The sequence below is a fragment of the Macaca fascicularis genome, chromosome X, assembly GCF_037993035.2.
Source record: "Macaca fascicularis isolate 582-1 chromosome X, T2T-MFA8v1.1".
NCBI lineage: Eukaryota > Metazoa > Chordata > Mammalia > Primates > Cercopithecidae > Macaca > Macaca fascicularis.
This window is the reverse complement of record NC_088395.1, coordinates 132,568,166-132,712,344: the sequence shown is the minus strand read 5'-3', so window position 1 is coordinate 132,712,344 and position 144,179 is coordinate 132,568,166.

Sequence of the window (144,179 nt, the reverse complement as noted above, 5' to 3'; positions counted from 1 at the left end):
TTAGTCTGTACTGGTTTTTTTATGTGTCTTTGTCTGGTTTTGAACTCAGTGTTGTTAATATTGTTCTTGTTGATTTGTTTGGAAGTATTCCCTCCTACATTTTTCAGAATAGTTTGGGTAGGATTGCTACTGTTTCTTCTTAAAATGTTTGGTAAAATCCAGCAGTGAAACAATTAGGTTATGGGCTTTTCTTTGCTGGGAATCAGTTTATAATGGCTTTGATGTCATTGCTTGTTATTGGTCTGTTCAGATGTTGGATTTCTTCCTGATACAAGCTTGGTGGGTTGCATGTGTCTAAGAATTTGTCCATTTTATTTATGTTTTCAAATTTATTGCCATGTAGTTGCTCATAGTAGCCTTTAAATCATCTTTTAATTCCTGTGGTATCACTTGTAATGTATCCTGTTTCATCTCTGATTTTATTTATTTGAGTCTTGTCTTTTTTGTTGTTGTTAGTCTGACTAAAGTTTCTGAATTGTGTTTATCTTTGCAAAAAAACAGATTTTCATTTCATTGTTTGTATTATTTTCTTTATTTCAATAAATTTGATTCTGCTCTAATCTTTATTATTTCTTTCCTGCTAATTTTTGTTTGGTTTATTCTTGCTTTTGTAGTTTTTAAAATGCATCATTAAGTTGTTTATTTGAAGGTTTTCTCTTTACTTTTTTTATATAGGTGATTGTAGCTATAAATTTCCCTCTTAGTACTGCTTTTGCTGTATCCCATACCTTTTTGTATGTTGTTTTTCCATCATCATTTGTTTCACAAATTTTAAAAACTTTCTTCTTAATTTCTTAATTGATGCATTTGACATTTGGGAACATACTCTTTAAATTCCATGTGTTTCTAGTTTTCAAAATTCTTCTCTTTATTGATTTATATTTTTATTCTATTGAGTTGAGAGAAAAGACTTAATATTATTTTAATGTTTTCATTTTTTTAAAGTCTTGTTTTGTATCCTAAAATATAGTCTACTCTTGACAATTATCCATGTACTGAGGAGAAGAATGTGTATTTTGCAGCCATCAGATTAAATGTAACATAAATATTTATTAGGTTCATTTGGTTTATCTTGCAGATTAAGTCAATTGTCTTTTTGTTGATTTTCTGTCTGGGTTATCTGTCCATTGCTGAAACTGAAGTGTTGAAGTCTTCAGCTATATTATCTGGGGGTCTATCTCTCTCTTTAGCTCCAATAATATTTGCTTTATATGTCTATGTGCTCCAGTGCTGGATGCATTTATATTTAAAATTGCTATATCCTCTTGATAAAATTATGACCCCTTTACCATCATACAGTGATGTTATTTGTCTTTTTACAGTTTTTGTCTTGAAATCTATTTTGTCTAAGTATTGCTACTTTTGCTCTTTTCTGGTTTCCATTTGTATGGAATTTTTTTATGCCTTTCTTTTCATTCTGTTTGTGTCTTTTTTGAAGAGGTGTGTTTCCTGAAGGCGGGTCATTGGATCTTGTTTTCTTAAACCATTCTGCTACTCTATGTCTTTTGCTTAGAGAGTTTAGCGCACTTGTATTCAATGTTATTGTTGATAAGTACAAAATTGCTCTTGCAATTTTATTTGTTTTCTGACTATTTTGTGGTCTCCTCTTCCTACTGTCCTTCCTTCCTGTCTTCTTTTGAGTGAAGGTAACTTTCTATGGTCATATGATTTTCTTTCCTTTTATTTTTTGTGTGACCCTTGTATTTTGTTTGACTTAAGGTTAACAAGAGGTTTGCAAACAATGACCTTTAACTAATTATTTTAAACTGCTGACAAGGTAACATTATTTTCATAAACAAACTAACCAACTGGAAACAAGAAAATAAATAAAATTTGCATTTTAACATTATCCCCCATTTTTAACATTTTGTTTTTTCTATTTATATCTTTTTGTACTGTCTGTTCCTTGCATAGTTGTTGTGGTTTTTATTTTTGTTCAGTTTATCTTTTAGTATTTCTATTCAAGATATGAGTAATTTAAAAACTCCAATTACAGTGTTATATATATATATATTTAACTATATATAAAAAACTATATGTTTGTGTGTGTGTGTGTGTGTAGTTTTTCTGAGTCCTTGCTAGTTCCAGTGAGTTTTATACCTGCAGATAATTTCTTATTGCTCATTAACATGATTTTTTCTTTCACACTGAAGAACTTCTGTTAACATTTCTTGTAGTACTGGTCTTGTGTTGATAAAATTCCTCAGTCTCTAATTGTCTGCAATAATCTTGCTTTATCCTTCATGTTTGAAGGATAATTTCATGGGATATACTATTCTAGAGTTAAAATTTTATCCTTTCAGCAGTTTAAATATGTCATTCCACTCTGTCTTGCCCTGTAAGGTTTCCACTGAAAAGTCTGCTGCCAGATATAGTTGAGCTCCATTGTGTATTATTTGTTCCTTTTCTCATGTTATTTTAAAGAAATTCTTCTTTATCCTTGACTTTTAGGAGTTTAATTTTTAAATGTCACATGGTACTCTTTCTTGAATTTAATGTTTGGTGTTCTATAACCTTGTTGTACTTGAATATTGATATATTTCCCTAAGATTGGAAATTTCTCTGCTATTATCCATTTGAATAAACTTTCTAACTGCATCTCTCCCTCTCTCTTCTCTTAAAGGCCAATAACTCTTAGATTTTTCTCTATTGAGGCTATTTTCTAGATTCTGTAGGTATGCTTTGTTGTTTTTTATTCTTTTTTCTTTTGTCTACTCTTACTATGGATTTTCAAATAGACTGTTGATATGGTTTGACTCTGTGTCCCCACCCAAATCTCATGGCGAATTATAATTCCTCATGTTTGGGAAGATACCCAGTCGGAGGTGATTGGATGATAGGGACAGATTTTCCCCTTGCTGTTTTCATGATAGTGAGTGACTTCTGATAAGATCTTATGGTTTAGAAGTTTGTGGCACTTTCCCCTTCACCTTCTCTTTCTCCAGCTGCCATATGAAGATGTACTTACTTCTCCTTTACCCTTCTGCTGTGATTGTAAGTTTCCTGAGGCCTCTTCAGCCATGCCTACTGTACAACCTGTGGAACTGTGAGTCAATTAAACCTCTTTTATTTATAAATTACCCAGTCTCAGATATGTTTTTATCAGCAGCATGAAAACCGACTAATACAGTAAATTGGTACCAGTAGAGTGGGATGCAGCTGTAGAGATACCTGAAAATTTGGAAGCGACTTTGGAACTAGGTAACAGGCACAGGTTAGAACAGTTTGCAGAGCTCAGAAGAATACAGAAATATGAGGGAAATTTTGGAACCTCCTAAAGACTTGTTAAATGGTTGTGATGAAAGTGCTGGTAGTGATATCAACAGTGAAGTCCAGTTCGAGGTGGTCTCAGATGGAGATGAGGAACTTATTTGGACCTGGAGTAAAGGTCACTCTTGCTATGCTTTAGAAAAGAGACTGGTGTCATTGTGCCCCTGCTCCAGGGATCTGTGGAACTTTGAACTTGAGAGAGATGATTTAGGGTATCTGGGGGAAGAAACTTCTCAGCAGCAAAGCATTCAAGAGGTTGCCTGGCTGCTTCTAAAAACCTACACTCATTTGTATAAAAAAGAAATATCCTGAAATTATAACTTATATTTAAAAGGGAAGCAGGATGTAAAAGTTTAGAACATTTTCAGTCTGACCATGCAGTAGAAAAGGACACCCCATTTTCTAGGGAGAAATTCAAGGCTGCAGAAATTTGCATAAGTAATGAAGAGCTGAATGCCAGTAGCCAAGATAATGGGGATAGTGCCACCAAGCCATTTCAGAGACATTTTTGGCAGCCCCTCCCATAACAGGTCTGGAGTCCCAGGAGGGAAAAATGGTTTTGTGAGCCAGGCCCAGGGTCCTCCTTCTCTTTGCAGCCTTGGGACTTAGTGCCCTCTGTCCCATTTACTCCAGCTCCAGTCTTGGCTAAAGGGACCAACGTACAGCTCAGGCCATTGCTTCAGAGAATGCAATCCCCAAACCTTGGTGGTTTCCATGGGGTGTTGTGACTGTGGGTGTGCAGAAGGCAACAGTTGAGGTTTGGGAGACTCTGCCTAGATTTTAGGGGATGTATAGAAATGCCTGGTTGTCCAGGCAGAAGTCTGCTGCAGGGGCAGAGCCCTCATGGAGAATCTCTACTAGGGAAGTGCAAAGGGAAGATGTGGGGTTGGAGCCCCCACAAGGGCACTGCCTAGTGGAGCTGTGAGAAGGGGGCCACTGTCATCCAGACCCCAGAATGATAGATCCACCAAGAGTTTGCACTGTGTGTCTGGAAAAGATGCAGGCACACAACAGCAGCCTGTGAAAGTAGCTGATGGGGCTATATCCTGCAAAGCTATAGGGGAAGAACTGCCTAAGGCCTTAGGATCCCACTCCTTGCATCAGTATGCCCTGGAGATGAGACACAGAGTAAAAGTAAATTACTTTGCAGCTTTAAGATTTAATGGCTGCCTTGCTGGGTTTTGGACTTGCATGGTGTCTGTAGCTCTTGTGTTTTGTACAATTTCTCCCATCTGGAATGGGGTTATTTACCCAATGCCTGTACTCCCTTTGTATATTGGAAATAACTAAATTGTTTTTGATTCTACAAGCTCATAGACAGAAGAGACTTGCCTTGGCTTAGGTGAAATTTTAAAATTGGCCTTTTGAGTTAATGCTGGAATAAGTAAAGACTTTGGGTGTCTGTTGGGAAGGCATGATTGTGTTTTGAAATTCGAGAAGTACATGAGATTTGGGAGAGACCATGGGTGGAAGATGTGTATGAGTCCATTTCTTTCTTTTTTTCTTTTTTTTTTTTTTTTTTTTTTTTTTGAGATGGAATCTCACTCTGTCACCCAGGCGGGAGTGCAGTGGTGCGATCTCGGCTCACTGCAACCTCTGCCTCCCAGGTTCAAGCGATTCTCCTGTCTCAGCCTCCCAAGTAGCTGGGACCACAGGCACCCACCACCACGCCCAGCTAATTTTTGTATTTTTAGTAGAGACGGGGTTTCACCATCTTGGTCTGTCTGGTCTCAAACTCCTGACCTCATGATCCTCCTGCCTCAGCCTCCCAAAACGCTAGAATTACAGGCGTGAGCCATCGCACCTGGCCAATGCTTAGTCCATTTTCATACTGTTATAAAAAGCTTCCTGAAACTGGATGATTTATAAAGGAAAGAGGTTTAATTGACTCACAGTTCAGCATGGCTGAGCCGGCCTCAGGAAACTTACAATCATGGCAGAAGGGGAAGGGCAAGCAAGGCATCTTCTTCATAAAGTGGAAGAAGTGCCAAGCAAAGGGAGGCGAACCCCTTATGAAACCATCAGATTTCGTGAGAACTCATTCACTATTATGAGAACATCATGGGGGAAACCACTCCCATGATTCAACTAACTCCACCTGGTCTCTCCCTTGACACGTGGGGTTTATGGGGATTAAAATTCACAATGAAATTTTGGGTGGGGAAACACCAAACTTTATCAATGTGGTTTGGCTCTGTGTCCCCACTCATTACATATGTTGAATTGTAATTCCCAGTGTTGGGGGAGTGACCTGTTGGGAGGTGATTGAATAATGGAGGCAGGTTTCCCCCTTGCATTTCTGGTGATGGCAAGTGAGATCTCATACCATCTGATGATATGATGGTTTAGAAGTGTGTGGCACTTCCCCCTTCACTCTCTCTCTCTCTCCTGCCACATGTGAAGATGTTCTTGCTTCCCCTCACCCTTATTCCATGATTGTAAGTTTCCTGAGGCCTCCCCAGCCATGCCTCCTGTACAGCCCTTTGGACTGTGAGTGAATTAAACCTCTTTTCTTTATAAATTACCCAGTCTCAGGTAGTTTTCTAATAGTGATGTAAGAATGGATCAATATGACTGTCTTTAAGCTCTCTAATTCTTTTTACTGCTTGATCATTCCTGCTATTTAAAAACTATGATGCATTATTCTATAGTTCATTTGCATATTTCAGCTCCAGAATTTCTGCTTTATTCTTTTTAATTATTTCAATTTCTGTGTTAAATGTATCTGATAGGATGTTGAATTCCTTCTATGTTATTTTGAATTTCTTTGAGATTCCTCAAAACTTATTTTGAATTCTGTTTCAGAAAGATCACATATCTGTTTAACCAGTATTAGTCCTTGATGCCTTCCTTAGTTCGTTTAGTGAGGACCTGTTTTCCTGGTTGATCATGATGTTTTTCAATGTCTGTCAGTGTATGGAAATTTAGGTATTTATTGTAGTCTACACAGACTGGACTTCTTTGTACCCATCTCTCTTGGGAAGGGTTTCCAGGTATTCAAAGGGACTTGGGTATTGTTATCTAAGTTTTTGTTCAGTCCAGGTGCAGTGGTACTCACACCTGTAATCTCAGCAATTTGGAGCCTGGGGTAAATGAATTGTTTAAGGACAAGAATTTGAGACCAGCCTGGGCAACATAGTGAGACCTCATCTCTACATTTTTTTTTTAAAAATATCCCAGCATGGTGACATCATTCTATAGTCCTGTCTTCTTTTGAGTGAAGGTAATTTCCAGCTACTCAGGAAGCTGAGGCAGGAGTATCGCTTGAGCCTGAGGGGTTGAGGCTGCAGTGAGCTGTGATTGCACCACTGTACTCCAGCCTGGGCAACAGATCAAGACCTTGTCTCAAGGAAAAAAAAAAAACAAGTTTTGTTCACTATGGCCTTGTCTGCATTAGGTAGCACCCAAAGCTCAGTAACACTATGGCTCTTGCAGACACATACAGGTCCTGGCTTGGTGGTCCTGGGTTAGACCTGGAAGAATCATCTGGATTATGAGGCAGAGATTCTTGTTCTCTTCCCTTACTTTTTCCTAACAAACAAAGGCGCTCTCTCTCTCTGCTGAGCTTCCTGGAGCTGGGGCAGGGGTGACACAAGCACCCCTGTCGCCACCACAACTGGATCTGAGTCAGACTTGAAGCTGGCATGGCACTGGGACTCGTCAAAAGCCTCGTATAACCACTTCTTGGCTACCACCTATGTTCACTGAAGGCACTAGGTCTATACAATCAGTAGATGGTGAAGTCAGTCAGGCTTGTGTCATTCCTTTCAGGGCCACGAGTTCCCCTACCCCTGAACACTCCTGAGATGCTGCCTGGAAGCCAAGGCCTTGAGTTGGATACCTCAGGAATCTACCTGGTGTTCTTTTCTGCTGTGGGTGAGTTAGCCACATTCCCTCCCCACTCTTATGGCCACCACCACAGGTCCAAAGGACTAGTGCCAGGTTATCCCTGATGTTTACTCAAGGCCCAAGGGCTTTTCAGTGAGCTTGTAGTGAATGCTGCCAGGCCTGGGACTCACCCTTCAGGGCAGTGGTCTTCCCTGTGGCCCACGGCAGGTGCGGAAATATTGTTTGAGAGTCAATACCTCGAATTGGGGAACCCAAGCACCTTCTTGGGACTCTACCCCACTGTAATTGAGCTACTGTTGGTACTTAAGCTGCAAGACAACGTTCCCTTTCCTCTTCCCTCTGATTTTCTCAAACAGAAGTTGTCTCTCCCTATAGCCACCAGAGGTGGGAATATGCTGAGTTACACCTGAAGCCAGCACATCTCTGAGTCTCACCCAAGGCCCATGGTGTATACTACCAGACTACTGTTGCTGATTATTCAGAGCCCAAAAACTCTTTAGGCAGCAGATTATGAACCCTGCCAGGACTGGGTCCTTCCTTTCAAGGAAGTGGGTTCACTTCTGGTCCAGGAATATCTAGAAATGTCATCCAGGGCTAGGGCCTGGAACGGGGTCCTCAGGACTTGGCCCAATGCTCTGTCCTACTGTGAACGAGCTGGTGCCCAAGATGCAAGACAAAGTCCTCTTTACTCTTCCCTTTCTTCCCCTCAAGTGGAAGGAAGGAGTCTCTTTCACAGCTGTGAGCTGTGCTGCCTGGGTTTGGGGGAGGGGTAATGCAAGCACTTTCTTGGCAGATCCAGCTGGTGTGTCCCACTAGTTTGTGTGCCCCCCAGTCCACTGGCTCAGACTCTACAAAGCACTGGAAATTGCCATCTTTGTGGCCTAGACTGCCTTTCAATTTTGTTTAGGACCTCAGATCACTTTAGCCCATGGTGGTGAGGTTTACTAGAACTCAGGCTCTGGCCCGTGGGATGGAAGATTACCCTCTGGCTAGGGCTGGTCTAAATGTTCCTTCTGTGGGTGCCAGCTGAGTTCTGCCTGGTGTTGCTTTCCACAGTAAACAGGGCAGCACTGATTTCCAATGTAAAGACCCACAATCACTATGCTCTCCCTCCTCCAAGTACACAAATTCTCCATGCCATGGCTGATGCTGCAGGATGGCAGGGGGTGGCATCGGCAATTAAAGGCTGCCTTTCCTACCCTCTTCAGTGCCTTTTTCAGTTATACGAAATTAAATCCAGTTATTGTGATCACTCACTTGAGTTTTGTTTCTTATGAAGGGGCTTATTTGTGTAGATACTTTGTAAATTTGGTGTTCCTGCAGATACAGCAATAGGTAGAGGTCTCTATTTAGCCATCTTAATCTGCCTCAGAAGTTGTTGGGTTTTTTGGGTTTTTTTTAAGTTTGTTATAAGATCACTTCCATTCATCCATACCCTTATCATTTTTAGTTTTGTTATCAGGCTTAGGAAGGCTTTCTTCATTCAAATATTGTAAAATATTCAATTTTAATCTTCTGGTCTTTCTGTGGTTAGAATCACCAGGAATTTATTTTTGTATGAGGCAAATCTATGTTTAATTTTGTCCAAATCATTAGGTAGCTGCAACAGCATTAATAATTTTTCTTTCCTAACTGATTTTAAGTGCCAACTGAAACTAAATAATTATATATACTGGAGTTTGTCTCAAGGTTTTTTATTCCATTCTATGAATATATATGTTCTGGCAACAGTACCATACTGCTGTCATTACACTAGTTTTGTAAAAATAAAGACAATGTTTCTCGCATTACTTTTTTGGGGGCAGATTTTTTTTTTTTTTAACTGGAAGAACCTCATACATTTTTTGTTATGGATGAACTCTGAAATGGCACTTCCGTATTCCAAGCTTCCCCATTTTTGCTTATTTATCTTTTCCTTAAAAAAGTATCCACATTTTCAGTTTAATTAGCATAATTGTATTCTTAATTTACATTTCCTCTGTGTATGTGATTATACAGTAATCTATTACTTTTCGTTTGCAGGATAATGAACATTTATCTTATAATATAAACAATGACCTGGGTATGATGAGTGCAGGGGATAGATTTTTAATGTTGGCACTTTCATTTATATAATATTTTAGCTATCATTCCTTTCTCCTCTCCTTTCTTCCCTCCCATTCCCACTCATTTTATGTGTTGTATTGGGGCCATATTTTCACATCTGATGATAGATTCTACCTGATCTGTATTCCAGGTATAGAATCTGTCTCTGCTTTATCTTTTCTCCCACTTTTGATCTTGTGAGTTGGAGGAGTGTCTTCTTGTCTCCTGATGTGTCTCATTGTGAAGGATGCCCTCTGAGTAACAAGATTGCATCCTCAGTTGGTGATGACTTGAAAATGTTGGTAAAATTGAACAAACATAAAACAAACTAAAACACAACTCTCAGTCTTTTTCATTGGTGATGAAATTGCCCATCTTTATCCTTCAACACCACCATTTTTTCATCTGAGTGGTAATTTTGGTCAGTTCCTGGGAGGTGGGTGGAAGCAAGCTTTTACAACTTCATATTTCCCAGAAGTCTCATTTATGTTTGAAAACTTTCAAATTGACACAATGATATTTACCAATGTTTTCTACTGCTCCCAGTTGTATTTGATATTCATTTCTGGTGTCATTTCCTACCTGTATTAACATTTTGATCTGAGTTTGGACTGCTTTATCTTTATTTCCCCTGCTTTCTTTGCCTACACAAATCCCATATATCATTTAAGACCCAGCTCAGACATCACCTATGCTATTTTCCCATAGTCAATTGATTCATTAATATTATAATAAATTCAGATTTCAATGGGAGCATAGCAATGTTTAAAAAATGTGTGCAGGCCAAGCATGGTGGCTCACACCTGTAAACCGAGTGCTTTGGGAGGCCGAGGTAGGTGGATCACTTGAGGTCAGGAGTTCAAGACCATCCTGGACAACAAGGTGAAACCCTGTCTCTACTAAAAATACAAAAATTAGCTGGTGTGGTGGTGTGGCTTGTAGTCCAAACTACTTGGTAGGCTGAGGCAGAAGGATCATTTGAGCTCGGGAGGCAGAGGTTGTGGTGAACTGAGAGTGTGCCACTGCACGCCAGCCTCAGTATGGGAGTGAAACCCTCTCTGGGGAAAAAAAAAAAAAAAAAAGTGTGCAAAAATAACAGTGAGGTAGGAAACTATACCAGAACTTAACATGATATACAAATAGAGCAGTAGAAAATATTAGGGAATGAAATGATATAAATTTAAAAATTTTCAAACTTGAGTGAGACTTCTGGAAAAGATGAAGTTCTAAGAGTTGACTTCCTTCTACCTCCCAGGGTCTGACCAAAATGACCACTTAGATGAAAAAATGGTGGTGATGCTGGAAGGAGGGGATGAACAATTTCATAAAAATGTCATCAACTATGAACAATCAAAATAAATTATTTCTGTCTTTGACACTGTAACTAATACATTGAATCCTATGTGTTTTAACATCTATACTCTTCAGAAAAGTGAAGCTGATCAGAAATAGTTATATCTTTTTTATAATCCTACTTGTGTTTCAGCCAGCATTTACCTTCCTCAAATTTACACTAGTTATGCAACTGGAAGAGCATCCAGGCCTCCCTTCCTCCATATTTGTCTAAAAAATGGAGCCACAAATAACAGAATGAAAAATACAGGGCATTAAAAAATAAGAGGCAGCAAATTATCATAATCTCCATATCCTAAAACATCAGCTGTTAGGTTTTTGTGTTCTATCCATACATATATTCATGTCATTATAAAAGTAACATCTTATTAAACATTTATTATATTTTCAACATGTTAATTGTTATCATAAACATTTTTATTATTACATAATCATAATATTCAAGTAAATATACTATAATTTACTAAACTTTCTCCTTAATGTTGCACCATTCTAAAGCTAATTTCACATATTCACTATTATAAAAATGCAATAGTGACCATCTTTGTGGATCTATTTCTATCTTTTGAAATATTTCCTTAACTTAAATTCTATTATTTTACTTCAGAATAACAGAGGTGTGTTTAATATTGATTAAATAAGTATAAAATAGTATTTTGGGGAAAATATTTTTATAATTTATCTCTACTAGTACCACTGAATTATTGTCTCACATCATTTAATATACTTCATGGTGAAAATAGGTTTCTAACATCCCTTCTAGCTTTACATTTCTATGAGTCTACTGAGTTTTATTGGATGTCAGGCAAAACCATTTCTAGACTGAAATTGTAAATTAGTTCAATAGGAGACCTTTTAATATTATAAGTTACAACAGTGAATAAAATGAAATTCACCTTACAAAAATTCACTACCCATGCTAGAATAGTCTTTAAAATATAATGTCGCAGTATTAGTAGACAACTTGTGGCAACATGCCTAAATAATTTCTATTTGAAGAAATAATTATAGTGTTTCTCACAGAAAACCAGAGAAGAAAACAAAATTTTAAAATACACTTGTTTTTCAGAGTAGGATTAGTTGCGATAGCTAAACACGAAGGATGGGACAAATAGTTAATATATCTGCAATGTTTCATATTATATCATTGTACCTGCTGTTTATAACTTAATTTTAGTGGATTTTAAACAGAAATTGTAAATATTTTAAACTATATTAGAACTATGTATGGTATTGTAATCTGTAGTATGCATCTAGACTAACATATCTACCTACTTTTCTGCAAATAGATGCAAATATGTTCACATCAGGCAAGATAACTTAATGATGAATTTTAAAAACTGAAGCATTAATTGTACTTGAAAATTTCATCATTTTATATATCACTGTTTATAGAATAAGAAGCTATTTTTAAACTAACCAATGTTTGATAGAAGCAAGATTGACTAAGTGGTTCTTTCTGTTAAAAAATACAATGTGAATTTCTATTTAGCATTCTACAATGTGACTTTTTTTTTTTTTAATTTATTTATTATTATTATACTTTAAGTTGTAGGGTACATGTGCATAACGTGCAGGTTTGTTACATATGTATACTTGTGCCATGTTGCTGTGCTGCACCCATCAACTCGTCATTTACATCAGGTATAACTCCCAATGCAATCCCTCCCCCCTCCCCCCTCCCCATGATAGGCCCCGGTGTGTGATGTTCCCCTTCCTGAGTCCGAGTGATCTCATTGTTCAGTTCCCACCTATGAATGAGAACATGCGGTGTTTGGTTTTCTGTTCTTGTGATAGTTTGCTAAGAATGATGGATTCCAGCTGCATCCAAGTCCCTACAAAGGACTCAAACTCATCCTTTTTTATGGCTGCATAGTATTCCATGGTGTATATGTGCCACATTTTCTTAATCCAATCTGTCACTGATGGACATTTGGGTTGATTCCAAGTCTTTGCTATTGTGAATAGTGCTGCAATAAACATACGTGTGCATGTGTCTTTATAGCAGCATAATTTATAATCCTTTGGGTATATACCCAGTAATGGGATGGCTGGGTCATACGGTACATCTAGTTCTAGATCCTTGAGTAATCGCCATACTGTTTTCCATAATGGTTGAACTAGTTTACAATCCCACCAACAGTGTAAAAGTGTTCCTGTTTCTCCACATCCTCTCCAGCACCTGTTGTTTCCTGACTTTTTAATGATTGCCATTCTAACTGGTGTGAGATGGTATCTCATTGTGGTTTTGATTTGCATTTCTCTGATGGCCAGTGATGATGAGCATTTTTTCATGTGTCTGTTGGCTGTATGAATGTCTTCTTTTGAGAAATGTCTGTTCATGTCCTTTGCCCACTTTTTGATGGGGTTGTTTGTTTTTTTCTTGTAAATTTGTTTGAGTTCTTTGTAGGTTCTGGATATTAGCCCTTTGTCAGATGAGTAGATTGCAAAAATTTTCTCCCATTCTCTAGGTTGCCTGTTCACTCTGATGGTAGTGTCTTTTGCTGTGCAGAAGCTCTTTAGTTTAATGAGATCCCATTTGTCAATTTTGGCTTTTGCTGCCGTTGCTTTTGGTGTTTTAGACATGAAATCTTTGCCCATGCCTATGTCCTGAATGGTACTACCTAGGTTTTCCTCTAGGATTTTTATGGTACTAGGTCTAACATTTAAGTCTCTAATCCATCTTGAATTAATTTTCGTATAAGGAGTAAGGAAAGGATCCAGTTTCAGCTTTCTACTTATGGCTAGCCAATTTTCCCAGCACCATTTATTAAATAGGGAATCCTTTCCCCATTTCTTGTTTCTCTCAGGTTTGTCAAAGATCAAATGGCTGTAGATGTGTGGTATTATTTCTGAGGACTCTGTTCTGTTCCATTGGTCTATATCTCTGTTTTGGTACCAGTACCATGCTGTTTTGGTTACTGTAGCCTTGTAGTATAGTTTGAAGTCAGGTAGCGTGATGCCTCCAGTTTTGTTCTTTTGACTTAGGATTGTCTTGGAGATGCGGGCTCTTTTTTGGTTCCATATGAACTTTAAAGCAGTTTTTTCCAATTCTGTGAAGAAACTCATTGGTAGCTTGATGGGGATGGCATTGAATCTATAAATTACCTTGGGCAGTATGGCCATTTTCACGATATTGATTCTTCCTATCCATGAGCATGGTATGTTCTTCCATTTGTTTGTGTCCTCTTTGATTTCACTGAGCAGTGGTTTGTAGTTCTCCTTGAAGAGGTCCTTTACATCCCTTGTAAGTTGGATTCCTAGGTATTTTATTCTCTTTGAAGCAATTGTGAATGGAAGTTCATTCCTGATTTGGCTCTCTGTTTGTCTGTTACTGGTGTATAAGAATGCTTGTGATTTTTGCACATTAATTTTGTATCCTGAGACTTTGCTGAAGTTGCTTATCAGCTTAAGGAGATTTTGGGCTGAGACAATGGGGTTTTCGAAATATACAATCATGTCATCTGCAAACAGGGACAATTTGACTTCTTCTTTTCCTAACTGAATACCCTTGATTTCTTTCTCTTGCCTGATTGCCCTAGCCAGAACTTCCAACACTATGTTGAATAGGAGTGGTGAGAGAGGGCATCCCTGTCTTGTGCCAGTTTTCAAAGGGAATTTTTCCAGTTTTTGCCCATTCAGTATGATATTGGCTGTGGGTTTGTCATAAAGAGCTCTTATTATTTTGAGGTACGTTCCATCAATACCGAATTTATTGAGCGTTTTTAGCATGAAGGGCTGTTGAATTTTGTCAAAAGCCTTTTCTGCATCAATTGAGATAATCATGTGGTTCTTGTCTTTGGTTCTGTTTATATGCTGGATTATGTTTATTGATTTGCGAATGTTGAACCAGCCTTGCATCCCAGGGATGAAGCCCACTTGATCATGGTGGATAAGCTTTTTGATGTGTTGCTGAATCCGGTTTGCCAGTATTTTATTGAGGATTTTTGCATCGATGTTCATCAGGGATATTGGTCTAAAATTCTCTTTTTTTGTTGTGTCTCTGCCAGGCTTTGGTATCAGGATGATGTTGGCCTCATAAAATGAGTTAGGGAGGATTCCCTCTTTTTCTATTGATTGGAATAGTTTCAGAAGGAATGGTACCAACTCCTCTTTGTACCTCTGGTAGAATTCAGCTGTGAATCCATCTGGTCCTGGACTTTTTTTGGTTGGTAGGCTATTAATTGTTGCCTCAATTTCAGAGCCTGCTATTGGTCTATTCAGGGATTCAACTTCTTCCTGGTTTAGTCTTGGAAGAGTGTAAGTGTCCAGGAAATTATCCATTTCTTCTAGATTTACAATGTGACTTATGCTTGATTAAACGGCACATACTAGGTTCAGTTGCAGACAATGTTTTTTTAAGTTTATTGATAAGTGCTCCCAAAGTATTATATAAGATTAGCTTTCTTAAAATCCAAATTTAAGATGTTATACTATGAATTATGTAATTATGTGTTTAATGAATTTTTTTTTTTTTTTTTTTTTTTTTTTGAGACGGAGTCTCACTCTGTCGCCCAGGCTGGAGTGCAGTGGCTGGATCTCGGCTCACTGCAAGCTCCGCCTCCCGGGTTCACGCCATTCTCCTACCTCAGCCTCCCGAGTAGCTGGGACTACAGGCGCCCGCCACCTCTCTGGGCTAGTTTTTTGTATTTTTTAGTACAGACTGGGTTTCACCGTGTTAGCCAGGATGGTCTCGATTTCCTGACCTCGTGATCCCCCTGCCTCGGCCTCCCAAAGTGCTGGGATTACAGGCTTGAGCCACCGCACCCTGCCATGAAATTTTTTAAAGGGATTGGGCATGGATGATGGTCATATATATATTTGATGGCAGAGAGAGTCAGAGAAAGATAAAGATTCTGGGTATACTTTTGTTAAAAAGTGAAAAATTGACCCTGTTTACATAGATATTAAAATCTACTTGAATGAAATACAGTACACAAATAATAAAAATGAAATAAATCTGTTGGTACTAAGTGCTACAAGAAAGATAAAACAGGGTGATATGATGGTGGTTATGGTGGGAGGGGTGAGGCCAGTAAGGCAGATAGTCTGTTCAGGAATGGCCTGAGGTCTTGGAATTTTAGGTGAGACCTGAGTGAAGAGAAAAATTTAGCCATGAGGATCTCTGGGGAGAAAATGTACCATAGGTAATATCAAGTGAAAAAATCCGGGGCTGGAAAACAACATAGAGGGTGCGAATAATAGAAATAAACCTAGTATTACTAGAGCATAAAGAAGGTGAGGGAGAATGGTAAAAGTAGATTAGAGTATGCTGGTCTCCATATGCTATAATAGGCATTTTGATTGACATTTCAAGTATATCAAGTTGATTATGTAATATATTTTCAGAACAAGAATTGTGACTTGCAAATACAGACATATATATGCATGTGTATGTATGTATATATACATATATGCATGCATGCATATAGGCATACACACATATACACACATATGTACATATACACATGCACACATATGTGTATATATACATATGTGCATGCATACACATACACATGTATATATACATATATGTGCATACAGATGTATATATTTCAACATATACATATATTTAAGTATATATATTTATAATATATGTATATATACATATACATGTGTGTATATACACATATATAGTACTACAACGTTGTAGTGAAAGTTATATTATGCTAACATACTTTTATTATTACACTAACACACTAACACGGTTACTGAACTGAAATTGTACCTTTAAGATTATTTTCATTTTTTGAAGTCTTTATGATGTGCCAGTTAGAAGACTAAACATTATGTATTATATTTTATTAAATCCTCACAATAACCTTCTATTAGTTTGTTCTCACATTGCTATAAAGAATTACCTGAGACTGGGTAATTTATGAAGAAAAGAGGTTAAATTGACTCATGGATCTGTGGATTCTACAGGGTTCTGTTTCTGGGGAGGCGTTAGGAGTGTGCAAATGTAGTGACTTGCTCATGGTCATACTAATAAAAAGTGAAGGCTGTATTTTAACATAGTTCTGTCTTACTTCATGTATCTCAAACAATCTGTAAGAGATTTTTGTCTCCTGAAAGTGTTAAGGTCTAGGTAGGTTCTATGGTTGGAATATGCCCCTCCAAAAGTCAAGTGTTGAAATTTAATGACCAATGTCATACTACTACGAAATGAAACCTTTAAGAAGTGATTAGGTCATAAAAGCTCTTTCTTTTATGAAACGAATTCAAGCCCTTGTAAAAGAGGTTTTACCCACCATTTGGCTCTCTTGCTCTTCTGTCTTCCACCATGTAGGGACACAGTACAGTGTTACATTCATACAGAGGATACAGCATCAAGGCACCATCTCGGAAGTAGACAGCAGTCCTCACCAGAGAACTGAATCTGCTAGTGCCTTGATGAACTTCCCAGGCTCTGAAACTATGAAAAATAAACTTCTCTTGTTTATAAATTACCCAGTCTCAGGTATTTTTATTGTAGTGGCACAAATAGATTAAGACAATATGTTTTAAGAAAGAAAATATAGCCAATATATTGAAAATGATAATTTAGTGAACAAGCCCTGTTCTAAGTGCTTGATGCATTAACTCGTTGATTCCTTGTAATTATTTTATGAGGCAGGTGTTATATTGATAGTTTTATTTTGTAGATAAGGATACTGAGGCAAAGAGGTTAAGCAAATGATCTTAGGTCACAAAACTAGCAAAGTGGCAATGTCAGAATTTGAAGCCAGAAGTCTGACTCCAGAGCTTGGGTACTAAACAACTATTCTCCAAATGCATCTCAATTGTAAATATTAAGAATGGTAAAATTCAATATAGCAAATGAAGACAATAGATCAAGTATTAGTTTGCTCTGTTCTGTCAAAGTTTTCAAACTAAAGTAAGCAGTACCCAGGAAGCCACTAACAGAAAAAGACCTTTCTGAGGGTCATTGTTCTCAAAGAACCGGAAGTAATCAAAGATGCCTTCACTCTTTTTAAAGGCACATAATTGGCATTTTAGTAGGGTCATTTCTTTATTTTTATTTCCTTCCTTCCTTCCTTCCTTCCTTCCTTCCTTCCTTCCTTCCTTCCTTCCTTCCTCCCTCCCTTCCTCCCTTCCTTCCTTCCTTCTTCAGCTCCTTCTGGTATATTATAATGGGCTTAGGATACTCAGACTCTGGGTACTCAATGAAAATAGCACTGTCAACCCCCCAGTCATCATGACAACTAAAATGACCCCTACCAAATTCTAGAAGGAATACCTGTGTCAACCCAAGGGCTCTTGCATGTCTATATCTGAGGGGAGGATACTTTTGTGACTAGGGAAGAAGGACAAGTAACAAACCTTGAATATTATCTATGTATATAGAGACATAGATTGTTTTAGACTGTTTATATATACATGTGTGTACACATTTTTAAAATTATTGCATTAATTTTACAACCTTGTAAGGTAGGGTTATTATCTCTGATTTGCGTATAAGAAATGTGAAGGTCAGAAAAATAATTTACCTGGTGTCTCACAGTGGCAGGAGTGGGAAATTTAATACAGGTGTAAATAACAAAAGTACTACTTCACAATGCCTGAAGACTTGGGATGGTCATCACCCAATTCAGCTGTCTTCATCACATGAAGAACGAGACCTTCTGATATTAACTTTTGGCATGTTATTTTTCTTCCAAAAGAGCTCCAAAAATGGAGAATACGCTATTTATCTCCTTAACACCTAATTAAGGTTACCGCTCAGAGACAAGTCTTGAGAAGGTTCTAACTCGTCTGGGATAATCTTTTCATCTTTAGAAGGTGACTAATTCTTAGAGCTCCCATCTCTTTCAGAGCAAGAACTCAACATGGAGCCTTGGGCTCTGAGGAGTTAGTTTCAGAAAGAAAACATTTATCTCCAGAAATTTTTTAAAATAGGGTTGTTTGTTATTTCTATAGATGGAGTTACAGTTTAAAGCAAGTCCCAGAATTAGATTGACTGAGAAACCTATTTGAATATATGTATTTTTTACCATGTGGTTAGCTAAAATAGAAGAGAGAAATTGAATTTTCTATGTGTTGATAAAATGTCACTTTTTTATATTATGCACTTTCCCCATTTTCCCAATCAACAACTTGTTTGTTAATTTATTTGTCAATTGAACATATTTTCAGCCTTTCTAATTAGGAGCTAGAAATAGACTGTGCTACAAAATGAAATTTGTCTACTTTCAAGAGTAGGAGTAGTGACTATTAAAGAAAAATTATTCATGACACTCGTTAAAGATTTTAAGGCAGGCCGGGCGCCGTGGCTCACGCCTGTAATCCCAGCACTTTGGGAGGCTGAGTCGGGCGGATCATGATGTCAGGAGTTCAAGGCCAGCCTGGCCAACATGGTGAAACCTCGTCTCTACTAAAAATACAAAAAAAAAAAAAAAAGAAAAAGAAAAGAGAAAAGAAAAAAACCTGGTGTGGTGGTGGGTGCCTGTAATCCCAGCTACTGGGGAGGCTAAGGCAGGAGAAATGCTTGAACCTGGAAAGCAGAGGTTGCAGTGATCTGAGATTGTGCCACTGCACTCCAGCCTGGGCGACAGAGTGAGACTCTGTCTCAAAAAATAAAGTAAAATAAAGTAAAGATTGTAAGGCAGACTTTATGCAAGGGAATTTCTACACTACCTTTTTTTTGTTGTTGTTTGTTTGTTTTTGTTGCTTTTTGTTTTTTCCAAAGGGGTATTATGGTCTGAATGAGTTCGTCACCAAAAATTTATATGTTGAAACTTAATCCGCAGCGTAATGGTTTTAGGAGTTGGAGCATTTGGGAGGTGATTAGTGCCTCGTAACAGGGCCCTAAAGGAGCTATTTTGTCACTTCTATCATGGGAGCACACAGCTAAAAGGTGCCATTTATGAATGAGAGAGAGGGAACCCTCACCAGACACCAAATTTTCTGGCACTTTGATCTTGGATTTTCTAACCTCCAGAAATGTGAGAAACAAATTTCTGTTTTCTTATAAGCTACCCAATTTGTGGTATTGTGTTACAACAGCCTGAAAATACTAAAACAATGAAAGAAAAATTGGATTCAATTCCAAATACACCAAGGACAAGTGGAGATTTACAGCCAAGGAACAGGGTGGGGGTGGGGGATGGAAAATTAATAAGAGGAAAAATCAGAAGTAAAGGAGACTGTGGCTCTACTGACTTGAGAGAATTTTTACTTAAGGTAGGCCAGGATGATGATAAATCAAGGGGGAGGGCAATAGAGAATTTGAGCAGATGTCAAGGATGGAAGATTTACTAAATTGATCCAGAAGAGTTCTTGTTAAAACTGGACTAAACAGGCGAAAGGCAGAGCCCAAGATCAGACCTAGTTAAAAAGGGAGGTCAGCAAAGTTTGACTCAAGTTTGATTAAGAAAGAGAATCTTTGTCATAACTAATAGAGTCTGGGGATTATCGTAGGAATAAAAGAATTTTTTGAGAAGTTCTAAAAATGGAAAATAAGCTAGCTTTTCAAAAATACTAAATTACAGAAAAATCTAATTTTATTTGGAATGTTTTTCCATATTGACATTAAATTCTTATGTGCAAATGAGAAACTTTTTTACGTCAAAATTGTTTTCATGATTGTTAAGAACAAGTGATTAGTTATTTCTCTATATTTTTAGATGGGTACTAATTTTTGATATATATTTCTCATTGGTAAGTTTGTTTAATGTTCTGCCAAGAAGCTCAACTTTGTTTGAGCAGCAACATTAATGATGTCAGAACAATTATGATAATGCTGTAGATTATTTAACTTATGTTGCAGAACCCTTTCATAATGTTTATAAATACTTCCAGATTGCTTTCCAGAGTAGTATCAATTTATCCTCCATTTCCTTCACTCTTGCTAACATTCTATATTGCATATTTTAAAAAAATTTACAAATGCAATAGAAAATCATATTTTATGTGTATATTTGCATTTTCAATTCATTGTAATTCTTCTAAAATGAATTTTTAAATATGTTGAATAGTCACTTCAGGAATTGCATTTTTATGACTCTTGCCCATTTTCGTCCAATTGGAGAGTATTTTTTTCTTGTTCAGTGTAATTGTCTGTTTTTTGCATTGCTATAAAGGAATATCTGAGACTGAGTAATTTATAAAGAAAAGAGGTTTATTTGTCTTGAAGTCCTACAGGCTGTACAAAAGCATGGGACTGGAAATAGCTTCTGGTGAGGGCCTCAGGGAGCTTCCAATCATGGCAGAAGGCAAAAGGGGTGTAGGTATGTCACATGGCAAAAGAGGGAGCAAGGTGGGAGGATGCCATGCTCTTTCAACAACAAGCTTTCTTGTGAACTAATAGATGGAGAGAACTCACTCATTACTATAGGGATGACATCAAGCCGTTTGTGAGGCATCTGCCCCCATGACCCAAACACCTCCCGCTAGGCCCCACCTTCAACATTTGGGATCACATTGATCACATTTAAACAGGAAATTTGGAAGAAACAAATATCTAAACCATATCATACAGTATAAAAATTTAAGCAATATTAACTTCTTGTTGATCATAAAGAATGCAAATTATTTTCCTATTTAGTACTTAACACTTTATTTTTGTTAATGGTGGGTATTGTGTCACAATGCAGAATGTTATAATTTTCATGTTGTCAAATATATCAATCTTTCGTGCATTGATATCCTTTAATTTTAACACTATTTCATTGTAATTATTATATCTGAATTTTATTAACTAATGGCAAAAGTCTAATCATAACTTTACCTTTTTCACTAAACATTATTTTGCTTTTTTGCTTATTGATTCCTTTAGGTAAATGATGGCATTACTTTACTGTTTTTTTAAGAGGGAAAGAAGAAAGGATAGGATTTTGAGTAGGCTTTTATTAAATGTAGAATTTTGAGGAGAATTTGTGTTTCTACAACATTCACTTACTACTTTTTTCTCAATTTATGTACATGATTTTTTTCTCTATTCTATAGTAAAACTATTTGTAAAATTCTACAAATATAGATACATTCAGTTAAAATTGTTCCTAGATATTTTATATTTATATTATTGTTGCTATTATCAATAGAATATGTGTTTTCTTTAACTTTTCAATTTGTATATCTTGTTAAAATTTTAGTATTACACATCAACATCCATAGCATTTTACTGAGAAAAGGTGGTGACGGCTGCCATCCACATCTTGCTCTTAATTTTATAGGAAGTGTTTCTAACATTTCACAGTTATGTACTATATAATGTTTGTCATAGAGTTTTAAGTTATTATTTCAGAAACAATTGAAATCATATTCAATTATTTTAATTGTACAATTCAATGCTATTTAATAAATATGTAGAGTTGTGCAACTGTCACCACAATCCAATTTTAAAATGTTTCGATCACCCCCAAAAGACCCCTAATGTTTATTTCAGTCACTCACCATTCCTATCCCATCCCCATATTTCAATTATTAATTTACTTTTATTGTCATATAGAACAATAGTATTCCATCTTAGAGATATTGTACATTTTGGTTTTGGTAGATAATTATCAATTTAACCTACTTCTTTTCTACTGCAAGTTTGATTGTAATTTTTCTTTTAGTGAATGGATATTATTAGCATTGTAAATTTTTGACAAGAAATTGCACATTTTTCTTTGTGTCAGAAACATTTACTTTTTTAAATGTTATTATTTTTAATTTTTTGTGAGTGCATAGCAGGTGTACATGTTTATGGGGTACCTGAGATGTTTTGAAACAAGGCATGCAATGTGAAATAAGCATATAATGGAGAATGGGGTATCCATCCCCTTAAGCATTTATCTTTTGTGTTACAAGACATCCAATTACACTTTTTTAGTTATTTTAAAATGTAGAGTTAAGTTATTATTGACTATAGTTACCCTGTTATGCTATCAAATAGTAGGTTCTTATTCCTTCTGTTTTTTTGTACCCAGTAACGATCCTCCGCCCAACCCCCACTATACTTCCCAACCACTGGTAATCATCTTTCTATTCTCTATCCACATGAGTTCAACTGTTTTGATTTTTAGGCCCCAGAAATGAGTAAGAACATTCAATGTTTGTCTTTCTGTGCCTGGCTTACTTCACTTGCATAATGATCTCCAGTCCTATGTTGTTGCAAATGACAGGATCTCTCTCTCTTTTTTTTAATTTTTTTTGGCTGAGTAGTACTCCATATGGTGTATATGCACCATATTTTCTTTATCCATTCATCTGTTGATGAACACTTAGGTTGCTTTTAAATCTTAGCGATTGTAAACAATGCTGCAACAAACATTGGAGTGCCGAGTGCAGATATGACTTTTATATACTTATTTCCTTTCTGTTGGGTATATATTCAGCAGTGGGATTGACGTATCATACAGTAGCTCTATTTTTAGTTTTTTGAGGAATTGCCAAACTGTTCTCTGTTAGTGGTTTTACTAATTTACATTCCCACAAACAATATAAAAGGGTTCTCTTTTCTCCACATCTTTGCTAGCATTTGTTATTATCTGTCATTTGGATGTAAGCCATTTTAACTGGGATGTGGTAATATTTTATTATTGTGTTGATTAGCATTTCTCTGGTAATTATGTTAAGCTCCTTTTCATATATCTGTGCCATTTGTATGTTTTCTTTTTAGTAATGGCAATTCAAATATTTTGCCCATCTTTTGATTGGATCAGAATTTTTCCTATAGGGTTGTTTGAGCTCCTTATATATTCTGGTTATTAATCTGGGGTTACATGTGTATTTTGCAGTTATTTTCTCCCATTCTGTGGAATGTTGCTTCTCTTTTTTGATTCTTTCCTTTGCTGTGCATAAGGTTTTTAACTTTGTGTGATCCCATTTGTCCATTTTGCTTTTGCTTGCCTGTGTTTGTGATCCTTTGAATTTCTGCAGTCTCAGTTGTAATGTCTTCTTTTCCATCTCTGATTTTTTTTATTTGCATCTTCTCTATTTTGTTTTTAGTCTGGCCAAAGTTTTGTTAATTTTGTTTGCCTTTTCAAAAAACTAACTTTTTAATTTCATTTATCTTTTGTATTGTTTTTTTTTTTAATTTCAATTTCATTTATTTCTCCGTTGATCTTTATTATTTATTTTCTTCTAATAATTTTGAATTTGGTATGCTCTTACTTTTATCATTTTTTTAAGGTGCATCATTAGGTTGTTTATTTGAATTTTTTTCTCTTTTTTGATGTAGGCACTTAGAGCTATAAATTTTCCTCTTAATACTGCTTTTGCTGTATCCCATAGGTTTTGGTATGTTGTGTTTGCATTATTATTTGTCTCCATAAAATTTTAAATTTCATTCTGAACTTCTTCATTGACCTGATGGTCATTAAGAAACATATGCTTTAACTTTCATGTATTGGTATAACTTTCAAAATTCCTCGTTATTGATTTTTAGTTTTATTCCATTGTGTTCAGAGAAGATGCTTGATATTATTTCAACTTTCTGAACATTTTAAGACCTAACATATGGTTTTGTGACCTAACATATGGTCTTTGATCTAACATATGGTCTCTCCTTGAGAATAATCCATGTGCCAAGGAAACGAATGTGTATTCTGCATCCATTGGGTGAAATATTCTGTAAAAATCTATTAGATGCATTTGGCCTGTAGTGCAGATTAAGTCCAATAACTTTTTTGATTTTCTGTCCGTACGATCAATCCACTTCTTAAAGTGGGGGTATTGAAGTCACCCACTGTTATTGTATTGTGGCCTCTCTCTTTACCTCCAATAATATTAGCTGTATATATTTGAGTGTTCCAGTATTGGGTGTGTATATATTTATAATTGTTATATCTTCTTGCTGAATTGTCCCATTTGTCATTATAGAGTGACATTGTTTGTCTCTTACAATTTCTGTCTTGAAATCTATTTTAGCTGATATAAGTGTAGCTACTCCTGCTGTTTTATGGTTTTCATTGGCAAGGAATATATTTTTTCTATCCTTTTAGTTTTAGTCTATGTGTGTCTTTATACATGAAGTGTGTTTCTTTTTGGCAACATGTCAATGGATCTTGTTTTTTCATTCATTCAGCCACTCTGTCTTTTGATTGGAGAGTTTAGGTCATTTACATTCAATGTAATTATTCATAGGTCAGGACTTACACCTGCCATTACGTTGTTTTCTAGTCTTCTTTCTTTCCTATCTGTCTTCCTTCAGTGAAGGTGTTTTTTTTTTTTTTTTTTTTTGTTCTTGTGATATTATTTAATTTCTTGCTTTCTATTTTTTGCACATGCATTGTATGTTTATTGGTTTCAGGCTACCATGAGGTTTGCAAATGCCTTGACTTCGTCCCCCTGCTTTTTATGTTTCTGTTGTTTCTATTTATATCTTATTGTATTGCCTATATCTTGAAATCTTGTTTTAGTTATTATTTTTGATTGGTTCATCATTTAGTTATTCTACTTAGGATAAGAGTAGTTACCACACCACAACAATGATACTGTTATAATATTCTGTGTACTTACTATAATCAGTGAGTTTTATATCTTTAGATAATTACTTACTACTCATTAACACGCATTTTTTTCTGATTGAAAGAAAATCCCTTTAGCATTTCTTGTAGGACAGGTCTGGTGCTGATGAAATCCCTCATGTTTTCTTTGTTTGTGAAAGTGTTTATTTCTTCTTCATGATTGAATAATATTTTCACTGGTTATACTATTCTAAGGTAGACATATTTTTTCCTTCAGCACTTTAAATATGTCATGCCACTCTCTCCTGGCCTGTAAGGTTTCCACTAAAAAGTCAGCTGCCAGTCATATTATAAGTGTTTTGTTTTGTTTTGTTTTTTGTTTTTGATGGAGTCTTGCTGTCTCACCCAGGCTGGAGTGCAGTGCTGCGATCTTGGCTCACTGCAACCTCCGTCTCCCGGGTTCAAGCGATTCTCCTGCCTCAGCCTCCTGAGGAACTGGGACTACAGGTGCAGGCCACCACACCCAGCTAATTTTTGTATTTTTTAGTAGAGACGGGATTTCACCATGTTGGCCAGGATGGTCTTGATCTCTTGACCTCGTGATCCACCTGCCTCAGCCTCCCAAAGAGCTGGGATTACAGGTGTGAGCCACTGCGCCCAGCCTAGAGTTCTATTGTATGTTATTTGGTACTTTTGCTTGATGCTTTTAGCATCTTTTTTTTTCCTTGGTTTTTGCGAGTTTGATTATTAAATGCCTTGAGGTAGTCTTTGAGTTAAATCTACTTGGTGTTCTATATACTTCTTAAACTTGATTATTTATATCTTCCTCTAGGTTTGGGAACTTCCCTGTTATTATCCTTTTGAATAATCTTTCTATCCTTCTCTCTCTCTACCTCCTCTATACAGGCACTAATGCTTTGTTTGCACTTTGAGGCTATTTTCTAGAACCTATAGGTGCGCTTAATTGTTTATTTCTTCTTTTTTGTTTTGTTGCTTCTGATTGTATATTTTCAAATAGTCTTGTTTTCAACCTGACTAATTCTTTCACCTTCTTGATCAATTCTTCTGTTTAAAGGCCTCTGATTTGTTCTTCAGTATGCCAGTTGCATTTCTTACTCTGGAATTTCTGGTTGACTATTGTTAATTATTTCAATTTCTTTGTTAAACTTATCTGAAAGAACTCTGAATACCTTCTCTGTGCTAACATGAATTTCTTTGGGTTTACTCAAAACAACTACGTTGAATTCTATCTCTGAAAAGTCACATGTCTCTTTTTCTCCAGGATTAGTCCCTGGTGCCTTATTTGGTTCATTTACTGAGGACATGTTTTCCTGGATGGTGTTGATGCTAGTATATGTTCTTCAGTGTCTCAGCATGGAAGAGTTAGCTATTTATTGTAGTCTTCACTATCTGAGCCTGTTTATGCCCATCCCACTTTGGAAGGCTTTCCAGCTATTTCAACGGACTTGGGTTTTTTAATCTAAGTTGTATCTCCTTTAGTGGGCACTGCAAGCCCAATAACACTGTGGTTCTTGCAAACTCATACAGGCACCACCTTGATATTCTTGGACAAGATCTGCGAGAATTATCTGGATTACCAGGCAGGGACTCCTTCCCCTTTCTCTTACTTTCTCCCAAAGAAGTGAAGTGTCTCTCTCAGTTCTGAGTCACCTAAAACTGGGGGGTGGAGTGACGGAAGTATCCATGTGACCAGCACCACTATGATTGTGCCCAGTTAGACCTGAGGCCAGCATAGCACTGAGTCTCACCCAAGGTCTGCTGTAACTACTACCTGGCTACTGCCTACATTGGTTCAAGGTCCTGGGTCTCCAAACTCAGCAGCTGGCAAAGCCAGCCTGGCCTATGTTTTTCCCTTTCAGATGGCAAATGTCCCCAGGTCCCAGGTGGCTCCAGAAGTACCTTCTAGGAGTCAGGGAATAGAATGAAAACCCTTGGAAGTCTACCTGGTGTTCTATCATACTGCATCTGAGCTGACACTCAAACCACAAGACAGAGTCCTTCCCACTCTTCCCTCCTCTTTCCCAATGCAGAGTACGTTCACCTCATAGCTAGTCACTATCACCAGAGGCTATGAGAGTACTGCTAGACTACCATAGATTTTCATTCAAGGCTCAAGGCTCTTATGTCAGCTTGTGGTAAATGCTGCCTGGCTTGGAACTCACCCTTCAGGTTAGTAGGTTGTCTTCTGGCCCAGAGCAAGTCCAGAAATGGCATCCAAGAGTCAAGTCCTAGAATTAGGGACCCCAAGAGCCTACATGATGCTCGACCCACATGTGGCTGTGCTGTGATGTAAGGTGCAAGACAAAGTCCCATTTACTGTTCCTTCTGCTTTTCTGAAGCAGAAAGATTTTTGCCTTGTACTCACCATAGCTGGTAGTGTACTGTATCTCACCTGAAGCTGGCAAGTCTCAGAGGCTGAACCAAGTTCTTTGGTTCTTTGACATAGTACCTGATATCGCTGCTGATTTTCCAGGGTCCAAGGGCACTTCAGTTTACAGACGATGACTGCGGTCAGGACTGGGTCCTTCGTTCAAGGCAGTAGGTTCCTCTCTGGCCCAGGGTTTGTCTAGAAATGTCCTCTGGGAGATAGGACCTGGAACGGGGGCCTCATGAGTCTTACGCATGTTCTATCTTGCTGTGGCTGAGTAGGTATCCAAGATGCAAGACTCTTTCCTCTCCTCTCTTCAAGCAGAAGGAAAATGTCTTTTTTGGAGCTATGACCTATACAGCTTGGGGTTAAGGGAGGTGTGATGCTCATGCCCCTTAGCCAACCCATTTGATGTTTCAGTAGGTTATATGCCCCACCCCCAACTCTGAATCCACTGTCTCTGGGCCCAGTCCAGCACTAGGATTCATCTAAGAGTTGCAATCCTTATGGCCTAGACTGCCTTTCAAGTTTTCCGAGAGACCCAGAGCAGTTTAGCCCTCAGCAGCCAGGTTTTCAGGCACTCAAGTTCTGAGTGTGAGGATCAGTGATTTATATCCCTCTGGCTAGGTTTGTTTTAAATGCTCCCTCCATGGGTGGGCATCAACTGTGTTTAGTCTTGTTTTCCTTTCTGTTATAGCAGGACAGCACTGTGCTCAGTGCCTCACAATTGATGTTCTCTCCTTCCCCTAGCAAACAGAGATGGTCTCAGCACCATGCAGCCACTGCTGGGTCAGGAGAGGGCTGGCTTCAGAGATACAGGAATGTCTTCAGTGCCTCTTTCAGGGATACAAAAATAAAACCAGGTATTGTGAGTGATCACCTGAGTTTTGGTTCTTATGAAAGTGTTTTCATTTTAATGTAGATAGTTGTTAAATTGATATCTTTGTTGGGGGAGACGATATGTGGAGCCTTCTATTCTGCTGTCTTAATTCATCTCTCCTCAATATTTGAATAACTGTGAGTTTATCTGTTCTTTGAAGATATTTAGATCACAAAATTGTTGGACTCAGCTCTTTTATTAGAGGTTTACATCTTTTTATAATTATTGACTTAGCCTGGTTACTGATCTAATATACATGAATTTTTCAAAGGAAATTACTCATTTTATGTAGAATTTTGCCATAGGGTTGTACTAGTAATATTATTGTCATAATGATTGAAATCCTCCTGTAAGTATTTAAATGTTTATTATACAGCAAATACCAAATTATAGAAAGAGAATAACAATCATCTTATCCTTCAACACTCAGATATAATAAACATTAAACATGCTTATTAATATCTAGCTATAATGGTGCATAAACTCCTAAAGTTCATCACACACACACACACACACACACACACACACACACGTATCAAATGAATGGGTTTGTAAACATGTTGTTTTTTTTTCTAATCTATTTTTAACATGTAACAATATGACCTTAATATTTTTGTAAGTCCATACATATCTTCAGTATGTTTTCTTTAACATTTTTGAGGGAGTCTATGATTTGCATGATATATGCATGTAACATAGTTTTCTTTACCAACAGCCCTCATACAGATATTTAAAAAAATTCTATAGCCTTATGTATGTATATTTCCTTACCCTTAAATGGCTAAAATTTAATAATATGAACGTTTCACATTTTGATATATGATTGCCATACTCCCTTCTAGATTTATTTTAACAATTTACATTCCTGTTGGCAGTATAACAATCAGTTCATTTTTCACTATTGATATCACTGTGTCTTTTCAATATTTCTTATTTTAAGTGCTATTTTAGGGAAATTATATTTAATTGTCTGTACTATTATTTATTTTATTATTAATGAGGCCATATTTTTAATACTACTAGTTTATGTTCCTTTTTGTGTATTTTAAATTTATATCTCTTGTTTAACCTTATTGGAGTGCTTTTTATTAATTTTTTTGTTATTTATTATGAATATTGTTCTCAGGGTCTCATTTATTCCTCAAAAATTGTATGGTGTTGAACAGACAGATTATTTTTTACATTGTCAAATGTATCAGTCTTTTTTATCTCTAATATTTATGTTCTGCTTAAAAGCTTTCTACAATCCAAGATTATAAATATATGAACATATCCAGCCATATTTCCATATATTTTTATCATCTATATTTAAATATTTTAACACTTGTGAAAAATTTTGGTTTAAGTGTGAGATGATGCTTTAAGCAAATAGTTAATGCCTGCACAGTTCTCTCTGTTCTTTTCATCTATTTCTGTGCCAGACCACAATATTTTGATACCACTTATTTTACTGTTTTATTTACTACATTAATATTTGTTATTGCTAATTTGATATGTCAACCAGGTAATTATTAATGCCCAGTTATTTAGTCAAACACCAGTTTAGATTTTATTATAGAAGGATTTTTTTAGAAGAGATTACATTTAAATCAGCATGCTCCATAAACTCAGCCTCAAGATTCCAACATAGTAACCCAGCTTGAGTTTCAAGGCTGATGGCCTGCCCTGTGGATTTTGGACTCAGTACTGCAACATGAACTCTTCGCTAAATGTTCAACCTGCCAGATGCCTGTACAGATTTGACTTGCCAGCCCTCTCAATTGTGGGCCAATTCTTAAAAATTTCTCTCTGTGTGTGTACATAATATACATAAATATACATTATAAACACACACACACACGATATATACCTAGGTGATGTCTCAGTGGAGACTCTGTATGGGGGCTTTGACCCCACATTTCCCTTCTACACTGTACTAGCAGAGGTTCTCCATGAGGGTCCTGCCCCTGAAGCACACTTCTGCTTCAACATCCAAGCATTTCCATATATCCTCTGAAATCTTGGCAGAGTTTGCCAAACCTCAATTCTTGACTTCTGTGCACTCGCAAGCTCAACACCACCTGGAAGCCGCCAAGGCTTGAGGCTTAATCCTGTGAAGCAAAGGTCCCAGCTCTACATTGGTCCCTTTCAGCCATGGCTGGAGCAGCTGGGACACATGCACAAAGTCTCTAGGCTGCACACAGCATGGGCACCCTGGGCCCAGCCCATGAAACTATTTTTCTCCCACTAGGCCTCCAGGCCTGTGACGGGAGGGGCTGCTGTGAAGACCTCTGACATGCCCTGGAGACATTTTCGCCTTTGTCTTGGGGATTAACATTCTGCTCCTTATTACTTATGCAAATTTCTGCAGCTGGCTTGAACTTATCCTAAGAAAATGGGATTTTCTTTTTTATCATATTGTCAGGCTGCAAATTTTCTGTTCTTTTATGCTTTGCTTCCCTTATATAACTAAATGCTTTTAACAGCACCCAAGTCACATCTTGAATGCTTTGCTGCTTAGAAATTTCTTCTGTCAGACACCCTAAATCATCTCTCTCAAATTTAGAGTTTCACAAATCTCTAGGGCAGGGGCAAAATGCTACGAGTCTCTTTGCTAAAACACAACAAGAGTCACCTTTGCTCCAGTTCCCAACAAGTTCCTTATTTCTATCTGAGACTACCTGAGCCTGGACTTTATTGTCCATATCACTATTTGTATTTTGGGCAAATCCATTCAACATGTCTCTAGGAAGTTTCAAACTTTTCCACATTTTCCTGTCTTCTTCTGAGTCCTTCACACTGTTCCAACCTCTGCCTGCTACCCAGTTTCAAAGTCACTTCCACATTTTCAGGTATCTTTTCAGCACCGTCCCAATCTGCTGGTACCAATTTACTGTATTAGTCCATTTTCATGCTGCTGATAAAGACATACCTGAGACTGGGCAATTTACAAAAGAAAGAGTTTGTTGGACTTTCAATTCCACATGGCTGGGGAGGCCTCACAATCATGGAGAAAGGCCAGGAGGAGCAAGTCACATCTTATGTGGATGGTAGTAGGCAAAGAGATACTTGTGCAGGGAAACTTCCATTTTAAAACCATCATATCTTGTGAGACCCATTTGCTATCACAAGAACAGCACAGGAAAGACCCGCCCCATAAATCAATCACCTCCCACTGAGTTTCTCCTATGACACATGGGAATTGTGGGAGTTACAATTCAAGGTGAGATTTGAGTGGGGACACAGCCAAATCATATCAACAAGATCTACTGTCAGTGTACTAGGTCCATTTGTTCACATAAAAAAGGAGCATTTGCTAAACCTGATTTGGTCCCTGAGCCAACACACTGAATTCCTAACTTACTCCAGATGCCTAAGAAATGCTTTACTGTATTGCAATATCTTTGATAGACATGTTTTTTATAAAATGAAGTTTGATTGATTCTATTCAACTTTTTGACAATAGGTTTTAATAAAAATTGCATATAAAATGTTTCATTAACTTTTCTAAATCTTCCAAGAATTCCACTGTTTAGACTTTATATTCTCTGCCATCAAATGAATGTTTTTATGTTTTCAGTAACTTTCTCTGCCATTAAAGGTGACCAGAAAAGTTCAATAAAATTACTGCTATATTCAGTAATACATGTACCTTGTTTCTGTTTGCATTTTACCTGATATTCTTATAGCACTTTGAAGTGTACAAGGCATTTTGGCATTGAATTAAATTTTGAGAATATCATGCTATGTGGTCAGGGCAGGTATTAGTGATTTAAGGTAAAGAGCCTTAAATTGAACTTCTAAGAATATTACCACATAAAATAGTAAACACGTGGATAATGAAGGCCTCAATTTGCCTTTACTATCTCTAAGATTTTCTACTGGATTTCTCCTGCCCTTACATGCTCTTTGTAATCTATATGGAAAAGTATTTTTGTTGAAGTTACTGCTGTAAATGTCTCCTTTGCTCCATTAGTACAGATGGGGCAAAGGAGTGCAATTTGTTTCATGTATAAACTACTGGAAAACAGCTCTACCTTCTTTTTTTTTTCCCAATAAATAATTATATTAAATGCAAGTAGATTAAACTCCCAATCAAAAGGTATGTTTAGGAAATTTTTGGTTAACACTTTGCAATCAAACGCTTATAACAAAGTTTGGTTTATCCCGACACTTGTTTTTTTTTTTGGTTTTTTTTTTTTTTTTTTTTTTATTTCAATGCCATATTTAAATGTTACAGTATTTTCTGAATTTTTTTTTATTATTATTATACTTTAAGTTCTAGGGTACATGTGCATAATGTGCAGGTTTGTTACATATGTACAAATCAGGTTTAGCAAACTCAAATTTTGTCTGTGTCCAGTTTTTAAGGACAAGAGTACAAAGGAGTACAAACATGTTTTCTCAAACAGTGTGCCAATGGCAGGCCATCTGTACTCTTCTAAACCACTCTCAATCTTGCCCTTAATCTGTAAATCTCACAAATCCTCTTATAAATCCCTTTTTTTGGATATATGAAACACATATTGATACACATCAAGAATATATTTATTGATAAGCCCAGAGACTTACTATAGAAGTCACCATAAGTGTTTCTTTAATCTCTTATAGATTATTAATCAAATAAATCTAATCAAAACAAACAAACAAAAAAAGGAGCATTGATACATGGCAAATAGCCAAGGTTTTGGTTTACAGAAATAGTATTATTTAATTCACTTTCCTTGGCACTCATATAGCTGTGCAAGGGTTGCAAACATACATACATAATAACACTGAAATTAATATTTTTATATCCTTATTTATCCAGATATTAAATCCAACTTTGTTAAACAGTGATAGGAATCTAAATATTTGTAAATAAGTTGTTAAATAAATGCAATATAGTATACGGAACACTAAAAATCTAAAAGAATAATGCAACTACACACTTAAGAATAATGCAAATATACACTGATATAAAAACATGTTCACAATGAACTAAATATATTTTATAAGAATATATATACATATATTCATATATTTATGGAAGAATTTATAAGAAGCTGCTGAAAGTAGTCATCTTGACATTTTAGAACTTCCAAATTTGCTTAGTAGATTCTGCATAAGTGCCTTCATAACATATACAAATTAATTACTCAGAAAACAAGTAAATATATAAAATAAAATGAGTAAATTGAAAAATAGCTATTGTAATATATTTTCACCTGCATAAACTGCATACATATATATTTATACACGAATAAAATACTAGAAAAATACACACTTAAGTTTTTAAAATGATTTTTTAGAGAGGGTGGGGTTATGGTTGCAATTTCACATTATGCTGTCTGATATATTGATTTAGTCAATTTTACTGTATATTTGAATTCTCTAGGCATTAGAAACTCTCTCCCTATTTCATTGTATGCTGTTTTGTGGAATAAGATGATCTAATATTCTAAAGACTTGGATAACCTTCTAAAATGATAAAATTACTTAATTGAATGAACATTTCTGAAGTAATGGTAAAAGTTTCAAATTTGCTTTAGAGCATATAATTTGTCTTTTAATATTTAATAAAGTCAAATTTTAAAAATTATTTTGTTCATGAAAGTAATTCAAAGGGAGTGATTAAAATAATATGCTTCAATTAATAATTAAGAAGACTTTGTATAATATATTTTAATCGCAGTCTTTTCCAGTAGCTAAAGCATTGATTCTTACATTTAAAATATACTAAGTAAAACAGTACCTTAAGAATTTTTGTTATCTAAATTCTATTTACTTTTTTATGAATCCTTAAATTTAAATAGTTTGACTTAAAATGGAGAATTTTTGAAGGAATGATCAAAAAAGTAAAATAATAAATATTTTACTTTAACCAATTTTTTGAAACAACTATGCCATATTAATCTTGTATATACAGGTGAAATAAAACAAGTGCACCTCTCTTAAAGGCAAGTAAAAATAATCAAATAATTTTCTTTTTAATTCTGGTGTTTTTATGTACGTTTCTGATAATACTGAAGAATATGTGGCCCACTAAAACTACCTAGGACTATCTCTCCTTGGAAAAATTATGACAATGGAAAAATACAATATAATGTAAACAGAAAGAATTAAAGGATTTTTTATTTACAAAAATAAAAATGCATTCACTATCTTTCCTTAAACGGTCCCACACATATACTCATATCACTGCAGTAATAAGTAATCAAACCAGGTTAAAGTTTAGATGATTAACTGAATAAAAAATATATATCACATTATTCCTAGTTGTGTAATTAAATGGGCATATTTATATAAATAACATGAAAAGTGCTCTTTAAGTAAAGTTTATCTGAAAGACATTGCAATTACTCTCATTAGACTTTTTATGTTTAAAGGAAATCAGATGACTACATCATGTAACAGGCTCAAACTATCAGAAAGTGTTTTAAAAATCATATCTCAGGAATAATCATTTAAATCTAAGCATACTTGGCATATATAGATTATGCTATTTGTGATAAATGGGTATTTGGGGTTTTTCATGTGTTTCTCTGTATTTTGTAAAGCATGTATAGGAAAATAATTTTAGTTTGCAGTCTTTGATGACAAACATAATAGTTTAACAAAACTATTGTTTTTCATAGAAACTCACATGATCGAAGTACCAATATCTTATTTTCATTAATTAACTCATCTAAATTATAAGACAGACACATCATTTTAATAGACCAAATCAAGTAACTTTCATAATAAGTAGACATTTACTATTATCCTTATTTTATAAGTTGATTGTTATTTTGCTAGATATTAGGTTCACATCTTCCATTGATTTTTCTCAGCACTATATTCATTATGTGTTAACATTGTCTATAAAACCAAGACTTGATACATTGTTTATAAAAGTTTTCTTCTCAAGCACAGGTAACATCAGAGAAGTAGGTTCACATCCCTTAGTTGTCTGTCTGGAGAAGCCTAGTCAAAATAGTTTGCTACAATGTAATTGTTTTTTGAATCTTTGGTGTCCTTTTAAAAATGCACATAGGGAGCTAAGAAAGTTGAGAAAGATGGTAAAATAAAACTCTGTAGGGGTTGTCCTCTCCCTGATAGAAACATCAATTTGTACAACTATGAACATTTAAAAATACCTTCAAAAGAGCTAAGAAAACCAGGTGACAGATTACAGTACCTGGTTATAAGGTAATAATAAGTAAAGATGCATTAAAGAGCTTACAATGTACAGTTTTCTATTACCTGCATCAAACCTTCCCCAATCCCAGGCAGCATGACATGAAGAGACATCATCTTCTTAGGGAAAAAAGAGGGAAGTAAGCACAGGACTTATCCTTGGTCCCTAACACTAGGCTCATGACAGTTAAACCAGTTAAACTCAGTGCCAGGCAGACACTTGTGGTCCATCTCTCCTGGCCAGCATCCAAGGGTTGAGCCTCCTGACCTGCCGCAATACCAGGCAGAAACCCGCAGTCTCTGAGAAATAGATTTAATATATGGTCAGTATCACTGCCAGCCAACTGCAGTGGCCTAGTGTTCTGGATGGGCAAGCTTCAGCAGCTGTTGGTGTCAATCAGGTCCCATTGTTATGCTATCGTCAGTGGCTCTGAGGTTTAGATATGCCTGAGAGCTTTGCCAGCATGGGCAGCCAAATAATTTCAACTTAGCAATTAGCTGTCCATGGCAGTCTTGGGCTTAGAGCATCCTCTAGCACTGCAGCAGCTGCAGTAGTCATGGGATTAGAAACCATGCAAGATGACTTGCCCAGAATCTCTAGACAGGCTAACAGTTTAAAGGTATTCCAAGATGAAGCCAGACTATGAAGACTGAAATAATCACTTACTTTTTTACTGAGTAGAAACTGATACAAAACCATAATGATCAAAAACAATCAGCGAAAGATGGCATCATACAACGGACAAAATAAAAATAAATAAATAAATAAAGTGCCGATGACCAACCCAAATATATGGAGATGCATAGACTGCCAGGCAATGAATTCAAAATAACAGTTTTTAGGAAGCTCAGAAAACTTCTAATAACTACAAAGAGACAATTTAACAAAATGAGGATAACAATAAGTTAAGAGGATGGGAAACTTAACATAAGGATTAAAATTACTTAAAAAATCAAACAGAAGCCTACAGCTAGAAAATAGAATGAACAAAATAAAAAATGCAATAGAGAAGATCAACAACAGAATTGATCATGTGAAAGAATCTGTGAGCTCCAAGACAGATTATTTGAAAATATACAGTCAAAGGAGAAAAAATAATGAAAAGGAATAAAGAAAGCCTATGGAATTTATACATTCGCATCAAAAGAAGAAATGTTCAAGTTATTGGAGTTCAAGAAGGAATAGAGAAAAACAAAGGGGTAGAAAGTTTATTTTAAAAATATGAGCAGAAAATTATCCAAACCTGGAGAAAGACATAAATATCCAGAAACAGCAAGGTCAGAGGTCAATGATCAGACTCAGTCCAAATAAGGCGACTCTAATAAGTATTACAAACTCTCAAAGATCCAAGACAAAGAGGAGATCCTGAACATGTCAAGGGAAAATAAGCAAATAACATAAGGGAGTTTGAATATGCTCAGCTTCAGACTCCTCAACAGAAACGTTACAGGCCAGGAAGAAGTGAGGTGATATATTTAGAATGCTAAAGGAAGAAATTAAAAAAACTACTAACTAAAAATGCCATAGATAGCAAAAACATCATTCCTCTATTTTGGAGGGGAGATAAAGAATTTTTCTTTACACATATGTTCATTGCACCACTATTCACATTAGCAGAGACATGGACTCACCCAAAATGCCCACAAATGGTAAACTGGATAAAGAAAATATAGTACATATACACCATGAAATACTATATAAAAGAATGAGTCATATAAAAGAATAAGATCATGCCTTTGCAAGAACATGGATGAAGTTGGAAGCCATTATCCTTAGCAAACTAACACAGAAACAGAAAACCAAATACTGCATGTTCTTATTTATAAGTGGGAGCTAAATGATGGGAACAAAGGGACACAAAAAGGGGAACAATAGACACTGGGGTCTACCTGGGGGTTGAGGATGGGAGGCAAAGGAGGATCAGAAAAAGTAACTATTAGATACTAGGCTTAGTACCTGGATGATGAAATAATCTGTGCAACAAACCCTTGTAACACAAGTTTACTTATATAACAAACCTGCATATTTTTGTATATGGTGTAAGGAAGGGGTCCAGATTCAATTTCCTGCATATGGCTAGCCAGTTATCCCTGCATGATTTATTAAATACAAATTCTTTTCCCCATAGCTTGTTTATGTCAGTTTTGTCAAAGATCGGATGGTTGTAGATATATAGCCTTATTTCTGGGCTCTGTATTATGTTTCATTGATCTATGTGACTTCTTTTGTACAAGTATCATGCTGTTTTGGTTACTGTATTCCTGTAGTATAGTTTGAAGTCGGGTAGCATGATTCTTCCAGCTTTGTCCTTTCTGCTTAGGATTGCCTTGGCTATTCAGGCTCTTTTTTGGTTTCATAAGAATTTTAAGATCATTTATTCTAGTTCTGTGGGGAATGTAACTGGTAGTTTGATAGGAATAGCATTTAATCTGTAAAGTGCTTTGGGCAGTACAGCCATGTTAATGATATTGATTCTTACTATTCATGAGCATGGGAGGTTTTTTTTTTTTTTTTTTTCATATGTTTGTGTCTTCCCTGATTTCTTTGAGGAGTGTTTAGTAATTCTCATTTTAGAGACCTTTTACCTCCCTGGTTATCTTTATTCTTAGGTATTTTATTGTATTGTATTGTATTTTGTTTTATTTCATTTCTTGTTTGGCAATTGTGAATCAGATTGCCTTTCTGGTTTGGCTTTCTGTTTTGCTGTTGGTGTATAAGTATGCTAGTGATTTTTTACATTGATTTTGTATCCTGCAAATTTGCTGACATTGTTTATCAGCTGGAGGGAGCTTTGGGACTGAGATTCTGGAGTTTTCTAGATATAAAATCATGTTTTCAGAAAACAGAGATGGTTTGAATTTCTCTCTTCCTATTTGGATATCCTTTATTTCTTTCTCTTTCTTGATTGCTCTTGCTAGGACTTCCAATATTATATAGAATAGAAGTGGTGAGAGAGAGCATCCTTGCAACACCATAATAAATAATCAACTCAAGGTGAATTAAAGACTTAATTGTAAAACCAAAAAAATAAAAACCCTAAAAGACAACACAGGGAATACCATCTTGGAGATAAGAAAGAGCAAACATTTCGTGAAAAAGACATCAAAAGGAATTGCAACAAAAGCAAAAATCGACAAGTGGGGTTTAATTAAAGTTAACAGCTTCTGCACAGCAAAAGAAACTATCAACAGGGTAAAAGACAACCTACGAAATAGGGAAAAAAATTTGCAAACTACCTACCTAACAAAGGTCTAATATTCAGCATCTATAAAGAACTTAAACAAATTTACAAGAGAAAAACGAACAACCCCATTAAAAAGTGGGCAAAGGACATGGACAGACACTTCTCAAAAGAAGACGTGCATGTGACCAACAAGCATATGAAAAAAACCCAATATCACTGATGATTAGAGAAATGCAAATTAAAACCCAATAAGATACCATCTTACACAAGTCAGGATGGCTATTATTAAAATGTCAAAAAATAACAGATGCTGGCAAAGTTGTGGAGGAAAGGAAATACCTATACATTGTTGGTGGATGTGTAAATCCATTCAATCATTGTGGAAAACAGTGTGGTGATTTCTTGAAGACCTAAAGATAGAAAAATCCATTCAACCTAGCAATCCCATTGCCTGGTGTATACCCAGACGAGTAAAAATCATTCTACCATAAAGACTCATGCATGCAAATGTTCATTGCAGCACTGTTCACAATAGCAAAGACATGGAATCAACCCAAATGCCCATCAGTAACAGACTGGATAAAGGAAATGAGATACATAGTATTCTCGGTGCACCGTGGAATACTATGCAGACATAGAAAAGAATTGGATCATGTCCTTTGCAGGAACATAGATGGTGCTGGATGTCACTATCCTTAGCACACTAATACAGGAGTTGAAAACCACATACCACATGTTCTCACTTATAATGGGGAGCTAAATGATAAGAACTTACTCTCACAAAGGAGGAGACAACAGACACTAGAGTCTACTTGAGAGAGGAGGTTAGGAGGAGGGAGGGGAACAGAAAAGATAACTATTGAGTACTGGGCTTAATACCTGGGTAATGAAATATGTACAACGAACTCCCATGAAACATGTTTACCTATGTAACAAACCTTCGCATGTACCCCCAAACATGGAATAAAAGTTAAAAGTACATAAATAAATAAAATTATCCAGACATACCAAAACTGAGGAAGTCATCACTAGAACTGTTGTACAAGAAATCTAAAGGGAGTTCTTCTAGATGAATGAAAATTATGTTAATGAGTAACATGAAAACACCTGAATGCATGAAAGTCACTGGTAATAGTAAGCACTTTGTCACATTTAGAATACTTTAAAACTGTAACGGTGATGTGTAAATCGCTTGTATCTTTGGTGTGAAGGTCAAAAGATTAAAGTTTTAAAAATAATAACTTCAAAAATGTGTTAAGGGCTATGCAACATAAGAAGATATAACTGATGGCATCAAAAATTTTAAATGTGGAGGAGAAAGTGAAGTAATCTGTACAGCTTTATTTTTATGTAGGTGACCAGTTAAGTTTTTATCAGCTTAAAATAACCTTTTATAACTATACAGTATTTTTTAAACCTCATTGTAACCGCAAGGAGACATCTATAATACAAAAATATTAAAAGCAAGGAATCAAAGCATGCTACTACAGAAAAACCAATTAACCACAAAAGAAGATAATAAGAGAGTAATAGTAGAATTATAAAGCAACTAAAAAGAACAAAATGGCAGTAGCAAATCTTTACACATTCATAATTACCTTGAATGTAAATTGAGCAAATGCTTTAATCAAAAGTTATAGAGTGACCGAATGGCTGAAATTATAAGATACAGTTATATGATGCCTTCAAGAAACTCCTTTCCCCTGTAAGGACACACATAGACTAAAAATGAAGAGATTGAGTAAGATATTTTATATAATAATACATTTACATAACATGTGAGCACATAAATATATAAAGCAAATATTGACAGTTGAAAAGGGAGATATAAACTTCAACACAATAATAGTATTGAAATTCAGCACTCTACTTCCAGCAATGGATATATCATCCAGACAGAAAATCAAGAAGGAAATATCATAATTAATCTGCACTCTAGACCAAGTGGATCTATAGACATACACAGAATGTTCCATCTGACAATATCAGAATGTACATTCTTCTCAACTACACATGGAACATTCTCCAAGCTCAAACATATGCTAGGCTACAAAACAGATCTTAGCAAATTTAAGAAGATTGAAAACATATCAAGTATTTACTTTAACCACAATGGTAAAAACAAAGCAAAACAAAACTCAGTAACAGGAGGAACTTTGGAAAGTTCATACATATGTGAAAACTAAAAAATATACTTCTGGACAACCAATAGGTCAATGAAGAAATTAAAATGGAAATGTAAAAATTTTCTTAAGACGAATAAAAATGGAAACATCGTATACCAAAAATTATGTTATACAGCAACAGAAGTTCTAAGAGGGAATTTCATAGCAATAAATGCCTACATCCAAAAAAAGAAAAGATGAAAGAGTTCAAATAAAAAATCTAATCTTGCACCTCAAGAAACTACAAAAAAAAAAAAAAAAACTATGCTCAAAATTATTAGAAAAAAATGATAAAGGGCAGAGCAGAAATAAATTTAAAAAAGACTAAATAATAGAAAATGTGAAAGAAATTATGTGTTTTTCTGGAAAAGATTAATAAAATCAACAAATTTTTAGCTAGACTAAGAAAAAAGAGGAAAGGCTGAAATAAATAAAATAACAATTAAAAAGACATCGCAACTGATATAACAGAAATAAAAAAAGATCATTAAAGAAAATTGTGGAAAGTTATACCACAACAAATTGGATAACCTAGAAGAAACACACAAATTCCTGGACACATAAATCCTACCAAGACTGAATTATGAAAAACAGAAATCCGAACAGACCAATAATGTATAAGGAGATACAATTTGTAATAAAAACTTTCGCTTCAAAGAAAAGCACAGGACCTGATGGCTTCACTGCTGAATTCTACTAAACATAAAATAAAAAAAAAGATAAAAATAAAAATCGCTCTTTCTCAAACTCTTAAAAAGGTAAAGAGGAAATAATGTTTCCAAACTCAATTTATAAGGCCAGAATTACCCAGATACCAATCCCAGACATAAACACAACAGCAATAAAAAGGAAAACTCCATGCCAACATTCCTGATAAACGCATATGTAAAATTTCTCAACAAGATATTAGCAAAGAGAATTCAATAGCACACTAAAAAAAAAAAAACAAAAAAAAAACAATTTGCTCAAATGGTATTCATCGCAAGGATGCAAGAACAGATTAACATAAACAAATCAATAAAAGTGACACATTGCATGAATAGAGTGAAAGATGAAGTTTATATAATTCTTTTAATAGATGAAGGAAAAGCATCTGACAAAATTCAACATTCCTTCATAATGAAAACTCCCAACAAATTAGGAATGCAAGGGATGAACCTCAATACCATAAAGACCATATATAACAAGTTCCAGCTAGTATCACACTGAATGGGAAAGTGGTGAAAGCATTTCCTCTAAGATCTGCAACAAGATAAGAATGCCTACTCTTGCTAGTTCAACATAATACTGGCAGTCCTAACCAGACTAATTAGGCAAGAGAAATAAATAAAAAACATCCAAATTAGAAAGAAAGAAGTTAAGTTGTCCCTTTTCAAAGGTGACATGATCTTAAATATAGAAAAACCCAAGACTCCAACAAAAACCTGTTAGATCTAATAAACAAATTCATTAAAATGGCACAATATACAATAATCATACAAAAATTAGTAGTGTTTCTATACACTAACAGTGAACTATCCGAAAAGGAAATCAAGAAAACAATTCTATTTACAAAAGCCATGACAAATAAAATAGTCAAATAAATTTAACCAATGAGGTGAAATATTTCTACAATGGAAACCATAAGATATTGATGAAATACTTTAAAGAAGACACAAATAAATGGAAAGATATGCAGTGTTCATGGATCGGAATAATTATTACTGTTCAAAATATCTATACCACTTAAAATAATCTATATATTCAATCGAATTGCTATCAAAATACCAATGACATTTTCCAGAGAAAGAAAAAATATAATAGTAAAATTCATATGGAGCTACAAAAGACCCTAAATAGCCAAATCAATCCTGAGTAAAAAGAAGAAAACTGGAGACATTACACAATCTGAAATCAAAATATACTACAAACCTATATAGCAAGCAAAACAGTATGATACTGGCATAAAAACAGGCAACTAGACTAATGGAACAGAATAGAGATCCCAGAAATAACTGTGGCATTTACAGCAAACTGATTTTTTATAAAGGTTCCAAGAACATACATTGTGGAAAGGACAGTTGCTTCAGTAGATGGTGGGAATACTGAATATACATATGCAGAAGAATAACAAAATTAGACTCTTATCTCTAATGATATTCAAAAATTTTCAGAAAATGGATTAAATCTTTAAATGTAAGGTCTGAAACACTGAAACTACTGGAAGTAAATATAGGACAAAAGCTCTATAAAACTTGTCTGGAGAATTATTTTCTGGATATATCCTCAAGAGCACACGCAAGAAAAGGAAAAATAGACAAATGAGAATTCGTTAAACTGAAAAGCTTCTGCACAACAAAGGAAACAATCAACAAAATGAAGAAACAGCCTACCATCTGAGAGAAAATATTAGAAACCATACATCTGACAAGGGTTTAATATATAAAATATATTTAAAAACCTCAACTTAATAGCAAGAAGACAAACAACCCAATTGCTAAATGGCATAAATACCTGAATAGATGTTTCTAAAAAGAAGACATACAAATTGTCAACGGGTGTATGAAAAAATACTCAGCATTACAAATTGTCAAGGCAATACAAATCAAAACCACAATATGACCTCACTTCTGTTAGAATGGCTATTCTAAAAAAGACAAGCTGATTGTTAGCAAGGATGTGGAGAAAAATGAACCCTTGCACATTGTTGGTGAGAAGTTAATTGGTACAGCCATTATGAAAAACAGTATGGAAGCTCCTCAAAAAAGCTAAAAATAGAACTACCATGTAATGCACCAATCTGACTACAGGGTATATGTCCACAGAAATTAAAATCAGTATATCAAAAGGATATCTTCACTGCCATGAGTATTGAAGCACTATTCACAATAGCCAAGATATAGAATAAAAGAATAAATCTGTGTCCATTGTGTGTGTGTGTGTGTGTGTGTGTGTGTGTGTGTGTGTGTGAAAGAGAGAGATAATATTACCTGGATGCACTTTTACTTTTGAGGTGAATTGAATGCATGCATGGCCAAGCCTAAAATATGTAAAATATCTTCTATGGTGATGATGTGAGGCATCCAATGTCAAAATAAACACTATTACATTGTTTAAAATAAACAAAAATAATCTATCTAGGGATATATATTTGTAGCTAATTCATCTCGATGGACTTAATCAAACATTTTTTAGGAACTGTAAAAATGCTCTGTCATTAAAAAAACTGGTACCTGGCATTCTCTTCCCTTATACATTTCCTAGTCAAAGTTAGCTGTTTTTGAATAATTTATATAGCGCATGTAAAACAATCATAAGAAATATCCCAAAACAACAGTAGCAATAACAACAAATAAAAATACCATATATTTAGTAATTAATATCTGTCAGATACTCTGCTAGCAACATTATATAAATTATCTTATTTAATCATCACAATAACTTCATTGCTATTTGTCTCCCCATGAAACACATGAGAAATTGAAATGCAGAGATTAAAAAACTTACCTAAAGTGACATAGCAACATTTGAATTTTCTATTATGTTCCAGTAATAGTTATTGAGAATTCATGTTGGATCATATTTAGTTCAACAAGTATGGAATTGTAAAGTTAGGCTGTGTCATAATTACCCAAATATATTGAGGAAAGCCTTACTTACTTGTTTGGTTGGTGGTTGTTTAGCTTTGTTCTGCTTTCCTTATATATCAGGGTAATTATTTCAAGGCTCTACTTCACTAAAATATTAGAAGTCCATGATCTTACTCACGTGATCCTTTTTTTTTTTTTTTTTTTTTTTTTTTTTTTTGAGACAGAGACTTGCTCTGTTACTCAGGCTGGAGTGCAGTGGTGCGATCTTGGCTCACTGCAGTGTCTGCCTCTGGGGTCCAAGTGATTCTCCTGTCTCAGCCTCCCGAGTAGCTGGGACTACAGGCCTGTGCCACAATGCCCATCTAATTTTGTATTTTTATACAAAAATTCTTCCTCCTCTTCCTTCTTCTTTTCTCTTTTCTTGTCTTTCTTTCTTCTTTCTTTCTTCCTTCCTTTTTTTTTTGTTTCTGTCTTTCTCCCTCTCTTTCTTTTCTTTTCTTTTTTCTTTTCTTTCTTTCTTTCTTTTTCTTTCTTTCTTTCTTTCTTTCTTTCTTTCTTTCTTTCTTTCTTTCTCTTTCTTTCTCCTTTTTTCTTCTTTAAATATGATGAATGCCAGATTTTGTCAAATTACTTTATCTCTTGAAATTATTATATGCTTTTTGTTCTTTTGTAAATATGGTATATTAGAGTATTTGATTTTTGCATGTTGTCTGAGTCCACTTGGTCTGCTATAAACAAAGTACCATGAACTGAGTGGCTTAATAAATGACAAATTTATTTCTCACTGTTCTAGAGGCTAGAAAGTGAAAGATTAAGACACCAACAGATTCAGTGTTTGGTGAGGCCCCATTTTCTGGTTCATAGATGACACCTTCTTACTGGGTTCACACATGGTGAAAGGAGCAAGGATATCTCTTGGGCCAGTTTTATAAAGACACAAATCTCATTCATGAAGGTTTTGCCTTTATGACTTAATCATCTCTCAAAGATTCCACCATCTATACAGTCACCTTGGGGGTTGGCATTCAAACATATGATTTTGGAGGCATCCAAGCATATGTGAAACCAACTTTGCTTTCCTAGAATTATCCCACTCAGTCATTACAAAAATTTTTATATGCCACTGGATTTAAGTTTGTAATATTTTGCTAAGAATTTCTTTTTCTATAATCATAAAAGGTATTGAACTTCACTTTTATTTTCTTGTGATATCTTTTCCTGGCTCTGGTTAAAGAGTAATATTTGCCTTATAGAATAAGTTAGGCCATGTTATCTCCTCAATTTTCTGAAAGTGTTTCACAAAAATTAAAATTATTTATTATTTAAATGTTCGGTTGAATTTATTTGTTAAGGTATATGGGCCTAATATTTGATTTGTAGGAAGTTTTAAAATAACTAATTGAATCCCTTTACTTGTCATCAATCTTGTAAATTTTCTATCTCGAGTTAATTCTGGTAACTTGTATTTTCTTGGAAAATTGTCCATTTCATGTAAATTATCTGGTTTATTGGCACACAGTTGTTCATGGTGTTCTCATACATTTTTTTCTGTAAGGTCAATAATAATCATTCCTCCTTCATTCTGAATTTTAGTAATTTTAATAATATTTTTAAACTGTTGATCCGTCTAGCTAAAGATTTGTCAGTATTATTGATACTTTAAATGAACTCATTTTTTATTTTTTTTTATTTTATTATTTATTTATTTATTTTTGAGACGGAATCTCGCTCTGTCACCCAGGCTGGAGTGCAGTGGCGCAATCTTGGCTTACTGCAAGCTCTGACTCTGGGGTTCACACCATTCTCCTGCCTCAGCCTCCTGAGCAGCTGGGACTACAGGCGCCTGCCACCGTGCCCGGCTAATTTTTTTTTTTTTTTTTTTTTTTTTTTTTTTTTTTTTGTATTTTTAGTAGAGACAGGGTTTCACTGTGTTAGCCAGGATGGTCTCGATCTCCTGACCTCATGATCCGCCTGCCTCGGCCTCCCAAAGTGCTGGGATTACAGGCCTGAGACACCACGCCCAGCCTAAATGAACTAATTTTTAATTTCACCAATTTTTGTATCAATTTTCCATTTTCTATTTCATTTATTCAGAATTGATCTTTATTGCTCCTTCCATTCCGCTTTTTGGGGTATGTATTTTGTTTTTATTTTAATTGCTTATGGTAAACCCTTAGATTATTTGAGAGCATGCTTCTATGTTAAAATTGATGTTTAAAACTATAAATTTCTGTTAAGCACTACTTTAGTGTATCTCATTAATTTTGATATGATGTGGTTTAATTTTCATTCAGTTCAAAATAATTTCTAATGTTTCCCATGATTTGTTCATTGGCCCACTGGTTGTTTACAAGTACTTAATTCCCAATTATTTGTGAATGTCTCCAATTTGTTTCTGTTATTGAGTTCTAATATAGTTTAACTTATTTGGTCAAAAAGTGTGCTTTATGTGACTTCAATTCTTTTGAATTTGTGGAGACTTTTCTTTATAAGTTAGCATATAAGTTTTCCGGAACATTGTTCAATGTGTTATTGTGAATAATGTATAGTCTGCTGTTCTTGGTTTTAATGTTAGGTCAAGTTATTTCACATTGTTGTTTAAGTCTCCTATAACCTTACTGAAGCTCTGTCTAGTTGTTCTATCCCTTAATGAGAGTGAACCATTGAGGTTTCCAAGTATTGTTGAATTTTTTATTTCTCTCTTGGTTTCTTTCACTTCCTGCTGTTTATGATTTGGGGCTGTTCTTTCAGTATGGACATAGGCTTTTAAATTATATTTTATGCAACAATCATTTCCATGGTGCTAATTATCTCCAAAAAATTCAGCAAAAACATTATAAAAATCATTTTTTTCCAAACTTTGGAAATTAACCAAAATATTTGGATGATCTGATAATTTATTTTTTAAAAGGCTGAATTTCAGTAACAACAATGAGCATTTTTGCATTTTAACTTGCCCTATTTCTATACCCCTCTCTCTAGCTGTGTGATATACTCTTGAAAAGCGACACTATTAGAATGAGTGTAGCTTTGGAAACTAAGAGATTAGCACATAATGAATGTAGGGACCGTAAAGATTAGACATGTCCCCAAATCCCATCCACAAGGAACTGTTGCTATTCAACCTCTTTGGCAGCTTCCTAAGAAGCTCCATTCTCAGTGCTTGCTTTTATTTCACCTGGCTCAGAGCTCACTCTGCATAAACCCTATCCATAGAATGTTGAAAACAACCAGAAACAACAGTGTAGCATACCAGTTGTGGCTAACTAGAGGCTAACCAAAAACCTTTTAAAAAACTTAAATATTATATTATAAATTAGTATTATATTATAAATTAGTTATAAATATGTTCAAAAACTAAAGATAACTGCATAGATAAATAAAAGACATTATGAGAAAAATGTATTTCTTAGTCCATTTATGCTGCTATAACAGAATACCTGAGACTGGGTAATTTATAGTTAACAAAAAAAATATTTTTTAACGTTTCTGGAGCCTGGGAAGTCCAAAACTGAGAGGTCAGCATCTTGCAAGCATCTTCTTGCTACATCATCCCGTGGCAGAAGGCAAAAGGGCAAAATAAGGACAAGACAAAAAGAAAGAAAAGAAAGGCAGAAGGGGTTCAAACAGCAAGAGACAAGCAACACATCTTGTAAAAGAAATTTTCAATAGCATTAACAGCAGGCTTCTCGTCAGAAATCATGGAGACCAGAAGGAAGTGAGATGACATAATGAAAATGCTGAAAGAAATACAATCACTCATGGATTCTATATCCAGAAAATTAGCCATCAAAAATAAAAAGAAATATTAATAAATTCCCCAACAAACCCAAACTGAAGAAATCTGTTGCCCACAAACCTGCCCTACCAGAAATGCTAAAGGGAACCTTTTAGGGTGTAATGAAAGACTATAGATAGGAAAGTTCTCAAACTCACACAATGAAATAACAGCAATAAAGGTAACTACAATATTACTTCAGGAGACATATAAAATATATTATAAATTTAGTTTTCTTTTTAACTTTTCTAAAATATGCTGTAAAAGCCAAATGCAAAAAATTTGTGAATCCATGCTGATGGATTTAAAATGTATAATGATATAATTCGAATGCCAATAATACCAAAAAGAAGGGATGAAATAGAGCAATAGAGCTATATATTATGAAAGGTTTTTATAATATTTAAATTAAATTGCTATTAATTCAAACTAGATTTGTTTAATTTAAGATGATAGTTGTAATCCCAGGGTAAGCAGGAAGAAAGAAATTCCACAAAATATGTCAAAATAAAGATTACGAGAGTTGAAATAGTATGCTATATCATATATATTTAACAAAAAGAAGTCAGTAATAGAGAGAGACAAGAGCAAAAACGTAAGATATACTAAGAGACAAATAGTTTGAAAGTAAAAGACTATAAAAAGAAAATAATTACCACACAAACACTAATCCATAAAAACTGGCATGGATCTACTAATAAAAGGCAAAATAGACAACAAGATTAGAGTTATCACTAGACACTAAGTAAATTTTATGATGATAAAAGGGTAAATCCATCAAGAATATATAATATCTATAAGCTTATATTCACTTAAAAAATCTTCAAAATATGTGAAACAAATCTGACAGTATTAAATAGAGAAATACACCATGTAACTATAATAGCTGGAAAATTTAGTACTCCATTTTCAATAACAAATAAAACAACTAGGCAGAATAACAACAAGGGAAACAGAAGACTTGAACAATATTACAAACCAACTAAACCTAACAAACATCTATAGGATATGCCACTCAACAAAAGAAGAACACTTCCTTCTTAAGTGCACATGGTACATTTTCCTGGATTAATCATATTTCAGGTTATAAAATAAGCCTTGATAAATTTTAAAGGATAAGAACATAATAGCTATATTCTCTGTGCAATGAACTGAAGACCTATTTCTCTCAAAGTTCATATGTTGAAGTTTAGTCTCTAAGGTGATGTTATTAGGAGGTGGGACCTTTGGGAGGTGATTAAATTATGAGAGAAAAGCCCACATGATTGGGACTAGCACCCTTATAAAAGAGACTTCAGAGAGCTAGCTATTGCTTTCTACCATATGTGGAAATAGCAAGAAGGCTGAATATGAGAAAGAAGGCCTTCATCAGACATCAAATCTGCTGGTGTTCTGACCATGAATTTCTCAAACTCCAAAACTGAAAAATAAATTTCTGTTGTTTATAAGCTACTCATCTATAATATTTTATTATAGCAGCCCAAAGAGTTTAAGACACTCTGATTACATGGAATGAAATTAGAAATCAATAACAGAAGGAATTCTGATAATACACAGTATGTGAAAATTAAACAAATAATACATCCTTGACATCACAAGTTAAATGGAAAATTCTTTGGGAAGACTTGGCTTTTGGATAGCAATTCTGGACCTGCCCCGGGCCAGAGGAGAGCCCATTGCCCTGACATGTGGTCTCAGGTCAGCCAGCATGTACCACAAGCTAACCATAAGGGAACATTAGAAGTAGTCTGGCAGTACTTAACAGTGGCCTATGGTGGCAGTGGCCATGGGTTGAGGCTTCTCTGCCTTAGCAAAGAAGAGTGAGAAAGACTATTCTTGTGGTTTGAACACTAGCTCAGCTGAAGTACAATGGAACACCATGCAGACTTCCATGGTTTATTACTCTAGTCCACAGTTTTCAGATGGCATGGACTAGAGTAAAAATCCTTAGAAGTCTACTTGGTGGACTGGATGAACTTGCAGACTTGACTGGCATTGCAAAAAGCTGTTTGCAGAGCCCCAAGGCATTGAAAAACATAAGAGGGAACTAGCAAATGGTTACAGCAGGCCTTGGGTGAGACCAAATGCTATGCTGGCTTCAGAATTGCCTTATCAATCCTGAAGTAATGGTGTCACTACACCCCCAGCTTCAGTTGACTGAGGACAGAGCAAGACAGACCCTGTTTGACAGAAATTAAGGGAAGATAACAAAAGTCTCTGCCTGGTAATCCATAGAATTTGCATGGTTATTGTCCGAGACCATTAAGGCAGTACTCTAAGAGTCTGTAAGAACAACAATGTTACTGGGCTTGGAGTGACCCTAAAGCAAATACAGCTTAGATTACAACACCCAAGTCTTTTCAAATTTCTGGAAAGCCTATCCAAGAAGGAGGGGTACAAAGAAGCCCAAGACTGTGCAGACAAATTAAGTACCTAAATCTTCAATGGCCAGACAATAAAGAACATTTGCAAGTATCAAGATGATCCGGGAAAACATTACCTCATGAAATAAACTAAATAAGGCATAAGAAACTTATCCTGTAGAAACAGAGACAGGTAAACTTTCAGAAAGATAATTAAAAATAGCTGAGTTGAGGAAACTCAAAGAAATTCAAAAGAACCCAGAAAAAATTTGGAATTCTATCAGAGAAATGCATGAAAGACATTTATATAGTTTTAAAGAATCAAGTAGAAATTCTGGAGTTGAAAAATGCAATTGACTTACTGAAGAATGCACCAATCTTTTAATAGCAGAATTGATCAAGCAGAAGAAAGAATTAGTGCACTTGAATAGAAGCTATTTGAAAATGCACAGTCAGAGGAGACAAAAGAAAAAATAACATGAAACAATAAAACACACCTAAGGGATCTGGAAAATAGCCTCAAAAGGGTAAATGTTAGAATTATTGGCTGTAAAGAGGAGGCAGAGAAAGAGGCAAGTGTAGAAAGTTTATTCAAAGAGAAAATAACAGAATTTTCAAATCCTAGAGAAAGGCAGCAATATCCTTATATAAGAAGGTTATGCAGTACCAAGGCAATTTAACACAAATACAAGTACCTCAAGGTATTTAATAGTTAAACTCTCAAAAGACGTAGACCTAAAGAAAGGATCTTGAAAGCAGCAAAAAAGAAAGAAGTAACACACAATGGAGCTCTAATATGTCTGACAGCAGACATTTCAGTGAAAACCTTGCAGGCAAGGAGAGAGTGGCATGACCTATTTAAAGTGCTGAAAGAAAAAAAACCTTTTACCCTAGAATAGACAACCAGTGAAAATATCCTTCAAACATAAAGGATAAATAAAAAATTTCCCAAACAAAAGCTGAAGGATTTTGTCAGCATCAGAATTATCCTGAAAGAAACGCTAAAGGGAGTATTTCAATCAGAAAGAAAAGGTCATTAGAGAGCAGTAAGTAATCACCTGAAGGTACAAAACTCACTGGTAATAGTAAGTACACAGGAAAACACAAAATATTATAACACTGTCACTGTTGTGTGTAAACTACTCTTATCCTAAATACAAAGTTAAAGTGATGAATGAATCAAAAATAATAATTAAAACAACTTTTTAGTACAGAGACATTACAATAAGATATAAAAAGAAACAGCAAAATTTTAAAAGCAGGGAGTTAAAGTTAAGGTATAGAGTTTTTATTAGTTTCCTTTTTGCTTATTTGTTTGTTTCTTTGTTGCGATACTCATGGTAACCTCAAACCAAAAGACATAAAACAAATACACAAAAAATAAAAAGCAAGAAGCTGTATCATGTCACCAAATACAATCACCTTCATCAAAAGGAAGATAAGAAGGAAGGAAAGAAGGATGGGTAGACCACAACACAATAAGAAACAAATAACAAAATGGCAAGAGTAACTCCTTATTTATCAATAATAGCATTGATTGTAAATGGTCTAAACTCTCCAATCAAAAACATCGAGTGCCTGAATGGATAAAACCCAAGACCTACTGATCTGTTGCCTACAAGTAACACACATATAGAGACACACATAGACTGAAAAAAAAAAAAAAAAAAAAAGAGGATGGAAAAAGATATTCCATGCCTATGGAAACCAAAAAACACAAGAGTACTTACAAAATAGATTTGAAGACAAAAAATATGAGAAGTGACATAGTAGCTCACTGTATAATGATAAATGCATTATTCCAGCAAGTGGATATAACAATTTTAAATATATATGCACCCAACACTGAAGCACCAAGATATATAAAAGAAATATTATTACAGCTAAAGAGAGAGATAGACCCCAACACAATAAGAGCTGGTGACTTCAGCACCCCACTTTCAGCATTGGACAGATCTTCCATACAGAAAAGCAACAGAGAAACATTGGACTTAATCTGTACTGTAAAACAAATGGATCTGATAGGTATTTACAGAACATTTCACCCAACAGCTGCAGAATACATATTCTTTTCCTTATTGCAGGGATCATTTTCAATAATAGACCATATGTTAGGTCACAAAACAAATCACAAAACATGCAAAAATTTGAAAGAATATAAATCATCTTTTCTGACTACAATGAAATAGAACTAGAAATTAATAAAAAGAGAAATTTTGAAAAAGTACAAATTCATGGAAATTAAGCAATATTCTTCTGAATGACAAGTGGGTCAATGGACAAATTACAAAAAGAGGAAAAATTCTTGAAACAAATGATAATTGGAACAAAACACACCAAATCTATAGGATACAGCAAAAGTAGCATTAATAGGAATGTTTAGAGCTAAAAGTTTCTACATAACAAAGAAGGAAAAACTTCAAATAAGCAACCTAACTATGCATCCTAAAGAAACAGAAAAGCATGAGTATACCAAAGCCAAAATTAGTAACAGAAAAGAAATAATAGGAAAGAAATGCAATTGAAATTTTAAAAAATACAAAAGATCAATGAAACAAAAAGTTGCTTTTCCAAAAAGTTAAATCATATTGACAAATCTTTAACCAGATTCACTAAGAAAAATCAAGATAAGATATAAATAAATAAAATCAGATATGAAAAAGGAAATATTACAACTGACACTGCAGAAAGTTTAAGAATCATCAGTGGCTACTATGAGCAACTATCTACCAATAAATTGAAAAATCTAGAAGAAATGGAAAAACTACTAGACACCTACCACTGCCACCTACCTAGATTGAATCAGGAATATATTCAAAACCTGAAGATAATAATACCAAGTAACATGATTGAAGCAAAAAAAAAAAAAAAAAAAAAAAAAAATCACCCAGTAAAGAAAATCTCAGGACCTGATGGCTTCACTGCTGAATTCGACCAAAAATTTGAAGAAGGAATAATACCAGTTCTACTCAAAATATTCTGAAAAATAGAGAAAGAGGGAACACATCCAAACTCATTCCAAAAGGCCAGTGTTAATTTAATACCAAAACCAGACAAAGACACATCAAAAAACAGAACAAAACTACAGGCCAGTATCTCTGATGAATATTGATGTAAAAATCATCAACAAAATACTAGTAGATCAAATTCAACAGTATATTAAAAGGATCTTTCCTCATTACCAAGTGGGATTTATCCATAGGATGCAAGGATGGTTCAGCATATGCAAATCAATCAATATGATATATCATACTGATGCAGGATTTTTTTTCTCATTAGCTCAGCTAAGTCCGGGTTTGTTTCTTACTACCAGGAAAAATTAGGCACATGGACACTCAAAGAAAGAGTGCTGTAGAATTTATTAAGCAAAAGGAAAGCTCTCGGGAAAGAGAGGGGTCCTGAAAGCAGGTTCCTAGTTGCCCCCTTCACAGGGGGCTTTTACATACAAGGGCTTTTACATACAAGCTGATGGGGCTGGGTTCCCTATTTGTATAAGGTACACATTCCTGGTGACTCCACCCCATTTCTGAGTGCACGTGTCAGCCTTTAGTCCACTGTGGGCATGTTTTGGCAAGTTTCCTGTGCAAGGACCCCTATTTACACAAAACACAAGCTGGAAGTTCTCTGGGGTCGTTTCCCTTGCTGTCTGCCTAAAGCAAGCTGGCTAACTCCTTTCAATATCCACAGAATAAAGGACAGAAGCCATATGATCAATACAACTGATGATGAAAAACTACTTGATGGACTTTAGGATCCTTTTATGATTAAAACCCTCAAAATCTGAAGATAGAAGGAATATACCTCAATATAATAAAAGCTATATACCACAGACCCAGAGTTAGTATCAGATTGAATGGGGAAAAGCTGAAAGTATTTCCTTTAAGACCTGGAACATGACCCAGATGCTCATTTTCACCACTATTATTTAGCACAGTACTGGAAGGCCCAGGTAGAGTAATCACGCAATAGAAAGAAATAAAGAGTATCCAAATTGGAAAGGAAAATGTCAAATTATCCTTGTTTGCAGATGATATGATCTCTTATTTGAAAGATACCTAAATACTTCACCAAAATGCTATTAGAACTGATGAACAAATTCAATAATGTTGCAAGATACAAAATCAACATACAAATACCAGTAGCATTTGTCTATGCCAACAGTGAGCCATCAGAAATGCAAATTTAAAAAAAATAATCTGGTCGAGTGCAGTGGCTCATGCCCATCATCCCAGCACTTTGGGAGGTTGAGGCGGGAGGATTACCTGAGGTCAGGAGTTCGAGACTAGCCTCGCCAACATGGCAAAACCCTGTCTCTACCAAAAAATACAAAAATTAGCTGGGTGTGGTGGTACACATCTGTAATTCCAGCTACTTGGGAGGCTGCAGCATGAGAATCACTTGAACCTGGGAAGCAGAGGTTGTGGTGAGCTGAGATCGTGCCACTGCACTCCTGCCTGGGCAACAGAGTGAGACTCCATCTCAAAATAATAATAATAATCATCATCATCATCATGATCATCATCTTATTCACAATAGCCACAAATAAAATTAAATGCCTAGGAATTAACCTAAGAAATAAAAAATTTCTATAATGTAAACTATAAAACATCGATACATGAAATTAAAGTGGACACCCAAAAGTGGAATGATTCCAGTGTCGTGGATTAGAAGAACGAATATTGTTAAAATGTCCATGCTATCCAAAACCATCTACAGATTCAATGCAATTCCTATCAAAATGCCAATGACATTCTTAACAGAAATACAAAAAACAATCTTAAAATTTGTATGCAACTAAAAAAGACCCAGAATAGTCATAGCTATCCTGAGGAAGAAGTTACCAAACTGGAGGAACCAAATTATCTGGCTTCCAATTATACTACAGAGCTATAGTAACCAAAACAGCACAGTATTCTCATGAAAATAGACATATAAAACAATAAAGAAGAATAAAGAATGCAGAAAGAAATCCACATACCTACAGTGAACTCATTTTTGACAAAGGTGCCAAGGCGTAAAGACAGTCACTTCAATAAATGGTGCTTGGGAAACTGAACATTCATATGCAGAATGAAACTAGACTCTGCTCTCTCATTACATTAAAAAAAAAAATCAAACAAAATGAATTAAAGACTTAAACCTAAGACCTTAAACCATGAAACTACCACAAGAAAACATTAGGGAAAATTTCCAGGACATTGATTTGGGCAAAAATTGTTTGAGTAATACCCAAGAAATAGAGGCCACCAAAGCAAAAATGAACAAATGGGATCACTTCAAGTTGAACAGCCTCTGTACCATAAGAGAAACAACCAACAAAGTAACGAGAGAGAATAGGAGAAAATATTTACAAAGTACCCATCTGACAAGGAACTATTTACCATAACATATAAAGAGCTCTAACTAATCTGTGGGAAAAAATCTGATAATCTGACTTTGAAAATGGACACAAGAGTTGAATAGACATTTCTCGAATGAAGATATATGAATGGCAAACAGGCATATGAAAAGCTGCTCAACATTATTTGTCATCAGAGCAATGAAAATCAAAACCACAATGAGCTATAATCTCATCCCAGGTTAAATGGCTTATATCCAAAAGACAGTCAATAGCAAATGCTGGCAAGGATTTGGAGAAAAGGATGCCCTTGCACACTGTTGGTGGTAATGTAAATTAGTACAATTACTACAGATTTGAGACTCCTCAAATTACAGATTTGAGGTTCCTCAAAAAATTAAAATAGGGCTATCATATGATTTAGGAATCCTCCTGATGGGTGCACACCCAAAAGAAAGGAAATCAGTATATCAAAGAAATGTCTACACTCCTATATTTGTTGTTGCACTATTCACAACAGCCAAAATTTAAAAACAATCTAAGTGTTTATCAACAGATAAATGGATCAAGAAAATGTGGGACATACACACAGTGGACCACTATTCAGCCATAAAAAATAAATGAGATCCTGTTATTTGCAATAAATAAATAAATAAATAAAAATAAATGGAACTGTAGATCATTATGTTATTTGAAATAAGTCAGGCATATAAAGACTAATATCGCATGTTCTCACTTATTTGTGGCATGTAAGAATAAAAACAGTTGAATTCATGGAGACAGAGAGTAGAAGGACGGTTACCAGTGGCTGGGAAAGGTAGTAGGCTGTGAGGGGGAGTTGTGGGTGGTTAACAAGTGCAAAAAGTAGTTCGAAAAAATGAATATGATCTACTATTTGGCAGCACAACTGGGTGACTATAGTCATTAATAATTTAAATGTATATTTTAAAATAACTAAATGAGTATAATTGGATTGTTTATTAACACAAAAGATAAATGCTTCAGGAGATTGATAGTCCATTCTTCATGATGTGGTTATGATACATGCCTATATAAAAACATCTAATGTTCTCCATAAATACATACATCTACTATATACCCACAGAAATGAAAAATGAAAAAAATAATAAAATGATATCTGAAATTCATAAAATAGAAAGCAGATAAATAATAGAAACCAATAAAAACAAAAGTTAGTTCTTTGAATAGAACAACAAATTTAATGATCCTTTAACTACAATGACTGCAAAAGTAGGAAAGTAGTTTCAGATTACTTCAATCAAGCATCGGAAATAAACACCACTACACACCTTACAGAAATAAAAAAAAATCATTTTACATGAATATTGTGAACAATTGAATGTCAAATTATTAGAAAACCCAGATGCAATGAACATCTTCCTCGAATGGCATAAACTACTGAGACTGACTCAAGAAGAAATAGAAAATCAGAATAGGCTTACAAGTAAGGGGATATAATTAGTAACTGAAAAACAAACAAAACAAAGTAAAATTTTAGCAATTGCCCTGAGCCTATTCCTGGACTAAATGGGTTTACAGGCAAATTCTGGAACGCAGTTGAAGAAGTAATACCAATTTTCACAAGATCTTCTACAAAAAGGAGAATAAGAAGTCATACTTCCCATTTCATACTATGAATTCAGTATTAAAGTGATACCAACACCAGACAGTCATAACATGAAAACTACATATTATTATCCCTTAGTAATATAGTTGTAAAAATTCTCAACAAACTGTTAGTAAACTAATTCCAGCAACATATAAATAGGATTTTACACGATGACCAGTAAGTATTTATCATAGGAGAATGTAGATTTGACTCACCATAAAAATCTATCAATACAAATATCACATTAACAGAATAAGGGAAAAATGCTTCATGAAATCTCTATGGATGCAGAAAGATCCATTGATGTGACCCAGCATACTTTCATAATAATAATACTCAGTGAGCCAGGAATAGAAGGAAATTCCTCAACTGTTAAAGTCCAACTAAGAAAAATGATTTAATTGTAAATGGTTGAATGTTTTCATCACTGAATCATTTAATCCTTCAATCAATGATGGAATGTTTCTATAATCAGGAGCAAAACAAGGTGTCCACTGTCACTTTATTTGTTATATTGTGTTTGGGACTCCAATCAGAGATATAAGCAAGGAAATTTATAAAAGAGGTCATTGGGTAAAACGAGATTCGTATAGGTAAGTCAGAGTCAGACCATATTGGATCTTGAAATTATATAAAAATCATTTGGGTTTATCTAAGAACAGGATAAGTACAAAAGAAAATAGTGACATAGAGATGGATAAGGCATTTCATACTATTAAAATTTATTAATTCCTTTTAATTATAGTTAAGCCCATATTTAAATTTTAAAGTTCTAATATTTCAATTTAAAAATGATATTTCTAATTACGTGTCTATCATAATATAGATTTAAAATCTGTTTCAAATCAGAGACTTTTTATATGTATTTCTCGTTTTGTCACTCCTGGAAACATTTGCATGAAATAAACGTCCCTGGGAAATTCTCACTTCCCCATTTAAATTTATATTAAAAACGCAATGCATAGTCAGGGAATATATACTGTGCTTAGAATTCTCCATTGCATCCTGTGCTGTGTGAGTTAATTCCAGCAGATTTAGTATTGACCTGGGCTGTCTTGCCTAAATAAAAAATGTACCTGTCTCATACTGATCCCTGATGAAAGCATGTATTTCTTTGCCATGGTAGGGAAAAGGAGGTTTAGGAAGTTTTGTATCTGCTTTTCAGCATTGTTTTTTATTAACAGTGAAATTGATGACTTGCACATGGTCTCTTTGAGGTCCCTGGGGTCTCTGCCATTGTAGCTGTTTACATTGCAAGAATGGACCTTATATTTGAGCACAAATGAAACTTGTGTCTAGCTTTCCTGGATCCAATGCTGTGAGACAGTCTTTGACAGTGATTCATTTATTAATTTTAACATGGTCACTATATTATTCTGTATCTCTTCAATAAACCATACATTTGCAAGCATTGCCATTTTGGGTATTGTTAGTATACTTTAGCAATGAAACCCTAGCAAACTTCCACTTCCAGATACTTATGTCCTACAGTGCAGATTTCAAACTCCTCAGTGCAATCAGCAAGGACTTTCTCAATGAAGCCCAATTTATCCCTCCAAAACTATGTGTTATACCTGCTAGCCTCTCACCCAATATAATTTTATTTTCTCCTCTATATTTTCATAGAAAGTGGGTCATTGCACCACTGTAAAATTATTATATTGGCTCACACCTATTTGTCAATATTTTTTATCCACTTATGCTTAATACACTGCCTGACACACAGTAAGTGCTCAATAAATGTTCGATGGATAGATGCATGCATGAAAGGTTGTCCTTTGTTTTGACCTTACTACTATTGAAATAATACTTCTCTAACAACAGATAACACAATGTGATACATAAAAATAATGTTTGTGGAAATACATTAGAACATGGACATGAATCATAATTTTTTGCTATCTACCTTCCCTTTCTAATGTTCATAACTACTTCTACTATCAGTTAATTATATCCCACTGTTCATTTATTATCACAATTTAACTTGGTTATCACATACAGCAGAAGGCTTCATTGAACTACAGTGAAAGTCTGGCTCTAAATGTGCCAGGGATAGTTAAATGAATTATAATTTAACGTTGGCTCAGGGACTCAGGCTAAAAATTACTGAATGGACAGTTAGTGATCTGAAAGGAGAGTAGAATAGAAATTTTAAACAATTCACTGATAATCACCCAGGAGGGATTTGGAAAGTATGCTTTTATAGATAACATTCACAAAAAAATATTTAATATTAATGCCTGAAAACCTTCAGCCAAATTTGTTTTAATCCCTATAATATGCAGAGTATTACAGTTTTCTTTTTTAAGAGTTAGACTTTGCATTAGGCTTTCATGTTCATGTAAAGTATTGAAATGGAATGGAAATTAATACAGTCACTTTTGTAGGAATAATTCCAAGACATTAACCTGGCCAAAAATGAATACATTCAACCAATGAATACACTCTTGACATTATGATGGGTACAACCATTCTCCAAGCAGTCATGCTCCATTAAAAAATATATTTTCTTATTATCCCCACCGCAATTGGACTTTAAAACTAATGGATATATTAACAGTAAAAATTTTAACACTCTGATTAAAAAAAAATCAAAAACAACGAAAACTTTTGTATACAAACCACTATGTTGGGTTATTAGTATTATAATAGAAGAGGTTTAAATTAAAAGTGCTGTTGCAGAAAGCCTAATCCACAACTGTGCTGATAAAATGTAACAAGTTGTGTCCATAAATCAAGGATTTGCTAAAATGTTACTTTTTATTCTTAACTTAGATGTGTTTATTCTATTAACCTTATATTTTGAAAATGACTGTTCAGTTTTACTAATTACAGTTCTCGTCGTTTTCATCATATATCCCACAGAAATATGCACATGCTTCTTCCTTTGGATCCCTGGAATGCAGAAATTTAGTCTCATTTCTATCTTCAGTAATTTAATGATGTTATTACTCAATACATAGAAGAATAATGTTTCGTTTATTCACTTTTCATGTGTTTTGGTTCCCTTTCTTTCAAGTAATGAATGATATGTTAAACCATTGAATATTCTTTTCTCTAAACATAGGTATTATATATCTACTATCTAATTTTTGAATACCAATATAGCTATACATAGTTATTTTACATCAGTTATGTAAACAGACAACCTAAAGATCTAACTGCTATTTTATTTATTATTATTATACTTTAAGTTCTGGGATACATGTGCACAACGTGCAGATTTGTTACTTAGGTATACATGTGCCATGGTGGTTTGCTGAACCCGTCAGCCCATCATCTACATTAGGTATTTCTCCTAATGGTATCCCTCCCCTTGCCCCCCACCCCCCTACAGGTGTGATGTTCCCTTCCCTGTTTTTATTGCTCAACTCCCACTTATGAGTGAGAACGTGCAGTGTTTGGTTTCTCGTTCCTGTGTTAGTTTGCTGAGAATGATGGTTTTCAGCTACATCCACGTCCCTGCAGAGGACATGAACCCATTCTTTTTTATGGCTGCATAGTATTCCATAGTGTATATATGCCATATTTTCTTTATCCAGTCTATTATTGATGGGCATTTGGGTTGGTTCCAAGTCTTTGCTATTGTGAATAGTGCTGCAATAAACATATGTGTGCATGTGTCTTTATAGTAGAATGATTTATAATCCTTTGGGTATGTACCTAGTAATGGGATTGCTGGGTCAAATGGTATTTCTAGTTCTAGATCCTTGAGGAATTGCCACACTGTCTTCCACAATGGTTGAACTAATTTACACTCCCACAAACACTGTAAAAGCTTTCCTATTTCACCACATCCTCTCCTGCATCTGTTGTTTCCTGACTTTTTAATGATCACCATTCTAACTGGCATGAGATGGTGTCTCATTGTTTTAATTTGCATTTCTCTAATGACCAGTGATGACGAGGTTTTTTCACATGTATGTTGGCATGGGCAAAGATTTCATGACTAAAACACCAAAAGGAATTGCAACAAAAGCCAAAATTGACAAGTGAGATCTAATTAAACTAAAGAGCTTCTGCACAGCAAAATAAATTATCATCAGAGTGAACAGGCAACCTACAGAATGGGAGAAAATTTTGCAATCTATCCATCTGACAAAGGGCTAATATCCAGAATCTACAAGGAACTTAAACAAACTTACAAGAAAAAGACAACCCCACCAAACAGTGCGCAAAGGATATGAGCACACTTTTCAAAAGAAGACATCTGACTGCTATTTACAACAGACTTTACTTCATCTCTGCCATTTTAAAATTTCCTAATACAAAAGCTGGATTAGTCTCATTTGTTGCTAGTGCTATTAGTGCACATATCTATCAGTATTAATAATACTTTGAATACAAATGGTCTGTTTATTTGTCTGTCTTCCATACTGGGGAAATTTTCACAGGGAAAAGATTTTGCTATATTTGTTGTGTTGTTAAATTCTCAGCATCCAAACAAAAAATGTCTGAGAAATGACAGCTACTCTCTCAGTGTTTGAATGAAATTGCTTGGGTCATGGAGTGCTCAGGTTAAACATTTTTTTCTGAATGTGTCTGTGTGTTTCCAGGTGACATTAACATTTACTTCGGTGAACTCAATAAGGTAGATTTCCCTCCTCAATCTTGTTGGGCATCATCAAATCCAATAACAACCTGAGTAGAACAAAAGGTAGAAGAATGAGGAATTTGCTCGTTTATTTATGCCTTACTACTTGAGTTGGAACGTCTCATCTCATTTTCTCCTGCCCTCTGATTAGGATTTACATAATCAAGTTCATTGGCTCTCAGTCCTTCCGACTCAGACTAAATTATGTCACTAACAAATTATTGGACTTCTCAACCTCCATAATGATGTGATCCAATTTCTCATAATAAATCTATCGGTCTATCTATCATCTGTCTATATCTATCATCTTTTATTGGTTTTGTTTCTGGAGAACCATGACTAACACATACATTAATTATTTTTTGCAAAGCCTTATACATTTATTCTAAGTTAATCTTAAATACATTGGTAAGATTTATGCCTATAATAACATTTAACTTGTAGAATTGGGTAGAAAATAAACTATAAAAGAGATAAAATAATCTGTGTGTTGTATCTATAAATTAAAAGAATTTTAGTCTATAGTGTAAGGGAATTGATTGCTTTTACTTCAATTACACTGGACCTGTATACTCAATTAATAGTATATTATAGGCATTCTTTATTATATCATAATATTTTGAGAGGAGCTATAAATATAAATTTAGAAAAATGAATTCTCTCAATATGTCATAGCTCTTGTTATTTATATATTCACTATATGGGTGTTCTAAAGTGAAGAGTCAACACCTTTTATCATTGTCTTAAATAGCTAAGGTGTATGTTTACTTCTTTGCAATGACCAATAAATTTTATTTTTAAGTCCTGACTAGATGTGCATAACATTCTGAATTGGTTGTTACAATATACATGTAAGAGAACTGGAAAAGTTAGTTTTATGGTGTTGTAGGCAGAATAATGCTTTCTTCCCAAAATATGTCTTTGTATTCACGCTCTGATCTGTGAATATGTTACGTTACATGGCAAGTGGAGCTATGAAGATGGAATTTATGTTAAGGACAGAGCGATTATCCTGGATAATACATGTGGGCCCAATATATTCATATGGGCCCTAAAAAATGAAAGAAAGAGGAAAGCAAGTCAATTAGAGACATGTGGGGGAAGGATGGCCAGAAAGATTTAAAGTACGGGAAGACCTTAGCCCACTACTGCTTACCTTGAAGAAGGAGAAAGGTAGTCATGAGCCAAGGAATAACAGTGACCTCTGGAAACACAGGATGACCCTCGGTTGACAGCCAGCAAAGTAAAAGGATCCTCACCAACAACCACCAGGAATTAAACTTTGCTAATAACCCAAATAAGATGGGGAATAGATTCTCTCCTATAACCTGCAGAAAAAATACAGCCTCACCAACACCTTGATTTTAGCCCAGTGAGATTCATGTCAGACTTCTAATCTATAAAACAAACGGAAAACAAACATAAAACATATTTGTGGAGTGTTGCTCTGCTAAATTTGTAGTAATTTGTAATGGGAACAAAAGAAAATTAACACAAATGGCCCATGCAAAGGAAAACATAATAATAGCTATTACTCATTAAGTACTTATGATGAGTCAGGAACATTCCATATATGATCTCATTTAATAGTAATAATAGTATCTTTGTTTGTATAGATGAGGTAATTGAAGCAAATAAAGACTAAATAACTGTTCAAACTTAGCCAGCTTTGTGGTTATACCTGGATTGTTCAAACAAGCTACCTCTGAGTCACTTTTTAACCGCTATTCTACACTGTTTCTGAATAGAACTAGAGGGTTATATGATGAAGGAATATTGAGTTAATACTAAAATTACACAAGTAGTCATTTATGTAAGATCATTATCTGTTATTTATGTACATAAGCTCAAAGGATCTACTGTGCAGATTCTTTACTGAAGTTTATTTTATGGAAATAAGCTCAGAAATATTACACATTCAAGGATTTACTTTTCATTGTATGAAATCTATCATAAAAATTAATATTACAACACAGTCTAGTTAACTATAGGTACAATGTTCTATAGCAGATCTCTAGAATTTCATCTTGCATAACTGTAACTATACCTATTGAATTGTAACTCCCCATTTTCCCCTTACCTAAGCCCTAGGCAACTACTATTCTACCTCTCCATATTCTATGACTTTTGCTATACTTTATTGATACATAATAGTTGTACAAATTTGGAGTATATGTGATATATTGATATATTCATACAATGTATAATGATCAAATTGGGATACTTGAGGCATCCATCACCTCAAACATTTATCTTTTCTTTATGCTGCGAATATTCTAATTCTTCTCTTCTAGCTATTTTGAAATACACAATAAATTATTGTTAACTACAGTTACCCTATCATACTATTGAACACTAGAACATTTCCTTTCTACATAACTGTATTTTTATACCTGTTAACCAAACTTTCTTTATCTTTCTCTCTCCCTTCATCTTTCTTAGCCCCTGATAACCAACAATCAACTCTCTACCTCCAAGAGATCCACTTTTTTAGGGCCTACAAAGAGTGAGTACATGTGATATTTGTCTTTTCATGCTCCTCTAATTTTGCTTAACACAGTGACCTCCAGTTCCATCCACATTACTGCAAATGACAGAATTTCATTCATTTTATGGCTGAATAATATTTCTTTGTGCATATGTACCACATTTTCTTTATCCATTTCTCTGTTAATGGACACTTTGATTCCATATTGGCTATTGTGAAGAGTACTGAAATAGACATGATTTCTTTCTTTTGAATATATACCCAGTAATAGAATTGCTGGATCATATGGTAATTCTATTTTCAGTTGTTTTGTTTGTTTGTTTGTTTGTTTTTGTTATTTTTTTTACGAACCTCCATACTTTTTTACATAGCAGCTGTACCAACTTACATTCCCACCAACAGTGGGAGTGTTTGTTTTTCTGCATATCCTCTCCAACATCCCTTATTTTTAATAAAAAACATTTTAAGTGAGATGAGATGATATCTCGTTGTGGTTTTGATTTGCATCTCTCTGATAAGTAATGATATTGAGCATTTTTTCATATATCTGTTGGCCATTTGTATGTCTTCTGGGAAATGTCTATTCAGATCTTTTAGACATGTTTAATTGGATTATTTTTATTTGATTGTCTCTTGGCTGGTTTGAGTTTCTTATATACTCTGGTTATTAATTCTTTGTTGGATAGATACTTTGCAAATATTTTCTTTCATTATGTTGGTTGGCTTTTCACTTTTCTGATTATTTCCTTTGCGGTGCAGCCACTTTTTAACTTGATGTAATCTTATTTGTCTATTTTTGCTTTCTTTGCCTGTGACTTTGAGGTCTCACATAAAAATTTATTTGCCCAGACCAATGTCCTGAAGTACATCCACAATGATTTTTTAGTAGATTCACGGTATTTGTTTTTACATTTAAGTATTTAATTCATTTTTTTTTATTTTTGCATACAGTAGAGATAGTGGTCTAGCTTCATTTTTCTACACATGACTATCCAGTTTTTCCAAAAAACATGTATTAGACTGTCCTTTCTTCAATGTATATTTTTGTGACCTTTCACAAAAATGAGTTAGCTGTAAATTCATGGATTGAGTTTTGGCTTCTCTACTCTGTTCCGTTGGTCTATGTGTTTGTTTTTCTGTCAGTACTATACTGCTTTGGTAAATAAATTTGTAGTATACTTTGAAGATAGGTAGTGTGATGCCTCTAGTTTTGTTCTTTTTGCTCAAGACTGATTTGACTATTCAGAGTCTTTTGTGATTCTATACAAATTTTAGAATTATTTTTATTTCTGCAAATAATATCATTGGCATTTTTATATAGATTGTATTGAATCTGTAGATTGCTTGGATTAGTCTAGCCCTTTTAAGTGTATTAGTTCATTCAATCCACGAGCATGGAATACTGTCTTAATTTTTATGTCTTTTTCAATTCATTTCATCAATGTTTTATAGTATCCCTTGTACAGATCTTTCATTTTTTTGGTTAAATTTATTCCTATGCATTTTATACTTTTATAGCTATTGTAAATGATATTGCTTTTTTGATTTATTTTTTTCAGATTAGTCACTGTTGAAGTAATTAAATGCTACAGATTTTTATGTTTATGTTTTACTCTGAAATTTTACTGAATTTATCAGTTCTCACACTTTTTTGGTGGGGTCTTTAGTTTTTTCTAAATATAATATGATGTTGCCTGTGAACAAGGGTAATTTGACCTCTTTTTTTTCCAATTTGGATTCCTTTTATTTCTTTCTCTTGCCAAATTTCTCTGACTAGGGGTTTTCGTACTATATTGAATATAAGTGGTGACAGTGAGCATCCTTGTCTTGTTCCAGATCTTACAAGGGAAGCTTTCAGTTTTTCTGCATTAAATATGGTGTTCGCTATGGGTTTTTCATATATGGTGTTTATTGCTTTGAGATATGCTCCCTCTTGACCCAGTTTTGGAGCGTTTTTTGTTGCAAATGGACGTTTAGTTTCGTTTAATGCTTTTCCAGCATCTATGGAAGTTACCATATGGTTTCTGTCTTTGATTCTGCTGGCGTGATGTGTCACTTTTATTTATTTCCATTTATTGATCCATCCTTACTTCCCTTGGATGAATACAACTTGATTAGGGAAGTGATTTTTTTAAAGTGTTGTTGAATTCAGTTTGCTGGTATTTTGTTGTGCACTTTTGCATCTATGTTCATCAGAAATGATGCCCTGTAGTTTTGTTGTTGTTGTTGTTGTTGTTGTTGTTGTTGTGTTCTTGTCTGGTTTTGGTATCAAGGTGATACTGGACTTGTAGAGAATGAGTCTAAAAGTATTCCTTCTTCCTCAACTTTTTGGACTATTTTGATGAGGACTGGTGCTGGTTCTCTTTTCAATATTCTGTAGAACTCAGCAGTGAAGTCATCAGGGTCTCGGACTCTTTTGTTGAGGGAGTTTGATTACAAATTCAATTCTGTTACCCATTATTGGTCTGTTAAGATTTTTTATTTCTTCATAATTCAATCTTGATAGGTACATGTCAGGACTTTTTTCATTCTTTCAAGGTTTCCCAATTTGTTTCAGATTTTACTTATTTGGTACTTCTCTCTTTTTTTGGTTAGTGTAGCTAAAGTTTTGATAATTTTGTTTATATTTTCAAAAAAAGCCAACGTTTTGCTTCATTGATTTTTTGTCTTGATTTATATTTATTTCTGTTTGATCTGTATTATTTCTTTTCTTCTACCAATTTTGGGTTTGATTTGTTCTTGCTTTTCTAGTTCTTGGAGGAGCATAGTTTATTTGAAATATTTTTACATTTTCGATGTAGGTATTTATTACTATAAACTTACCTTTTAACAATGCTTTTGCTATATTCAATAGACTTTGGTATGTTGTGTTTCTGTTTTCATTTCTTTCAAAAATGTTTAAATTTTCTTCTTAATTTCTTCCTTGACCCATTGATCCTTTGAGAGCATATGTTTAATTTTCATATATTTCTATATTTTCCAAAATTCTTCTTGTTATTCCATTGTGGTAGGAAAGGAAAGTTAATATGATTTGAATATTTTGTATTTGTGGAAACTTCGCTATGCCATAGTATATGGTCTACTCTGGAGAAAATTCCATGTGTTAATGAGGATAATGTGTATTTTGCAACAGTTGGATGAAGTGTTTTAGAAATGTCAATTACATTCATTTGTTCTAGAGTGTAGTTTAAGTCCAATGTTTCTTTGTCACTTCCCTGTCTGGATGATATGTCCATTACTGAGAGTGGGATGAATCTGTCTTCTGCTATTATTAAATTTGAGTCTATCTCTTCTTCAATGTATATTAATATTTGCTTTATATATATGAGTGCCTATGTGTTAGGTGTGTATGTGTGTGTGTGTATATATATATATATATGTGTGTGTGTGTGTATTTATTTTTCTGCTTAATTGAACCCTTCATCATTATATACTGACTTTCTTTATCTCTTTTACTGTCTTTGACTTGAAGTCTGTTTCATCTAAATAATATAAGTATAGCTTCTCTTGTTCTTTTTTGTTTTCCGTTTGCATAGGATTATCTTCCATGCCTTAACTTTCAGTTTATGTGTCTATAGATGAAGTGAGTTTCTCGTAGAGAGCAAAAATTTTAGATCTTGTAATTTTATTCATTGAGCCACTCTATGTCTGTTAATTGGAGAATTTAGTCCATTTACATTTAATGTTATTATTTACAGGAAAAGACTTACTACTGCCATTTTGTTTCTTGTTTTCTAGTGATTCTGTATCTTATCTTTCTTTCTTAATGTTTTCTTATGTGGTTTAGTAATATTCTCTGGCAGTATGTTTTGATTTGCTGCTTTTCAATTTTAATTTACTACTACAGGTATTTGCTGTGTGGTTACCATGATGTTTATAAAAATATCTTATTGATATAGCAAGTTATTTTAAATAAATGAATACTTAACTTTGATTACAAAGGCAAAAACATGAAAAAAAAGTCTATACTTTAACTCCATCTGTGATTTTGACGTTTTTTAAATGTTTAATTTTTGTGTGTTTATTGTCCCAGTTTACAACTTTGAATATTGCCTAGGTCTTAACATGTTGTTGTTATTATTAATTTTTATAGATTTGTCTTTTAGTCTTCCTACTAAAGATATGAGTGGATTACACACCACAATTACAGTATTGGAGTCAGGGAAAGCAACTTTATTATTCACAAACAGGAAGCAAAAATCAACAGAAATCTAATTTTCGTGGCAAGCTAGTACTCCAAGGCTCAGAAAAAGTGCTCAGGGCAGTGGCCACACATGGTGGTTCATGCCTGTAATCCCAGTATTTTGGGAGGCCAAGGTGGGTGGATTGCTTGAGTCTAGGAGTTCAAGACCAGCCTGGGCAACATGATGAAACCCAGTCTCTACAAAAAATATAAAAATTAGCCAGGCGTAGTGGTGCTTGTCTGTAGTCCCAGCTACTTGGGAGGCTGAGGCAGGAGGATCTCTTGATCCCAGGAGGCAGAGGTTGAAGTCAGCCAAGATGGAGCCATTGCACTGTAACCTGGGTTAGCAAATGAGACCCTGTCTCAAAAAAGAAAAAAATAATGCTTAGGGCAGAGATAATCTTGTCTGCCTGTTTCCCACTTTGCACCACAACTGCAGAAACCCAAAAGCACTCTAATCTGGCTTTTTACCTCTAACACCACTGAGCATGTGGAATACAAGTGTTGTTTTAGTAGTGACCAGTTGAGAGCAACGGGTGTTCTGTCAATTTATTCTTTTTTTTTTTTTTTTTGAGACGGAGTCTCGCTCTGTCGCCCAGGCTGGAGTGCAGTGGCTGGATCTCAGCTCACTGCAAGCTCCACCTCCTGGGTTTATGCCATTCTCCTGCCTCAGCCTCCCGAGTAGCTGGGACTACAGGCGCCCGCCACCTCGCCCAGCTAGTTTTTTGTATTTTTTAGTAGAGACAGGGTTTCACCGTGTTAGCCAGGATGGTCTCGATCTCCTGACCTCGTGATCCGCCTGCCTCGGCCTCCCAAAGTGCTGGGATTACAGGCTTGAGCCACCGTGCCCGGCCTGTCAATTTATTCTTATCTATGGCCACTGCATTCTAGCACTTCCTACAGTTATCCTCAGTGCTACAAGAAGGATGGGGAAGAGCTGGATTAGCCAAGTCAGGGTCATCTGGGGACCTCTTCTCCAACACTTCTATTTTAATCGATGTGTTGGTATATAATTGTTCATAATAGTCTCCTGTAATCCTTTTTATTTTTGTGAAACCAATTGTAATTTATCCTCTTTTATTTCTGATTTAATTTATTTGTGTCTCCTCCCTTTCTTTTTCTAAGGTAATCTAGCCATGATTTATCAATGTTGTTTAGATTTTTCTAAACCAGTTCTTAGTACTGTCGATTTTTTCTATTCTTTATTCTTTTTAATTTATTTTATTTGAGATGGAGTCTTGCTCTGTCGCCAGGCTGGAGTGCAATGGCGCGATCTTGGCTCATTGCAACCTCTGCCTCCTGGGTTCAAGCTATTCTCCTGCCTCAGTCTCCTGAGTAGCTGGGAGTACAGGCATGTGCCCCCATGCCTGGCCAATTATTTGTATTTTTAGTAGAGATGATGTTTCACTGTATTAGCCAGGATGGCCTCAATCTCCTGACCTCGTGATCCGCCCACCTCAGCCTCCCAAAGTGCTGGGGTTACAGGCATGAGCCACTGCACCCGGCTATTCCTTTTACTTTTTCTCTAATCTATATTATTTCTTTAATTGTGCTAACTTTGAGCTAAGTTTGTTCATGTTTTTCTAGTTCTTTGAGGTGTAAATTTAGAAGGTTTACTGAAATTCTCTTTTCTTATTTTAATATAGATATTTATCATCATAAACTTTTCTCTTAGCACAGCTTTTGTTGCATCCCATAGCATTTATTGTGTTATGTTTTAATTTTTCTAGGTCTTAAGATATTTTCCACTTTTTATTTTTATTTATTATTGAGTCATTGATTGTTCAGAAGTGTTTGTTTAATTTCCACATACTTGTGAATTCTCCAGTTTTCCTTCTGTTATAGATTTCTAGTTTCATTTCATTGTGATTAAAAATGATATTTAGTATGATTTAAATCTTAAATTCGTCAAGATATTCTTTGAGACCTAACATATCATATATCCTGAAGAACGTTGCATATGTGCTTGAGAAGAATGTATATTCTGTTGCTGTTGGGTTGAATGTTCTGTATATGCCTGTTAGATCCATTTGATCTACATGGTTGTTCAAGTCTACTATTTCCTCAATGATTGTTTTCTGGATGTTATATCAATTATTTAAAGTGGGATATTGAATTCTCCTGCTAATATAATAATACTATTTATTTTTCTTCAGTTCTGTCAATGTTTGCTTTATATATTCAACTGCTCTAATGCTGAGTGCACGTATGTTTATATTGTTAAATATTCTTGGAGAATTTATCCTTTTATTATTATATAATGATTTTCTTTGTCTTTTGTAACAGTTTTTGACTCAAGATATATTTTGTCTGAAGTGAATGTAGCCACTCCTGCTCTCGTTTGGTTACCACTTTTATGGTATATCTTTTTTCATCTCATCAATTATAGCTTACCTGCGTTCTTAAAGTCAAAGTGATAATCTTGTAGACTGCATGTAGTTGGATCTTAAATTTTAGATATTCAGCTCTAGATATTTTAAGTGGGAAGTTTAACACAATTATGTTTAAAATAATGATTAAGTTTCCCAAAGCAAGATGGCCAAATAGGAACAGCTCCAGTTTCCAGCTCCCAGCAGGAGTGACACAGAAGATGGGTGATTTCTGCAGTTTCAACTGAGGTACTGGGTTCATCTCACTGGGGAGTGCCGGTAGGTGCTGGTCAGCTGGTGCAGCCCGACTAGCCAGAGCTGAAGCAGGGCGAGGCATCACCTCACCTGGGAAGTGCAAGGGGGAAGGGAATCTGTTTTCCTACTCAGGGGAACTGAGACACACAATACCTGGAAAATCGGGTAACTCCCACCCTAATACTGCACTTTAACAAGGGTCTTAGCAAATGGCACATCAGGAGATTATATCCCACACCTGGCCAGGAGGGTCCCACCCCCATGGAGCCTCCCTCATTGCTAGCACAGCAGTCTGTGATCTAGCTGCAAGGCAGCAGGGAGGCTGGGGGAGGGGCACCCGCCATTGCTGAGGCTTAAGTAGGTAAACAAAGCTGCCTGGAAGCTTGAACTGGGTGGAGCCCACAGGAGCTCAAGGAGGCCTGCCTGTCTCTGTAGACTCCACCTCTGGGGACAGCGCACAGCTAAACAAAAAGTAGCAGAAAGCTCTGCAGATGCAAATGACCCTGTCTGACAGCTTTGAAGAGAGCAGTGGATCTCCCAACATGGAGGTTGAGATCTGAGAACAGACAGACTGCCTGCTCAAGTGGGTCCCTGACCCCTGAGCAGCCTAACTGGGAGACATCCCCTACTAGGTGCAGACTGACACCCCACACCTCACACAGCGGGGTACACCCCTGAGATGAAGCTTCCAGAGCAAGAATCAGACAGGATGACTTGCTGTTCAGCAATATTGTATCTTCTGCAGCCTCCACTGCTGATACTCAGGCAAGCAGGGTCTGGAGTGAACCTCAAGCAATCTCCAACAGACCTACAGCTGAGGGTCCTGACTGTTAGATGGAAAACTAACAAACAGAAAGGACACCCACACCAAAAACCCATCAGTACGTCACCATCATCAAAGACCAAAGGCAGATAAAACCACAAAGATGGGGAAAAAGCACTGCAGAAAAGGTGGAAATTCAAAAAATAAGAGCGCATCTCCCCCTCCAAAGGAAGGCAGCTCATTGCCAGCAACAGATCAAAACTGGACGGAGAATGACTTTGACGAGTTGAGGGAAGAAGGCTTCAGTCCATCAAACTTCTCAGAGCTAAAGGAGGAATTATGTACCCAGTGCAAAGAAACTAAAAATCTTGAAAAAAGAATGGAAGAATGGGTAACTAGAATAATCAATGCAAAGAAGGCCATAAACGAACTGAAAGAGATAAAAACCATGACACAAGAAATACATGACAAATGCAAAAACTTAAGTAACCAACTCAATCAACTGGAAGAAAGAGTATCAACAATTGAGGATCAAATGGATGAAATGAAGCGAGAAGAGAAGTCTAAAGAAAAAAGAGGAAAAAGAAATGAACAAAGCCTGCAAGAAGTATGGGATTATGTGAAAAGACCAAATCTACGTCGGATTGGGGTGCCTGAAAGTGAGGGGGAAAATGGAACCAAGTTGGAAAACACTCTGCAGGATATCATCCAGGAGAACATCCCCAAACTAGTTAGGCAGGCCAACATTCAAATTCAGGAAATACAGAGAATGCCACAAAGATACTCCTTGAGAAGAGCAGCTCCAAGACACATCATTGTCAGATTCACCAAAGTTGAAATGAAGGAAAAAATCTTAAGGGCAGCCAGAGAGAAAGGTCGGGTTACCCACAAAGGGAAGCCCATCAGACTAACAGCAGATCTCTCGGCAGAAACTCTCCAAGCCAGAAGAGAGTGGGGGCCAATATTCAACATTCTTAAAGAAAAGAATTTTCAACCCAGAATTTCATATCCAGCCAAACTAAGTTTCATAAGTGAAGGAGAAATAAAATCCTTTACAGACAAGCAAATGCTTAGAGATTTTGTCACCACCAGGCCTGCCCTACAAGAGACCCTGAAGGAAGCACTCAACATGGAAAGGAACAGCTGGTACCAGCCATGGCAAAAACATGCCAAAATGGAAAGACCATCGATGCTAGGAAGAAACTGCATCAACTAATGAGCAAAATAACCAGCTAATATCACAATGCCAGGATCAAGTTCACACATAACAATCTTAACCTTAAATGTAAATGGACTAAATGGTCCAACTAAAAGACACAGACTGGCAAATTGGATAAAGAGTCAAGACCCTTTCCTTGCTCCTTATATGAAATTAATCCAAGATGGATTAGAGACTTAAATGTTAGACCTAATACCATAAAAACTCTAGAAGAAAACTTAGGTAATACCATTCAGGACATAGGCATGGGCAAGGACTTCATGTCTAAAACACCAAAAGCAATGGCAACAAAAGCCAAAATTGACAAATGGGATCTCATTAAACTAAAGAGCTTCTGCACAGCAAAAGAAACTACCATCAGAGTGAGCAGGCAACCTACAGAATGGGAGAAAATTTTTTGGAATCTACTCATCTGACAAAGGGCTAATATCCAGAACCTACAAAGAACTCAAACAAATTTACAAGAAAAAAACAAACAACCCCATCAAAAAGTGGGCAAAGGATATGAACAGACATTTCTCAAAAGAAGACATGCATACAGCCAACAGACACATGAAAAAATGCTCATCATCACTCGCCATCAGAGAAATGCAAATCAAAACCACAATGAGATACCGTCTCACACCAGTTAGAATGGCAATCATTAAAAAGTCAGGAAACAACAGGTGCTGGAGAGGCTGTGGAGAAATAGGAACACTTTTACACTGTTGGTGGGATTGTAAACTAGTTCAACCATTGTGGAAAACAGTATGGCAATTCCTCAAGGATCTAGAACTAGAAATACCATTTGACCCAGCCATCCCATTACTGGGTATATACCCAAAGGATTTTAAATCATGCTGCTATAAAGACACATGCACATGTATGTTTATTGCAGCACTATTCACAATAGCAAAGACTTGGAATCAACGCAAATGTCCATCAGAGACAGACTGGATTAAGAAAATGTGGCACATATACACCATGGAATACTATGCAGCCATAAAAAGGATGAGTTTGTGTTCTTTGTAGGGACATGGATGCAGCTGGAAACCATCATTCTCAGCAAACTATCGCAAGAACAGAAAACCGAACACCGCATGTTCTCACTCATAGGTGGGAATTGAACAATGAGATCACCACACACTGGGGCCTATCATGGGAAGGGGGTAGCGGGGAGGGATGGCATTGAGAGTTATACCTGATGTAAATGATGAGTTGATGGGTGCTGACGAGTTGATGGGTGCAGCACACCAACATGGCATAAGTATACATGTGTAACAAACCTGCACATTGTGCACATGTACCCTAGAACTTTAAGTATAATAAAATAAATAAATAAATAATAATTGAAAGGCAAATACTTACTATTACCGTTTTGTTGATTATTTTCTGTTTCTCTTGTAGTTATTTTTTCCCTATTTTCCTCTCTTGTTTTCCTTCATGTTTATTTAATTTTTTTTGAATTGATATACTTGGATTTCTTTTTCTTTTTCTTTCCTGTTTCCATTATAGGCATTTTCTTGTGGTTACCATGAGGATTATAAAAAAAAAAAAATCTTATAATTATGATAATCTGCTTTAAGCAGATAATTCAATTTAACTTCACTTCTATACAATTTTTTTTTGACAGATTCCCGCTCTGTCACCCAGGCTGGAGTGCAGTGGCGAGATCTCAGCTCACTGCAAGCTCCGCCTCCTGGGTTCATGCCATTCTCCTGCCTCAGCCTCCCAATGTAGTTGGGACTACAGGCGCCAGCCACCACGGCCGGGTAATTTTTTGTATTTTTAGTAGAGACGGGTTTTCACCACGTTAGGCAAGATGTTCTTGATCTCCTAACCTCGTGATCCGCCCGCCTTGCCCTCCCAAAGTGCTGGGATTACAGGCGTTAGTCACAGCACCCGGCCAAAAACACTTTAATTCTCCCAACTTCACACTTTTTTATTGAAGCCATAATTTATTTCTTTGTGTATTGTATATTCATTAACATATTTCCGTATTTATATATTTTAATACTTTTATCTTTTAACTTTTATACCAGAATTAATAATTGTTTTTGTCACCATTACAATAATATATTATTCTGTATTTTCAATATATTACCTTTATCAGAGAGTTTTATTCCCTAATATGCTTTAATATTACTTTTTATTATTTTTAAATTTCAACTTAAACAACTCAATCTTTATTGCCTGGGCTCATATTGATGAAGAACTTCACCAATCACCCCACTCAGAGATTTTGGGATCTGTTCAACCTTCCATGATGATCTCACCAGCTTTCTTTGTTTTTAGCAGCCCCTGGATGTCAAGAGTATGCTATGTTCCATCAGTACTCAGAAACGTGAAACTGAAGCTCATTTCTTGGGTAGCTCCTGGAAAAGCTGAATCATTGAACACTCTGCCCAACTATTTCTCTCTCTGGAGGAAGCTGGGGCCTTGGTGTTTGCACCTTTCTACTTTATGCTGAGTGAAATAGAGGGTCTATAATGACTGCTAGTTCAAACCAGTGTCTTTTTTTCTTTTTCTTTTTCTTTTTTTTTTAATTTATTTTTTATTATTATTATACTTTAAGTTCTAGGGTACATGTGCATAACGTGCAGGTTTGTTACATATGTATACTTGTGCCATGTTGCTGTGCTGCACCCATCAACTCGTCAGCACCCATCAACTCGTCATTTACATCAGGTATAACTCCCAATGCAATCCCTCCCCTCTCCCCCCTCCCCATGATAGGCCCCGGTGTGTGATGTTCCCCTTCCCGAGTCCAAGTTTCTTCACCTGATCTTAGGCAGCAAGAGTATGTCTGGTCCTGTTACTACTCCAAGATAAGTAAGACAGAAGGCAGACTTTTGGAAAGCTCCTTGAAAAGTTGGAAACACCGCAAGCACACCCCAATTTTTCTCTCTACAGGAAGAAAATGGGAGCTGGGTTATTTTTTTCTGTTCACTCTATTGTGAGGCAGGAAGATGGGCTATGTTGCCTGCTTTCCCAAATTGTCATCTTTATTCCCACTGGTGCCAACGTAACTGCAGTATTCTGGTCCCATTAGCACTCTGAAACAGTCAAGAGAGACGCAAGTCTCCTGGGAAGCTCTAAAAAATGTTTGGGTGTTGGATTCATGTTACAACTTTTCCATTCTTAGGGAGAAGCTGGAATGTTGGGGGTTTTGTCTAGATCATAGGGTGCTGTGCCAGGATGTGAGAGGGTATTTTAAATATCTTTATTGGCTTTGACATTTCTGGTTTTGTGCTCACTCATGGTACAGATGCCTCTCAAATATTTTCTGAATTATTCGCAAATGAAATTTATGTGTTTTGTTGTTAAATCAGTGTGTTTGTGAGGGGAAGGAACATGCAGGCCTTTCTATTCTGCCATCTTGCTGACATCAATCTGAATATTAAAGTTTTGGTGAGTATACAAAAATACATAATTTTTCCTTTGGGGGGCCGAGGTGGGCGGATCATGATGTCAAGAGATCGAGACCATCCTGGCCAACATAGTGAAACCATCTCTAATAAAAATACAAAATGTTCCTGGGTGTGGTGGCATGCGCCTGTAGTCCCAGCTACTTGGGGGGCTGAGGCAGGAGAATCGCTTGAACCCAGGAGGTGGAGGTTGCAGTGAGCCAAGATTGTGCCACTGCACGCCAGCCTGGCAACAGAGCGAGACTCTGTCTCGAAAAAATTATATATATATACACAATTTTTCAATATATGATCTAACATACATTCAGCAGTTACTATGAGGAAGGTGCTATATTCAGTGTGCTACATGCATCATCTCCTTTACTCATAATAACCCTGTAATATATCTATATCTATTTCTATTTTACTGATGAATAATATGTGCTTCCAAAATATTTATATACACACACACACATGCACACAGCCACAAAAAGTGGCAAAAGAGGGTCTAGAATTCAGAAATGTGACACTACAAAACTTATTATCTCCTTATGGATGATTCAGTGTGCAATGCCATGTAGTATAAGATTACCGGGACTATAAAATGGGATAATGATCAAATATTCACTTATTGTGATTGCAGAGATGATTAATGAGACAATGCATCATATATAACGTCCTTAACATGGTAGTGACTTATGGTTTTCAGCCCAGAGACCCCAGTGCATTAGACTTACTGTTCCTGGCCTGGTGACCTCCTCTCACATCTTGGTTTATCTCTAGATAGGCTATGCTCCTGAGAAAAGCCTGATAAATTGTAGAATATGAAGATGAAGGTGAAAGCTATAGCAGAGATGCAATTAAACATCAACATGCAGTCTCCACTAATTTATCATCATTGTTAACTCCCTCAGGTGTTTTTGTATAGATTTTAATAGCTCCTCTTGGCAATATTTCTGCCTATTAATTGATATTTTTAGTATTTACTCTCTTGGCTCTGAGTGGCCAGTTGTTTCCACCCAATTATAACCAGTAAACTGTACCTCCTCTCTTGGCTCTTGACTATACCCAAATGACATGTTAATTCCTTTCCCTTCCCCAATCTCATTCTATCACTTTACAGAAAAATAGAGATATAAATAATTTTGACAAGTACAATTCAGTGGCAGAATAACTTACAATGCATTCTCTATGTAAACCATGTGTTTTTAAAAAGATCATTCTCAGGCAATTGAATGAGCTGCATACTTAACTTACCTAAAACACTGAATATTATAACAATCATGTGTTAAAAGTATATGCTTTACAAAGTGGAGCGTTTTAAATGTGAAACGTCCTTGAACATATATACCTTTATTAGACTTGTTTAAAGGAATGTTCTATGAATTTTTCAGGAAAATTAAAATTATAAATTATCTTGTTTGTAATTTTTATTACCCCAAACTTTAGAAGACTAAAATCTTTACACATCTTACATGTGCAGTTTTCTGAATTAAGCTATGTACCATTATTCTTTTCACTGTCTTCATTTAAAGATTACATTTTGCTCTTCTGCTGGAAAAAGTTGAATTGTGTCAGTGTGAACATTACTTCTCATTTTGATAACCTCCATGTAGTACAAGCTAATAATACATAATTATGAAAATGTGCCCTTTCAGAATAATATATTTCCTATAAGAAAAATAATATTTACACAAAATCCAAGACATATAGAATTAATCAAACTCCATAAATATTTTATTTATCATTAATTTGGTTGACATAAAGTGATGACATTACAAATACCAAAATAATTACATTATTAAAAATGAATTCCATATTACTGAATATGTTTTGGCAAAGAGTGCAGTTCTAGGATAGGCAGTACTATTTAATGAGCTAGGCCAGCATTTCTTAAAGTAGGCTGCCTGGATCACTAATTGTATGGAATGCTAATAGGTGTTACATGAAAAAAATATGGTTCTACAAGTTTATCTTCTGTTTTAAACAGATTTTATTCCTGCAAGCTTGTTCAAAGCTTTAGTATGCTAATATTCATTGTGAAGTTTTAAGAATCTGGCATACCATACAGCATTTCTCAGACTTATTTTATTTTAGAACACTTCATTCCATGGATTTTGTTTTTAAGAACTGGCCCATGAATTGTTCCTTGTGAAATACTGGTTTTTGCGTCATTGAAAGAAAGCTAAAAGTGAAAACAAGTGAACATAAGAGAGCAGAAAGATAAAACTGTATATAAGCAACCAACAAGCACTCCAGGAATGACTCAGTGCCTAGCACAGTGTTTTGTATACACAATATGTGTTTGTAAATATTCATGGAATAAGTGGAAAGGTGAAAACATGACTGTAATCCTATAATTACTCTTCATTGATTAGAGCATTACATTTTAGAAGTCAAATTCCAATGTTATAGTTTAAAAAAAAGGATCGGATTTGCAGTTAGACATACACAAGCCTCACTCTACAACTAGGTACCTCTGACAAATTGTTAATGATTAATCATCCTAACCCCTAGTTTATCTCTTATTAGTAAATAATACTATTTAATTTTCAACTTGTCATAAAAATTAAATTTACAATAGCACTTTAAAATTGCTTGGCACAGAGTAGGTATTCACCAAACATTTGTTTCCTTCCCTTTCAAGGAAATTAAAGTTTGATTCCAAGTAATTGTGATGGAAAATTTTATAGATATTGGAATCACAGCAAATTTGATTTTAATCTCTACTCTCATGCTTGCCTGCTGTGCAGCCCTGTCTAGTCCTTAATTTCTCTTTGCTGTGTCTCTTTATATGTAAAATGAGAACAAAATTACCAAGCTCAAAGTGTTATTATGTTGAAAATATAAAACACATAGTAAGCAGCTTACACAAAGTAGGCCCTCATAATTCACTGCCTTTATTTCTGATTTCTGAAAAACCTTGAAGTGAAAAACCTATTTAACAAGTATGCAACAACATTGTAAAAATTGTTTGAGATCTATTGTAGATGATGATTATAGACAACAAGTTTTCAATGCACAGACTCTATTCAAAAGGGGAATATGTTCTTAACATAAGCAAAGAGGTAACAAACTGTATTACATACCTAGTAAAAACTTCACTGCCACTCAGAATATAGTCAGTTTAGAATCCATTTATCTCTTTCACTAGCCTAAATAACAATATGATGTTTACCAAATATAGTAATAGTAATTAAGTTATCTGGGAACAGAGATGAGGAGAGTTGGGTAAAGGGCAAGCAAAGTGCTGATAATTATAAAGCTATGATTCCAATATTATTGGATTGCATATTTTCTCCTTTGCTTCCTAAACGTTCATATTTTAAAAAACACTGATTTTATTCTTCTGCTTCAAAATAAGTCCTGTATGATAAAATCACACTTTCCTGTGCACATGCTCTCTCTCTCTCTCTCTCTCTCTCTCTCTCTCTCTCTCTCTCACACACACACACACACACACACACACACACACACACATTCTTTCAGTACAGAATAATAGCTGAATAGATTTTATTTATTGTCTTCCAGATTTAAAAAATATATATATTTGAAACACTGACACTCTCTCAGCTACTCTATTGACTGGAAGGCAAATTCTCTCAGCTGAGTTATAAAGCACAGGAAATAGAGGTTTATAATGGCAGAGATGACAGACTTTTAACTAGACTGGCACCAGCACACCACTATAATTTTACTTTTTGTCTAATTCTGACAAGAACCTCCATAGATCATGGTTAATGACACTCTGGGGGCTTCAATATTTCTGAGAGGGGCCACATAATTCAGTGAATATATGGTGGGTATCCAGTATACATGTCAGAAAAGGAGGAAAGGAAGGGGTTGACATTTTCCTCAAATACCACCAGTCAGAGCTGTACTGAGAACAAGACAAAAACATTGAGAACAAAACAATTGCCATTGGCACAGCATTCTGCATGGAAATTTTTTTCTGCCAAGCTTGTCAGTTAAGTTGCTATATCAATTGTGGTTTGTGATTGATTTATCTGACTTTTTACTTTTAATCCCTTCAACTATTTTGGACACACTTCTCATGTGTTTTTCTGAAGGCAGCGACAATGGGCTCTAGGCGTTAAATAAAAATATCTACTGTTAATATAAGGTGATGAATTCATTAATAATTCTTCCAAACTATCTTTATTAATTTGATACTGTCTCATTCTTTTCCAAGATATGTTAAAAATAAAGCATATTGTGAAATAATTGAGTGATAAGAGTAATTATCTACTTTTTTTTCTCAAGTGTCTCCCAAACCAGAAAATAACTTCAAATGAGTATGAAAACTTAGTTGACACTTTGTCCTCAAGAGGGAAAGACAAAGCTTTGTTGGTGAGAGGTCTAAAAACTTGGTATCCTGAATAAGTGAAGTTTGTTGGTATAGAAAGAATTCACGTTTCTTCTCTAAGGAATCATCACAAAATGGGCATCTTAGGGTTCTCCAAAACTTTTACTGATGGGTTATAAAGTTGAATACAAGTGTTTTTAGAAATAATATTCCCTTTATTGAAGTACAGAGCACATTCAAAGAAGTGAAATAATATTTTATCTGATAGGAAGGAGGTATAATTATTGGAAGAGACTTGGGAGAAGAGGATGAGATGCTGATAATGTTTTTATTCCTTACTCTGGATGTTAGTTACATGATGGACTCACTTTGTGGTCATTAATTGAGATAGATGTGTATTTTTGAAACTTTTATGAGTGTGTTTGTATATATGAGAAATGCAGATAAAAATCTAATTGCATTGTGGAATTAAGGAAGGAAGTTTAGTCTACAAATTGATCAAGGGAAAACTTCTAAAACCATAGTCAATTGATAACACAAAAGGGACTTTTTAATATATATTGATAAAAAATTAAGTTAGTTTTAATTGTAGTTTTACTAATATAAGATGAATAAAAATTACTTATTTCCTGATATATTGCTGTTAATATCTTTTTAAAAGCTAACCATGTTTAAATTCTATAATTTAGCTCATGAGTTATGTGAATTTCTTGGATACACTTTCTTATTAATATATTGAGGGTAGTGACATCAGCAAGATTATGGAGTAGGAGATCCCAGTTTTTATCACTCCGTAAAAAACAACAATTGGACAGCTGTCTATGAATGTAAATCGCTCTGGAGAAGTCAGGAGTTCATTTTAACAACTTCAGCAGCATACTGGAGCAAAAAAAAAAAAAAAAAGGAAAAAAAAAAAGAAAAAAAACCCCAAGATGGTCACACAAAAAGTGTAGGAAGAACAGTTTAATTTTGCCTGCATCATCCTATCTTCTGGCCCAGCAGTGCTCAGTGTTGAGAGAAATATCCCCAGCTTGTTATATTCCTTCATAGGGGGAAGGAGAGCAGGGTAAATGAGTAGCTACTCTAGACGGCAGACACTGCCCCCAAGGTCCTGCTATGGTTTCCTTTACTCAGATCACTGAGGAGACCAGAATATCTATATTACTAGAAACTACTGGAACAAACAGTGGAGAATATCAGAATCAGCCATGTGGTAGGTGCCAAAATGATCCCAAATGTCCTGGTCTTTAGGGAACACCAGCAATCTGCTGCTGAGAACCTCAAGAGCTTCATGACCACCTTGTACTTCCTGCAGGTTCCACCATTGAATACCCCACAGCGTTCATCATTGCAGATCCTAGTGGCCTGTTCTGCAGAGGATCTAAGTAGATTTTCCTGCTAAGGAAACCAACAGCTAGCACAGCCACCACACAAACCCTGCACCTTTTGCTGCCAAGGGGTACTGGTTTTACCTTCACAGATTCCAGTTGTCTGACCCTCCTCCCTTTTTCTTCTCCCTTACCAAGAACCACCCCAGCCAGAGCCACTGCAGACTCCCTGGCCCCAGGACCCAGCACAGTCAGTGCATGAGTGCCTGCAAACAGCTAGGTCCTCTGCAATTGGCACTGGCTCCAAATGATGCATGCGTGTCTTTAGCTGATCCTTCAGTCGTGGTCATGCAGGTAGCCACCCCAACCCTGCTGCCAGTCCTCACCACCATGAAAACACCTGTAACTGGCCCCTAAAGCTATGTGTATGCACGCTGCTAGGCCCAGATCCTGCAGCAGTTCACATACATGCAGCAAGCCCCAACTCCCATTTCTTATTCATAATGCCAAAGTTACACATGTGCATGCCACAGCCCTAGCCCCCATAGCAGCACAAGCACATGCAGCCAGCCCCAATACCCATTCCTGGCTCCAACTGCCACACTTGTGTGAGAAGCTTGTTTCTATAGTTGTGTGCATGTACACTACCAGTTCTGGTCCTTGCCGACGTGTTCACTCATGTTGCTAGCAATTCCATGCATGTACCCAGAGCTGGTCTCTGCAGCTGTGTGCATGTAGGTAGCCAGCCCTGACCCCTGTAGCAATGCATATACCTGCAGTTGGACATGGCATGTGCACACTGGTGATTGATGTCTCCAGCCCCACTGCTGGTGGCCCCAGATTCTTGCCACTGGAACCAGAGGAACCACTGGATACCTCAACAGCTCTGACACTCGTTGTGGAGACCCCATAGCTCTTACCACCAAAGCCCATGAAGTTTCCAATGTCACGGACCCCAGCAACCTGAGTCAATAAAAAACCACATCTCCTTGGACCCAGAGATGCTGCATGCCCTACAGTTAGTGCCTAGTGCCACAGTGCACTACAGTGCTATATTCCATCAATGGGAAAGTCTTTCCTTACCAAAGGCAGCCATTTAAGCCTGTAAATGTTGACTGATGTTTCAGATGTGCAGACACCTATGCAAGGCTGCAAGAATCAAGAAGAATCAGGGAATCATGATTTCACCAGAGGAACCAGTGAACTTCCAATAGTCAATCCCAATGAAATGGAAATCTAAAAATTTCCTGAGAAAAAAATTCAAAGAAATTGTTCTAAAAAGAAGGACAGAAAACTACAAGAAAACACAGATAAACAGCTTAACTAACCAGGAAAGCATTACGAAAATAAAATGAGAGGCTCAATGAAGAGTAAACATATAAAAGAACCAAACTGAAATTTTAGGTCTGAGAATGCAATGATTGAACTAATAAACACAGTAGAAAGCATCAACAACAGGTTCATTGAAATAGAAGAGAGAATCAACAAACTCAAAAATAAGCCATTTGAAATTATTGTCAGAGAAAAAAAAGTTTACAAAGAATGAAAAAGAATGAAGGAGGCTTGAGGGATGAATGGGATACTATCGATAGAGAAAATATTTGCATTATGTGCAAATTCTGAAGGAGAAGAGAAAGAACAGAGGGCCAAAAGCTTGTTTACAGAATTAGTCACTAAATATTTCCCAAATCTGTGCAGAAATATGGACATTCAGTTACATGAAGCTCTGAATTCTTCATGTAGTTTCAATTACAAGAATATTTCACCAAGACCTAGTATAACGAAACAGTCAAAAAATCACAGAGAGAATCCTGAAAGCAACAACAAAAAGAAGCATATTACATATAAGTGAGTTTCAATTAAGCTAGTGGCAGATGTCTCAGCAGAAACTTTGCAGGCCAGGAGAGAGTGGGATGATATATTAGAAGTGCTGAATGAGAAAAACTGCCAAACATAGTTGCAAAGGCCAGCTGTAGGCATTTGCGTGGGAACATGAATGCACACAGCTGCAATTAGCAACATGAAAACAGATGAAAGTGTAAACCTCCCTGGAAAAGGTAAATATATAGTCAAATTCAGAATACATTAATACTGTAATAATGGTGTATAAATCAAGTCTTAACAAACTGAAGTCATGGAAATCTTAAGAAGCATCTTTTCTGACCCCAATGCTATAAACTAGAAATCAATAACAGGAGAAAAACTGGAAAATTCACAAGTATGTGGAAATTAAACAACATCTTCCTGAATAACTAGTGACTGAAAAAGTAAATAAAAAGAAATATAAAAAATGTTTGGAGACAAATGAAAATGGAAGTACAACATACCAGAACTTATGGAATGCAGCAAAACAGTTCTAAGAAGTTTATAGTGATAAATACCTACATGATAAAAAGAGAAATATCTTCAATAAATATCCTAAGTTTACATCTCAAGGAACTAGAAAAACAAGAACAAACTAAGCCCTATTTTTTTCTTGTTCTCATAAACTTTTATTTCTGTGAGGATAGTCAAAGAAACATAAAAAAATAGTGAATGCATGGGGTGTCTTGTGTCCCAACCACTGTTCAAAGCTAACTACACATACATTAACACATTCAATTATCACAACAGCCCTACGAAATAATTAACATTATTACCCCTAATTTACAGATGATAGAACTGAGGACAAACGGATTAAGTTACTTACCCAAGGTTACAGAGTTAGAAAAATGCATCTCCCCTACTCTCAAATAGAAGACAATCACTTTTTTTTTTTTTTTTTTTTTTTTTCCTGAGACAGAGTCTCACTCGGTCACCCAGACTGAAGTGCAGTGGCATGATCTTGGTTTACTGCAGCCTCCACCTTCCTGGGTTCGAGGGATTCTCCTGCCTCAGCCTCTCAACTGACTGAGAATAGAGTCGCCCGCCGCCAGGCCCGGCAAATTTTTGTATTTTTAGTAGAGACTGGGTTTCACCATGTTGGCCAGGCTGATCTCAAACTCATGATCTCAAGTGATCCACCTATCTCAGTTTCCCAAAGTCCTGGGATTACAGGTGTGAGCCACCGTGCCCGGCCAACAATTACTAAATTAATTATATAGAAAAGACTTTCTGAAAAAACAAACTCAAAGCTCCTTAGAAATTCCTATTTTTTTCTTATCCTCTATATTTTTAAATATATATATAATATAAATATAAATTTATATTATATATATATTTATATAAATATATATATTATATATATAATATAATATAATATAATACATTAATAAATTTATATTATATATAAATTATATTATATAAATTAATTATGTAATATATTAAATTAATTAATATTATATAATTTATATTATATTTATATTATATTATAATATAAATATAAATATATATAAATTTATATATATTATATATTATATAAATATATTATATATATATAATTTTAGCTTTTATTTTGGATTAAGAGAAGCCTGAATATAGCAGAAGAAAGGAAATAACAAAGATCAGGTCAGAAATAAATGAAATGGAGACTAGGACAATCATAGAAAAGATCAACAAAACTATGGGTTGCTTGTTAATATAAGCCAAATGGACAAATTTTTATATAAACTAACCAAGAAAAATGGAGAAGACTCAAATAAATGAAATAGAAAAAAGAAGAGGCATTAGAAGTGATACCTCATGAGTACAAAATATCCTAAGAGACTAATATGAACAATGACATCTCAGCAATTGAATAATGCAGAAGAAATAAATTCCAAGAAACATAAAACCTCCTAAGACTGAATCATAAAAAATAGAAAATCTGAACAGACCAATAAGTAATGAGATTGAAACTGTAATCTAAAGTATATCAACAATGAAAGTTCGGTACCAGAAGTCTTAACTGGTGGATTCTACCAAATACTTAAAGAAGAATTAATGACAATTCTTCTAAAACTCTTTCAAAAAATTAACGAGGCAATATCATTTCCAAACTCATTTGTATAAAGCCAGTATAACCCCATTACCTAAGCCAGACAAAGACATTGCAAGGAAACAAAATTACTGGCCAATATCCTTGATGAAAGTTGATGCAGAATTCTCAACAAAAATGCCAGCAAGCCAAATTTAACGGTACACTCAAAATACCATACACCATCATCAAGTGGGATTTATTTCTGGGATATAAGAATTATTCAATATGCACAAATAAGTCAATATAATATACTGCCTTAACAAAATAAAGGACAAAAATCTCATGGCCATCTAAATAGATGCAAAGAAAAAGCATTTGACAAAATTCAACATCCTTTATGATACAATTCTCAATAAATTAGGTATAGAAGGAATGTATTACAACACAATAAAGGTCATAAATGACAAGATTACAGATGAAATCATACAAAATGGTGAAAATCTGGAAGCTTTTTCTCTAAGATCAGTAACAAACAAGGATGCCCACTCTCATCCCTTCTACTCAACAAACACTGAAAGTTTCAGACCGATCAATTAGCCAAGAAAAATAAATAAAAGGCAACATAAAACCAAATATCATTCAACCTTTAAAAAGAAGGAAATCCTACCATTTGCAAAAACATGAATAAACCTGGAGAACATTATACTAAGTGAAATAAGCCACACACAGAAAAACAAATACCACACGATATCACTTGTATTAGGAATCTAAAATGTCAAACTCACAGGAGCAGAGACTAGAATGATAGTTATGAAGGAATGGGGAAGGGAGACAAAGGGAGATAATGGTTAAAGAGTAAAAACTCAGTTATAAATTCTGGAGACCAAAAGTACAGTATACTGACCATAGTTAATAATAATGTATTATAGACATGAAATTTGCTGAGAGTAGATCTCAATTGTTCGCACCATGAACACATATATATGCAAAGATAACTATGTGATGATGAATATGTTAATTAGCTTGATTGTAGTAGTAATTTCACGATGTATACATATATGAAAACATCACATTATATACTTTAAATATCTACTTTTATTGGTTGATTATCTTTCAATAAAGCTGGAAAAATAAGGGCCAGGTTTTTGCATTGCCCCCCTCTATACAAGCTAGAGGCCATAGGACATATGGTTCAGATTAGCAGTTCTCAACCTGTATATCATTACATCATGACATGTGTTTCCAGTAATTTGCTACTGTGCAAAGTTAAAATACAAAGTTTACCAATATTTTATCTTACGTAGCTTATTCATTTGTATATTATCCTTACTGGCATATATTCCTTTATTTCTTCTTTACTAGAAGAGAAACATATAGAATTCACTAGGAACATCACATGACCAACAGACCATTTAATGTATTCCATATCCCATGACTAAAATTGAAGTCTGTCTAAAAGAATGTGTTTCGTATGCAATCTTTATCCATCTTGTAAGACACAGCGAAAAGAAGTTGACAACTACAGCTATAAATCATCACCAGAGAGTGCATGTGGGACCTGGCCTTGGAAAATATAATTGAGCTATCTTGGAACTGGAGCACTGGCTCCAGCCCACAGCTTTCATATTCATAGCATCATTAAAGCCAAGGCCTAGATCTTGAAAGAAAACCTAGCTATGTTTTCATGTCATTATTGAAGTCATAGATATCCATTCCATAGCAATGGATGAGATTTCTCACTGAAAATCTTTGAGATATCTGAAGAGAAATCACCAAGGTCAGGAGAGTACATGCATAAGTTATGACACTCCAAATAAGCATATGTTTGTACCCAATTAACATAGACAAATTTAATTAATGCTTGAAAGGAAAAATAACAGGATAGTCAGTATCATGTTTATGTTTCTACATGCAAGATAATGATTGTCAACTTACATATGTAATTTTGACTTGCATCAGGATTTGACTGGGTCCAGAAGCCTACTCTGAAATGTTATACATGCAAAAATTACACATAGTCAGACTTTCAAATGTAGTTTGAGTTTTCATAGACCTCCCCAGTTTCTGAGAATATATGGGGTCGCACATAATGTAATCATTCAAATCCACTGGCTTTTGTCTCCACCTGCTTACAGTATCTCAGACTTCTTTAAAGAGTCCCTTAACAATTTCTGGAAATTACTGGGACTGTCTCACATGTAGTTAGCATTTCTATTGATCTGTTTTCTACTTACCATTTTCTCTGTCATCTCTATTCTGATAAATACCCCATCCAACTAATGTTTATATTTCAGATATGGAATCTTTTCATTATAAAATTTCCAATTTTTTGGTAATTTATATTTTCTGCTAAGAATATCTATCTTAGCATTCATTTCAAAGGTGTTTACTTCATCAGAGGGTGATTATCTCAGCTTATTTAATGTTTTTGTCTGATAATTGTAACATGTTGGGGTCAGCATCTGTTCTTTCTTTTTTCCTTGAAAATTGGTAATATTTTCTTGCTTTGTTTTATTTTTATCTAGTATTTTTCTTTATGTGATGAGTATTTTTTATTTATGTTGTGGGACTCTGAGTCCAGCTAAAAATTCTCTAGAGAAATGTATCTGTTCTTTTAGCATGAAATTGCCAAAGTTAGGTTTATACTACAAGTTCTTTCTTTCTGCAGATGATATTACAAATGACCTTCGCTATACCCTTTGGTTGTACATCTCACATGCGCCACTTTCAGAGTTAATTTGCGATGTGGGCAGTAGTTTATATTTATACAAACAATGTCAAAACCTTTGCTACGCTTCTTTGGGTGTGTTCCACACATCTGCAGCCTGGGGGTGAGCCTGGGATTTCAGTCAGTTCAAACACAGATTTAGGGATATACTTCTCTAACTCTCTCATCTTTGGGATTTTCCTTATGCACTGCAGATCTCAGGGGCTTGTTGTTTCTCTGGCCAGAAATGTGGAATTCTCTCAGTGTTTCAGTTATCTGCACATGTTCACAGTTTAGTTTAAATAGGCAGAATGAGAATAAAGAGAAAAAAAAAAAACCATGGAGAGTTCCCCCAAACTCTTTGCAGAACAGAGGCTCCTTTTCCTTAGTCCTTATCCAAAGGCTTGAGGTTTCTCTTGGGGCTTTAGGTACCTCTGAATTGCAGCAGTGAAATTTAGCAGCTAGTGCTGGATTCAGGAAGGGTAGGAAAGAAAAAGAAGAAAACAGGATTCCATCCTCCCGCTCCATATTTCCGTTCTACTCTGTGGCTTAAGGGGACCCTTTTGCTTGCATTGTGGTCACAATGATAAATTCCTCTTGAAGTTTTGGTTGTCTGCACCTACTGCACAATTTCCCAATATTTTCTGTCTGCTGGTCAAGCATACTGCTACAGGAGAAAAAAGATAACTTACTAGTCTTTCTTTAGATTTTGGCTTCCTTTCCCAAACTGTCTGCTATTATTTACATTTCGAGGTCCCCATATTTTTTTCCATATTTTTTCGATAATCAATTTTAGTTGTAATCAGAGTTATATCAGAGTTAAATGGTAAGAGGCTTACTTCACTTCAGCAGGCACAAGAAATCTTTTCACTCTCTTTTAAAAAAGAAGTAATCAGATAACATTTGACCAAAAAACATGTATATCAGGTACTTTTGCATCAAACTTAGGTGCTACTGTCTCAGTTACACAGTCCTGGAGACATTAAGATCTCACAGTTTGTCAGTAACAGCAACTAGCATTTGAACCTAGGTCTTTTGAATGATTTTCCCATTTGCTCTTAGAGAGGGAGAATATACCTTTAAAATGTCAGCAGAATAAAATTCATCAAATTCACAGGTTTTAAAAAACAATTTATCAAGTTAGTGAAAATGTTGTTTTTGTGAATTTCAAATACTCAGTGTTTATGTAAACTTGGATAATTTGAACATATTTTAATTCATAAAATGCCACTAAGTTATGAGTTTCTTATTTAATAATCTCACCAACTATCTTTCTGTCCTCACCTAAAGTTAAAGTTCTGGGGAAATCGCCTTTGATTTTTGTATCCTCATAAAATGAAGTTTACTTCTCAACCTCTTCCTCTCCCTCTCCATTCCAGCCTCCTCCTTCCTCCTTCTTCTACAGACCCAAATTCAGCCCACAGGGAAATATAAGAATCATTGAGTTTCTTTCCAACTTTTAGAGTACATTTTCTTGGCAGAAAACTATAACTCTTGTTTATATGGAAAATCATTTAGCCAAATGAATATTCCTGACCCATTCTATAAAAAGAGAATTCTTTTTTCGCTTGTAATTTTTGGATGACTATTTTCTGCATGCTAAAATTGAGGAACAGGCCTTGAAAGATTCTCCAAAAATATAAATTTATACTTACACCATTCCAATCTTACTAGTTGACTTAATTTTTGGAATGAAGTGTGTCAGACTTATAGAAATGTGCACAAAACATTATTGTACAGTTCAGTGAATTACTTACCACCTAAGTGAACACCTATGTAACCCACTTGGGTTAAGAAGTAAAACATTGCTAGGAACCTAAGTGATTTGACTTTTAATGTATCTGTTAAGACTGCTTTAGTATTTCATTAGTCAAAACATCATTTAAATTATATGCAATTAATTTACACACTTTCAAAAATAAATTTATCTATGTTTATGGAAGGAGATGGAACATCTATATGTTACTGCCTTCATAGCATTACATTCTAAGTGAATACATGGGTACCTGCTTTATCTTATTAACGTCTTCCTAAACATTGCGTGTAAGTGAATTTTATCAAATACATTTAAAAACAATAAGTTGAGTAAGTGGGATTACTTTTAAAATGTTGTGAATCTTTCGTAACAGTATAGATCTTTTTACAAATAAGTAATTTTCCTGATTTATCTGTTTTAAAACTAAAGTTGTGTACTCTACGTTTCCTTAAAGTGGGGTGTATATATTTGTCTATATATAGATATAAACAGACATTTCTATTACAACAAGTCTAACAAACCTTTGGTAAGTTTGATGAAACTGGATTATCTACATTACTACAACCTGAGTTTCTAGAGCCTAACAGGATATGGAACAAATGTACTGCATTTTCTCGTTATAAAAAAAAAAAAAAAAAAAAAAAAAAAAAAAAAAAAAAAAAAGGTTTGTGTTTGCTACTGGATAGGTGATTTTAGGTATCTTCATTTTAAGCTGACATAAACAAAGTGTTAAATTTAGACGCTGTAGGGCTCATATTTTCTAAACTTGTCTTTATAAATCTCAGTTAAGATTTGAACATGCAGTATAACTTTGAATAGAAGTTCCTTTGAGCATTTCATTTGAATTAATCTAAGTCCCAGAATATTCTGAAGTTTGCCTCATGCTTATGATTTCTACTTAGAATATAGAAAATCACTGTATGAGAAAATGTATTTAATTGCCTCATGCTTTAGTAAGCTTATATATAAATCTGAACAAACAAAATTGATCTCTGAAAATCAACGGCAGTACCCTTTATGAGGCAAAAGCACCTACAACTCTAACTTGTATTTTAAGTTCAGGGGATGCAGGTTTGTTACATAGGTAAACTTGTGTCATGGGTTTTTTTGTACAGAATATTTCATTACCCAGGTATTAAGCCTAGTGCCCATTAGTTATTTTTCATAATGCTCTCCCTCCCCCGACCCCATACCTTGACAGGCCCCAGTGTGTGTTGTTCTCCCCCGTGTCTATGTGTTCACCTTGTTCAGCTCCCACTTATCAGTGAGAACATGTGGTGTTTGGTTTCCTGTTCCCACGTTAGTTTGCTGAGGATAAAAGCTTCCAGCTCCATCCGTGTCCCTGCTAAGGACATAATCTCATTCCTTTACATGGCTGCATAGTATTCATGGTGTATATATACCACATTTTCTTTATCCAGTCTATCATTGATGGGCATTTAGGTTGATTCCATGTTTTTGTGAAGAGTACTGCAATGAACATACATGAGCACGTGTCTTTATAATATAATACTTTCTGATCTTTGAGTATATACCCAGTAGTGGGATTACTGGATCAAATGGTTTTTCTGTCTCTGTGTTTTTGAGGAATTTCCATACTATTTTCTACAATGGCTGAACTAATTTACACACCCACCAACAGTGTATAATCATTCTTCTTTCTCTACAACCTCGCCAGCATCTGTTATTTTTTGGCATTTTAATCATAGTCATTCTGACAAGTATTAGATAATATATCATCATGGTTTTGAGTTGGATTCCTCTAATGATCAACGATGTTGAGTTTGTTTTGTTTTTTTCGCATGATTTTTGGCCACATTTGTCTTCTTTTGAAAAGTGTCTGTTTACATACTTTGTCCACTTTTTTATGGGGTTGGTGGCTTGTTTCTTTTATATTTGTTTAATTCCTTATAGATGCTGGATATCAGACCTTGTTGGAAGCATAGTTTGCAAAAATTTTCTCCTATTCTCCCTTTATGTAGGTCATCTGTTTACTCTATTGATCATATGTTTTGCTGTGCAGAAGATCTTTAATTAGATCCCACTTGTCAGTTTTTGATTTCGTTGCAATTACTTTTGGCTTTTTCATCATGAAATTTTTACCCGTGCCTATGTCCTGAATGGCATTGCTTAGGTTGTCTTCCAGGATTTTAATAATTTTGTGTTTTACATTTAAATCTTTATTCTATGTTGATTTAATTTTTGTATATGGTTTAAGGAAGAAGTCCAGTTTAAATCTTCTATATATGGCTAGCCAGTTATCCCAGCACCATTCATTGAATAGAGAGTCCTTTCCCCGTTGCTTTTTTTTTTTTTTTTTTTTTTTTTTGGTCAGGTTTGTCAAAGATTAGATCTTTGTAGGTGTGCAGAATTATTTCTGGGTTCTCTATTATTTTCCATTGGTCTGTGTGTCTAAAAACCTACATTTCTCAGCTGGTCTGAAAAATCTAGATATAAAATAGCCAACATAGTACTCTATTGTGGGGAAAAATACCCTAATTTCTCTCTAAAGTTACATACAGCTTCACATAATGTTATTTTTTTTTTCTTTAATGATGGGAAGATTTTCCCCCAAAATGATTTCTCATTAGACATTTATCTAAGACAAGATAAGCACAATTTTACACATCCATTAGCTAATATGCATTTAGAAATCATTAACAGCTTGAAATTGTGCAAGCTCTCTGTACTTCAATTAAATATTCACAAATAAATGTGCAATAGCCATTTTTAATTTTTATAACCTTTCCTTGGAGTTAAATTGTTCCCACCTATTGTAACTAAAAGTAGATCACCCCTTTTTATTCTCTTTCATTGACAGTTGCAATCACCCCCTATACTTCTTTCTTTTAAAAATCCTAGTCTAGCCAGATTTTTCAGTTTATACAAAACAAACTCAGTTAATTTTGGGCTAATGCCAGTATATTACATTTGGTTAAGATGATCTTAACAGAATTCTAAAGGTTTTCCTAAAATCAAATAAAATGTGTTTTATTATTTTAAAACGCACATTTTTACTGAAATTTGTGAAATGCAATTTAGAGTATGCATATACCAAAATTGTGTGAACATGAATTTTTGAAATGTATATTTCTTTGCCTTTTTAAAATAGGTGTTTTTTCTCATAAAAGTAATTCAGTTGAAATTTCTCATTTTTATCTTGATAATCTCAAGTTATACATTTTTATGATTTCAAAATAATGTATTATGAAATCTTTATATCTTCTGCACTAATTTCCTTGTATTTTTCTTGATATCTAAATATTCTTCATTGGGGAATGGTAACTTCTATCAAATACACTAGTGTGCCAGATTTTGGAAGCAATTCTAGAAATATACTACTTTACAATTGTCAAAGTGTTTTCATATCCATTATCCATTTGTGCTCATACAAACACTGTGGAATAGTTAGGGCACATGTTCCTTCCCATATGTCAAAGATGAAAGAAGAAAGAAAAGCCTAAGACTACCTGACAAGGTAATGACAGAGTTTAGGACTTCTGATCTACCATTGTGCTATACAAAGAAGTGCCAAAATTTGTCCAACAAATTAGTAAAGACAATGAAGACCAACTATTTTCTTAGATTTAGTTACTTGCCATCACATTGCTTTTTTTTTTATCAATACATCTAATGTTTTAGATTAAGAGCCATACTTTGTTAATGTTCTGTTAAGTTACTGTTCACTAAAGTTGAAGTCCTAATTCATGAACATAAACTATACACGTAATGATTAGTAATGTTTCAATTTTATAAAAAATATCTTAGATGAATCATTTAATTCCCCATCATCATTTTCCAGATTAACATTATTTTATTAAATATAAAAAGCAGTCTAAATAATTACTAAACCAATATATTAAAAACAAATTACCTTACTAAAATAAGCTTTGAATAATCTAGAATACCAAGTCAAACTTTAGCAATCATTTTCAAATTTATTTTGAAAACCTAATTTAACAAGATCTTGGACTACCGTGTTTAAAACCCATCTGTCAATGAAAATTTTCATTTTCTCCCCATAGATTTTTCTTTTGAGTAAACCAAGTCTTATATGACATAAAATAGAAACTTTTGTCATAATCTATATAGTCTCTTAGTGGCCTTGGGAAGGGGACATTATAGAAATGTGACATAGAATAAAGGACAATTGAAATAATGGACTCTTATATTAACAACATTTCTTTGAGTCTTGGCCTATTAATGCTCTCGTTATTACCTGACCTTCATTCTTCCATCTTCCTTAGTTTACATATTCATTCATTCTAGCTTGAATTACTTACATTTACCTGGAAATCACACTACATGTTGACTCAGTGCCACTGTTCACTTGTGATAACTGAATTTATCCTTAACATTTGACAGTAAGCTCTGTACCTCTGTTATCCATTACCAATCTCATTCATCCTGGCTTCCAAGTTTCATTCTCTACCATTCTTCGAGAGCTTCAACATTAATAGAAGAGATGCATAATCCTTTTCTTTCCTCATAATCCCAAAGAACCCCTGGCCATTTTATATCATAAACCAATGGGTACATATAACTGTTTCTGCAAACTTTTGTGGAAGGTTTTGTACCACAATTTGCTAACCTTAGTTAATTTTGGTTAGAATAAATTGTAGGTGAGGTAAAGATGGCAGGTGTAATTCTCACATAGCCCTATTTATCTTGAGAAAAATCATTTTTTAATGTACTCCTGAGCCCAGTTACGTGTCTTGTCATTATAAAGAGCAGCAAATTATAATTAAGCCTATGCAATATATCTCAACTGATAGAACTCAAGGAGTCACCTTCATATTGTTGGGAAAGAAATTTAAAGCTACCAGCTGAGCTTCTAAGGCAGAATAAGTCAGAGGTTTGGTACCATTCAGACTGAACACTTGCATAAAGAAATAACAAGGGTAAGGCTACTAGCCTAGGACCTGAAACAGATATGTAAGACAAGGTGAAAGTTAGAATTCACAACAAGAATTTTCTGCCACAAAACAGAAATTGAATACTTTGAGAGGTACCAATGAGCAAATGCAAAACCCACAATATAATGGCTAGAGACATCGAACACCTAAAAAGAGAAAAGAACATGGGACCTTTAAATATTCTTTTATACAGTGAGCTGGTAATTCTTCTGTAAAGACATTTGGCAAAACCACAAAATGCTGAAATGCAGTAATCTCATTTCCAGAAATTTACTATGGGTAAATGTTTCACAGATGCACAAAGATGCTCATAGCATTCTTATTTATAATTATGAAAATATAATACAAATATTCAACATTATAGGAATGGTTAAGTGATATTACACACATGTTATATAATCATTAAAATAAATAATATGATTACTCTTTAATGATGGAGAAAACTGTTGAATAAAAAATTTGCAATATTTCCTTACTACAACGTTTACTGTCAGGCAAATACATATGCTTATGAAAACTGGAATGGAATACCCCCAAATTATAATGACCTCTTTAGGGTTCTGGACTTGTAGCTAATAATATTTTTCCTCATTTCTTGTTAAACCTTCTATGATATTATTTGTATATTTTAACAAGTTTTAAATGCTGTCTGTTGTATTGATACTTCCACATTATCTTTACTGAGATAAAACTGTACTGCAAGACAAAGGTATTTGCAACACCGATTCAGTAGTTCATCAGTGTCATAGAAGAGAAAATATTGAAACCAATGAATTATCATAAACATGCCTTAATATTTTCTAGGAATCATGATATAGCCTATATATAATCTTTTCATGTCAGAATCCTTCCAAGAACATCATTTTTGCCCATTCACTTTGATTCTGCTTTACTGTGGTATGGAAACCTGTCGTATTAAAAGTAACAACCTTTCATTCAGTTATCTAATAAGGTAGTTGAATTCCTGTCTCCTATATGTTTATAGGGACTTTGTCATTCAAATCCACGAAAAACTTCACTCTATATTGTGTGATGTTAGGAATTTCACATTCATTATCATTTACCTCTCATGCCAATCCTACGAAGAATGTATTCTTATCATAGAGATGAAAGCTCAAAGAAGTTAAGTAACTCATTTAAAATTACACAGTGTGGTAGAAAGATTTTTTTTTGAAACTCAGAACTGCCTGAATCCCAAATTAGTATTCTTTCTCATGCCTTTTTCTTCATAATCATCCCTTAAATCCCTTCCTCCCCTTTATTTATTTACCGAACACCAACAATGTGATAGACACTGTGCTAAACTCAGAGGATACATGGATAAATAAAATACAGTCACACCAAAAGGTTTAGTTTATTCTGTCATTTACAATTAATTCATTATTTTGCTCAGTCACAAATTATGTAATGGATACTTACTATGTGATAGGTGCTTCTAGAAAAAAAAGGAGCATGTCTTAAAGTATTGCTCAACTATAACATAAAGCAGCGAAAAGTATGCAGTAGAAGTAAAGACATAAATATATGGTTAAAACTATATAAATACAAGACAATATCCTTCAAGTAAATTAGGAATGCTTAAAAACAACAACAAAAAAAATCTTTGTCATTGTAGGGAAACTTTCTTAAAGGAAAATACGAGGTGAGAATTCCTAAAACCTGATGATAATCCCACATGGAAACCCTAACAGCAGAAAGCCCTTCAGTTCATATCACTGACATAGGACTTCATAAATGTTCTTCACAGCAAAACACAGACAAAAAAACAGTATGCATGCAGTGGCTTTGAGTCGGCTTCTCATTTTCCTTTCCTTATGCTTCTTTCCTCAATTTCTTCAAATGTTTATCTTGGCCTTTAAGCCTCATTTGCAGCTATAAATAAGTGGAGTATTCTACTTTATGAAAACAGAAGTCTAACTTTCCAACATGTATGTTACTCTTGCTGCATTTCATTCTCACTAGAGGAAAATTATGAACTGTTTTACCTCCATAAAAAACATGAACCATTTTTCATAAGTGTTTTTTTTTATATATTCCTAAATCATTCATGAATAACAAAGAAAAGAAAGCTGAACACTATTAGTTGAAAACTCTCATTTGCACACACCTGGCTGTAGGTGGAAAATCTCATCAGTAGCAGTGGACCATAATGTGCTTTATTATCATATAGGAAACATAAAATTGTTAAATTTATTCAGAAGTATTCCAACAACAAATGTATTGTCATGGTACTGAATAAGCAAAGCCATATATTAATCTTTCTCTCCTGTATGTGAATGTTCAAAGAATGATTCTGTTTTTTCTCTATTGCTCCTTCTCTCACTCTTGCTTTTTTCTCTCCAATATTATGGCTAATTTAACAGATAAGATCAAAATGAACTGTCAGAGGTAATAACTAGATTAAGTATTTAGGTAATGTGATGAAGGACTGTACAAGTGAGGATTACACCAAATCCCTAGATAATATAGGAGCGTCTTGTTATAATATTTACTTCTCAAATTTTAATTGGTGCTAGATCTGCTAATATAACACTATAGTAAGAACTGGATTATTTTGCCTCTTTTCTCTAGTTTACTGTTTTTAAATTAGTCATAAGTTTTCATGTTGTTTCAGTACAGCCACCTCATATTACACTGAAGCAGTGTCTAAACTGATATGACTGAGAAATCTTTTTATATTGATGCACATAGATATACATAGTTTTCAAGTCCATATGATAATATAATACATTAATGTAATTTTTAAAGACCAAATATGTATACATGGGATATCCATCACCCTCAATATTTGTGTTTTCTTTATGTTAGACCATTCAAATTACTCTCTTCTAGCTAATTTGAAAGATACAGTACATCAGCGATCCCCAACCTTTTTGGACTAGTGACCAGTTTTGTGGAAGACAATTTCTCCACAAACCAGGATAGGAGTGGGGGAATGGTTTTGTGATGAAACTGTTGCACCTCAGACTGTCAGGCATTAGATTCTCATAAGGAGCCCACAACCTAGGTCCCTTGCATATGCAGTTCACAATAGGGTTCACACTCTTATGAGAATATAATGCTGCTGCTGGTCTAACAGGAGGCAGAGCTCAGGCAGTAATGCTCGCTGACCCACCCACACTCACTTCCTGAAGTGTGGTCTGGTTCCTAACAGGCCACCAACTGGTATTGGTCTACAGCCACGGGGCTGAGGACCACTGAAATAGATTATTGTATATTATAGTCACCCTACTGATCTATGTAACACTAGGTCTTATTTATTCTATCAAATTGTATTGAGAAACCATTTTATATATTGGAATGGGCTTCAGATTTTGAGACAGACAATTTGGGCTTCAATCTTGTTTCCATCATCATCAGCTGTGTTTACTTAGGCAAATGATCCAGAAGTGGGTAGTGTGACTGCCTCTCAAAGTCAGATACAATGGCTACTGTTACTTGCCATTTCCTAAATTTGTGGAGGATGGGGTGAGGGAGGAAGATATAGATGAGATTATAAAATTACAGTTAGAAATAAGAACATCTGTTTTTTGGAAGGATGGTTGCATCATGTTAGTGTTGGGAACATAGAGTTGTTTTTGTTGTACAACAGTTCAAATATGTATTGAAGGGTGTATATAGATTCTGGATAGGTAAGAGGGTGGGCTATACCAGTTATTAAACTATTATCTCTTATCTTTAAACTACTCTTCTCTACTCTTTGTGATGCTGGTGCCAGGACTCTGCAAACCACATTTCTGCTTTTTCATCTGGCTCTGTGTTCAGCTATGCCAATACAGGGCATGACTGCGAGATTTTAGCCAGGCTAGAGGAGGAAGAAGGGACATGTTCCTACCTGTTTGATCTCTGTTAGCTTCAGGTTGATTTCCTGTTCATTTGTTACCATGCCTTACTTCATCCAGCTTCTTCACCCTGGAAGTCGTAGGTGTTTCTCATAGTAGTGGTTGAATCCAGTATGCTATTATTCCAATATTTATAGAACCAGGCTCATTCTGCCTATTCCTCCTACCCCCAGTGATATGGGTTGGCTGTGTCCCCACCCAAATCTCAACTTTAATTGTATCTCCCAGAATTCCCACATGTTGTGGGAAGGACTCAGGAGGAGATTATTGAATCATGGGGTCTGGTCTTTCCCGTGCTATTCTCGTGATAGTGAATACGTCTCACGAGATGTGATGGGTTCATAAGGTGTTTCCACTTTTACTTCTTTCTTATTTTCTCTTGCCTGCTACTATGTAAGAAGTGCCCTTTGCCTCCTACCATGATTCTGAGGCCTCCAAGCCATATGGAACTGTAAGTCCATTTAAACCTCTTTTTCTTCTGCATCTCGGATACGTCTTTATCAGCAGTGTGAAATGGACTAAGACAGTAAATTCGTACCAGTAGAGTGGGACGTTGCTGAAAAGATACCCAAAAATGTGGAAGCAACTTCGGAACTGGGTAACAGGTAGAGGTTGGAACAATTTGGAAGGCTTGGAAGAAGACAGGAAAATGTGGGAAACTTTGGTACTTCCCAGAGACTTGTTGAATGGCTTTGCCCAAAATGTTGATAGCAATGGACAATAAGGTCCAGGCTGAGGTGGTCTCAGATGAAGATAAGGAACTCATTGGGAACTGGAGTAAATACAACTCTTGTTATGTTTTAGGAAAGACTGGCAGCATTTTGTCTCTGCCCTAGAGATTTGTGGAACTTTGAACTTGAGAAAGATGATTTAGGGTATCTGATGGAAGAAATGTCTAAGCAGCAAAGCATTCAAAACGTGACCTGGGTGCTGTTAAAAGCATTCAGTTTTATAAGGGAAGCAGAGCATAAAAATTTGGAAAATTTGCAGCTTGACTATGTGATAGTAAAGAAAAACCCATTTTCTGGGAAGAAATTTTAGCTGGCTGCAGAAATTTACGTAAGTAGCAAGTAGCCTAATGTTAATCCCAAAAACCATGGGAAAAAAATGTCTCCAGGCCATGTCAGAGATCTTCATGGCAGCTTCTCTCCATCACAGACTGAGAGGCCCAGAAGAAAAAAAAGTGGTTTTGTGGGCCAGGCCCAGGGTCTCCGTGCTGTGTGCAGCCTAGGGACTTGGTGCCCTGTGTCCCAGCTTCTCCAGCCATGGCTGAAAGGGGACAATGTAGAGTTCAAGCTGTGGCTTCAGAGGGTGAGATCCCCACGCCTTGGCAGCTTCCACATGGCATTAAGCCTGCAGGTGCACAAAAGTCAAGTATTGAGGTTTGGGAACCTTTGCCTAGATTTCAAAAGATGTATGGAAATGCCTGGATGCCCAGGCAAAAGGTTGTTGCAGGAGTAGGGCCCTCATAGAGAACCTCTGCTAGGGCAGTACAGAAAGAAAATGTGGGGTTGACACCTCCACACAGTCCCTACTGGTGCACCACCTAGTGGAGCTGTGAGAAGAGGGCTACTATCCTCCAGACCCCAGAATGGTAGCTCCACAAACAGCTTGCATCATGCACCTGGAAAAGCTGCAGACAGTCAACATCAGCCCATGAAAGCATCTCGGAGGGAGGCTGTACCCTGCAAAGCCACAGGGGCAGGGCTGCCCAAGACCATGGGAACACATCTCTTGCATCAGTGTGACCTGGATGTGAGACCTGGAATCAAAGGAGATCATTTTGGAACTTTAATATTTGACTGCCCGGCCATATTTTGGACTTGCATGGGCCCTGCAACCCTTTTGTTTTGGCCAATGTCTCCCATTTGGAATGGCTGTATTTACCCGATACCTGGACCCCCACTGTATCTAGCAAGTAACTAGCTTGCTTTTGATTTTACAGGCTCATAAGTGTAAGGAACTTGCCTTGTCTCAATTGAGGCTTTGGAATGTGGAATTTTGGGTTAATGCTGAAATGAGTTAGGACTTTGGGGCCTGTTGGGAAGATATCATTGGTTTTGAAATGTGAGGAGGGGCTGGTGACAGAATGATATGGTTTGGCTGTGTCACCAGCCAAATCTCAACTTGTATTGTATCTCCCAACATTCCCAAGTGTTGTGGGAGGGACCCAGGGGAACGTCATTGAATCATGGGTGCCAGTCTTTCCCATGACATTCTTGTGATAGTGAATAAGTCTCACGAGATCTGATGAGTTTAGCAGGGGTTTCCACTTTTGCTTCTTTCTCATTTTATCTTGCCTGCTGCCATGTAAGAAGTGCCTTTCATATCTCTTCATGATTCTGAGGCTTCCCCTTTCACATTGTTACAGATGTGAAACTAAGTCCAATTAAACCTCTTTTTCTTCCCACTCTCGTGTATGTCAGCAGTGTGAAAACAGACTAACACACCCTGAGTTACATGTGCTCCTGTTGAGAGGTCTGAGATTCAGCATCACTGAGACACCTTCTCTAAATTTGTACTTTTATTAATCCTAACCTCTTCTCTTTATTTGTCCATCCCTAGGTGTGGTAGGTAACCTCTTCCTTTAGTTGCTAACTTGATAGCTTGGTGTTCTCTGTTCTCTTACTACCTTTTAAGTTATTAAGTTAGCAACTTTTATAGTTAGTTAACAATTATTTATACTTAATTCTCTCTACCCAATAATAACTGTTTTAGCAAGCTATCATATTTTCTTGAAATTCAGTTTCCTCATCTTAAACATAGGGACAATAATCCAAGGATGCTTCATGATCCAAGAATAATAGGCACCATAAAAGACAATTTAGGCCGGGCGCGGTGGCTCAAGCCTGTAATCCCAACACTTTGGGAGGCCGAGACGGGCGGATCACGAGGTCAGGAGATCGAGACCATCCTGGTTAACACGGTGAAACCCCGTCTCTACTAAAAAATACAAAAAATTAGCCGGGCGCCGTGGTGGGCGCCTGTAGTCCCAGCTACTCGGGAGGCTGAGGCAGGAGAATGGCGTGAACCCGGGAGGCGGAGCTTGCAGTGAGCTGAGATCCGGCCACTGCACTCCAGCCCGGGCGACAGAGCGAGACTCTGTCTCAAAAAAAAAAAAAAAAAAAAAAAAAAAAAAAAAAAGACAATTTAATTGGAATACACTTTAAAGGAGAACTGAGATTGCTGGATCACATGAAGTTATATTTTTAATTTTTAGAGGAAGCACCATAATGTTTTTCATAATAGTTATACTATTTTATGTTCTCACCAATAATATAAAAGGATTCCCTTTCCTCCACGCCCTTGCCAACACTTTTTAACTTTTGTCTCTTTGATAGTAGCCATACTAATCGGGGTGAGGTAATATTTCGTTGTGGTTTGATTTACATTTCCCTGATAATTAGTCTTGCTGAAAATTTTTTTCACATATATATCGTCCATTTGTATGCCTTCTTTTAAGAAATATTTAGGCCATTTGCCCATTTTTAATCAGATTATTGTCATTTTTTTAGTATTGAGTTGAATTTCTTATATATTTTTGATATTAACCCCTAGTAATGTATATAGCTTGCAAGCATTTTCTCCCACACTGTAGCTTGTCTCTTCACTCTGTTTATTGTTTCCTTAGCTGTACAGAAGCTTTTTAGTTTGATGTAACTGAAAATGTATCATAAATTGTGACAAAGGTTTGACTGGGAGTATAATTTTTAAAAAAATTTATAAAAATTATTTTAGTTTGATGTAACTGAAAATGCATCGCAAATTGTGACAAAAGTTTTGACTGGGAGTATATTTTGAAAACAATTATAGAAATCATTTATAAAAATCATACATTTATAAAAATTTATAAATGTCACACATTTAGCAAAATTATATTTATATTCAAAACTATGCTGTACTTCTCAGAATGAAGGTTGATTTGATGTTGATTTGTACTTTTATGCATATATATTTTTCTCTGAAAAAATGCATAAAATAGTATCATACATTGCACAGTTTTTATTTTTTGTGCATATTCATTAACAGGGTCATTCCTGGAAAAAAAATTCAAGGGCTTTTTAGTTTTCCAAAAGACACACTCTTTGTCGTTCTGGCCAGTGTCCTTTTATTCAACTTACCTGCCCTGTCTGTCAGATTCTCATTTGTTATGGTTATTCTCATTTGTGATTTCCTGTAACATTTTCATTTATCTCATGAAATTCTTTCTCATATGTAAAATTTATAATTTTACCTTGTGATAATCTTGAATACATCAGCATTAAAATACCAGATTGTGGGTAGGAATGAGACGGATGCTAGAATTTATCATGGACAAATAATTAAGTGGGCATTTTTTATTGTTTTAATAGTTTTGGAAGTACAGGTGGTTTTTGGATTCACAGGTAAATTATTTAGTTGTGATTTCTGAGATTTTGGTGCACTCATCACCAAAGTAGTGTACACTATACCCAATATGTAATCTTTTATCCCTCACCCCTTCCCACACTCCCTGCTGAGTCCCCAAAGTCCATTATGTCATCTTTATGCCTTCACATTCACATAGGTTAGCTCCCACTTATAAGTGAGAACATAAGATATTTGATTGTCCATTCTCGAGTTACTTCACTTAGAATAATGGCCTCCAACTCCATCCAAGTTGCTGGAAAGGTCATAATTTTTTCCACTTTATGGTTGAATAGTGTTCCATGGTGTATATATACCACATTTTCTTTATCTACTCTTTGGTTGATGGGCATTTTAGAAGACTAAAACAACTTTTTTTAATGTTAGTTCATTAGTGAATATTTGTATATGTACATATATAATAAATTATAATTCTTAAATTTAAATTCTTAAATTCTTAGATTTAAATTTAAAGAATTTAAATTATTAAATTCTTAAATCATAATTCTTAAATAAATTTATATATAAAAATATATATTATATATTAGTTTAGTGCAAAAGTAATTGTGGTTTGTGCCATTAAAAGTAATGACAAAACCCACAATTACTTTTGCATCAACCTAATATATATTATATATGCTTATACATTTTATATATTTTAAAGTATATATATTTATACTTATATATACATGTATAATATGTTATATATTTTATAAAGTATATTATATATAAATATTTCTTCATAAATATATATTTCATTTTACATATAAATATATATATTTCATCAAATATATATATTCATAAATGGTTCATTGGATAAAGATGACATATATATATATATTTATTTGATGAAATTGTTGTGAATGTCGAAAGAGATCATTAGTTAAAGAAATGTATATCATGGTGCCTGAACCAAAGTTGGTTGTAGAAATTATCAAATTTTAACAATTTAGTTTCACAAATGTATACCCTTATTATATTATTTTTATCTTTTACATCTTAATATACGTTATTGATCTGATTCTTTTTTAATTTTTATTTTAGATTTGGTCATATATGTACATGTTTGTTACATGGGTATATTGCACAATGGTGGGGATTGGGCTTCTGGTGCACCCATCATCCAAATATTGAATTGTACCCAATAGGTAATTTTATGATCCTCATGCCCTACCACCATGCTCCCTTTTGGAGTCCCTATTGTCTACTATTTCCATTTTTATGTCCATGTGTATCCATTGTTTAGCTCCCATTTATAAGTGACAACCTGCAATATTTGATTTTCTGCTTCTGAGTTCATTCACTTATGAAAAAAGAAGGCCTCCAACTCCATCCATTTTGTTACAAAGGACATTATTTCACTATTTTTATGGCTGCATAGTATTCCACTGTGTGTGTATACACACACACACGCATATATACGTAGCAATGTGTGTATACATCTATCTATCTAGATACAGATATAGATATAGATATGGATATAGATATAGATATAGATACATACCAATGGAATCCAGTCAACCATTGATGAACATTTAGGTTTGTTTTAAGTTGGTTTCATGACTTTGCAACTGTGAATATTTCTATGATAAACATGGAGTTGCAGGTGCCTTTTTATTTTTTTTATTTTTATTTTTTCTTTGAGTGGATGACAGTAGTGGGATTTCTGGGTTGAATTGTAGTTCTATTTTTACTTCTTTGTGCTATCTCCATACTGTTTTCCATAGATGTTGAACTAATTTATATTCCCACCAACAGTGTATAAATGTCTCCTTTTCAATGCATCCATGCCAACATATGTTGTTTTTGACATCTTAATAATAGCCAATATGACTGGTGTATGATGATAGCTCAGTGTTGTTTTAATTTGCATTTCTCTGACAATTATTGATGTTGATCATTTTTTCAGTTTTTCTTGGCCACTTGTATTTTTTGAGAAATGTCTGTTCATGTCTTTTGTCCACTTTTTAATTGAGTTATTGTTTGTTTTATTCTTAGTTGTTCAAGTTCCTTGTAAATTATACATATTAGGCTTTCATCAGAGGTATAGTTTTCAAATATTTTCTCCCACACTGATGGTTGTCTGTTTACTCTGTTGATTATTTCTTTTTCTATGCAGAAAGTTTTTACTTAAATCTCATGTGTCCATTTTTTTCAAAAGTTATTTGTCTAGGCTGATATCCAGAAGAGTTTTTCCTAGGTTTTCTTCTAGAAGTTTTATAGTTTCAGGTATTAAAGTTAGATCTTTAATCAATCTTGAGTTAATTTTTGTGTATTGAAGAGGTAGGTTTCCAGTTTCGTTCTGCCTATGATTAGTCAAGTTTCCCAACACCATTTATTGAAAAGGGTATCTTTTCCTCATTGTATATCTTTGTCGATTTTGTTGAAGATCAGTTGTTTTTAGGTATGTGGCTTTCCTTCTTGTTTCTGTTCCATTGATCCATATGTCTATTTTTGTACCAGTGCCATGCTGTTTTAGTTATTATAGCCTTGTAGTATAATTTGAAGTCAGGTAATATGCCTTTGGGCTTCTTCTTCCTACTTAAGATGGCTTTGGCTATTCAGGTTTTTTATTTGGCTGTATATAAAATTTAGGATTTTTTTCTAATTCATATTGCTTTGGGCAATATGATCATTTTAACGATATTGATTCTTCCAATACATGAGCATGGGGTGGTTTTCCATTTGTTTTTGTTGTCTATAATTACTTTCATCAGTGTTTTTCTGTTCTCCATGTAGACATGTTTCAACTCTGTAGTTAAATGTATTCTTAGGTATTTATGTATGCATGTGTGTGGCTATTGTAAACGGGACTGAGATTTTTACTTGGTTCTCAGTTTGAACGTTACTGGTATACAGAAATGCCACTAATTTTTGTATGTCAATTTTGTATCATGATATTTACTAAAGTTCTTTATAAATCTATGTGCTTTTTGGATAAATATTTAGAGTTTTATAGGTACATACAATCATGTTGTCGGTGAACAACGATAATTTGACATCCTCTTTTTCAATTTGAATGCCTTTTACTTCTTTCTGTTGCCTGATTGCTCTGGTTAGGACTTCCAATACTATGTTGAATAGGACTAGTGAGAATGAATACCCTTGTCTTCTTCTAGTTCTTAGGGGAAATACTTTCAACTTTTGCCCATTCAGTATATGTTGGCTGTGGGTTTTTTATATATGGTTTATTATTTTGATGTATTTTCCATTGATTCCTAGCTTGTATAGGGCTTATACCATGAAGGGATGTTGGACGTTATTAAATGCTTTTTCCTCCATCTATTGAGATGATCAGATGGTTTTTGTTCTTGGTTCTGTTTATATGATGGTGAATAATATTTATTGATTTTCATATGTTACACCATACTTGCATCCCCAGAATAAAGCCCACTTGATCACTATGAATTATCTTTTTGATGTTCTATTGAATTTAATTTCAGCATTTTGTGGAAGATTTTTGCATGCATGCTCATCAGTGATATCAGCCTGTAGTTTTCTTCTTTTTGTTGGATCTTTGCCTGATTTTTGGTACCAGGATGATACTGTTATTGAAAAAGGCAGTCCCCCAAATGCTGGGGTCTTTCTCTGTTTGGTGTCACAAAGCCAATACACAAAACCAAAAGTGAGTGTCAAGCAGTGCAGGCTTTATTCGATGTCCATGGAATTGAAAAGTTGGAGCATGGCTCACAAATCAACTTTTTGACAAGAGGTGACATGGTTAAAATATAAGGTTTCTGTAATGAACAGATTGGACATTAAAAGTGAGCAGAGCAATATTCGTGTCTTTTCTGCAAATGGGCAGTGAACTTCCCAGAACTGAAATGCTCCCTTTTTTCTTGTTCTTTTATGGCTTCTTCTAGTCATTGTCATGAACATTGTCAATTTTTCTGGCACTGGCGGGAGCTTCATTTAGCGTGAAATAAGATTATAATGAAGTCTGGGGTCTTTTTTAAGTTTTTTGGTTGACTGTCTTGGTTCTAATCAGTCTCAGTTGATCAAGTTACAAAAGGAACCTTTTATCACAAATGTTCTGTTTCTTAAAGATAAGCAGGATTAGGACATGGTAGACATTCAGCTATGTTCTGTAGGCATTACAATAGGAAACAATACTGGATTCATAGAATGAAATTCTTCCTCCTTGATTTTTTAGAATAGTTTCAGTAAGATTGGTATCAGCTGTTTGTTGTACATCTGACAAAAGTAGGCTATGAGTCTGTCTGGTCCTAGGCTTTTTCTTGTTGGAAAAATTTTTTACTACTAATTCAAAGTCGTTAGTTATTATTGGTCTGTTCCGGATTTCTATTTCTTTCTAGTTCAATCTTGGGATGTTGTATGTTTCCAGGAATGTATCCATTTCCTCTAGGTTTTCTAGTTTGTATACAGAAAGGTGTTCATATTAGTCTCTGATGATCTTTTGTATTTCTGTGTTATTAGTTAGAATATCACATTTATCATATCTGATTATGCTTATTTGAATCTTTTCCCTTTTTTCTTGTTCTAGCTAGTGGACTGCCAAATTTGTTTTTCCTTTACAAGAATCACCTTTTCATTTCATTGATCCTTTGTTTGATTTGATTCTTTAGTGAGAGCAGGTTTAGATAAGAAAACAGATTGGAAATAGGTATAGGATAGAACCTCTATCAAGGCATAGAAGTACATTTTCTATTGAAGATATGATATGGTTGCTTCTTCACCTTTAAAACAAAATCAGACCACTATTGAAAGGCTGGTTTTAGAGAAAAACAGTGTCAGAACATTTAGCTAAAAGATGCATCCTTTTTGGAAACTGAAACTTCTATAAGGGCACTTAAGATTAAGTTTTCGGCCGGGCGCGGTGGCTCAAGCCTGTAATCCCAGCACTTTGGGAGGCCGAGACGGGCGGATCACGAGGTCAGGAGATCGAGAGACGATCCCGGCTAACACGGTGAAACCCCGTCTCTACTAAAAAAGTACAAAAAAATAGCCGGGCGAGGTGGCGGGCGCCTGTAGTCCCAGCTACTCGGGAGGCTGAGGCAGGAGAATGGCGTAAACCCGGGAGGCGGAGCTTGCAGTGAGCTGAGATCCGGCCACTGCACTCCAGCCTGGGTGACAGAGCAAGACTCCGTCTCAAAAAAAAAAAAAAAAAAAAAAAAGATTAAGTTTTCAATTCATGAGTAGAGGTAAAGAGAAGCAGCAAGTTAACAAAATGGGGTAGAAAAAATATTGGCCAATGTCATACCTAAGACAAACCAAAATGTGCCATAACGTTTTGACTTTATTTTAAATGAAAACAACTCTGTTTAAACATTTTACGTAAAAACATTTACTATACTTACTGCATTTCTAACAGTTTGCTCATGACCTGAAATATCTAACGAGAGGTTGAAGCAAATAGAAACATGAAGGTATGGTTCTCAGGAGATGAGTATGCCAACCATGTTGACTTGAATGTGTATTGCCTGTTGATAAAAACATACTATTAATAGAACATGCAAAAGGCTTATGATATTTATTTTTATTCATTTTTTAACATTGATATTGTTTTGTCAGTAACTGCTTCAGGTTGATATTTTTAAAATAATTTTGGTATATTAAAATGCTGTTTTACATCAGTTTGTAATCATTATGGTTTGGTTTGTTTCCTTTTTATAGTAGAACATGCATAGATCACCTTTACTAAGTGACAGACATTAAGAAGATGTTCCTAATAATACAAGAATGTGACAATAAACATTATTGATTTATTTTTTATAAGATATATACTATATACTTATATATAATTATATAAGTACATATATATACATTTATGTATTATTCCTAATTTTAAATGGTTAGTTATAAAGATCAGACTTAGCAATCAAGACTGCAGCTACATTGATTATAATACCACATGACAAAACAATTTTTCAAATGTTTTTTATATAACATATGTATATATAAAATATAAAATAATAAACCACAGGCTGAAATACTGTCAATTTTTTAAAGTATCAACACAATACCAACAGCATTTTACAAAATACCTGCATAATGATACTTACAAAATATAATAAACTTAATTATTTCTTCAAAATCAATTTCCCCTCTGGACATATTTATTTCAATGTACTTATCTTTCTATTTGTCCTGAGGCTTAAATTTTCAAATAATTCTTGATTCTTTCTTTCTGGAGAAACTTAAAACAGACTGATTATGAAATTCATTACCCTACTCATCACAAACGGTTATTCTCCCCTCTCTCTTTCCCATCCCATCAATCACCAAGTGTAGTGTATTTTTTCTGTTGTAAGAGCTATCCCTCTCATTGTCCGTGTTACAAACTTTGTTCAAGCCCTCATCACTGTTTCGTCGGATGATCGCCAAGGTCTCTTAACTAGTTTCCTTGCCTTCATTTCCTCTTTTCCCATTTGCTGATCAACACATCTTCATAAAATTCCATTTTGTAGACATTATCATCTGTTGAAATCCATCAGTAGACCCTAATCATCTACCAAACAAACCTGTAATTCCTCCATTTCAAATGTAATGTTCTCTGGTTAAAATCTCCATTTTATTTTTTTGCTTTGCAAGAATTTTCTTCTCTGTTCTCTTTGCTTATTTAATCTGTATCCTACTTACAATCCCCGCTGAAACCACAATGACACTGTGAAGACTTATCTGCTTTCACCTCTACATGGCGTTCTTGTCCAAGTAACCTTTTTAGCAGCTGTAGGTTAGTCTTTCAAATCATACTATAAAATTACATTTTCCTACCTGGCACATTTGTGAACCTTTGTATGATACTTAATACATCATTTCACTTCAAGTACTTACTAATGAAACATAAAATAGTTTAGAGACTGTATCTATCAATTATGACTATCATACTGTTGATTATTTTGACCTCTAAAGCCCTGATCAGTGAATGCCCTTTGATTCAAGGAAATACACTGAAGTTTAGAAATGTTTCTCATGGCACTGTGTCAAATGCAAATGCGTTTCATGGCAGTGTATCAAATGTATCTTTTTTTCTGTTTTGTTCTCCATCTTTTCTACTGCCAGTTTGGAAAGCTAAAATATTATTTTATAGATTTCTACCTAGAAAGAAGTGTCATAACCTTCTTTCTTTATGGCTTGTCCTGCATCGTTCTTGCAGGCAAAATTAGCATGGATCTCGATGCTCATCAATAGTATCAGTATGGTCTAACCAAAATTATTCTTCCTTTAATGCATAGTGGTCTTTATAGCAACCTAGCTCTGCAAAAGTCTTATAAATAGTAGTGATTGTGTTTTATTACAATTTCTCCAGTCTAGATTGATTATATAATATCTAAAATCCACAATGAAAGTGAATCATTTAAAAGTAAGCTGACTGTTCAATGCATGTTCACCATTTTCTTTAAATATAGCTTGGTGTAAATTTTTTCAAGAACTGTCAAATACATAATACTGCAGTGAAAAAAATCATTTCTCTCTGCTGTTAAGATATTGTTTCTTCAAACTAGAACACTAGAAGGCCAATTTTTTTCTTATTTTACTTCATAAAACAGTGAGAAGAAAAACAGGGTAAAGCCCATAGCAACAAGATATTTCTTTTACCATCTGTGTGATTTATGTCGAATTTAAACTGCTTGTATTTTAGAAAGGAATCTGTTTTCTGTCTTCAAAAGGATGCTATCCAACATCTCTCAGCTGCTAATTTTTAGCACTTAGAGGTTCCCTTGGGCTGCTGTCAACTACAACTTATTGCATAGGTACTTTTCACTAAACTCATTATAAAGTGATTAGCCTCCAGCAAGATAGTGCAATGCTTCAGACTGCTTGCACTATATGTAGCTTTGCAACTGAATTTTGTACTGTCAAATATTATCAGACAGTGAGTATAGAATTACTCCTGGGATTCAATACATAGAATGTTGAGAGGGATTTTTGTCACTTCTCTTTTAAACCATACCTTTCAAAAAACCATATGTATGCACATACACAAAAACATACACATGCATGTGTGCATACAGAACAAACGTAAAATATATACTAGTTTAAAATAGATGGCATACTTTGCTATCATCAAATACATTTTAAAAATATATGAATTATTCTTCAGCTTATGCTTTGAATTCAAAAGCTAATTAAATATCTCTGAATAAATGACTGGTTATCAATATATGTAACAGTGCCACTTTTATTAGCATATTTAATTTACAATGCTTTTTACCTTAAAGTACCAATAGTAATCAATATTTTGGCATCTAATAAGCCAATAAAACTAAAATTAGACCTTATATGTTAAAATACAGATTATCAGGAGAAGAATGTTAATTTGTCTATTTATTTGCAAGCCTTCCTAAAAAGTTATGCATTTTCCCAGTTCACATATTAACCAGAGCATGACAGTACCACTATACTGCAATAACGAATAGTCTATACTAGAAGCTACATTAATTACATTGTCCTTCTTCATTAGTCTTTACTTACTGTAAGACTCTTGCATTATCCAGTGCATATTACTGAACTGTTACGCAGTGGTTAAGCTCATGACACATCTTGTAGAAGTTTTAAAATACAAAAGAGTAACTTGCATGCTCCCTGGAAAAAAAAAAAAAAGACATAACTGCACATTCTCAAATTGTTTATGTTATGACAACTTCAACTCAAGTATGAAGGTTAACTCAAAACAAATGATCTACTAGGAGGATAAAAGTCTAAAAACGTTATTTTATTATTTGGAATTATTACTATTATTTAAGCTGAACTAGTATTTATTCTTTAGATAGAACTGATAGTTTTTGAATGTTTGGATTATTTCATATTTGGTTCCTTTTACAGATTATTCCTGGGCAACTTTACATCCCTACTAAAAGATTCACATTCACCAGAATGTTCACATATATTATCTTTCTCTATTTTTTTTTTGTTTTCTCTATAATATACTATGTTGAGAAAACAGAGTGTGGTGGATTAAGCATACAGATTTTAGTATCAAACCTGTGGGCTTTTGTTTCTTTATTTCAGTAGAAGAATAATATGACTAACTCAGACTCTTGTGAGGCTTAGTTATATGTTATTTTTTATTTGAACATATACACGTGTGTGTGTGTATATGAGAGAGAGAGAGAGCATATATTTTTCCTTGCACACAGGGAATATAATAAATGTTTGCTATTCTTGAGTATAATATTTTTATTTCTTTAAAAAAAGGATACATGTGAGAACATGCAAGTTTGTTACATAGGTATACGAGTGCCATGGTGGTTTAAAAGCTGCACCTATTGGCCCATCCTCTAAGTTCCCTCCCATCACCCACCACCCCCCAACAGCCTTTGATGTGTGTTGTTCCCCTCTCTGTGTCCATGTGTTCTTATTTTTCAACTTTCACTTATGAGTGAGAGCACTCAGTGTTTGGTTTTCTTTTCCTGTGTTAGTTTACTGAGGATGATGGCTTCCAGCTTCATCCATGTCCCTGCAAAGGACATTATCTCACTCCTTTTTTTTATGGCTGCATAGTATTCCATGGTGTATATGTACCACATTTTCTTTTCTAGTCTATCATTGATGGGCATTTGGATTGGTTCCATATGTTTGCTACTGTAAATAATGCTGCAATAAACATACATGTACAAGGAGAACTGCAAAGCACTGCTCAAGGAAATAAGAGAGGACACAAACAAATGGTAAAACATTCCATCTTCAGGGATAGGAAGAATCGATATCATGAAAATGGCCATAGTGCCCAAATTAATTTATAGATTTAGTGCTATTCCCATCAAACTACCATTGACATTCTTCACGGAATTAGAAAAAAAATTTTAAATTCCATATGGAATCAAAGAAGACCCTGTATAGCTAAGACAATCCTAAGCAAAGAGAACAAAGCTGGAGGTGTCATGCAAACTGATTTCAAACTATTCTAGAAGGCTACGGTAACCAGAATAGCATGATACTGGTACCAAAACAGTCTTATAGACCAATGGAACAGAACAGAGACCTCAGAAATAACACCACATATCTACAACCATCAGACCTTCAACAAACCTGACAAAAACAACCAATGAGGAAAGGACCTCCTATTCAGTAAATGGTGCTGGGAAAACTGGATAGTTGTATGCAGAAAACTGAAACTGGACCCCTTCCTTATACCATACACAAAAATTAACTTGAGATGGATTAAAGACTTAAATGTAAAACCCAAAACCATAAAAACCCTAGAAGAAAAGCTAGGCAATAACATTCAGGATGTAAGCATGGGCAAAGACTTCATGACTAAAATACCAAAAGCAATTTCAACAAAAGCCAGAGTTGACAAATGGGATCTAATTGAACTAAAGAGCTTCTGCACAGCAAAAGAAACTATAATCAGAGTGAACAAGCCACCTAAAAAATGGGAGAACATTTTTGCAATATACCCATCTGATAAGGTCTAATATCCAGAATTTACAAGGAACTTAAGCAAATTTACAAGATAAAAACAAACAACCTCATCAAAAAGTGGGCAAAGGATATGAACAGTCACTTCTCAAAAGAAACCATTTACGTGGCCAACAAACATATGAAAAAAAAGCTCAACATCACTGATCATCAGAGAAATGCAAATCAAAACCATAATGAGATGCCGTCTCATGTCAGTCAGAATGGCGATTATTAAAAAGTCAAGAAACAGTAGATGCTAGCGAGGCTGTGGAAAAATAGGAATGCTTCTCACTGTTTGTGGGAATGTTAAATTCGTTCAACCGTTGTGGTGGAAGACAGTGTGGCTATTCCTTAAGGATCTAGAACCAGAAATACCATTTGACCCAGCAATCCTATTACTGGGTATATACCCAAAGGAATATAATTTTCATACAAATATGACTACATTTATTTTTATATTTAGATTTTGACATGAAATATGATATTAATCAAAAAAGAAATAGTTAATGAAGTAATTTATTGCATAAAAATAAAAAATGTGTCTTAGATACAACATATATTTTTACTCTATATACTTCTAACATGTTTATATATATTATATAATTATGTTATAAATGTGTACATACCACTAATGATGCTTATGAAAAGTAAGCTAGGTAAATAAGTATTTTACCAAAGTAAATAAGATTCTATTACTTTCTCAGTATTAAAAGTGAGATAAAATATTTTAATTTTGAGACATGGTCTCATTCTGTGACCCAGGATTAAGTGCAGTGGCACAATCATGACTTGCTGCAGCCTCGACCTCCTGGCCCATTTGCTGCTTTCACCTCAACCTTCTGAGCAGCTGTACAGGCACATACCACCAGGCCCAGCTAATTTTTTAATTTTTTTTTTTTTTTTTTGTGGAGGTGGGGGTCTTACTATTTTTCTCAGCTTTGTCTGGAACTCCTGGACTCAAGCAATCCTTTCACCTCAATCACGCAATATGCTGAAATTAATAGGCATGAGATGCTGCACCCAGTCAAAATCAAATATCTTTAACTTGTCTTCACCTGTTGACTAGAGTCACAGATATTTTAGGCACTGCATATACACCTTATACAAAAATTAATTCAAGGTAGATTGAAGACTTAAATGTAAGACCTAAAGCCATAAAACCCTAGAAGAAAACCTAGGCAATAACATGCAGGATATACACATGGGCAAAGACTTCATGACTAAAACACCAAAAGCAATGGCAGCAAAAGTGAAAACTGACAAATGGGATCTAATTAAAGAGCTTCTGCACAGCAAAAGAAACTATCATCAGAGTAAACGGGCAACCTACAGAATGGGAGAAAAATTTTGCAATCTATCCATCTGACAAAGGGTTAATATCCAGAATCTACAAAGAACAAACAAAATTACAAGAAAAAACCAACCTCATCAAAAAGTGGGCGAAGGATATGAACAGACACTTGCCAAAGAAGACATTTATACATCCAACAAACATGAAAAACAGCTCATCACCGGTGGTCATTAGAGAAATGCAAATCAAAACCACAATGAGATACCACCTCAAGCCAGTTGGAATGATGATCATTAAAAAGTCAGGAAACAAAAGATGCTGGAGAGGATGTGGAGAAATAAAAATGCTTTTACACTGTTGGTTGGAGTGTAAATTAGTTCAAACATTGTGGAGGACAGTGTGGCGATTCCTGAAGGATCTAGAACCAGAAATACCATTTGACCCAGCAATCTCATTACTGGGTATATATTCAAAGGATTATAAATCATTCTACTATAAAGACACATGCACACATATGTTTGTTGAAGCACTGTTCACAATAGCAAAGACTTGAAACCAACCCAAATGCCCATCAATAATAGACTGGATAAAGAAAATGTGGCACATGTACACCATTGAATACTATGTAATCATCAAAAAGGATGAATTCATGTCCTTTGCAGGGACATGGATGAAGCTGGAAACCATCATAAACTCTTTTGTTATACCATGCTAGGTCTACCTTGTCAATCTTATCATCTCCTATCTCCCCAAGAACCATATGCTCCAACCGCACCTCTATATTTTCAATATGCTATTTATGTTTATAGAAAATTATGTTACGTGTTTCCTTTTACTGAACCACTCGCATTCTCAGAAATAAACTTTGAATTAATGACTGACTGATTCATTATACAGTTTATTTGATTTTAGTTAACATTTCTTCTTTAATATTCATAAGTCAGATGTAGATGTAGTTTCATTTACTGAGCTTTTTTTAACGTGTGATTTTTAACAGAAGAAATAAATGATAATGCTTTTTGCTTACTCTTCGGGGCAATCTAAGAAAGTTAAAAGTGAGGTATGTTACTCAGGTGCAAATATAAGAGGGCACAAAAATTCAAGGTCGATAATATGTTAATGCAACATTATTAAAAATAAAACTCCGTGAACAAAATTAAATGATGGACCAAATATCAAACTTTAAAGCTAAAATCTAACAGGGGTAACATTGGAATGAACTCATCCTTTTTATGGCTCCACTGTATTCCATAGTGTGTATGTGCCACATTTTCTTTATCCAGTCTATTATTGATGGGCATTTGGGTTGGTTCCAAGTCTTTGTTATTGTGAACAGTGCCGCAATAAACATACATGTCCATGTGTCTTTAGAGTAGAATGATTTATAATCCATCGGGTATATACCCAGTAATGGGATTGCTGGGTCAAGTGGTATTTCTGATTCCTGAAGGATGCTTCAGGAATTGCCACACTGTCTTCCAAAATGATTGAAATAATTTACACTCCCACCAACAGTGTAAAAGCATTCCTATTTCTCCACATCCTCTCCAGCATCTGTTGTTTCCTGACTTTTTAATGATCACCATTCTAACTGGTATGAGATGGTATCTCATTGTGGTTTTGACTTGCATTTCTCTAATGACCAGTGATGAGCTTTTTTTTCATATATTTGTTGGTTGCATAAATGTCTTCTTTTGAGAAGTTTCTGTTCATATCCTTTGCCCACTTTTTGATGGTGTTGTTTTTTTTTTTCTTGTAAATTTGTTTTTTCTTTGTAGATTCTGGATATTAGCCCTTTGTCAGATGGATAGATTGCAAAAATTTTCTCCCATTCTGTAGATTGGCTGTTCATTCTGATGATAGTTTCTTTTGCTGTGCAGAAGCTCTTTAGTTTAATTAGATCCCATTTGTCAATTTTGGCTTTTGTTGCCATTGCTTTTGGTGTTTTAGTTATGAAGTCTTTGCTCATGTGTATGTCCTGAATGTTATTGCCTAAGTTTTCTTCTAGAGATTTTATGGTTTTAGGTGATACATTTAAGTCTTTAATCCTTCTTGAGTTAATTTTTGTATAAGGTATAAGGAAGAGGTCCAGTTTCAGTTTCCTGCATATGGCTAGATAGTTTTCCCAACACCATTTATTAAATAGGGAATACTTTCCCCATTACTTATTTTTGTCAGGTTTGTCAAAGATCAGATGGTTGTAGATGTGTGGTGTTATTTCTGAGGTCTCTGTTCTTTTCCATTGGTCTATATGTCTGTTTTCATACCAGTACCATGCTGTTTCTGTAGTGTGGCCTTGTAGTATAGTTTGAAATCAGGTAGTATGATACCTCCAACTTCGTACTTTTTGCTTATGATTATCTTGGCTATATGGGCTCTTTTTTGGTTTCATATGAAATTTAAAGTATTTTTTTTCTAATTCTGTGAAGAAAGTAAATGGTAGTTTAATAGGAATAGCATTGAATCTCTAAATTACTTTGGGCAGTATGGTCATTTTCACGATATTAATTCTTCCTATCCATGAGCATGGAATGTTTTTCAATTTGTTTTTGTCCTCTCTGATTTCCTTGGGCAGTGGTTTTTATTTCTTCTTGAAGAGGTCCTTCACATCCCTTGTAAGTTGTATTCCTAGGTATTTTATTCTCTTTTTGAAGAGAGAATCATGAATGGGAATTCACTCATGATTTGGCTCTGTCTTTGTCTATTATTGGTGTATAGGAATGATTGTGATTTTTTTCACATTGATTTTGCATCCTGAGACTTTGATGAAGCTGCTTATCAGCTTAAGGTGTTTTGGGACTGAGATGATGGTGTTTTCTAAATATACAATCATGTCACCTGCAAACAGTCACAATTTGATGTCCTGTCTTCCTATTTGTATATCCTTTATTTCTTTCTCTTGCCTGATTGCCCTGGCCCAAACTTCCAATACTGTGTTGAATAGGAGTGGTGAGAGAGGGCATCCTTGTCTTGTGCAGATTTTCAAAGGGAATGCTTCCAGCTTTTGCCCATTCAGTGGGATAGTGGATGTGGGTTTGTCATAAATAGCTTTATTATTTTGAGATACATTCCATCAATACCTTGTTTATTGAGAGCTTTTAGGATGAAGGGGTGTTGAATTTTATCGAAGGCCTTTTCTGCATCTATTGAGGTAGTCATGTGTTTTTTGTCATTGGTTCTGTGTATGTGATGGATTACGTTTAATTATTTGCATATGTTGAACCAGACTTGCATCTTCAGGATGATGCCAAATTGAACATGCTAGATAAGCTTTCTAATGTGCTGCTGGATTCAGTTTGCCAGTATTTTATTGTGGATTTTTGCATTGATGTTCATCAGGAATATTGGCCTGAAATTTTATTTTGTGATTGTGTATCCGCCAGGGCTTGGTATCAGGAAGATCCTGGCCTCATAAAATGAGTTAGGGAGGAGTTCCTCTTTTTCTATTGTTTGGAATAGTTTCAGAAGGAATGGTAGCAGCTCCTCTTTGTACCTCCGATAGAATTCGGTTATGAATCGGTCTGATCCTGGGCTTCTTTTGGTTGGTAGGCTATTAATTACTGACTCAATTTCAGAACTTGTTATTGGTCTATTCAGGGACTTGATGTCTTCCTAGTTTAGTCTTGGGAGGGTGTGTTTGTCCAGGGATATATCCATTTTTTCTAGATTTTCTAGTTTATTTGCATAGACATGTTTATAGTATTCTCTAATGGTAGGCTGTATTTCTGTTGGATCGGTGGTAATATCCCCTTTGTCATTTTTTACTGTGTCTATTTGACTCTTCCCTAGTTAGTGGTCTAGCTATACTGTCAATCTTTTTAAAAAAACAGCTCCTGGATTCATTGATTTTTTTAAAAGATTTTTCATGTCTCTGTGTCCTTCAGTTCTACTCTGATTTTAGTTATTTCTTGTCTTCTGCTGGCTTTTGAATTTGTTTGCTCTTGCTTCTCTAGCTCTTTTAAATGTGATGTTAGGGTGTCCATTTTAGATCTTTCCTGGATTCTCCTGAGGGCATTTAGTGCACAAGTTTCCCTCTAAACACTGCTTTAGCTGTGTCCCAGAGATTCTGTTATACTGTGTCTTTGTTCTCATTGGTTTCAAAGAACTTATTTATTTCTGCTTTAATTTCATTGTTTACCCAGTAGTTATTCAGGAGCAGGTTGTTTAGTTTCCATGTAGTTGGGCGGTTTTGGTGAGTTTCTTAATCCTGAATTCTAAATCATTTGCATTGTGGTCTGAGAGACTTTTTTAAAATGATTTCCATTCTTTGCATTTGCTGAGGAGCATTTTACTTCCAATTATGTGGTCAATTTTAAAATAAGTGTGGTGTGGTGCTGAGAAGAATGCATATTCTATTGATTTGGGGTGGAGAGTTCTGTAGATGTCTATTAGGTCTGCTTGTTCCAGAGCCGAGTTCAAGCTCTGAATATCCTTGTTAACTTTCTGTCACATTGATCTCTCTAATATTGACAGTGGGGTGTTAATGTCTCCAACTATTATTCTGTGGTAGCCTAAGTCTCTTTGTACGTCTCTAAGAACTTGCTTTATGAGTTTGGGTGCCCTTGTATTGGGTGCGTATATATTTAGGATAGATTGTTCTTCTTGTTGCATTGATCCCTTTACCATTATGTAATGCCATTCTTTGTCTTTTTTTGTCTTTGTTGGTTTAAAGTCTGTTGTATCAGAGACTAGGAGTACAACCCCTGATTTTTGCTTTCCATTTGCTTGGTAAATATTCCTCCATCCCTTTATTTTGAGCCTATGTTTGTCTTTGCACATGAGATGGGTCTCCTGAATACAGCACACTGATGGGTCTTGACTCTATCCAGTTTGCCAGTCTGTGTCTTTTTATTGGGGGAATTTAGCCTGTTTACGTTTAAGGGTAATATTGTTATGTGTAAATTCTATCCTGTCATTATGATGCTAGCTGCTTATTTTGCCCATTACTTGATGCAGTTTCTTCATAGTGTTGGTAGACTTTACAATTTGGTATGTTTTTGCAGTGGCAGGTATCGGTTTTTTCTTTCCATGTTTAGTGCTTCCTTCAGGAGCTCTTGTAAGGCAGGCCTGTTGGTGACAAAATCTCTCAGCATTTGCTTGTCTGTTAAGGATTTTATTTCTCCTTCACATATGAAACTTAGTTTGGCTGCATATGAAATTCTAGGTTGAAAATTCTTTTCTTTAAGAATGTTGAATATTGGCCCCCATTCTCTTCTGGCTTGTAAGGTTTCTGCAGAGAGATCTGCTGTTAGTCTGATGGACTTCCCTTTGTGGGTAACCCTACCTTCCTCTCTGGCTGCTATTAACATTTTTTTTCTTCATTTCAACTTTGGTGAATCTGATGATTATGTGTCTTAGTGTTGCACTTCTTGAGGAGTATCTTTGTGGTGTTCTCTATGTTTCCTGAATTTGAATGTTGGCCTGTCTTGCTAGGTTGCAGAAGCTCTGGATAATATCCTGAAGTGTGTTTTCCAACTTGGTTTCATTCTCCCCATCAATTTCAGGTACACCAATCAAACATAGGTTTGGTCTTTTCACATACTCCCATATTTCTTGGAAGCTTTGTTTGTTCCTTTCCCTTCTTTTTCTTTTCCTAATCTTGTCTTCACCTTTTATTTCATTAAATTGTTCTTCAACCCCTGATATCCTTTATTCTGCTTGATCAATTTGGCTATTGATACTTGCATGTGTTTCATGAAGTTCTCATGCTGTGTTTTTCAGCTCCATCAGGTCACTTATGTTCTTCTCTAAACTGGTTATTCTTGTTAGCAGTTCCTGAAACCTTTTATCAAGGTTCTTAACTTATTTTCATTGGGTTAGAACATGCTCCTGTCGCTCGGAGGAGTTTGTTATTACCCACTTTTTGAAGCCTCCTTCTGTCAATTTGTCAAACTCATTTTCCATCCAGTCTTGTTCCTTTGCTGGCAAGGAGTTGTGATCCTTTGAAGAACAAAAGGCATTCTGGTTTTTTGAATTTTCAGCATTTTTGCACTGGTTTTTCCTCATCTTCGTGAATTTATCTACCTTTGGCCTCCAATGTTGGTGACCTTCAGATGGGGATTTTGTGTGGGTGTTTTTTTTGTTAATGTTGATGCTATGGCTTTCTGTTTGTTAGTTTTCCTAACAGTCATGCCCCTCTTCTGCAAGTCTGCTGGAGTTTGCTGGAGGTCCACTCCAGATCCCGTTTGCCTGGGTATCACCAGCAGAGCCTGCAGAACAGGAAAGATTGCTGCCTGCTCCTTCTTTGGGAGCTTCGTCTCAGAAGGGCACCCGCCAGATGTCAACTGGAGTTCTCCTGTATGAGATGTCTGTCAACCCCTGCTGGGAGGTGTCTCCCAGTCAGGAGGCATGTGGGTCAGTGACCCACTTGAGGAGGCAGTCTGTCTCTTAGCAGAGCTCAAGCAACTGTGCTAGGAGATCAGTTGTTCTCTTCAGAGCTGGCAGGCAGGAACATTTGAGTCTGCTGAAGCTGTGTCCACAGCTGCCCCCTCCCCCAGGTGCTTTGTCTCAGGGAGATGGGAGTTTTATCTATAAGCCCCTGACTGGGGCTGCTGCCTTTCTTTCAGAGATGCCCTGCCCAGAGAGGAGGAATCTAGAGAATTAGTCTGGTTACAGTGACTTTGCTGTGCTGTGGTGGGCTCTGCCCAGTCCAAACTTCCCAGTGGGTTTGTTTACACTGTGAGGGGAAAACCACCTACTCAAGTCTCAGTAATTGTGGATGCCCCTCCCCCCACAACCTTTAGCATCCCAGGTCTACTTCAGACTGCTGTGCTGGCAGTGAGAATTTCAAGCCAGTGGATCTTAGCTTGTTGGACTCCATGGGGGTGAGATCTGCTGAGCAAGATCATTTGGCTCCCTGGCTTCAGCCTCCTTTCCAGAAAAGTGAACGGTTTGTCTCACTGGCATTCCAGACACCACTTGGGTGCAAAAAAATACTCCTGCAGCTAGTTTGGTGTCTATCAAAATGGCCTCCCAGTTTTGGGCTTGAAAGGTCTGCAGGTTGCAAAAAACAATGGAAAAGCGTAGTATCTGGGCTCGATAGCATCATCCCTCATGGCACAATCCCTCATGGCTTCCCTTGGCTAGGGGAGGGAGTTCCACTTAATGGGTGAGGCAATTCCCCACCCTACTTCTGCTTGCCCTCCATGGGCTTCACCCACTGTCTAACCAGACCCCATGAGATGATCCAAGTACCTCAGTAGGAAATGCAGAAATCTCCCACCTTCTGTATTGGTCTCGCTGAGAGCTGTAGACTGGAGCTGTTCCTATTCGGCCATTGTTCCCGGATTCAACATGCTGTTTTTATCTGTAATAGTTTAGCCAATTAATTCTAGTAAACTCTTATCCAACCTTAACACCTCAGCTTTACAGGTACAGCCTGTAGAATTGGGCTGCTGTACATCTCGTCTGTTTCCGTAGGATTGTATGTCAGACACATCATCAGACTCTACTGCAATTGTTTATTTACTTTTCTGACCCAACATTTGATTTTGAGTTTCAGCAGTCATGTACAGAACATGTAGTTAAGTGTGTGTTTAATCAGTGGAATATGTTTGTTTTATTTATGTGTGTATGCGTGTGTGTGTGTGTGTGTGTGTGTGTGTGTGTGTATGCATCCATATCTCATTCCAGCAGACTCTTGACTTTAAAATTTTTACGTATTTCTGTATAGTATACACTACTTGATGACAAAAGCAACCTCTTGGGTAGCTTTGCGTCTTCTAAGTACATAACACAGTTAAGTTCGCATATTAAAAAGTATGTTCAAATGTAGATGTAACATTTTCTATCACATTGAATGTCCTTATTTCCCCCATATTATATCCATATCTCTCATAAATAATTAAACATGCATAATTTTACTGTGAAAAATATCCTAATGTTAATCATTAGTGAGTCTTTAACTGGTCTTTATACCTAGTCCTTATAAGAATGTTACAGTATTAGAAATTATACTTTGGCTATCACTCAGGAAACTATAGAGGGAATATTGAGGAGATTCAATGCTTCCCTGGAGGGAGAAAGTATATAGTGACTTTGTAATTCTCTGGGTTAATTCTCCAGAAGTGGAGACTAATTTCCAACAAATTTTCCACATTCCTATCCTATTTCTTATGCAACAAAGGACATATTCATTTGTTAAATTTACATCAAGTTCCCACTATGTATCGGGCAATATTGAGCATAGATCACTTACGGAGTACAGATCAGCATTACTGAGACAATCTTTGGTTGCAAATATCATCATGTAACACAGCAGCAGAAACATCAGCAGCTAAAAAAGACATTGTGTACTTGTTACATGAAACGCACCATTTGTAGCACATAAAATTGAAGCTGCTTCCGTTGAAAGAGGGGTAGGAATGTCCAGAGTCTCTACTATCTCCCCAACCCATGCGAAAAATCAGGTACCTTCTTTGACTTCTTTAGGCTTCTTACAATTAAAACAACTGTGCTCATTTAAGTTACCAAATTTTGAATGTATAGCTTTTTAAGCTATCAGAAATATTAGGGCCAATAAATGGGGACCACACTTAAATTATCCAATTATATGGGTTAAGTCAAGGGAACTTGAACAGTTATCCCGGAATAGCTTTCTCTTCCAACCTCTGAGAACATATTGTTCAAGATAAGGCAAGTTTTGTGAGTTCTTGATGTGATTTTATGTAACACAAGTAACTCTAGTCCATGAGAATCAAAAGCAAAATTACATTTTAAGATAAAAGAAACACTCCTCAAGCTGAAACTTGATGACCCTAGAAGCAATATGTAGTAAGTGGACAGGGAGAAGTAATGTTTAAAATTATTTCACCAGTCACACTTTAACTTTGCTGATAATAAGAAACGTGATTGATATTTTAAAATATTTTTAAACCTGGAATTTTTCTACTTGAATTTATTTTTGTTGTTCAGCAGTCTCCACGTTCCCTGAAATTCCATTAAGAATTTTAAATATTTTGCAAGGAATTTTCAAGCATTAAAGCTTCCAGTGAGATAAGATTGATAATAGGTACTTCAGGAAAATTGAGAAGGTAGCAATAAACATTTCTTCATAAGGTGGAATTACAGATTCAACAGTGGACTGGATCAAACACAATGAGCAGTAGCATTTGAGTACAGAGAAATGTCATTTTAAATATTCTTAAATAAAAATATCCACCAAACCACAATGCTTTACTTCAAAGTTGAGTATTTCGTTGGGCTACAGTTATTTCATTGGCTGAACAATTGCACTTTAAAGTAGATGAAAATGAAAAAGTCTGCAGTCTGGTTACTTGCTGACTGAGAAATACCACTGACACATGAAGACAATTGAATTGACACACATATGTAATTTTATTTGAATAATGATGAGGCTTATAATTTCTAGGGAGTCCATTTTATCTGGGTAAAAAAGTTGCTGTTCTGGGATTAAAGTGTCAGGAGTCTGGAGAGAGAGAAAAAAGAATGTACTTTGAGTGACTTTACAGGACAGAGAGAATGAAAAACTCTGCATCAGAGAATCAAACGAAGTTGCTATTTTTACTTTTTATCAGACAGGATCCCTGTTGCAGTCTTGGGGAAATAATTATATGTACTATATTTAAGTACTTTGTTGAACAAGATAATCTCTGTAGTCAAAAGGGGAGATCCATTGTTCTAAGGTCAATATTTGACAGTGTTTTTAAGACAAGAGACTAAAAGGCTAAAATAATTTTGGACAATCCACCACCTGAAAATTGAAGAGCAAGAAACAACTAAACGGCAGTTCTTGTCTGTTTTTTTTTTTAATTAATGCTGTTAATTTTAAACCAAATATGCAGAAAATATGGCCTTCCTAAAGGCATGATTTTAGCAACACCAGTTACACCACTTTTGTTAAGTGTATCCTTCAATTTTCTTTTGTGATAATTGTTTTTGATGTTTGGGCTAACAGGTAATATTTTTTCTGATTCCAGAATTGAAATCTTCTTCATATAGGTGATTTATAAAATATTAAATATTAATAAAAAACAAGTTAATTATTCAACACTATATGTAACATGGTATTTTTTCTTAAGATATACTTTGTTGTTGCTTAGAGAGGTCTTCTCTATTCTAATATTGCACAACTAGTATGTTTTTAAGATATTTATTTATCAAACATTTACCTTTCTAATCCACATCAAATTAATTTTGGTGATTGGTGAAAAGTGACTGTAACATTTGGAAAATAACTAACCAATTGTCCTAATTAATACTGCTTACTGGCTAATCTTTAATTTCCCTATTGATAATATAATGCTGCCTTTAAAAATTGCTAAATTTATCCTTATATTGGGGGCTATTTTTAGCATTTTATTGTATTTTCTCATCTATTTTAAAAGCTTTTTCTTCTACACTGACATTAATATCACATTCTCCCATCTCTTTATTCCCCAAATTTGCCATCATTATTTTCACAGCAATTATCAATAAATTAATTTGGGAAGTATTTGTATCCTTACAATATTAAGAGTTTTTTTCCCAATCTACATAATGGGTACAAGTCGTTTCTTTTTTCTTTTGTCTCCTCTGACTGTGTATTTCCAAATAGACTGTCTTCAAACTCACTAATTATTTCTTCTCCTTGATTAATTCTGCTATTAAAAGACATGATTGCATTCTTTAGTATGCCAATTGCATTTTTTCAGCTTTGGAATTTCTGATCGATTGTTTTTATTTCAATCACCTTGTTAAATTTATATGACAGAATTCTGAATTACTTCACCATATTATCTTGAATTTCTTGGAGTTTCCTCAACACACCTATTTTGAATTCTCTTTCTGAAAAATCGCATATCCCTGTTTCTCCAGAGTTGATCCCTGGTGCCTTATTTAGTTCATTTGGTGAGATCATGTTTTCCTGGATTGTCTTGATACTTGTAGATGTTTGTCTGTTTCTGGGCATTGAGGAGTTCGGTATTTATTGTAGTCTTCATGGTCTGGGCTTGTTTGGTTTGTACCTGTGAAAGGAAAATAAATCTCGAAATCTTGGGGTCCCAAAAATCATTAAGCTAAAGGGAAAAGTAAAGCTGGGAACTGCTTAGGGCAAACCTGCCCCTCATTCTATTCAAAGTCATCCCTCTGCTCACTGAGATAAATGCATATCTGATTGCCTCCTTTGGAATGGCTGATCAGAAACTCCAAATAATGCAACTGTTTGTCTCTCACCTTCCTGTGACCTGGAAGCCCCCTCCCTCTTTGAGTTGACCTGCCTTTCCAGACAGAACCAATGTACATCTTATATATATTGATTGATGTCTCATGCCTCCCTGAAATGTATAAACCAAGCTGTGCCCTGACCACCTTGAGCACATGTTGTCAGGACCTCCTGAGACTGTGTCATAGGCACATGTCCTCAACCTTGACAAAATAAATTTTCTAAATTAACTGAGACCTGTCTCAGATTTTCAGAATTCACATACCTATCCTTCCTGAAAAGGTTTTCCAGCTACTTGAAGGGACTTGGGGTTGTGATATAAGCTGTATCTGTTTTTGGCACCACCCCAAGCCCAGTAATGCTGTGTTATTTGCAGACTTCTATAGGTGTGACTGATGGAAGGTATTTGAGTTACTGGCAGCTAATTCATATGGCTCTGCAGCAACCTCAATTCTTGCCTCCTCAGAAGAAAGCATTCTACTGAGGGGCATAAGGCAGAAAAGGAGACCAAGGCAAGTTTCAGAGCAAGAGTGGAAGTTTATTAAAAACCTTTAGAGCAGGAAAGAAATAAAAGTGCACTTGGAAGGGATCCAAGTGGGTGATTGAAAGAACAAGTGCCCCATTTTACTGTGATCCTAGGACTTTATAGACTGGCATCTTGCACCTCTCTCCCATGATTCTTCCTTTAATGTGGGCTACCTGCATGTGCAGTGCCTTCCTTACTCTTAGCAATTGAGCATGCACAATTTAGGAAATTGTACACTTGCCCATCTGAGGATTCATTCCCTTTTCTGATGGAGTGCTCCGCGAAGGTCATGCTCTGTCATTTTGTCACTTAATGGTCATTCTTGAGCTCACTCACTCAATACCTGAAATTTTATTGGAACCCCTTTTTCCTTCACCCTGCTGCCTGCATTCAATTAACACTTTAACGTTAACAGCTGTGGATCAACAGGGTATTGTCTCTCCCTGGCTCTGGCTGCGCTGCGGAATTATCATTTTTTAGGGAGGCAATGTGATAACTGTTGAACCTGATCACCTGACATTCCTGGTGGGTGGGTTGGGGGAGCCCTCTTCTGCCTGGCTCATGCCTGACTAACTACCTGTAACAGAGATACCACCTTGAGAGTCTTGGACAAGATCTGGGAAAACTCTCTGGATTACCAGGCAGAGACTCACTCTTTTTCTCTTCCCTTACTTTCTCCTAAACATACAGAGTCTCTCTCTCAATTTTGAGCTACCTAAAGCTGGAGGTGGGGTGACACAAGCATGACCTATGGTTTGCACCACTAGGACTGCACTGTGTCAAACCTGATGCCAGCACAGCACTGGTTCTCATTCAAGGCCTGCCATAACCTGTCCCTGGCTACTGCCTATGTTCACTAAGGCCCTGGGGTTCCACAATAAGCAGATGGCAAAGCCGCCAGGCCTGTGTCTTTCACTTTAGTCTGGTGAATTCCCTCAGGCCCTGGGTGGGTCCAGAAGTGCCATCCTGGAATAAGAAACTAATGTCAAAAACCTTACAATTCCGCCTGGTGTTCTACTGTACTGTGTTTGAGCTGGCACTTAAACCATGACACCACATGACAGTGTCCTTCCTACTCTTCTTTCCTCTTTCCAAAGGCAGAGGAACCTTACCTCATGGCCGCCACCACCACAGGCCCATGAAGAGAGCACTGCCACACTACCACGGATGTTCTCTTAAGGCCTGAGATCTCTTCAGTCAGCTTGTGGTGAATGCTGCCGGGCCTGAGACACCCTCTTCAGGGCAGTGGGCTCCCCTCTGGCCCAGGGCAGTCAAAAAACGAAGTCCAAGAGTCACGTTCTGGAATTGGGGGCTCCAAGTGCCATCTTGGTGCAATACCCCACTGTAGCCATGCTGATACCTAAAGTTTAAGACAAACTCCCCTTGACTTTTCACTCTCCTTTTCTGAAGCAGAAGGATTTTTCCTGTGTAGCCAGCACAGCTGGGAATGTGCAGAGTCTCGCCTGAAGCCAGCAAGTCTCAGAATCTCACCCAAGGCCCTCAAAGGAGTTACCTGGGTATTGCTGCTGGTTATTTAGGGCCCAAGGGCTCTTTAGCTATCAGGTAATACATCTTCCCAGGACTGGGTTTTTCTCTTCAAGGCAGCAAGTTCCCTTGTGGCCCAGGGTGTGTCTAAATAATGTCATCTGGGGGCTAGGGCCTGGAACACGGGCCTCTTTGACCAGTGCCCTATCCTACTGTGGCTAAGCTGGTATCCACAAAGCAAGACAAATTCCTCCCCACTCTTCTATCTCCTCTCCTCAAGCAGAAGAAAGGGCTCTTTTTTAGAGTCATGAGCTGTGCCTCCTGGGCTTAGGGGAGGGTCACACCAGTACTCCCTTAGCTGCCCTAGTTGGTGTCTCAGTAGATGTCTGTGCCCCCAGTCCACTGACTCTGACCAGGACTTGTCTGAGGGTTGCAGTCCTTGTGGCCTGCACTGCCTTTCAAGTTTATTTAGACTCAGAACACTTTAACCTGTGGTGCTGAGATGTGCAGGAACTCAAGTTCTGACCACTGGGGTTGGTTGAAATGCTCCCTCTGAGCGTGGATATCAGCTGAGTTTGGTCTGGCTTTGCTTTCTGTTATAACGAAGGCAGCACTAAGTTCAATGCTTCACACTCTCCCTCCCCCAGAACACAGAAAGGCCCTCTTCACCATTCCACTGCTGCAGGGGATGGGGGATGGGTGGCTTTGGCCATTTAGGACTGGTTTTTCTAACTCTTCAGTGCATCTTCCTGTAATACAAAAGTAAACCAGGAACTAGAGTGCTTACCTGATTTTTGGTGATTTTTGAGTAGATAGTTGTTAAATTGGTATCCTTGTGTGGGGGTGTGGGGATATGATTCATTAAGCCTTCTGTTCTGCCTTCCTCCTCTGCCTCCTCTCCAGGTCCCCAATTTAAGTGTCACTTCTTCAGGGACAGAGCCCTACATTGATCACCAAATATAAAGTAACGTCTGCCCCCAACATCTACACACTCTTGATCACATTTCCCTGGGTTGTTTCTTTTGTAGCACATACACATTTTTTGAAATGATTTTATTTCTATACTTGTTTACCTGTATGTCTCCTTAGCCAGATTATAAAATCATGAAGGATGGTATTTTATCTGTCTTTTTCACTGTTTTCTCCCCACTGTCAAGCAAAATTTCTGGTATATATTGGTGTTCAATAGTTGCTTGCTGAATAAATAATGAATGAGCTATTAAAGTCAGCTTAGAGAAAAGTCCCTCTGCTTTATGCTTGATGTATACTCTACCAGTCCTGGTGCTGCTATCCTTTACTGTTGTGTAGAGTTACTTGTGGCATCTAATGGAGTGGAACCCAGATTTCTTATGGCTTCCTGTGCCCCAACCCTCAGCTGCCATTATTGATAATATGAAGCTACAATTGTGATATGGCCCATTGTGACTTCCTTCAATCTTTTCCTGCTGCAAATTATTTCACGAACACCTCTCGGGGTATGTGGTGTAATTGGCCCCTAAAATGCTAGAGGATCCTCCATTTTGTGTTTATTTTATTTCAATTGGATTTTGGAAAAGGGGTTAAGACATTTACTGTGTCATCTTTCCTGCAAGACCACCTATTGATTATAACAAAATTTCTCTATATTTCTATTTATTATTTTTTTCTGCTTTGTATGATATATAAAATACTTGCAGGGCTTTTCATAGTTCCCTGTTATAAATGTCTTTCTCCTGATTCTTCTTATAGCTCTACTTATTTTTAAAAATATATACTGCAATGTTATTTTATTTAAATAATTATTAAAATAAGTTATTTTATTTAAATATGTTACTTTATTTAAATAATTGAGCTTTGTACATTCAAAGTTACTGTCAATTTGTATGAATAAAATTTAAATTTTTCTGATTTAATGTAATTATTTTCTTTGAAATTTAAAACTTTTACCAAAATAATATGTAGTATTCCCAGGTGTTATGTCTCCTTTCCAGTCTCATCTTTCTCTCTTTTTTTCTCTTTCTCTCTCTCTCTTACACACACACACACACACACACACACACACACACATACATACACACACACACAGACATAGTTCATATTATATTTGACTATTACCTAGTGATTTCTTTTAAACTTCAAGGTTAAATGTTTGTTCAGCTCAGACAATTTTCTCTCCACTGTTCTTTGGTTTTCCCTTTTATTACATTGTGTCTGACTCATCTAAAATTTCTCTTTTGTGTGTATTGGGATTCCTTAGATTTGTCCACTGTGATGGTTAATTTTGTGTGTCATCTTGACTAGGCTAAGGATTGCTTAGAAGATCATAAAGCATTATTTCCATGTACATTTGTGAAGCTGTTTTCAGAAGAGATTCGCATTTCAATTAGTACACTGAGTAAAGAAGTTTACTTCACTTAACCCATTGACGGCCCAGATAGGAAAAAAAAGGCAGAGAAAGAACAAACTCTCTCTCTTCTAGAGCTGGGACATTGATCTTCTTTTGAACTGAGACATTAGAAATCCTGGTTCTTGGGCCTTCAGACTCCAGGACTTTCAGAAGTAACTCCACTAGTTCTCAGACCATTGGCCTTGGGCTGCGAGTTACGTTATTACCCCAGTCAATTCCCCAAGGTACTGAGGCCCTCAGACTTTAACTGACTTATACCACTGGTTCTTCTGCTTATAGGTGACAGACCATGGAGCTCATTTTCCTTTACAGTTGCATGAGGCAATTCTTATAGTAAATCTTCTCTTTTAAATCTCTATATATCCTATTAGTTCAATTTCTCTGGAGAACCCTGATACATCCACCAAGTTTTTCATACCTTCTTCTACTGTTGTTTTGTTTGTTTGTTTTTATCACCTTACTACTTCGTGGGTCCTGGATGAATTTTTTGAATCTATATACTACTTTTTAAATTCAAATATTACCTAATATATGGTATTCCCTTTGAAGCTTTAAATTTAACAATACTACTTGAAAAAAATTCTTTATGTGTGTGTAGGTGTGTAGCTCCAATTCATCTCTTTAAAATTGCTTATTCTACTATAATTTTATTTATTTATTTGTTGACCAATTATATTCTTAAATCTCATTGAGGAAAAAAATAAGAAAACATTTCTAGTATTATTCTGTTACTTAGAATTATTATATTTCCCAAAGAGGTATCTCTTCTGATTCTTTTTTTTTTTTTAAACAGAGTCTTGCTCTGTTGCCCAGGCTGGAGTGCAGTGGCATGATCTCAGCTCACTGCAACCTCCACCTCCTGGGTTCAAGTGATTCTCCTGCCTCTGCCTCCCAATTAGCTGGGATTACAGGTGCCCGCCACCACGCCCATCTAAAGTTTATATTTTTAGTAGAGATGGGGTTTCACCATCTTGGCCAGGCTGGTCTCAAACTCCTCACCTCTGGATCCACCCACCTTGGCCTCCCAAAGTGCTGGGATTACAGGCGTGAGCAACCGTGCCCGGCATCTTCTGATTCTTAATGATACTTTCTTTTGAATTGCAGTGTATTTTCACATATTTGGTTATTTTCATTTTTCTTTTTAGAAATTCTGGCATCAGAATGTTTATGATTGCTTATTATTTTTCCATAGTTAAGTAGGAATTGAGATAGGTTCTATAAGAAACTGATATAACTCTTTGCATTAATCTTTCAGATCTAGATGCAGAGAAGGGAAAATGTTAAATCAACAGTGTTTTTCTTTTTGTTTTTCTTTTTTTTTATTATTATTATTATACTTTAAGTTGTAGGGTACATGTGCATAACGTGCAGGTTTGTTACATATGTATACTTGTGCCATGTTGCTGTGCTGCACCCATCAACTCGTCATTTACATCAGGTATAACTCCCAATGAAATCCCTCCCCCCTCCCCCCTCCCCATGATAGGCCCCGGTGTGTGATGTTCCCCTTCCTGAGTCCGAGTGATCTCATTGTTCAGTTCCCACCTATGAGTGAGAACATGCGGTGTTTGGTTTTCTGTTCTTGTGATAGTTTGCTAAGAATGATGGATTCCAGCTGCATCCAAGTCCCTACAAAGGACTCAAACTCATCCATTTCTATGGCTGCATAGTATTCCATGGTGTATATGTGCCACATTTTCTTAATCCAATCTGTCACTGATGGACATTTGGGTTGATTCCAAGTCTTTGCTACTGTGAATAGTGCTGCAATAAACATATGTGTGCATGTGTCTTTATAGCAGCATAATTTATAATCCTTTGGGTATATACCCAGTAATGGGATGGCTGGGTCATATGGTACATCTAGTTCTAGATCCTTGAGGAATCGCCATACTGTTTTCCATAATGGTTGAACTAGTTTACAATCCCACCAACAGTGTAAAAGCGTTCCTATTTCTCCACATCCTCTCCAGCACCTGTTGTTTCCTGACTTTTTAATGATCGCCATTCTAACTGGTGTGAGATGGTATCTCATTGTGCTTTTGATTTGCACTTCTCTGATGGCCAGTGATGATGAGCATTTTTTCATGTGTCTGTTGGCTGTATGAATGTCTTCTTTTGAGAAATGTCTGTTCATATCCTTTGCCCACTTTTTGATGGGGTTGTTTGTTTTTTTCTTGTAAATTTGTTTGAGTTCTTTGTAGGTTCTGGATATTAGCCCTTTGTCAGATGAGTAGACTGCAAAAATTTTCTCCCATTCTGTAGGTTGCCTGTTCACTCTGATGGTAGTTTCCTTTGCTGTGCAGAAGCTCTTTAGTTTAATTAGATCCCATTTGTCAATTTTGGCTTTTGCTGCCGTTGCTTTTGGTGTTTTAGACATGAAGTCTTTGCCCATGCCTATGTCCTGAATGGTACTACCTAGGTTTTCCTCTAGGATTTTTATGGTATTAGGTCTAACATTTAAGTCTCTAATCCATCTTGAATTAATTTTCGTATAAGGAGTAAGGAAAGGATCCAGTTTCAGCTTTCTACTTATGGCTAGCCAATTTTCCCAGCACCATTTATTAAATAGGGAATCCTTTCCCCATTTCTTGTTTCTCTCAGGTTTGTCAAAGATCAGATGGCTGTAGATGTGTGGTATTATTTCTGAGGACTCTGTTCTGTTCCATTGGTCTATGTCTCTGTTTTGGTACCAGTACCATGCTGTTTTGGTTACTGTAGCCTTGTAGTATAGTTTGAAGTCAGGTAGCGTGATGCCTCCAGCTTTGTTCTTTTGACTTAGGATTGCCTTGGAGATGCGGGCTCTTTTTTGGTTCCATATGAACTTTAAAGCAGTTTTTTCCAATTCTGTGAAGAAACTCATTGATAGCTTGATGGGGATGGCATTGAATCTATAAATTACCTTGGGCAGTATGGCCATTTTCACGATATTGATTCTTCCTATCCATGAGCATGGTATGTTCTTCCATTTATTTGTGTCCTCTTTTATTTCACTGAGCAGTGGTTTGTAGTTCTCCTTGAAGAGGTCCTTTACATCCCTTGTAAGTTGGATTCCTAGGTATTTGATTCTCTTTGAAGCAATTGTGAATGGAAGTTCATTCCTGATTTGGCTCTCTGTTTGTCTGTTACTGGTGTATAAGAATGCTTGTGATTTTTGCACATTAATTTTGTATCCTGAGACTTTGCTGAAGTTGCTTATCAGCTTAAGGAGATTTTGGGCTGAGACAATGGGGTTTTCTAAATATACAATCATGTCATCTGCAAACAGGGACAATTTGACTTCTTCTTTTCCTAACTGAATACCCTTGATTTCTTTCTCTTGCCTGATTGCCCTAGCCAGAACTTCCACCACTATGTTGAATAGGAGTGGTGAGAGAGGGCATCCCTGTCTTGTGCCAGTTTTCAAAGGGAATTTTTCCAGTTTTTGCCCATTCAGTATGATATTGGCTGTGGGTTTGTCATTAATAGCTCTTATTATTTTGAGGTACGTTCCATCAATACCGAATTTATTGAGCGTTTTTAGCAGGAAGGGCTGTTGAATTTTGTCAAAAGCCTTTTCTGCATCTATTGAGATAATCATGTGGTTCTTGTCTTTGGTTCTGTTTATATGCTGGATTATGTTTATTGATTTGCGAATGTTGAACCAGCCTTGCATCCCAGGGATGAAGCCCACTTGATCATGGTGGATAAGCTTTTTGATGTGTTGCTGAATCCAGTTTGCCAGTATTTTATTGAGGATTTTTGCATCGATGTTCATCAGGGATATTGGTCTAAAATTCTCTTTTTTTGTTGTGTCTCTGCCAGGCTTTGGTATCAGGATGATGTTGGCCTCATAAAATGAGTTAGGGAGGATTCCCTCTTTTTCTATTGATTGGAATAGTTTCAGAAGGAATGGTACCAACTCCTCCTTGTACCTCTGGTAGAATTCAGCTGTGAATCCATCTGGTCCTGGACTTTTTTTGGGTGGTAGGCTATTAATTGTTGCCTCAATTTCAGAGCCTGCTATTGGTCAATTCAGGGATTCAACTTCTTCCTGGTTTAGTCTTGGAAGAGTGTAAGTGTCCAGGAAATTATCCATTTCTTCTAGATTTTCCAGTTTATTTGCGTAGAGGTGTTTATAGTATTCTCTGATGGTAGTTTGTATTTCTGTGGGGTCGGTGGTGATATCCCCTTTATCATTTTTATTTGCGTCGATTTGATTCTTCTCTCTTTTCTTCTTTATTAGTCTGGCTAGTGGGCTGTCAATTTTGTTGATCTTTTCAAAAAACCAACTCCTGGATTCATTGATTTTTTGGAGGGTTTTTTGTGTCTCTATCTCCTTCAGTTCTGCTCTGATCTTAGTTATTTCTTGCCTTCTGCTAGCTTTCGAATGTGTTTGCTCTTGCTTCTCTAGTTCTTTTAATTGCGATGTTAGAGTGTCAATTTTAGATCTTTCCTGCTTTCTCTTGTGGTCATTTAGTGCTATAAATTTCCCTCTACACACTGCTTTAAATGTGTCCCAGAGATTCTGGTATGTTGTATCTTTGTTCTCATTGGTTTCAAAGAACATCTTTATTTCTGCCTTCATTTCGTTATGTACCCAGTAGTCATTCAGGAGCAGGTTGTTCAGTTTCCATGTAGTTGAGTGGTTTTGATTGAGTTTCTTAGTCCTGAGTTCTAGTTTGATTGCACTGTGGTCTGAGAGATAGTTTGTTATAATTTCTGTTCTTGTACATTTGCTGAGGAGTGCTTTACTTCCAATTATGTGGTCAATTTTGGAGAAAGTACGATGTGGTGCTGAGAAGAATGTATATTCTGTTGATTTGGGGTGGAGAGTTCTATAGATGTCTATTAGGTCTGCTTGCTGCAGAGATGAGTTCAATTCCTGGATATCCTTGTTAACTTTCTGTCTCGTTGATCTGTCTAATGTTGACAGTGGAGTGTTGAAGTCTCCCATTATTATTGTATGGGAGTCTAAGTCTCTTTGTAAGTCTCTAAGGACTTGCTTGATGAATCTGGGTGCTCCTGTATTGGGTGCATATATATTTAGGATAGTTAGCTCTTCCTGTTGAATTGATCCCTTTACCATTATGTAATGGCCTTCTTTGTCTCTTTTGATCTTTGATGGTTTAAAGTCTGTTTTATCAGAGACTAGTATTGCAACCCCCGCTTTTTTTTGTTCTCCATTTGCTTGGTAAATCTTCCTCCATCCCTTTATTTTGAGCCTATGTATGTCTCTGCGTGTGAGATGGGTCTCCTGAATACAGCAGACTGATGGGTCTTGACTCTTGATCCAGTTTGCCAGTCTGTGTCTTTTAATTGGAGCATTTAGTCCATTTACATTTAAGGTTAAGATTGTTATGTGTGAACTTGATCCTGCCATTATGATATTAACTGGTTATTTTGCTCGTTAGTTGATGCAGTTTCTTCCTAGCCTCGATGGTCTTTACATTTTGGCATGTTTTTGCAATGGCTGGTACCGCTTGTTCCTTTCCATGTTTAGTGCTTCCTTCAGGGTCTCTTGTAAGGCAGGCCTAGTGGTGACAAAATCTCTAAGCATTTGCTTATCTATAAAGGATTTTATTTCTCCTTCACTTATGAAACTTAGTTTGGCTGGATATGAAATTCTGGGTTTAAAATTCTTTTCTTTAAGAATGTTGAATATTGGCCCCCACTCTCTTCTGGCTTGGAGAGTTTCTGCCGAGAGATCTGCTGTTAGTCTGATGGGCTTCCCTTTGTGGGTAACCCGACCTTTCTCTCTGGCTGCCCTTAAGATTTTTTCCTTCATTTCAACTTTGGTGAATCTGGCAATTATGTGTCTTGGAGTTGCTCTTCTCGAGGAGTATCTTTGTGGCGTTCTCTGTATTTCCTGGATTTGAATGTTGGCCTGCCCTACTAGGTTGGGGAAGTTCTCCTGGATGATATCCTGAAGAGTGTTTTCCAACTTGGTTCCATTTTCCCCCTCACTTTCAGGCACCCCAATCAGACGTAGATTTGGTCTTTTTACATAATCCCATACTTCTTGCAGGCTTTGTTCATTTCTTTTTCTTCTTTTTTCTTTTGGTTTCTCTTCTCGCTTCATTTCATTCATTTGATCCTCAATCGCTGATACTCTTTCTTCCAGTTGATCGAGTCGGTTACTGAAGCTTGTGCATTTGTCACGTATTTCTCGTGTCATGGTTTTCATCTCTTTCATTTCGTTTAGGACCTTCTCTGCATTAATTACTCTAGCCATCAATTCTTCCACTTTTTTTTCAAGATTTTTAGTTTCTTTGCGCTGGGTACGTAATTCCTCCTTTAGCTCTGAGAAATTTGATGGACTGAAGCCTTCTTCTCTCATCTCGTCAAAGTCATTCTCCGTCCAGCTTTGATCCGTTGCTGGCGATGAGCTGCGCTCCTTTGCCGGGGGAGATGCGCTCTTATTTTTTGAATTTCCAGCTTTTCTGCCCTGCTTTTTCCCCATCTTTGTGGTTTTATCTGCCTCTGGTCTTTGATGATGGTGATGTACTGATGGGGTTTTGGTGTAGGTGTCCTTCCTGTTTGATAGTTTTCCTTCTAACAGTCAGGACCCTCAGCTGTAGGTCTGTTGGAGATTGCTTGAGGTCCACTCCAGACCCTGTTTGCCTGGGTATCAGCAGCAGAGGCAGCAGAAGATAGAATATTTCTGAACAGCGAGTGTACCTGTCTGATTCTTGCTTTGGAAGCTTCCTCTCAGGGGTGTACTCCACCCTGTGAGGTGTGGGGTGTCAGACTGCCCTTAGTGGGGGATGTCTCCCAGTTAGGCTACTCAGGGGTCAGGGACCCACTTGAGCAGGGAGTCTGTCCCTTCTCAGATCTCAGCCTCCGTGTTGGGAGATCCACTGCTCCCTTCAAAGCTGTCAGACAGAGTCATTTGCGTCTGCAGAGGTGTCTGCTGCGTTTGTTTAGTTTACTGTGCCCTGTCCCCAGAGGTGGAGTCTACAGAGACAGGCAGGTTTCCTTGAGCTGCTGTGAGCTCCACCCAGTTCGAGCTTCCCAGCAGCTTTGTTTACCTACTTAAGCCTCAGCAATGGTGGGCACCCCTCCCCCAGCCTCACTGCTGCCTTGCCGGTAGATCACAGACTGCTGCACTAGCAATGAGGGAGGCTCCGTGGGTGTGGGACCCTCCCGGCCAGGTGTGGGATATGATCTCCTGGTGTGTCTGTTTGCTTAAAGCTCAGTATTGGGGTGGGAGTTACCCGATTTTCCAGGTGTTGTGTGTCTCAGTTCCCCTGGCTAGGAAAAGGGACTCCCTTCCCCCTTGCGCTTCCCAGGTGAGGCAATGCCTCGCCCTGCTTCAGCTCTCGCTGGTCGGGCGGCAGCAGCTGACCAGCACCGATCGTCCGGCACTCCCCAGTGAGATGAACCCAGTACCATAGTTGAAAATGCAGAAATCACCGGTCTTCTGTGTCGCTCACGCTGGGAGTTGGAGACTGGAGCTGCTCCTATTCGGCCATCTTTTTTTAGTCTAAATCGACACTGTTAGTCTGTGATTTAGTAGTTTGGAGGGATTAAGAAAAAATCCAGGGTCCTAAACAGACCAAGGAAGAAACGCTACTGTGCTAGTACTTCATTTTCAAGAACAAATTCAATGCAAACAAACCCAAGAGTAAGTGCACAATAAACTACCTTCTTGTACCAAGAACAATTCTTGGCAGTCCTGTTTCTTTCTTAGTTATGCTACCTGTAGCATTGGCTTTTGACTTCTAGTGAACTCTCACTGTAAGTTATCATACTTCCCCTCAAGTCTAACTGTAGGTCTAGATGCTGGGAATGCACAAATATTAGGTGGCACTAGGGTGTTATGTGCCCTTCAATGTTCTTTGACTCATTTTTAAGCAATTCAGCCTTCTTCTCTAAATTGTAAGAAGTACTGCTGGATGAAACAGTAGTTCCATTTTTAATTATTTAACAAATCTTCATACTGCTCTCCAGAGAAACTACACCATTTTGCCTTCCCATCAACAGTGCACAAAGATTCCAATTTCTTTACATTCTTACCATCCCTTGTGGGTTTTTTGTTTGTTTTGTTTTGTTTCTTGATAGTAGCAGGCCTGACACGTGTGAGCAGGTATTTCTCTGTCATTTTGACTTGCATTTCTCTGATGATTAGTGATGTTGAGCAGCTCTTCATATACCCACTGGCAATCTGTATGTCTTCTTTGGAAAAATGTTGATTCAGGCCCTTTGCAAACTTTTCGGTTATATTATTAGGTTTTGGCCATTTAGTTGTAGAAGCTCATTATATATTTTGGGGATTAACCCTTGATCATATGTGTGGTTTACAAATATTTTCTCCTATTACATGGATTGCCTTTTAACTCTATATCTTTATCCAAAAGAATGTAAATCAGAGTCTTGAAGAGATCTTAACACTCCTATGTACATTGCAGCACTGTGCACAATGGCCAGAAAGTGGAAACAACCTAAATGTCCATTGCCAGATGAATGGATAAAGAAAATGTGTTACATACGTACAATATGTACTATTCAGTTTTTCAAAAAAAGAAAGTTTGCAATATGTGACAATAAATTATCTTGGTAACATGGCCAATTCAGGAATTATCAGACACTACACTCTTTTTAAAATTCAATAAAAACAAACAAGATACAGCCTCTCCTCTGATGTTTCCCACAAAATATAAGTGTTTCTGTTGTTATTTAACAATAGGAGGAATTACACAAAGGAATTTTCTCTACTGTTATAGTCCCTTATACTGTAATAGTCCCTTAATAGTTTTATTAACATTGGGGATAACATTGGGGACACTACCCCTAATACTTTTATTAAGAGACTATTAATACAAATTCTATAATATTACAAGCAATTGTACAAGCAAAAACACATTTAGTACAAATCTAGTGAGAGTGTTCTTGCCATGGAGTAGCAAAGGAGCCCTGAACAGTTTAAGTCACAGAAGCAAAAGTAGAGTCATGCAAATGAAGTCTGGGAAAATGGGAATTAAGAAAGAAGTGGGAAGAGACCATGATGGCTCACAGTTTTACCTAAGATTGGATGAAACATTTTTATCTTTCTTTTTGGTATGCATCTTTATGATATAGTATTTCCTATACTTTAAGATTTGGATATTTTCTTAAAGGTTTTTACAGTTAGTATTTGTGCATATACACAAAGCTGTAAGTATGCCTGTATGACAGGAAATCAATACAGACCAAAGGTAGTTATTTATCTCCCAAATAAGTGTATATTAGTTTTCTATTGCTTTCTATGTGGCTGCCCTCCAGCAATGGTGAATTAAGTGCTTCTTCAGACTTTCTGAATTCAAATTCTGCCCCATCTTTCTGAATGAATCTTATGTCCTCTTCCTTTGCTTTAAGGGCCCACCAAAATATTCCAGGATCCATGATAATCTCCCTGTCTTAAAGTCAGCTGATTAGCAATCTTAATTATATCAACAAGTCACTTTTTCAATAGTATTACTATCTATGATTGAATAACCATATCACAGAAATCATGGGAGAAGGGCATTTTTAGAATTTTGCCTACCTCAAAACTTACATAGGTAAACAATCATAAGAGAGAGACCTATGTTTCATGGCTTTGATAGCTCTTTGTTTTTTGCTATCTGGTTTTATACATTTATAAATATTGTAGAATCTCAAGGTTGACTTATTAACCTTGACCCAACCTGTATTAGTCTGTTTTCACACTGCTTTAAATAACTGCCCAAGACTGGGTAATTATAAAGAAAAGAAGTTTAATTGACTCACGGTTCCACATGGCTGGAGAGGCCTCAGGAAACTTACAATCATGGCAGAAGGGGAAGAGGCACATCTTACATGTCGACAGGTAAGAGTGAGCAAGTGTGTGAAAAAGGATCTGTCAGAGACTTATAAAACCATCAGATCTCATGAGAACTCACTACCAGGAGAACAACATTGGAGACGCTGCTCCCGTGATTTAATCACATCCAATCAGGTTTCTCCATCAACACATGGGAATTATGGGAATTACAATTCAAGAGGAGATTCGGGTGGGGACACAAAGCTTAACCATTTGCAAAATGATGTATTTTTTTTTTCAAAAGTATGAAACACTGACGAAAATAAATAAATTACTGGAATTATTAACCTTTGAGTTTTACATGAATTCTTGTGACGGTAATGACATAGGTAACTGTTCTTCAATATAATTTTTTTAGAGTAACTTGTCCCATTGTACACAGAATCCATAGTTAATTACTGTGAAGAACTAGAGTTTACTGTTTTCTTGCTACCCAGGGGAATTAGATCTTAAACAACAAGATGTGATCTAAGCAAACTTTACACTAGACATTTAAAGTAATTTAAGGTATAAAAACACACTAAATTAATAGTCCAGAAAATGAACAGAAAGACCAGTTAGTTTTATTTTAATTATAAATCTTTATAAATATATGTCATTGAAGCATATCATTTCTTAAATGCTTATGATTAAAAATAGGTGCCTGACTTCCTTAGACAGTATAATATAATTGATAGAGCTTAAGCTCTGGAGACAGAACTGGGTCAAAATCTTGACTTTATCACTTAGTAAATGTATGATTATGCACAATTTATCTAAATTTTCTGTTTTACTTTCTGCATTTATAAAATAAGAATATTGTTACTTTGAAGACTAAACAACATGTTAAATTTATCCCTCAGTTTCTGGAACATAGTAAGTGCTGGAGGGGTAACTTATTATTTTATGTCCAATCCTATGCAATCTATACTTTGGTTGTACTGGTAACTAGTGACACAAGGCAAACATTGACACCGGTATTATGATAATTTCCACTATTAACAAGCCATTCTCCTCCTCCTACTCCTCGTACTTGTCTTACTCGCTCCCCTCCTTTTCCCTCTCTCTCTCTCTCTTTTTTCCTCTCTCTCCCTTCTTGAGCTTTCTTTCACTTCCTTGTTGTTTTAATTTTTTTTCTGAAATGATTGGAGACGCAAGAGTCAAAGACACAAATCAGTATTGAGTCTAGTTATACAAACAGAAGAAAAGAAAAGTGTTTCAAGGAGGAATTCATTATTAGTGTCAAATACAATAGAGAGATCATAGAGAATAAGAACAGAGAAAATAACTCTGTAGATCTAACAGGCAGAGAGTTCATTGATGACTTTCATGAAAATAATCACACTCCAATAGCAGTTATTAGTCTGATGAATGACTAATTTTCTTGTTCAAAGGAGATATAAAGAACAACGAATGGACCCTTATGGAGAGACAAAGACTCATGAAATAATATTTAAAACAAAAATTATTTTCCATTCAGCCACATATTTCTCCAAAGACATAACAAGGAAGAAAGAAGAGTTATTTTTAAGGAGGCAAATTAAGAGTTAAGAGTTTCATACATTTTCAGACAAGTACTTAAGAAAGGCTAGCAGAGTAGCAACACTTAAATGAGAGGGTCCCATAACTACAACATCTTCAGCTATTCTGGGTAAAATTTCTGTGCTGTTGCCTAGAGCAGTCTCAAAGAGATTCCTCAGCTGACTTACCCCAAATGCTGCCTCCATCCCCAAACACTTATACATTGTTATTGGGCAAGGTAGGTATAATCACTTATCAGAAATTACCAGGCAATGATGAACTAGGCAGCTTGATGATATGTGGCTGGGTAAAACTGGGTGTTTAAAGTCCAATTGTCCAAACACATCTAACTAACCATCCAATGACTGGAGTGTTCCAGGGAAACAGCTCATTAATTTATTTAAAACTCATATTTGAAAGCTAATCATCCATTTCTATTTCAAATATACCATTGTTGACTACATTAACACTGCTGTCACACAACCAAGATACACCATTCTGTCCTAGATTTGAAGATCATAGTTTCAATCCCTTGACCAAAGAATTGTATTACAAAATGACTTTTTTAATGGATAGAACTAGATGGTACCTAGATGGAGAAAGTTGCAGGAATATTCTAAAGGAACTATTGATTGAGAAAAGGAATCAGTTCTGGTGACCATACAGTTTATATTACGTTTCTGAGTGTCATCTTTATGATTTGACTGTATAGCCATACGTCCAGAAAAACCTGTGTAATCAGACGTGACCTATCCTCTATTTATAAAAAACAATTCTAGAGCATCATTGGCAGAGCATTATAGTAAATACTGCTTTAAATTTCCTATTAAGTGAATATTATTTATGAAACAAATTCCATTAATCCAGATACTATTGAAATAATTTTTAAATTATCTCTAGCTCTCTATCCATGCATTAATTAAAAATGTCCTAGTTTTGACTGAATTTCTAATATTTTCAACACTATATAAGATATTAAAGTTTGATGTAAGTGAATGTCATTATGCTTTCTTGTGATTTTTAGTTTTAATTACTGTGGGTACATAGTTGGTGTATATATATAAATATTGATTGTGCATGAGATGTTTCGATACAGCCACAAAATGTTTAATAATCACATAATGGAGAATGAGATATCCAAACTTTCAAGTATTTATCTTTTGTGTTAAAAAAATCCAATTATACTCTTTAGTTATTTCAAAATGTACAACAAAATTGTTGTTGACTATAGTCACCTTGTTGTGCTATGAAATATTAGGGCTTATTCATTCTTTCTCCGTATATTTTTCTGTACACATTTACTATCCTCACCTTCCCCCAAATCCACCACTGCCCTTCCCAGCCCCTGGTAACCATGCATCTACTCTCCATGTTCATGAGTTTAATTGTTTTGATTTTTAAATCCCACAAATAAGTGAGAGAATATTAGATGTTTATCTTTCTGTGCCTGTCTTATTTCACTTAGCTTATTGATTTAACTTCTATCCATGATGTTTCAAATAACAGGATGTCATTCTTTTTATGGCTGAATAGTACTCTGTTGTGTATGTATACCACATTTAAAAATAATCCACTCATCTGTTGATGAACACTTGGTTGATCCCAAATCTTACTATTGTAAACAGAGCTGCAACAAACATGGGTATGCAGATGTCTCTTTTATATACTGATTTCCTTTTTGGGGGGTATATACCCAACAGTGGTATTGCTGGATCTTATAATATCTCTATTTCTAGTTTTACGAGGAACATCCAAACTGTTCTCCATAGTGGTTGTATTAATTTATCTGCCCACCAACTGTGTACAAGTATTCCTTTTTCTTCACATCCTTGCCAACATTTGTTATTACCTATTTTTGAATATAACCATTTTAACTGGGGTGAGATGATATTTTATTGTTG